Source organism: Tympanuchus pallidicinctus, unplaced genomic scaffold (assembly GCF_026119805.1).
Source record: "Tympanuchus pallidicinctus isolate F22 unplaced genomic scaffold, pur_lepc_1.0 scaffold5, whole genome shotgun sequence".
Classification (NCBI taxonomy): Eukaryota; Metazoa; Chordata; class Aves; order Galliformes; family Phasianidae; genus Tympanuchus; species Tympanuchus pallidicinctus.
In genome coordinates, this window is record NW_026294769.1 from 26859954 (window position 1) to 26971012 (window position 111059).

The window sequence follows — 111059 nt, forward strand, 5'->3', positions numbered from 1 at the left end:
GATAGAAACGGAGAGACAAAGAAATACCCTTTTCCTGCCTGTGCTTGCTCAAATGTAATTATAGTGGCAGCATCTTCCTATGCCAAGGAAACAACTCCTTTTTCTGTTGGTAGCACAGCATTGAACAGAAGTTCCTGCATTCATGTAAATACGAGATCCCAGTAAAAAAATCTTGTTAAATGAAGTGAACTCACAGAGATGACTGTGCAGAACTGGACCATTGTGGGGCACTCCTGGCCCCACTGCCTCATTCCCACAGGAAACAAGGGCCAGTTCAGACCTCAGCATGCCCTCATCTGAGGTGGAGACACCTTGCCTTTCATCTTTCCCTCTCCAAAAAACTTACATTGACATGTCTGTACTTGTATAATTATTTTTTGTGTATATTCATATTAAACAGTCTCCACTTCACACAGGTCTTCCCCGAGGGAGAGGATGAGCACATGAGTTATGGGACAGATGTTAGTCATGTTGCACATTAGCCCATGGGAGGGTGGTGTTCAAATACTCATGTGGTTAGTGTGGCAGGACTAAATGGAAGAGAGAAATACTTTCGGAGGTGTCTGTTTTTGTATAACCACATCTTCAGGGGAGATGAGCAAACAAAGCCTTCTTCATTTCACTTGGGACAGAGATCTTCATTTCCATTTCTCACCTGGAAAATATGGGGCTAACTACTTCAAGAGATACATCCTCCCCCAGAGCATTTGCTTCAACCAGATTGCCTCTGGGCTTTCCAAAATCTCAGAGGACACCACTGTCGTTTGCCCGATACAATTTTTATCCTCCTGCTCAAGCTGTTTCCCAGCAAATCCAATTGATGAACTAAACCCCATTTCACTGTATTTAAATTGAGATACCTGCATGTTTTCTCTGAATTCTAATTTGGTGTAAAGCATCTGGAGGACTAATTACTGTTCCCTATGTCTTCTGAATATTACTGCTGAGGATATAGGTGTCTCAGAGGTTTTACAGAACGTATTTTCTCTTACTGGCATAAGGGCTGTTTTTAGCTGCCATAGCTCTTCAGCATTTAGCAGATGTTTTGTGTTTTTACAATCTAGTGGCACACTATAAACCGATTCTTCAGTGGGAAGGATTTGCATGCTGTTTGATGTACGTGCCAGCTCGTGGCCTGCTGCTCCCTAAAGCTAAGACTTGCATAAAGCCTGCATCAAAAGCGGCTTTACATATGTGGTAGCACGCTCAGATGCTGGCTGGAAAAGGGTAAGGCTGTGATGAAGGTTGAAAGCCAATGCACGTATCTTTTGATAGTGTCTGTATGCTTCATCTGACCAGATACGGAAAAGGAATGGGAATTTATCAGTGCAAATGATTTCAAAACAGAAGCGGCAACAAAATAAAAAAGCCATGACTTCTGTGCTATTTCCTAGACATTTCTTCAGTCACCACCTTGACCACTCCTTCAGCAGCACAGAAAGAAATACTAGACTTTAATCACAAAGACCTACTAAGTAGATTAAAGGGCAATTTTCACTGTTCATTTAACTTATCTGTAAAGCTCTGCATTGTATTTATCTTCTTAATCTGAGCTGAGCTTTTATGCACAAATGCTGTTTAAAAGGGAACAAGCGCTGTGTAATGACTCAGCTCTTTAATTTTTGAAGAACAGCTTTGTGCTAGTCTGCAATTAAAAGTTGAACGATACTGATGTGGGATAGGAAGCGAGGCTAGGAGCTATGGAGAAGTCCAGCTGGTCTTCTTCAGCACTGGTCTGAAGCACACCTCCTCTGCCCTGTTTTGGAGAAGGATATGCCATAGACCATGCAAAGACTCCGCTTTTACTCCTCTATGTATGCATATACAGAACATTCCTGTAAGGAGGTGTAAAAAGATAAAATGGACTTTCTGTTTTAAAGATAGACAGACAGGTAGATAAATAGATAGATACAAAGATAGATGGGTGGATAGATAGATGGATAGGTAGGCAGACATATATATATTTATCTGTCTTTTTCAGAACCTTGCCTTCGAAATATACATTTAATTGTGTTCTCTTCTGTGGCTGAATCGGCTGTTTATAAATGGCTGCTCTTTAACTTATGTACTTTAAGAAAGATTGAAGTCCCAGTGTGTTGCCTGATGTGTTTTATTTCTGAGCAGTATCTGTGGAGGTCCTGCCTCCAGGCGGCTGGCAACGAATTTTCTGCATGTAATGCATTATTTTCTGTTTAAACTATCATTTCTAGGCTGTAATTACTGTCTGCACTGCAATATGTACCAAGGCTAATCAGTTCATCTGTCAGTGCTGTCTGCTGCCCTGACAAGAGACTCAAATCATTGCAGGGCCGACCTGATAGATGTCAAGGTTAAAAATGTCTCATTGCTTTTTCAAATTGGCCGTTCTTTGCTTTAGGCCTGACACAGGCTTCAGAGAAATGCATGTGAATTTTTAATCTAGATTTTACTGTGTGACCTGACTCCCACAGAAAGAAGTATTTCCAAATATCTAATGCTTTCTGGTATGTAGGTCACAGTCAATTTAGTTAACTTGTTAAGTAGCTCAACTGATAATTTAATTTTGGGGCAGGTTTAATTTTTTCAAATTGCATTCAGGTCAGAAGTGGCCTCAGGTGACAGCGGGCTCATTCCTTACCCATCCCGCTTCACTGGGGAGCCGCCTCCACCTAACCTGAAGAACCAGCATGGAGGGATCCTCTGCACGGCTTTGGGGTGGTTTCTGGGTAACGTGCCCAGCTGGGAGGAACCAGATGGTTTGGGCCATCTACACAAACCAGTCCTGCCACTGAGAGCCAGCCGTGGCAGATCAGGGCCTTACAGGAGGGGGTCCACAGCAGGTGGAGGTTTTCCAGTTCTTCAGGAAGGATTAAATTGACTCATAGGGCTGCTAATCACTTATCCCTGAACTCTTCCGACAGAGAGCTCAGGCAGATTCTGCTAAGCAGGGAAACATTGCTGCTAAATAATTTAGCTCTGTGCTGGGAAGATACACTATTTGCTGGGTAAAAGGGAGATGGTAATACCGATGTAGGACCATTGTCATAGAATTGGTTGGAAGGTACCCTTAAAGGCCATCTGGTCCAACTCCCCTGCAATGAACAGAATGCCAACAGCAGATTAGGTTGCACATGAACAAGTTATACCATCATGCTGCAGCTTCTGAAAACGATTCTGCTTGTTGATGTGAAAAGGCTGTGTAACTCAGGAATGGCGTCCCACTCCCGCCCTCCAGAGGAAATCATCTCCAGGACCATCGTCATGCCAGGATGTCACCATTGGCAGGACAAGCTCTGACTGTGCAAACTCAAGGCTGTTTACCAAGTCCAGTAGGGAATGGCTCTGTCAGTGTTGGGTTTCCTGCCAGCCAAAGGGGCTGATTCTGACAGATGCTGTCAGTACTGTTGCAGTCAAGGCCCATGCCTCATGAGTCTCACGTACTGCAGCACAGCTCACGGTTTGCTTCCACTGAGCCATAGTCGCAGGCTTGATCTCAGGGAAACCACCATGATGCCTGTTACTCCCTAAACACAGCCTGGGTGCTGGTTCCCACATGTTAGTTCTGCTGTTCTTCAATTCTTATTGCTCCTTTTCTCTTAGCTACTGCATTGCTCTATTACTTTATAGAAAATGCCTTTAATAAATTTTTTTTGCCAATATAACTGCACATCCATTCCTATTTGTAAAACATTTAAGAAACCTGTAGAACATGATGTATTGCATGTTATGTGCAAGTTGTGAAGTTCTGATGTTATCAGAAGCATCACAGACTGAGGGAAACGCAGACATTTGGGAAGGCAGGGCTTTGGTTTTGCCTAAGATGTGATTTCTATGACAAAACACAATGACATTGTACTAAGAAAAGACCCTCTCAGAAGTCTTTGGTTTTGTCATGGAAATAGTTGTGACAAAATCATGGCCTTCATTGTTCTTCCTCTCATTCATATATGCAAAGTGGATTTTTTCCTGTCCTATCATTGCAGTCTGTGGAAAATCTAGCAAAGAACAATACAATGCATGTCTTCTCTAATAGAATATCAGGAATCAAGCCCATGTTTTAAACACTAACAGTCTGGAACCATAGTCAGAATAATAAACAATAGAATAATAGAATCACAGACTGCTTTGGGTTGGAAGGAACCTCAAAGCCCACCCAGTCCCACCCCCGTGCCGTGGGCACGGCTGCCCTCTAGCAGCTCAGCTGCCCAGGGCCCCATCCAACCTGGCCTTGAGTGCCTCCAAGGATGGGGCACCACGGCTTACATGGGCAGCTGTGCCAGCACCTCACACCCTGCTGAGTAGAGAATTTCCTCCTAACATCTAACCTAGATCTCCCCTCTTTTAGCTTAAAGTCATTCCCCCTTGTCCCACCACTCTCAGACCATGTAAACATGTTGGTTCCCTCCTGCTTATAAACTCCCTGCGGGTCAGGTACTGGAAGGACACTTGTGATAAAAATTCCCCATGCATCTAAGTTACCTAAGCCACTTACATGAGAAAGAAATCAGTGAGACTTATATTCTTAATTGCCTAAGCACTTAGCATTGCATTTCTTGGGAGATAAAATGGTGGCTCCTCTCCTATGTATCACCAGTTCCAACTTTTTCAGCATCCGAAAACGGTGCCTACTTGCAGAGCATGATATCTTGGGTCCAGTTTGGTTCCAACCAAAACCACAAGAAGGCCAAGCCAGTTGAGCAGTGCCTTTGGGATGAACTTGTCCACTTGCAAGCAGCTCTGTGTGCTGCAGCCTGACCCAGAGGGATTACAGCAGGGAGAGAAGCAGCTGCAGAGTGAGGAATGTACTCGCGTCCATGACAATTTCTGTGTAAACCTCATCTAAAGTTTTACTGTAGGGATTAAAAAATCTCATTATAGTACATTAAAAAAAAATTAGGATTTAGCAAGACAAAACAAAATGTACTGGTCCTGACATTTATTAAAATTCACATTGCACAGCCTAGTTGCACTCTTCCCCTAGTGTGGTATCTGCTTACATTGCTCAGCCAGACTTACTGCCAGCAAGAGACGTGTAAAACTCAATATCCAAACAACTTTTTTTTCTTCCTGTTAACATATCCATCTATTTGCAGTTTTTTTTCCCTTCTCAGATCTCAGTCTACCACCTGCAGACCAGCCTTGGGATATGGCGGGCCTGTGCCCAGTTGAGAACCAGGGGCGTTTGTGCCACCCACTCCGTGACCTCCTGCAGCTCCAGTCCACACCTGGTGGTTGCCAGACCAGGGATGTCTGAAGGGCTTCTTGAGTCTGTGCAAACCCAGCCCTTCCTCTGCCTCAGGGAGCAATGCCTTCTTTTGTGCCAGCTTCAAGTGGAGAGGTCCTGCTGGATTTGTGCCATCCCTCACCCAAAAAATCTTGCCCTGATCCCTGAGTATTCTCAGGATTTCTGTTGCCAATTTTTCAGGTGATGCTGATATTGGTTGGCGCCTCCAGAAGGTGTTTGTGCACCAGAAAAGAATGAGTAATGAAAGGCAAGGTCCTATCTCCGCTCTGCTAAGGAAAATAAAGGTCATTCTGAGCAACAGATGTTGATTTTTTTAATTCAAAGACACCAATAGCAGGACAGTAATCTCCCTCACCCAGACCTGAGGGCAGTGTGTCTCATCCTCCTGCAAGATGGATTAGAAGATGATAAACAGGGAAGAGAAGCAGACTTTGCTCAAAGCCATTAAGCCTCTCCAGAAAGCAGGCTGGGGTATGTGGAGACTGAAAAGACATTAGCTGTCATTTCATGTGAAAATTATATGTACTCAGCTGCTTAATAGTACTCTGTGAGGTTGCAGTGATTTACTTCAAAGGAAGTCAAAGTAGGTGAACGGGGATCAAACAGGAGATGTGGTACCTCCAAAGGGAACAAGAGGCAGGTTGGGGGCTCCAGATATTCTGGAGAGTAAGGGGGGAAGATTCACACCTTGTACACATGGGGGTTCCTCTGCAAAGACGGAAGTGCTGCTGGGATGGGTAGTGCATACCTGCTCCTACCAGGCTGAGGGAGCTGGGCATGTTCAGCTTGGAGAAGAGAAGGCTTTGGGGAGACATCACTGTGGCCTTCCAGTTCTTGAAGGAAGCTAAGAAACAGAAGGGGGTTCAACATTTTACACAGTTTGAGTATGATAAGACAAGGAGGAAAGGTTTTAAAACAAAAGAGGAGAAATTTAAATTAGGCACTAAGAAGAAATTCTTTACTCAGAGGATGGTGAAGCACTGGCACAGCTGCCCAGTGAAGCTGTGGTGCCCCATGCCTGGAGGCATTCAAGGCCAGGTTGGATGGGGCCCTGGGCAGCTGAGCTGCTGGGGGGCAGCTGTGCCCATGGCACGGGGTGGGACTGGGTGGGCTTTGAGGCCCTTTCCAATACAAAACATTCTATAATTCTATGACTTCTATCTCTGTCAGCCTTGTCAGGAGAATCTATAGCAGAGGCATCTGCATCCCCTTAAACTAATTTGTGTGGCAATTTTCAAGGCTTCTACTGCCCTGATTATTCATGAGGCAATAATTCAACTACCATACAGACATGGAGTGAGCCACAGACCTTCTGAAAAGGCTTTCTATTTTGTCTTAGAATCGTTTAAAATAACCTCAGAAGGACTATAGACCCATTATTTATTAGTTATGATTTATGTTAGTAATTACAGAATGTGATGGAGTAATGGGAGAGGAAAAAGAATCCCCCCACCTCAGCAGCAGCAGTATGGGAAGATAAAAGCCCTGGTGTTTCCAAAAAGCCAGTTGAAACATGAGACATTTTTTATGTCACTGAATTTGCTAATTAGACTAGAAAGGAACCTATGTTTAATTAATGTGATTCTTTTTAAGGTCACACACAGAATTTCTATGTGTGCTTAACCTCCTCCTTCCTGCTCTGCTATGCAACCGCTGCTGTCCCATAAGCAGTTTACCTGACAAACCACAGGTAGCTGCTTATCCCCATATCCCTTCCTGTTTCAGACTGGCAAGTAGCTTGTTCTCCAGGCTGGCACATCCTTGATTTGAAAGGCAAATGTCATTTCCTGGTCTTAAAGCTACTCATCAGCCACCTGAATCATTAAAAAAATTTACAGCTGTCACAAGAAGCAGAGCAGCATTTCTTCTCACTGGTGTCTAGCATTGCTTGTTGATTTGCAACTTCCAACTTGCTTCATGTAGGAAAAACAGCTTTAAAGGGAGCAGTGAATCCTCCCCCTCCGCCTTCAAAGCTACTGTTGGTAATTAAGATTTTGGAAATAAACAAGGATCTTTCATTTGTGGTTTAAGCCTTCTTTAATAACCACTGCGACTCTACTTTGACCTTCTGAGCAGCTCTTGTGCATGCTCCTCTTTCCCTGCCCAAACTGAAATTTTGGCAGCAAGTCATGAAAGTGCTGTAGCCACAAGATTTTCAAGCACTGGAAAAATAAGTGAGGTGGACTCTGTGTATGATTTTAAGGATTCAGACTTCTGGGGAGGCCAATGAACAATGTTAACAGCAAGGGTTTGCATTATCTATGAAGATAATTTGCACACAATAGAAGCACTGCTACTCATGAGCAGCACTGGACACCACTTCATTTGGTGGGGGCACCAGACAATAGGACTTTTCAGTCACTATGGGTCCCAGTAAGCAGCAATTTTCATAATGACAACCCTGAGGTGGTCATCTCAATTTTGACTTAATGGCCACAGACCTAACTTGTGGCAGAAATAAGACCTTGAGCAGGTGGAGCTTGGGAGCTGACCCAAGAGTTGGGGTTTGCTCTCATTCAACAGCTGAATTAAAGTTCCTAGAAAGCCAGCAGCAGGACAGGATGAGAGGGACTTAACGCTCAGCAGAGCTAATGAGGAAGGCTTCTAGGGATCCCAGATGGTGCTTTTAAGTAAACGAGCATCAGAAAGCCTTGGCAAGGGAAATCAAGCGGGCCCCTTCAGCCCTGAGATAACTAGTCAGAGCAGACCTGAGGCTCCCAGAGAAAGTGCGTGGCCAAACAGATGGTGCCAGGCAGAACTGACAGGAAGGTTCCCCCTCTTAGGAGGGCACTTAGTTCCCAGTGCTAGCCACCTGTTTTATTCAAGCCCAATGTGGACATGACACAAATTTGCACTAAGATTTGACAGAGGTTTTTGATACCTCATTAAGGTGGCTGTTTCTCATTCACATGAATGACAGAAAGCAACAAGCAATATCACCTCAAAAGGGATTGAGAAGATAAGTCCTGCTATCTCAGTGAGCGAGCTATTGTGCAGAGTTCAGTGAGGAAATGTAGAGACCTTCCCATGGCCCAATCCAGTACTCGCATGAATCTCTGGAGCACAGGATATTTGGCTTTGCCATGGCTTATTTCATGTCATAGAACCATTAAGTTTGGAACAGCCCTCAGTGCCATATCCACACAGTTCTTGAACACCTCCAGGAACCCCACCACTTCCCTGAGCAGTCTGTGCCACTCTTTCTGAGAAGAATTTTTTCCTGATATCCAGCCTGAACCTCATCTGGTGCAACTTGAAGCCATTACCTGTCATCCTGACTGGAACAGGATAAAGACACATTTTCTTCCCCTGTGAATAAAGGCAGAGTTTGGGAGCTGCTTCTCCTAAGTAAAATGAACTTGGGAAGTACCATCAGAAATAATCACCATGAAGCACTCAACCAACTTGTAAATACTGAGGGTTTTATTTCCACTTCACATGGTCTCCGACAGACTCCTAAACAAGGCCAGTTACAAGTTGGTATGCCCAGAGTTCTCAGTGGTTTTCCCAAAATGAAAGAAGTTCTCAGTAAACACTGTACATAGCCAGTTGAACTGCTAACAATAATTTAAAAACTCCTTTTGTATAGTCACTGCAAGAATATCAACAATAAAAGTACAGTACAGGTAAATTCACGACAATATTACAGTGGAACAGATGGACTCACGTTTATGTGACGGCAGAAGTACAGTAGCAGTATGTACATGCACTAAAGTGCGAGGACTCAGAGGCATGCAAGTCAAGTATCGTAGGTGTATTTTACAGCTAACGCCATACGACTTTCTGAGGCATTCTTTTTTTACACTTCTTCTTGTGTATACCTGTATTCTCCTCCATTTCAGCTAATGCAATTCTAGTGAACTAGCTTAATGGCTTTCTTCACTACTTAAAAGGTATTGCTTCAGACAGTTGAAGCACCTTTAAGAAACTTACATTTAAAAACTGATAACACTGACATTAAAATAGAATAAAATTAACTTAAGACTCTAGTTTCACATGACGAAAACAAAAACAAAAACAACCCAAAAAACCCAAACTGAAACTGAAAAAATAACAGTGCAAATATAACCGAAAGGCAGTCATTATTTGGAGAGAGCGTGAGCACGTATTCAAATTCCCTTAAAACTTAATTTACATTTTATTTTAAATCTTACTTTATATCATTTTTACTTTTTTTTTTTTTTTTTTTTTTGTTAATATACTGTATGTAGAAAAGATGGAGACAAAAATAGTTTTCTCAGCTATGAAAAAAAATTAAGTTATTACAGGCACATTAACTGTTTCATTCTAGAAACACCTCGGTTTCACGGGTCGGACATTCAGCAGCTGCGTTTGAGAACATTCTTTGACCTCCACTACGGGACTCCTCCGTCAGGCCCCCTGCAGAGGCCAGCCCTGGCGCGGTGCCTGCAGCCGCTCACGCCGACTGGTCTCCCTGGCTCACAGCCTCCGCTGGCGGCTCCTTGCCTCCACTTTCCTTTGAGGAAGTCAGGTCTCCGGTTGACTGTGACTGTGAGGCAGTAGGGGAATGTGAAGCCCATCGGGATGGTGGGCGCCGGTTCGCTGGTCTCTCTGGCCGGGAGAAGCAGGGTTCAAGGGATGGGGCTAGTGCAGAACAAGGCAGTTCCTTGGCAGCCAAAAGAGCAAAACAGTGGTTAGTGACCAGCATTAGAAGCCACCTGGATGTGTAAATAATTAAAAAATAAGTAGAATTCAAGCTAAAGCTAAGCATCTGTCATGACCCACGACAAAAACGAGCAGTGAACATCTTTCCGTGTATGGGCTCCGATATTTGTGTACATGTCTGTGATTTATGGATCAGATAAGGAGAGAATGAAAGAAAGAGGTCTGGGATGAACTGAAGTAGCTGACAAGCTTCCATTTACTAATTCTTTTTGAGCTAGAAAAATACATTTGCATGATAATATCACGATAATGCATTATACTCATTGCATTGCTCCAAGTGTAGGCCAGGTCTGGCATTTGGAAGTAAGGTGAAAATCAACTACTGATTCCTGTCTGCCTCAGATCTCAGACTCACATGCAGGAAGGACTTCTTTGTAGTAGAATAACGACTGTAGGGCCAGCTGTGACCACCCTCAGCTGGATTAAGGATGAGGCTTACCTCTAGATTTCAACTTCTGGAACATCACTCCTCACTGCCAGCTGGTTTTGCTTGAATTACAGGAATCAGTGTTACTGTACATTAAAGATGACATTTACAGAAATGGAGGAAAACTGAAATTATATTTCTCCACCAGTTTTCCACCATTCAGACTACCTGTCCTACTAGAAATCATATGCACTTGTCATTTTTAACCCTGGCACTAGGTTGATAATTGCTTCTTGTATTTATGGGCTCTGCTAACTGCACAGCCAGGCTTCTTGCCTGACTCTCTGTTCTCACTGCATCAAGGTGACTGACTGTAGGAGCAAGCTTGGCTTGTAAAGTAAAAATTCTGAATTTCTCTGCATACTTCTGCATTTATCAAAACAAGACAGAGGAGTCTAAACAAGTCAATCTATAGATCTGCATACATTGAAGAGAGTGAAATAAATATCAGTCTATACAACAGAATACAAGCTGGTGGTAAATGAAGAGAGAGATCAGGAGTGACACAATGCAAAAGACAAGCTCTGGCACAGTAAGCTAAAGGGAAGCCAAGGGAGGAGTAAAACAGCACAGTTGGAAGCAGCAGACTCAGCGCAGACTTTCAAACAGAGAAGATAATGGAGAATATTGGGTTAGGTAACATGATGTGATGGGCAGTGAACAAACACGGTGATATGCCATCGAACGTCTCGGTTGGGTTGGGATGTTACATGACAGAGATTGATTTCAAAGACATGGAGCAGTAGTACTGGAAATGGAGCCCGTGCAGGTGTGTGCAGTCTGTGGAAAGTGCCTCAGAGGGTTGGGGCAGGGAAGCCTTGTGAAGGGCCAGAGCTCAGTGTCTTTGAGCAATACGCGACCAGCTCAGCTGCAGCCCATTCCCAGGCAGAGCCGTGCCTGTCAGCCCTCAGTGCTGGGCAGCAGGAGCACCGGGTGGGTGCTTGGCCATGGCTTCAGGCCTACACATGCACCATCACTGCACATCCTCTCCCCCCACCCCTGTGCTGCAAGCGCAGACGTGGCCCTCGCTGAAACATAAACCAGTGCTAAGGAGAAATCCGACTCCATGTCCTTACTTCACCCTATCCCATCACTTCTGGGGTCTGAGAGCTGCCACTCATTTTTGGAATCTTTGTGCATAGCTGTACCTACCAGCCATGCAACATGATGAATCCAGGCTGTGTAATTTGTGGGCTTTGCTTTTGACTCCCTCTAACAAGAAGCTTAAAATGGCATCTTTATAGTGCTGCTTGCTTCTGGCTGCTTTATCCTGGTTTCAGAGCAGTAAATGAGTCAGCAGTGTGATAACAATATTTATTTCCACTGCTGCCACCCAGTTGGTAAGTGTCTTTGTGTATGGAATGGTTTGGGTTGGAAGGGACCTTAGGGACCACCCGGTCCCAACCCCCTGCATGGGCAGGGGCACCTCCCACTAGATCAGGCTGCACAAAGATGTAGGCCAGCTTGTTCAGAATGGCAGGTTTAGGCTCATCCTATCTCATTGGTGCCAGGCACTTGCCCAGCGTAGCGCCATGCTACACTGCCATCTTGCAGAGGAGGGAGTGGCAGCCCAATGCTATAGGTATCATGTTGGATGCCAAGCAGAACCCAAGGGCAGATGCTAACTTTCTCAGAGTGTATTAAGGAAATCAAGCCATCTAAAGGGAACTGCCAGGAGTGGTTTTTGAGATCCCAAGTGTCCTCCCTTAACATGTGCAGCTGCAAAAGCTAGTCATGTTGAAAAAATCTGACATCCTAGGGGTGATTTACTTTGATGGTTACTTGAGGAGTGGGTGGAGAAGCAGCACCTGTTTTAGCCTGGAAAGAAGGTTTCAGTTTTAGTTTCTAGCTATTTCCTAGGTCAGGCTGCCAGCCACTGTGGCTATGCCTACATGAATAAATACATAAAATAGGCAATTTTCTGGCTCTGAGGCTGAGTGAATGGTCCAGCCAGCCAGCTGGCACTGGCCAAAACTGGAAGCAGCTTAACGATGAAATGTGACTGTCAGCCACAGGCTGGTGCTTGTGACCCCCTCCCCAGCCCTCTCCACCTGCTGCTACAGATACAGCCTAAGGGAACACAGCAGCCAGAAGCCCCACACAGGAGTGTAAAGTGATAAAAAAAAAAAAGTTAAAAATCTGAATATCCCCCCAACATTTTTGGATACTGTAAACTGGTCTTCAGAAGAAAAGAAAAAAAAAAAACTAAAACAAAAAACCCAACCACACAAATTCTGACCTGTGTCACTTCTCCATGACCATGCACATTCCCTGCTCATGCTACCACAGGAGGTAGCAGTTTGGGTTTCTATTCTGAGCACCCCCAGACCATTCTGTACAAAGGACTACACGAAGATGTCAGGTGAGCACCACTGTGGCTGGGGTCATTTATTTCCTTTCAATACCACACTTGTTCAAAGTGACCACTTTCAGAAAGCTGTGGAAACAAGGTAGAAAGGACTTACAGCAGTGAGGCAGGCAGGGTTAGAGTCCCCAGGGGGCAGTTAATAAGACAGTTTGGTTCTGGACAGAACAGACAGAAAAGAAAAAGAAAGCAAGTAGGTTGGAAAGAACTGTTTTAATCAATATATTTTTTTTCTTAAAGAGAGGGTTTCGTGCCAGCAAAGAAGTCTCCAGATGTTACCACCCATTCAGATCATGTTACCGCTGTACCAGAGGGAATCTAATAATAAAAGTAAAAGATAAGCCACCAGCAGAAAAAGATTCAGAAAGGAAGGAAGCGAACACACCAATCCTTTACAATCTTGGCACAGTCTAGAAGGAAAACAATCCAAACATTTCTACTCAGCAGAGAAAGACATCCATTATCCTTTGCCAACCTTGATTAAGGCTATAGGAAAAATGATGTTACCATGAAATAGGAATAAAGCTGTGTCTTTTTTTCTTTTGTCTGATTTTGAGAGAGAATTTCTGCTTAGAAAATCTTTAAAAAGCATAAAACCCACTTATATTTATGTTGCTCAGAAGCCTCTGAAGGTTTCATGACAACTCTTTGCCTCAGACTTCTTTTCTGTTCCTATTTAACAGCGACTCTGGGAGAGAGACTCAAACAGAGCAAAAGCTCTTTAATCCTGGCATCACCTCCCCTTCTCTGCAACATTCCCCCTCCAATGCTGAGCCGTTCAGCAGCAAGTGTGTGGCCACTGCTCCGCCCTCTACGTGGATCCTTGGGGACGGTCCTTCCGCAGCACTGTCTTCAGAAACTGGTCTGAGCCATTCTGTCCCTCTGACTGAGACAAGTGTGTCACCTCTGTCATTTATTCCCTCGGTAGTCAGAGGAGAAGAACACTCATGCTGCTTCTATGTTGTTAGTTAGGGAAAATTATTCTGCATTTTTTAATGGTAATATTTGTAAATCCCATGATATGCAAGTAAGATGGTGGTTTGATGAATTAGCATGGTAAGAGACTTCTAGGCTAGGCTTGATATGAATTTATTTGTAAGCAGCTCTGGGCAAGTCAGAAAATACACTTATTATTGTTATGTATGCATATACACTCACACGCATACATACATACGTGTGTGAATGTATAAATATACATATGAACTAGACTTCACATTGCAGCAGTCATATAAAAGTTAATTGCGTAACTAAAGCACCCCGAAGCTCAAATTAAGAAAAAAATCAACAAGAGGTGCTCCATGTAAGTTTAAAAGTCATCAATATACCATGCTATGACTGCATGAAAAAGAAGAAAAAAAGAAGGTGCCCTGTGGTGAGGTCACTTGTCTTGGCCAGAAGCAAACAGGTGATGGAGAAGCTGTGCAGGGATCTTAGGAGGGTGGCAAGGGCAGCACTGACATTGGGTCTGCCCCAAGCACAGCCTGCCTCCTCCTCAATCATCATGTGCTATGTGCAATTTTTTGTAAAGTATGATTTATGTGGCCAGGATAATACAGAAGTAACCCAAGGTATGTGCAAAGTCTAAAGGCAATCGTGGTATTGTTTGCAGCAGTGAACCCACACTTCATTAAGAACATACTGTAAAGCACCAACTCACATAGGAAAAGATAAGCCTATCTTGGTGTGACTGCCCACCACCTTCCTTTTCAGTGCATTTGTGCATCCAGACAGCAGTCATAACAACTGGGTAAGAGTTGCAACGAAGAGCAAAGCTTAGCTCTGAGGCTTGGAACTCAAAAAATGAGGCGGAAGATACTGAGAATTCACAAACAAGGGCAAATTTTTGCCAGGCTGATGGTCAATGAGATTTTACTAAACAGCACTGACGTAAATCTCTCCATGCATCAAACTCAGGTACTGACGCTGGTTGTATTTTGCCAGCAGCAATTTGTGGTGGTGTGGGATGGCATCCATTTATTTGTATTTGAGATCTGCTGAGACATTTAAAAGATGCAGGAGGAAATCAAGAGTTTTCAGCGATGCCTGGAAGGCAAAGCTGAGTTGAATCTGTAAGAGTAAAGCATGTACTTTCTAATAAGGAATTGTATGTTCTCGGTATTTCAAACAAAAAACAAAATACGTACATAGTGAGAAAGAGTGAAATAAATTAGGCTTTAGTTCATCCTGAGGTTTGTGCACAAAGCTTACTTTCGTTCACCATTACTTAAAATGTGCACATGGTTTTTTTTTAAATGTACAAAATTCCTTATTGACATCTGTTTAGACAAAGGGAATTTATCCTCAGCTTTGGATGCTCTGTTAGGCAAAAAAGATTGTGTTCCCTCAACGGCACTTACAAATGATCTGTTGATCATGTCCATTACAAGGAAGTTGCTTGTAGAAGGCAAAATGCAGAACAAAAGCCTCAGCACTCAAGTTTCCACAAATCCTCCATCTCAAATGTTGATACTGGAAATGGGGTCTGTACCTTCCCTTGAGGCTACATGAGGCAGGAGTGATAGGGAGCAGACCCAGCAAGGTCCAGTCAGCATTCTGGGACACTACCAGGGTCAAGAAGGAGCTGTCCCAAAAAACCACTGGGATGCTAAAGGGATGGCATGGAGCTGAGAGGATGAATTCTCCTGCATGTGTTCTGGTGAACACACTGACCAGCAGGACACGTGCCATTCTGATGCTGTACTACCAGCAAGAGCTGGGCCTAACTCAGCTGCTGCAGTGCTTCTCAGGGCAAAACTCTCTCACACACAAGGTTTGCCAGAAACAGACTTAAACTTGGTAACTGAAAGAGCTTTGTCCATCATTACACCCTCTGTTTTGGTTGATTGCTTTAGCACATTACTGGAAATGAGGATCTGACCCCAGTACTTGGGCATACCTGCTGAGACAGACGATGGCTGTTGCACTTGTGACAGCACAACAAAATATCAATTACAAAAAGTTCCTAAGCACCAAGTAGGTTGTGCTTAGACTAGTTGATTATCTTTCTTTTTTCTTTTCCTTTTTTTAATATGACGAGGCAGCAACAGTCAATACCAAATGCTATTTAATCACATTCATTCATGCCATTTAATCACGTTCACAGACCAGAGCCAAACTTACTCAGATATATCCAGAAAAGGTATGCTGAAGGACCTGAAGTTTTGGTTCAGGGTACTGAAGTAACTATTTTTCATGCAAACTTGCTATCACCCAATGTTCTGTAGGAAAAAGAGCCTACCTTTCCATCCAGCATAAAAAAGAAATTTTCTCAGACCTAGAGACCCTAGAACATCTGTAATGCATGGTGTGTTTTGTAACAGAAACCCCTTATCCCAGTCATTCAGGGGAGAACCATCTTTATCCTGTAAAGGATAAAGCTCTACTGATATTTTCAAGCCTGATAAGCTGTCAGGATAGACAGTCAATTCTTTAACAAGTTCTTCAGAGACTAATCCAATAGTTTCACGACTGGGATTTGTTGGTGGTATCATGCAGGACTAAGATATTCACTGTAAACAATTGGCAGGACTGTAAGACACTTCATAATGCATTTGATCAAAGGAGAGTGCATTTAGCTATAGGAGGAAAAACGAACAAATTCATTACCTCTATGGACCCTGGATCTACTTTGACAATTTCTCCTGTGCTGTTGTCATTGCTAAGATTTGGTGGGCTGTGTGAAGGTAGCCTTCTCTCTTCTTTTAAGGCATGCTCCAAAAGTTTCTTATTCAAGATCCTGGCAGCATTTTCTGTAAGTGTATACCCTGGAGGAGCAGATAAGTCCTGCCTGATACTTGTCACCTCAGTCCCATCTTCCTTTTGTGTCTCTGTACCCAAACGGAGAGGACTGGGTGATCTGCCACGGGCATTAGTACAAGGTTCCTGCAACGGGCCCAGCTCTGGTCTGGGTTCTGCTGACCTGGATCGGCTGCTAGACCTGGGACATTTTTGGAAGGTCTCATGAAAGATGGGGCTATGGTCAATGATGTTGAACAAACTGGAGAGGCCATCATTGATGGTGGTATGGACAGGACTCTCCCTTGTAGTAGTTGATCGAGCCCAAGCAGACTCGCTGAATCCTTTCTGAGGTGTGCCAGGCAAAGTCCTGTTATTTGGCTGGTCTGATTTGGGTAGAATTTTTCTTTGCAGCTTTGGAGAGCCATATTTGGGGGAGCAACATGTGCGTTCAAACTTAGCCTGGACCTTTTCAATGACGGGGGTCACTTGCCTGCTTCTCAGGCTTCTGGATGGTGAAGAGACAGGCGTGGACCCCCCCTTTGGTGTCAGACACTTGTGTGGACTGCTGGTGATATTGCGCAGGGTTTCTGTCTGCAAGCCAACACTGATGGTCTGGGTGGTCTGCGTCCCTGTTGTTCTCATGCCATTGGTTTGACACGCGGTGTCCTTAAACTGAGGCTCTCCTGAATTAGAGTTAGAGCGTATCGCATTTCGGACAGAGAAAGCAACCTCCTTCATATCATCGCTCATGTTTTTGGACATCTCCAAGCTGTGCAAGGGTGAGGCAAAGCCCACAGTAGTGCAAATAGGACGTTCAATGGGATGAAGACCATTCTCCAGAAAATCCTTATGGTGTTTGGTCAGGTCACAAGACCATCTTCCAAACATGTCGGAGGAAGGACCTTTTGTGTCAGCAACGTTCCCCATAGCTTTGGTCATAGAAAACAGGAAATCTGGCTCCACTTGGTTTTTCCCTTCACTGCCAGTTATCACTGAGTTATCAAACCTACGGACCACTGGTGGGCTGTGGAAGATCCGAACTCCCATTTTTTCAGTTACACCATGACTCCTTGTGGGCTGCTTCTGGCAGTGCTCAGGGCTGGTCATGGTGTTGGTTGTCATTGTGACGCTGGTGGTGAGGTACCACGATGAGGCCTGGAAGGGATCTGGATCTGGAGTCAGATCATTCCCAGCTTTCCCAGATTCTGTCCTTTCTGTCCACCCTTCTGCAGGCTTCTCGGTGCCCCCCCCATGATTCCTGGTGCTACTGTAATCCCAGTTTTTGTTGAACTCCTCGATGTATTTCAGATCATCAGGAGACAAAGGAGGGGTTATGTCATCTTTGCTGCTGGATAAAGGCAAGTTTTTTTCTGGTAGAAATGGAGAAATATCCATTAAGCGTTGGAATTCTGACATGGAAGAAACGGACATTGCCCTGCAGAGAGGAACACAAGAGTACCACTCATAGCCTTGAAAATTCTCACAGAGCTACTATTTTCAAGAGAAAACTGACTGAGAAATTTCAACTTTTACTATCTGCTTCTATACAAAACCACTTTAGTTTTTTTTCATTTAGACCCACTTTTCTTGTTTTTTTTTTTAAATAGCTGTGAAATGAAAGCATTCCTGATAGGTTATTAAAAGTACTGAACAGTTTATTAATGCTTCTTAATTTACTGCCTTCTCATGGATTACTGCTTGGCAAATGTCTGAAATATGAAGCAGTATGGTGCATTTCAGAAATACATTACCTACAGAAAACTAGTCTTTATGACAATATGAGGCAGACTTTTCAAAGCAAATACAGAGCATTTCTGACTTGCTGTGAAATCCGCAAGTCCACCCCCACTCCTGAGACTGCTCAGGATGCAGGACACACAGCTGAGATGCAGTTACATTTAACAGGCATGCTGTATTTTGAGAGAAGGGAATTTCTACATGATAACAGTGGATTTTTGGCTTTCCCATACGTCATCAGTTCCTACAAATCACAGACTGAGTTGCCCTACTGCTTCGCTATAAGGAAAAATCAAACAACAAAACAATCTTTCTCAATGGGACTTCTTAAAAAACATAAACGAGTATAGTTATGAGAGTCAATTCAATAATGCCTCTAAATTTGGATAAGGTCTCTTTGGATGAGTGCACTTCTGAAGTAAATCTCCTACTCAGATGCTCTAGTTTGCATGTGGGGATAAAAATGATCTGGAAGATACTCTCCAGAAGCACAGGAAGGCACTCTAGGGCCAGATGAGCATTCAGCCCATGAGATCAGACCAGAACTAGTTCAAAGCAAAACATCCTGGACATGCAGGAGTATGTCAGGTCCTTTTCACCAATGGTTTTCCTCTATTTATATATGTCTACAGGTCTGTACTACCTGCTAACAAAGCAGCAGCATTGTGAACTTTCAGACAGTTTGATCTTTGTGCACCACAGCTGAATGTGGCCCAAGTTAATCGGAGCAGAACAGAAGCATATTGAGACAAATTAATCCCTGGCTAAATCCATTAATCTGGATTGCTGGCTGATTAGGAGGTGGCACAGCTATGCCTGGAGCCTGTGCTTTATGCACAAGAGTGCCAAAACTCTGGTTATCTGACTGTTTGCTGTTTTTTTTTTCTGCAAGTTTTATTCACCTTTGAAGATTTCCTTTGTGTGTTTCTTCCTCCTGAAGAAAAACAAAAACAAACAGTGTAAGTCATTTCTGAACCTATTTGTGGCATTAACTTGTGGATGTTCTGTCATTCACTTCTAGGTGGTTCCACCAGGTATGTCTGGCTTTAAAAAGCAGCTTTCTCTCAGATAGGGAATCTTAAATTGCCTCTGAGAATACTCTTCTCTTTGCACATAGGCAGCAAAATGGTCAATCCCATTAGGATGACAGCCTGCACACAGAAAGCCTGTATGCTACATCTAGAACAGCCTTGAACCTGTACCTATGGAAAAAAAGACAGCATTTGTAGCTTCCTTCCATTTGCAATTTCCCTGCTTGGCACTGAAATAGAAGTAAGCTGCAAATGGCTTTTTTTTCCACATGTACAATGTATTGTTTTGGACTACTTATTTGTAAGCGAATGTGTTCATGGAATGAATCTGCTTCATGTCAGAGGCCTTGATGTGCTGAAATAAGAGATAAAATGTGATCCTTTGACATAAGATTTCAATATATGTTATTTAGGAACCATCAAATGGCACCATATGAAACCCATTAAGATAGCTATATTAAATGCATGGGAAGACTATTACTTGCTTCATAAGGGGAATACCTACAGTTTGCTAGTGGCATTAAGATGTTTTTATGGCAATTACTTCTCTGTGACAATTAGTTGTTGCTTTTTTTTTTTTTTTTTTTTTTTTTTTTAATAGATACTTCTGAAGCAACTTCTTTGCAGTTATTTTTTTAATTGTTTACATTTCTAACATAACAGGAAATACAAAATATGATCAGGAATAAAAAAAGAGTATTAGTGCTTATTATTTTTATACACACTCATGAATTCAAGTACACTGCCAACACAGAAGTGTATTTTTCATTATAATTATCCAAACAGAGCACTGTTTCACTCAGCAAATACCCTTTCGGTATTTATCCAGAGTCAGAGAAAAAAATTGGAAAAAAAGAGAAAAAAATTGTTTTACTCTGGTGTAAGTCTGGAATAAATTTGCTGGCTTCAGTGCAGCTATTACAGAGTGAATTTGATCTAAATGAATGGAGAATCAGGCTGAAGGCTGGATTGACTTTGCTACAATTTGTACCACAAAGAAACACAGTGGCAAGGAACACTGGGCAGCCTGCAATTGCCTCTGTGCATCCTTAGTAAAGCTACTCATTAAACTCCAATCAGCTTTGCTTGAACAAACCCACTGAGGCAAAATCACTTTGCACAGGTTTCACCAAAGTATGCTTTGAAAGGAAGAAGCTATGCAAATATCACCAAGGACCTAATTTTGCTGCCAACACTTTTGTCAGTGGTGGTAACATCTGAAAATGGAAATCATCTGAAGAGGTTTCTGCTCTTAACTACCAGGCTGAATTGAAAGTAAAGAAAATGGCAATCAGAATGAAACACAAAATGGCAATGGTATCAACATTTTACACAGAGCACTCGAATGTATATGAAATAATCAGCTGAGAGATAATAAATACAGAATCCCACATTGCTCCCCAAAAATTTATGCTACGGGAGGGAGGAAAATCTAATTGGAATGCATTATGCAGTGCCAGCTACCCAAAATGTAAGAACTGCAGCCACACTTCTTGCTGTTCTTAATCTTTTTTGTTTTGTTTTTTTTCTCTCAGAGAACCTGATGTCCCAATCCTTTAGCTAAGGAACAATGCTATACATCTCAAATAAATGCTTTGGTCAAGTTTTTGCAGATTTACATGGTCTAGTCAAGACACACTGGTGAAACTTTGTCAGTCTTGGAGGAAGTCTGATATCTGACCTGCTGACAGACTTTTTTCCAAAGTGGTCAACTTTTCAAGCCTCAGTAGAGGCTTGTAGATGTATTTTTTATTGGAAAGCTTCTGCTCCCTGTTAGCTCTAAATGTGTCCAACTCAAGCTCTGATGTGCTCAGAGCACAGGCTGAATATCTAACAAAACTATGAAGACCTGAATCCAGTGAGACAAAGAATGCTGTGGAGTAGATTTTAGCAGGACACAGACTACATTCCGTTTAGATGTTGTCCTAAGGGGCACAGTTTAGTGAGGAAATACTGGTGGTAGGTGGACGGCTGGACTGGATGATCTTGGAGGTCTTTTCCAGATGATTTGATGATTCTATGATTCTCTGATACATTCCCTATGGTCCAACAGCATCTCTTAGCGTGGTGTTTTGGATTTCTGCAGCTTTATGGTGCAATCTGAGGTCAGATACTTTACTGATGGTGAATACTTCTATTTTTACAACATCTCATCTCACTTCCTCCCACTAACCTATTTAGGAGGCAGCCACAATGGAGGAGCCTGAAGTAGCTCTCTGTAGCTTCAAGTTTTACTAGCAATGTATACCCATGCTTCTTCCTATTTACACATGTATTTACAAGTGGATGAGATGATTTAAGACCTTCTGGGCCAACATGTTGCATCTAATTTGTTATCGTACATAATATGAATGGCCACCAGATGATGTAATCTTTGGGGCCTTCGAATCGGCTCCCCGTTTCTCACATTATATACACCGTTCTGATCGGCTCCTAACAAGGAACAAACCCCATTCGTTACAAATTCCCTACTGAGTAACTGCAAGCAGTGACTGAGACACAGCGTTTCATTTTTGAGAGCAGGAGTGTGGTACTAATTCTGACACAAGACAACAGGCAGGCTTGACAAAAGTTAGAAGTGCGCGTACTTCTGTTAATCCGGTCACAAATTTCTCTCGCTCCAGCTGCCGGGAGCGATGTTCCTCAGACTCGTCGGGGGAATCAAGAGACAGTGACTCCAGGAAGAGGTTCTCTGTGGCGCTGCACCGATCGCTTTCCTTCAGCTTGGACAGTGACCGGTCATCAAACTGAATGGCATCTGAGTCAGAGTAGGATCTTGACCCCATCGGACGGGGCATGTGAAGGTTCCCCTGGGTTGTAAATGGACGAAGGTTACTCTCCTTCTGGTCACATAGAAAGCCCCCTCCTCTTCGTGGGCTCACTTCTTTCTGAAGCTGGGAACAAAGCAGATTGGAAGGAACAGCAATTATTCATGCAACGTATGGCACTCTGCATTTCTTATCCTTCCCCAGGAGCAAGGCAATGCAGAGAGCTGGAGGGCTGGCTGAGATCACTGCATGGCTCCAGGCATGCTGGCTTTGCTCCCTCGGTCTTTTTCCAATGGGAATGGACTTAAGACTTGGATGCTATTACTCACAAATGATTAAATACATATTTACTTTTGATTATTTACACGCATCTTGCTTTACCTATATACATATATATATATACACACTGCATAAATGCACACAAAATCATGCATCTACCTGTAATCCAATTTTTAAAGGATCAATTCAACATTGTTATTTAAAAGCAATCCTGATATGAGATCGTACCGCAGAACAAGTAGAACCCAAATAAGAGTGAGTGACTTTGAATGTCATGAAAACAAAAACAAATTCTCCTCTCATAAGCAATATAAGACTTGCACTTTCATGTACACCACTCATCTTGTTTACAGAGGTGGAAAATTTCTCTTTACAAAAGGCAAAAGCTTTGTTTTAGAGATGGTTTACTCCTAATGCACAACTAGAAAGTTGACTATTTCTAAGAATAACAAATTTTTAAAGGGATGAATTAGGCATGTAAAACATTTTTAAGAAAACTCATACATATAGAAGGACCATCGAAGTTATTCACTCTACAATTTGCAAAAACTGAATGAAGAGAGGACCAATCACTATTGACATTGAACTAGCATCAATGTTAGAATTAGGTTACACGATCAACTTTTGCTCTAATTGTAAATACAATTTACAGTGGGCGAGGTGAATGATACATTCAGACGCAGTGAATAACAGCAGGAATCTGATACATAATTCCCATGATTTGCTAGAACAATCTGCTGAGGTTACTGAGAATAACCTGCAACAGCAACTCATTTCCTAGGTTCCTGGGGACTGAAGATCTACAAAACAGTCTTCTAATGTTGTATTCATATAGAAAAATAAACCAGCACCACACTGCCTAATGTAGACCAAATGCAGATTTTAGTCCAGGTCCCAAATTGCAGAACTCGCACAAAAATGTAAATGTATCTTCAGTGTTTTGTTTATTATTCACAAAATCTGAAAGTGTTTTATTAAAAGGAGCTAACTTAAGATGTCCTATAAAGGTAGGGTCTGGAGGGTGGATCTCAAGAGATCCTGGAGTAAAGCACTATCCTTGTCTTTTTAAATATTTATTGGTGAGAACTGTGCAGAATTAGGTTTAGGAGCACAGTGGAGGGAGATTCACTAAGGGAAAACAAATGACAGCGAACTTGAAAATATAAAAATAAACCTCTGAGCTCAGAAAGAAGTAGGTCAATGTTTTTTTATGTGCAAGTGGTATTCCTGTAACCATCCAGGGTAAAGTGTTTGATATATTTTATACATTGATGTGAGCTTCCCTCTCACATCATACTTGCATTATTCATCAGCTATGTTAAAGCAGACAGGCATAAAGCATTAGTAGGAAATTTGGCACACATGCTTCAGTTATCTCTTAGACTCTGTTCAAATATACACACTGGTGTAGTCTCCTCATCCTCCAAGTATCGCCATACATGGAATACACACAGAAAAACACTGAGAAGGACTTCAGAGAAATACTAATTGCTCCCACGCAAAGCAGGGCATGACTGCAATCTGAGAGGATATTCAGCAAAAGCCTGCAAATATTTGGAAGCTTCCTGTCACACAAGGAAATGCTTGATTATAAGCAAAGATGGGATTATGAAGTTTTGCAGGCAGATAGCCAAGATCTCAAGTGCTATTTCTGGTCATCTCATCCTCTGAAACTGGCTTCACATAATATTTTTTATTTTTCTTATCTATTGCTAATATTGTGTACCACTCTTGCACGGTAAATACATAGTGAGACTTTAGAAGATTCAGAATAGTAAAAGAAGAAATCAGCTCCAGGGTTTTTTGCATCTATTTTGCAGACTCTCTCAAGATGACACTGAGATGTTATGTCAGGTTTGAAGAAAATTAAAAGCTAGGTACCATTAGCAGGGATTTCTCTTCTCCCTTCAATGTGCCTCATTCGCAGGGAATAGACTAGGCAGTCTTGAACAAGGCTAACTCCCTCAGGCTACAGAGGAGACACTGAAGAGATAATATTAAAAAATACACTTCACAGAGACAGCAGGATAAACATCCAAAGAGGCACGAGTGACTCTAAACAAAAGTGTATACCCATGCCCTTAGTATACTGGGAAATTTTTTAACAATCACTTAGTTCTCATTTTGCATGAAGCATCCACAGAAATTCAACAGTTAGAAATCAGCCTAGTTAAACAGGGAGATCTCAGCCAGTGAAATATGGGAACAAGATGACTGATGAAGAGCTCAGCTACACCCCTTCTTAGCTCATGCACATCGGTTATTTTATCTTAAGAGACATACTAAAGTTCTGCATCATAAGGCATTGTAAGGGCTAGTTCATAAAGCAACATGAAGTATTCTCAAAAACTCTCTCGGATGAACAGCATATCACTTATTGATACTTTGAAGAAACAAAAATAATCTTTCTTGATTTGTAAAGCTTTCATATTGGTCACCACCTACTCAGATCTGTAAAATACCTGTAGAATACAACATTCACTTAAATGCTTCTCTGAGGATTTAACAGCCATCACTCACAATGAATTCTAGTTTTGTACTCGTAATATTTGTAGCCTGATGGCTTTTCTTGTTGCAACCCAAAGGTGAGACCATGAGACATAGACAAAGAACCCTTTTCAGAAACCAGTCATGAAGTTACACCACACTTTCATCAGCTTAACATGAGAAGGTACTTTGTAGTTCATTCAGACAGCACTGCTCCCTAGAGAGCATGCACAAATGTGATGCAGTTCCATTTTTTATGTCCTAAAGACAGGAAGCATTCAGTTAACTGAGCACCCACAATTTCAGTTGTTTTTCTTACTCTTGCTGGAATGCATGACTCAGAGAAGAAAGTAGTTCAGTCAAAAGTGGCGTATTATTTCTCCATCATTAAACTTGATTTTCCATTTTTAATTTTTTTTTTGTTGTTTTGGTGTGGCTTCCAGTCAGATAATAAATCCATTAAGCATAATTTAGATCAACAGTTTCAAATCAAGCTCTAATACTACGCAGATGAAAGTGCAGACAGGCGTGAAAAACAAGGGCATAGGTGTGTAATTATCAGATCTGCAAATGATAACAGAGGTGTGCACAAAATTCATGTGACCAAGGTCAGAAATGTCTTCTGAATACTTAGCATTGCAAACTGCTTATCTGTTATCAGTCAGAGCTCTTCACAAATAGTTACAGTAGCTGTATCTTTGGTGGCAAATTCACAGATGAACAGACTTTTCTGGCAGGAAGCTCTATATCCAACCTTGAATAACCCTGCGCGTGGGATTGAGTTTTTAAACACGAAGGGATGCACAAAAGCTTTCAAACAGAATGAATCAATGTGACCGTGCCTGTCCAGGGTAATGGAAATGAAGCAGGAAATGGCCTTTAACCTGGAGCTGATTTCTCATAGGCTTTATAGGGATTATGAACATTTCCCCTTTGCTCCCTCGTGTATGTGAATTGTTTTGTATCTTGGGAAACACCGATGTATCTAAGGAACCAAAATTGCTCCTATGCTGTTCCTTAAAGTATTTTTCCTTTGAACTGTTCCTTGACCTCGGTCTGAGTGCAGTAATAATGTAATACCTCACACTAGCAACCAACCATTGCCCACCCCAACTCCAAAGCCGACTCCTCACCTGCTCTATTCGCCTGAGCAGCTCTTTCTTTTGGCGTTCCCATTCTCGCCGGTCTCTATCAAGCCTGTCCAGGAGTTCCACCTTTTCTCGGTTCCAGTTCTTCTCACTGTGCTGGATTTGCCAGCGGAGGTCCATCACCACACCGTGAGTCTCAGCCAGAAGCTTCTTATGCTCCTCTCTTTCCCGTTTAAAAGCTCCCTTTGCATCAGAAGTTAGGCCTGTTTCTCCTAAGCTGCTCTCATTCTTACCTTCCAGCTGCCATTAAAACAAAATGTTATTAGGACATCAAACTTTCTCAGGTAAAACCCTGTCTCAGGAAAAGAATTTGTATTAGAGACTTTCTGCCCACAGTAGCCTTCAGCAGTGTGTTTCTGTATACCTCCTCATACCTTCCAGCAGGGACCAGCACAGAGAGATGTATTGAGATCATGTCCCCTCATCTCTGCAGATCACAGTAACTAAAATCATTTATATGACTGTTAGCTGATGATACCTTCTATTCCTTCTCCTTTACTTCATGCTGGCACTGAAGAAAATTAAAGGCTAGGTACCATTAGCAGGGATTTCTCTTCTCCCTTCAATGTGCCTTATTCCCAGGGAACAGACTAGGCAATTAGACCAGGATAGCTGGCTCAAAATGATAGGATCATTGGAAAATGTAGTCGTGATGTCCCGGAAAGGGGTTTTCCAACCCAACCCCGTGCTTCTAGCTGACCACTGCTAGACTGTGGTCAGAGTGAAAAAGGTGCTCAATGTCACTGTGTTAGCTCAAGAGAGGAAAGAATTTATCCCTGAAACTTGACGTTTTGTTTATAACTGAGTAGATGGGTAAATGAGTCAGGATGGCTCTGGCTCTGCAAGCAGCCAAGAGAGAAGAGCACTAAAAACTCATTTCTGCCTCTGAAGTTGTCTTCAAAAGGTAGAGGTAGCAGGTTTCCCAGGAAACATGCTCCTTTAGCAAGAAGGGAGGACAGCACTTTCAAATTGTGCGAAGCAGAATGTAAGCTCAAACTCTGTGATCAAAAAGAAGTTCAGACTGGATTAGGGAGTGGAGCATATTTGTCTTTGGAACATCCTTCCCAAATAAATGGCAGGGAGGCCATCGCTTGAGCTGTTTGCTGGGCTGCAGAGAACAGCTTATTACAATCACATGCATTACAGGGAGATCTTAAATACTTGCAACTCCTACCACTTCCAAATTCCTACCAAAATACTACCAATTTCCAAAGTCAGTTATTTTCAAACCAAGTAAGTAACCATAAAAATCAATTACAAAAGAGCAGCACCCTATGGACAGGTTGGATGGGGCTTTGGGAAGCCCAATTTAGTGAGAGATGTCTCTGCCCATGGTGAGGGAGTTAAAACTAGATGATATTTAAAGTCCCTCCCAATCAAAACCATTCTGTGACTCTATGGATGCTGACATACCATCTTTTGACCCTTAACCCATTTATGCAGTGTAAATTTGTGGAGCCAGAACGGTGCTGAAAACATTTGACTCAAGTGTGTGATATTTTGTACAGGCACAGATGCTAGATGCTGATGGGCCCCCGTCTGCAACTGTTCACACCTGTAAAACCTTCCTGAAGGTAAATTTGACAGCAGCAAAGCATTTCACTCAGTATTAACTCCAGAACCCAAGCTTCAGTAAACAAACCAAAAGGTAGGTACCAGAGTTAGAGCAGAAGAAATAACATCAACTATGTGGAAAATCTTTTAAAAAAAAGCAGAAGAATTAAGAGTATTGTGAAGATGGAATTCAGCTGGAAAGATTAACAGGATAATTAATTATATATTATTGAAATATTTTTTTTCTTTCCTTGAGTTCATTGTTCTACTGATGCTCCACTCAGTTAGTGGTAAAAATCCCATTGACATTGGTGGCACTGGTGAGCAGGTGGGTGCAGGAGAATTGACCAGCAGATAAGGGCATGGAGGCTGCCCACAGCAGTCCCAAAGTTATTCTGCTGCCAACCACAATGCTTTCCTCCTGCCCTTTGGAATTAGTGGTGTATACCCTACTTCTACAATCTTTGTCTGTAAAGCAAAGGCAATAATTACTTACCATAATATATTATGTGATAAAATCCAAAATAGTCAGAGACTCTAAAATGACATATAAACTATACTGTTTTCTTACATCTAAGCCTGACAAAGAGCTACTTAGGACTTGTTTATTCACCTTTCAAGGACCGTTAACGCCCCTGCAGACTTTGTGTCTTGCAGTAGGAGCTCTTAGCAGGTGTTGCTGGAATGCCTGGAGTAAATTCAACCAGGCTGGAATGCCTGGTCTCCACCAAATAACTCTGCAATCTCCTGGGGAATAATGCCACTTACAGTAGTAACTATGGTTAACATGCTAAGTTGCCAGACATACAAATGTCTGCAATAAATTCTTTAGCCAGCATGAAGCTCAAAAATACTAAAAGCAAACCCATACATAAAAAAAATGCTCTGTTGCAACAGAGTTTGTGTGATTACCCTATAAAGCAAATTCCTTCTTCCTTTATTTTTTCAATCTAGAAGAAAAATAAATAGCAAAACGTTGAACTCCACTTATATTCTTTCTCCCCTTATACCACCGACTTCTTCACCACCACTGAGCAAATTCTCAGCCTTTCAGCTAGCAAACAAGAAAGGCAGTGCTCCTGAGGCCATGCTGCCTGCAAAGAGCAGGAAAGCCAATAAAGGCAAGGAAGTGAAAAAATGTGCTTCAGAACAGCAATACCAAGAATGCCTGGCTGTACTGGACTATCTTGCCCAAGCTACCAAAACACTGTCAGTTATCCTGTGTCAGACCACTCATCTAGACCAGAGCCTTGCTGCCTGCTCCATTTCAGAAGAATATGGTAAAGACAAAGGTAAGTCCAAAACCAAGGCAAACAAGAACAATTTCCTGCTGTTCTATGATTTGGACACAAAAAATTTCCCATTTAGAGGTGATGCCTTTACACTCAGAAGGCAGTTCTCAGTGTCTGGAGAAGGCAGAACAATGCTCCTGGGGAGTCCTGTCTCTGTGTTTATGACAGGACTCACATCATAGAGGAAGGGTTCATCAGTGGCTCCTTAGCATGAAAATCTAAGTCCTAAACCTGCTGACTGGTAAGGTGGCTGGATGCCTCTCCAATAACTCCATGGCTTATGTTCCCCCTCAAGGATCCCCAAGCTTGATTATTGGTTGAAATCCTAGCGAGGGTCCATGTCCTTATGTGCCAGTTCTCAGTACATGGGCTGGGTTTGCTCATAGTTCCCAGAAGACTGGGATTTTTCACTTCCACCAGCTGGGGGCTGACAATTATTGCGGCTCTTTATTGCTCAGACTTACCAAGGTTCCATACTTAGTAGCAACCTCATTATTTATCTTATTTATTTATCTTAATCTTACCTTATCTTAAAAACAATGCCTAAAAAGCCTTCTGCCAAATAAGATGCACTTCATTTCTGAGAGCCAAGACTTTTATTTTAATGATACGCAGTGCTAAAGCACAAAAGCAGCAGGGAGCAGTACATTATCAACTCGTGTATGCGGTGCTTTTGTAACAAAGGAGTTTTCTTCCTTCCTTTTGCTCTTTCTTTCCTGTACAGAGTTCAAGCATTAATATGCAAAATCATTGTCAGTAACCATTAATTAGGAGGTGACTCTTGAGGAAAACGCTCTTGCTGACTGACCTACTGCTTCACAAAAAGGGTGGAAAACAGTGGCAGTGCATACATAAATGGAGACTAGAAAGGCCATGATTCTCTATGGGTTTGTTAGGGGCTGGACAGCCCAATAGCCCCCTATGGTGGGAGTGCTGCACAGCCTGCTGCTTCATCACTGCCAATCAAAGTGACAAAACGACATCCTGCAAAGCCCTCCTATATGCACACCATGGCAAGCTTGGCTGTTCAGCTAAAGCTATTAGTCCACATGTTGGCACAGAACAGAAAAGTCTGTTAATGTGACTATATGGAATGCTGATAATTTAGGTGTTCTTTACTAGCTCTTCCCATCTCAAATATAACCAAGAGCAAAACCCCCATATTTTGAATCATTAGTTTGAGTCAATTCCATACTTATAATATTTGTATTTCATGTTTATAATATTACTATTTTTATGTTTAGTTTTTTAATTGCTTCCTTGCAATTGTGAGCAAATACAACAGACCTCAGCAGGACATGAGCACTGTTAGCACTATCCCGACTGACATTCTTATGATTTACTTGCTCTCTCTTTGCTGCTTCATAAGGAATCTCTTTTTACTGTGAAATATAAATGCAGTTTGGGGAATCTGCTGAGGAAATTAGTTTTATGTCTTAAATATTGATCAGTTTTATTCTTTTCGTTTGCTTGAAAAAAAAAAAACCACACAAAAAGTAACACCCACAGCTCAGTAATTAGCATACATTAGAGATTATTGCCAGTAGAGCAGTGGGGATGGCAAAGAGCCTGACAAAGCCCCCAGAAGGAATGGTGTAAACCTATCTTGTCCCTGGGCAGGGAGAGCAGCGCTATGCAACAACCAAAATGGCAGCCCTGAAGTAAATCACTCATGCAAACACGGAACATGCGAGCTTTAAATTGGCAGTTAATTCTCAAAGTAACTTTCTCTAGGTTTTGTTCTTCATTGCCATCTCTAGTTTAAGGTAAAACTGTCATCCAGGGTTTATTCTGGGAGGAACAAAAATGGCGATCGATTTTGTTTCTCTTTTCAAGTGACCTCCTCTCTGGAAATTTGCATGCACTAAGAAGCAGCTGATCTGAACTAAGAATTTGAATCCACTGAGAGAAAACTGCTAAAATGAAAGCTTCTTTCTTCATTCTGGGGAACAAGTTTACAGTACCTGTATAGAAAAATAAGTGCTCACATTTCAGCTCTGTGTCAGAGTGAGTCTCCAGACAGTGCTGCGATGTTCAGTGAATCCTCCTAAATACATCACCCTCTCAGCAGCAAATATTTTTATTATATCTGTCTTCTGCAGAGAAGCTCTGCAATTGCAAATCTTTTTCTCAACATCTGAACTTACTCTTTCCCTCACTCCTCCCTTTTTCAGTATGGTAAATTAGAGCTCTTAAGCCATCAGCTTTAGAAATGAACCCCTGTGGACTTTTTGCTGATTTTTTTTTGTTTGTTTTTTTTCAGAAATTGTACATCTTCACTGCACTGCAGAACCCAGCCCAGATTTTATATACGTAGTTCTAATAGTAACTCAGAGCTAGAGCTTTCTCTTCAGCAGGGTCCCACCCCTCACTAACAGGAGATTTGACTGGCTGGCTCAACACTACAAAGCTGATCTAATGTTTCAGAATTGTTAAGTCACTCTTTTCTCTCATGCATCAAATACTGCAGTTCTTATGTGCCAAGGCACAGTGATGAGATAGTTGTCAGTATGCCAACACCAAGACATTCTCTCTCCTATAAATGCCAATAAGAACAGGCACCTGCAAGTCTCATTACTGTAGCCGATACACCACCAGCCAGCTGTGCTGAGAACATATAGCTAGAAGAGGCTCAGTCCCTTCATTTTTACTTACATTACATGGTATCTACTAACAAACACTCATACTGGGACAACTAGAACCCAAGAGGCAACTCATGACTCAAAGCATTGCCCAGGCTTCAGGGGGGCTTTCAGGCAACAGGCTAAAATGAATAAATATAGCAGCACTTCTGACTCTCAGAGAGTCATTAAGTGACTCCAGCATCCTTCCAGGATGCTGGACGTGAGACAGTACCTGTTCCAGATGGCACTTCAGCTCAGTCATTTCCACCTCCCAAGCTGCCTTGTCCAGGGCGTACTGTTGCTGGAGCCCCTGGCGCTCGCGCTCATCGTCCCGCAGCTTGGAGCGGAAGTCATCCAGCAGGCCCTTCACAGCACTCAGCAGCTTCCGATTCTCACTTGCCTGCCAGAACAAACCAAAATATATGTTGTCACCAGATGCCTTCAGCCTCCAGTTTCACCCGTAAGAGGAAAAAATGCCTGCACATCCATTGCAGTAACAATGCTTTTCGTGCCTATATTTTCTTGCTAGCCCTAATTCTGAAACATCCATGCAAAGATATGAGTCACACTGAAAAAGGCACTCTGTACGTTTCTGGATTGAGGCCATCTCTAATAAAGTTCTTCTAATACAGTAGTGCTCGTCTCATATATACACTCATAGCTCAGCATCAAATCTCAAGTGTTTGCAAACTACAAATTGCAAAAAAGTGACTCACTTGTAAAGCTTTTTGTATTATCAGACAAAATTACACAGGGAAAAATGTGAGGTTTCGATTTGAGTATCTTTGCTAAGGTGTTTTGCTAGTCTGCACCTCACACTTATCCTCAGTTCCAGGCAGCTACACACAGGTTAGCTCTGCAACAGTACTCTCTTTGGTACCGAAGTCACAAATGCCAGGTAGGCTTCTTTCCCTCCTGCAGAACAGGATCAAAGCACAGATCCCACTCATGCTTTGTTGAGAATGCCTTGGTCATATTGAAAACGGTCTCTGTGCTGTTGCACTAGCCAGAAGCAAAGAACAGAGCCAAATTAAAAGTCTAGCCTAGCAATGACATCTGATCTTGGCAAAAATACCAAAAGACACAGATGCATATGCATCTAAATCTCTGAATTTTTTTTTTGCTTAGTTTTGGCATAACACTTCTGCAAATTCTGGGAAGATTTGCAAAAACTGTCATTTCGATGTTTTTAAAAAAGATCATTCTGGATCATCATATATATATATCTCTGGAGATTCTCAAGTCTAGCCTGGACGCCTACCTGTGCGACCTGGTGTAGGGAACCTGCTTTGGCAGGGGGGTTGGTCTCGATGATCTCTAGAGGTTCCTTCCAACCCCTACAATTCTGTGATGCTGTGATTAAACAAAAGGTATCCTCCAATGTATGTTTTTTTTCAACAGTTGAATTTGGAAACAGAAATATGTAACATGATTTATTTACCCAAGATTCTAATCAAACGCTCCCTACGAGCCTCTCAAAGATCAAGGAGCAGCCAGAGATTGTATCTGACAAGTTATTCTGAATAGAAAAGACATTTAAGAAAATTATTATTGATTAGCAGGCAGGCACAACGTGCGCAAAAATATGGGAAAGCTTACTCAACAAACTCAGCATTTGATCACCTAGTCCTAATGAACACACTAGTTTCCTTGGAAAGGAAAGGAAGTGGAAAAGTCTAACTCAAATTAGCTGTCTCAATTCTTGTATGATAATCTAATCCATTCTATTATTTATTTATTTTGTTCAAGTGGAGGCTTCCTGCAATTCCTCTTTTCTGGTGTCTCATGAAGTATTTACACAGGGAATTCATTGCAGGCAAATCCACTAAACATGTACAAAAAAAAATCGAAATTGTTTTTAAAGTATTTTTTTTTTCCCCTCACGACAACACATATAGCATATTGTGCATACAGTTAAGTTGATCTCATGTGCTGACCAGATTTTTGACACCACTGACCCCTGTAATCACTAGTGAGACATGCTGCGGAACCTTTTTTTGTTCTTTAAGAAACAAACAAGCAAGTGTGCTCTACTTTTTCCAAGCCATTTGGTTCATCAGCAAAAAAAAAAAAAAAAAAAAAGCCAGACACAGGGAAATGACTGCAGGTGCTCACTGACTGACGTACAATTTGTTTGGGCTAATGAAATGTGATGTTGTATAATGTGGGGTTTTATAAGAAACAAACTCACAGAAGCAGAATTAATTCCATTAACATTTAATGCCAATTAGCAGTTTGCTACTATACAGCAGCAGTCTTCATCATGCATATAAGATTTCCTACTTTGCAATATGTAATGAGATTTTATGTTTTCACCATGAATTCCCATTCTGATACCCAATTAAGGCTAGATTCTCCAAACAGCTCAAGCCCGTTGTGTAGTAATCAGAATAAGAGCTCTTTTGAAGATTTGTCCTTAGCGTCACAGTGGGAGCTGCTGGGTACTATAAGTGCTTCAAATTCCGGCCTCACTCACTTCTGAATACCCTGACCCCATATGTTTACAAAGCACTTTTATTCAGGAGCCACATTCTGTGCTTTTCGTATGCTTTATTTGGCAAAGTAATCGAAAGGCTGCACAAGGGAAATGAGGCAGAAGAAAAATAAGCCCAAACACAACTAAAGCAAACTACATCCCTCATTCCCATGCATATATTTTTTAGCTTTGGAGTACTGCAAAATTAGGTTTTGTGAGGAAAGTAGTGACAGACTAGTACAGAGAGGTGCCAAGAGAGCCTCATTACAGGTTTATAGCCTACTGGGATGAGGACACACATTATTTCTAGAGGTATTACATCAATGTCTCTGTTATGAAGACAAGTACCCCAGGTGCCCCCTGGGCTTGCTGGGATTTTAATTAACTTGCCAATATATATCCAATTTTGGTTGCATACGCCTAGTTCCTGCAGAGATGTCTCCTTTGCATGGCTTTGTATTTACAGTTTGAATTTGGAGAGTTCTGTGAGGCTATTTTTCTGTTTTGCCAATCTGAGAGAACAGATGAAGTACTTCTGAGACAATGTGTTCTGAACTACAACACTTACATCTAGACATGTCTGAGATTTCTGCTGGTGAAACTGCCAAACAGTTTCTGCATAAGTCCCATAGACACCAAACAAAGATTGTTACAGTTTTCCTGTTCCTCCCAGAGATGTCATGCAGGCAGAAGAAACGGGACATGACTGTAATTTCCTGGGCAAGCTACCCTGCAAGGATCTGCCTCTGCAGTACTGACCAATTGTAACAGAAACAGGTAGGTGTCCAGGCAGGTTTTGAATATCTCCAGAGAAGGAGACTCCACAACCTCTCCTGGCAGCTGTTTCAGCACTCTGTCCCCCTTGTAGTGAAGAAGGCCATTCTCATGTTCAAACGGAACTTTCTTTTTTCTGGTTTGTGCTCTTTGCCCCTTGTTCTGTCACTGCGCACCACCAAAAAGAGCCTGGCCCCAAACAGTTGACTCCTGTCCATTAGATATTCATAAGCATTGATATAAGCAAAAGTGAAGCCACATCTTGATGCAAATCATTTTAGTATACTTAGGTCTTTCTTACTATTCCTCTGGGCTTTTCCTTTACTGTACTTTGAAAACAAATACTGCATGAGCAAAAACAAAGGATATAATCAGGGATTTTCTTGACCTCCCCCCACCATCACCAATATATGTGAGCATATTGCTTTTTAATCCTTTTTCCACTGAAACACAAATGTATAAACTCTTCTTACTTCCCTTATCTTACACATCCAAAAGACTTTTCAATCCTTCTACTCAGCTATACCAAAGCACTTCCTTTTCTGTAGCTAATTCTCCCTCATCTCTTACTACACACATTGAAATGTTCATTTATAGCAAGCCCCTAACAAATCCCAATTAGCCTGCTTGTCTTCTGACCTTCACCAGGCTTCCTTCGTGGGTCCTGAACCTTGCCATTTTTTTGCCTAACACTTCCTGCAATGTGCCCCTGCTAGCAGCTAAGGGACAACACCACCTCCATGGAGAGCCACATAAATGTCCTAGACAAGTGAGACAAGTATTTTCCATCAAGTTGGGTACCACAAATCACAATGATATAAAATCAGAGACTGCTTTTTTAAGGTCTTGGGGTTTACAATTTTTCTCAGAGCAATTTCACTCTCCACAAGTAAGAAAGAAGCAACAGAAATGTAGACTGAAAATACAAGCTATTAAATATTAACATTAAATATTAAAAATAAGAATGGATTACCTCAAGTTACAGGAAGCCTTTTCTTTTTTCTGACCTAGTCCTCTCAACTACTCCTAGACTATTTGAAGACTTCCTTCCTAATGTGAAACAAACACTGATGCATTTCATCTTGAAACTCATCAGGCAGAAGCAGCAACTTACGGCTCTCCTGAGCAGTGGCAGACCTTGGAGACTTCCAGCCTCACCACTCACCCTGATTTCCCCATATAAACAGTGCTTGCTTCCAGCTGAGAGTTTAAGGGACCTACTGAAGACCTCCATACCCCTGGGTGGTTTTTTTTAATTGCGGTCTGACTAGACAGTGTTGTACTGGGAAGTGAGTGCTGCTGAGTCCACCCTTCAGTAAGGGTGTGCTCTGGGTCAACTGATACTCTCAGAGCTTTTGGACCTTAGATTACACAGGTGAAGTGATTTTTCACCCTAGTTTTGTTCAGTTAATAGACGCATTAACAAGCTTGCATTTTGGGGTCACATGTGAATTAAAAGGAGCTGCCAGTTTTAAGAGAAAACCTGTAATGGTGTAAAGCAAAGTCCAGGTTTCTGAGGTTGCTGAGTGAGGGGAAGGAAGTTTGCAGGACCAAACTAACCACTACAAGTGGACAGACAATTCGAGTCCAAATGGTACTGAGGTGCTTGAGGAGAGCCTTGAGAGCATGGGAGGTGCATGCTTTTTTTGCTCTCTAGTGTTTTTAATTCAGACAGAAATTGTACATGAACTTACACCTCAGATTAGTGAGGTTGGTTGCAATGCAGTTTATGCATCTCCAAAGCACCAATCTAACCGTACTAAAGAATGGAGATTTACTGCTTGCTTTGTATCTATTAGACCACAGACAATAAGTAAACAAATTGTATGTCATCCTGAGGGTCCTGAGAACTGAAACAAAAAGACACCATCCCCAGAGCCTGTGAGACCAGCAAAGTAACACAGTCACAGGAAAACAAGTGTCTGAGTGCTCTTGCTGTGGAGTGGGCTCCCACGTCAGGGGCTGGGCAGACATTGAGCATAAGGAATAAACCTACAAAACTTTTTTCATTAGATTTGTGTTTTGCACAGAGTTCTTGTTCCATTCGCCTTCTGACTGCACAAATATAAAGTGCATATGAAGAACAGATAGAAGCCTTAACTTTGTCTCCTTTGTATGTGTACTGCTATTGATAGGACTGCTGGTATACTCAATGCAAAAAGCTGGCATATATGGCACACGTAGGCAGGGCACCGGGGATGTCAAGGAAAAGTCAGCATTATTTGCTTTTAGGTATCTAAAAACAAGTCCAGTGACAGGAAGGAACTTTTGCATTGCTTTCTCATCATCTCTAAGGAAAACATTAAGTATATGCACTAGTTTCTTAAATAATTTAAAGGAAATAAAATCTTCTCTACTCACTAAAAGCTTGACAGTAGAATAGAATAGATGAGCTCAGAAAGACGAGCATGTGAATTCTGCAAACCATCACATACTGATAGATGTTTCTGGGCAAACAGCCACAGGAGGAAATAGGATTTTTCACTGATAGCATCTGCCAACAGGAGAACAGTAATCACATGACTCCTGATTAAATATAAATATAATGGACAAAGTCCATTGTAATTGCTGTGCAGCTAGCAGGATTTTTGCAAGTGTGATTTTGGGTTACTTAGCACAGCAGCAGAAAAAAAAATGAATTCCCTTGGAACATCCACAGTTTCCATTCCTATGACACGTTATTCAAATGGTACGGTACCTGCTTCTGTTGCTGCAGTAACTCTGCAGTCTGCAGCTGTGGTCCGTGATCCGTACTTTCTGTAGTGGGACGCTGGGAGAAATCTGTCAGTGCAAACACAACATCCTCTTCCTCCTCCTCTCGCTCCACATCATCCGCCTTCTGCTCAGACTGAGTGCCAAATTCTGGGAGGGCTTCAAGATGCTCGATCTGAAATGCAGGAGATAGGACACAGCAACACTCTCTTTGCCAGTTACTTAGGTAGAGAGAAATGCAGTATGGTGGGTCTAGTCTGCCATGCATCAATGAAAAACCATACAGGACACTGGTGGTATTGTGTAATGAAAATGTAGAGATCAGGGAGTGTCCCAGTCTAGCACTTCATATTCTCTACTGTGTTAGCAGATCATTTGCTACCAGTAATGACTAGAAATGGATTGATTGTAAATTATCCAGTCAAAAATCTAAACAATAAAAAAAAAAATAAATGAAAGCTCTTCTGATACTAGACAATGAGCTATTTTATACACAAGCAAATTAGTACTGCTGAAATAAAGCAGAATGGAATTATTTCTAAATAGATACTCAGCCCTTGTTTCTGACTCATTATACCACAGCACCCTTTATACAGAATACATAACAGTGGAGTTACTTCTACTAGACCTTTTCTGCCAAATGTAGAAAAAGACTGAAAGACACTTGGTATATAAATATTTGAAACACTGAAAAAATTACTTAGCTGCCTTAGCAAAATGTTTCAGAACTGCAGGATAATTCTATGATCCCCAGAATTCTGGTTAAAATGTCAGAATGGGTAAGTGCATTTTTCTTATTACGTTTCCTTTACGTAGGATATCTGAAGCAAACTGTAGTTCTGGGTATGCAGCTTGACACAATACAGCAGCACCTTTTCTACAGTGCACTTTCTGCCATCACATCCCTGTAAGACGTGTCAGCTTTGGGATTCCAGATTGCTAGTGTGCTCTTGAAATTCCTTATCTTAATTTAGTTGCTACTTGGAAAATTACTTTGATGACTACTACTATACTGCTCCTGCCTGGTGATAGATGTGTGTATGAAGAAAAGGAAAAAACAAGAATGATTCACTGTGAGTTCCCACAAGACTGTATAATTCTCTTGCCAACATGAAAACAGAGCTTCCCTCCATCTGTATTACTGAAGGCTTTATAAGGAACACATTGCACACAATTACAAAAGAACTCAACCCATCTAAACAGATTTGACTCCATCAGCTCACTAAGATCTTTTTCTTTCCAAAAATTATTCAGGGTTATTATCTTAGAGACTTAATTAAGTCTTCATTTACTATGGGAGATTTTTTAAGGCCAAATGCTTGTACTAGTTAAGGGTTTAGATTTAAAGATAGGTGATGTGTAACATGAAGACAGAATGCAAAACATCCTTTAGCACAAACCAGTAATAAGAAAAAGTTTTGTGTTTTATTCGAACCCTCTTAAAATCTAAGTTTACTTACAGTTGGTGATGCTACATCATATTCAAAATCTACAGTTAAAGAAAGAACATCCAATGCAGTTTCATTGGTTAGTGGAGGTGAGCCAGTTACCTCTAGTATGTCCTCCCCATCATCCTCCATTTGCTTGCCTTGCCGCCAGTGTTTCAGCAGCCACTTCAGTTTGACATACACGTGGAAAGTGTCCTGCTTGAAATGCCTGAGTTCTTGCTGCAGCAAACTTTTCTCCTGGCTCCAAGTCTTTTCTTCCAGTTTGTTCTGCAAAGTCAAGCTCTGCACTTCCAAATCTTTCCTCCTCAGGGTCTGCATATGCTCCTCTTCCAGCTTTAATGGAACAACAGACACCGTGTCAAAGTGCTGGTGTGCTGGTGGTCTCCAGGATTTGGATTTTGTTGGCTGAGACAAATTGAAAGATCTAATTTTCATCAGTTATGAATAGCTACCCAGTTTGGCTCAACAAGTTCCTCAGCAGTTATAACTGTCACATTGAGGAAATTCAGGGACAGCAGCCAATAAACTTAGCTTAATAACCATATCTGAGTAACGTGCCGTGGAATTGGACAGTGTGTTTACTCTAAGTATGCAAGAGAATTCTACTTTTGCTTGAATGTTTTATACTCAAATTTTCTTCCCTCTCTTGATTGTATCCCTGCAGTGTATTCCTGGAATAGGTACCACTCTAAGTGCTACACACATCACATCTGCTAAATGTATTTGAAACTATTTCTAGGAGATGGGACTGCAATTGCCCTTCAGACAACCTGAAATATTATCCTAATCTCCTTGGCTACAGACTCATCCCTTCCTCTGTGAATACACCTCCTTCTCCTTCTAGAAGGTCAGTGCTCCACACAGACCTGCATCATGCTCAGACGTCTCTGAACCTAGAAAACAAATACTTCTAGGTCAGGGACACAGGCAGAACCTGAAGAGACAGAAATAGGCTGCACCTTGGTCTTCAATATGTCTCAGTTTCAGTACCAGAAGCACCAGAAAAAAATCACTGTTCAAAGCTAAGACATCATTACATCCCTTCAACACAAGCCAACCTGAAACAACATTCTTTAAATGCGACTTCTCCCTCAATATGTCAAAATCAAACCACTATACGTCACTGGCCCCATAACACTTGTATAAGTTTGTTATACAGGATCTCTTCTTCTACATGGATGAGATGGCATTTCCCCTTCAACCAAGCTACTGAGAAAGGTCAAGAAAGGTCAGAAAAGGAGTACAGAGCCACTGCTTACAGATGCCAGTTTCTACACATTTCCATTTTATAGAAGAGCTTTTCCCTTGCCTGACCAGCTCCACAATGAAGAAAGCCAAAGTAAACTAACGACCATAATGATTTAAGGAACATACCCTGCAAGAAACAATGCATGAGGATGAAGAATGCTTCATGGATTTTTCTTCTGCAACCCTAGCACTTAGTACTGCTAACAAATATATGCTTAGTTTTCATGGCAACCTTCAGGTGTTACTGTTCCATACTAGACTGTTTACTAAGGACTCTCCTGCCCTTTAAACGATGTGCTCTGGCATAACACAAATTTACAACATCGGTGCAACTATGCATTAATACATCCATAACATTGATCTAAATGATTTGGAAGATTTCTATAATAAAAATTGATAAATAAATAATTCTTTAAGGAAATGTAAGGCTTGTAAAATATTCCTGATTAAATTATTCACAGCAGTTACTAAATCATATGGGTTTAAAATGCATCTTAAAAGTACTCTGAAACAGTATCAGATAAATGGCCCAAAAACATACAAGCAACTCCTGATGACATTCACAGAGACTATACAGTGCTACCACACAACAGTGTAATGTTTTAAGTATTGCAAAAAAATTTGAGTAAAAAAGGAGTTCTTTCTTTTATATTTAAATTTTAAGGAAATAAATGAACAGATTTTGTGTTGATGCAAATTCTTCCATCAAATGAAGCTATGGTTAAATACAGCAAAGACTTATGAGTCATTTCCACCAGAAGTCCTGGAAGACGATAAAAAAAAAGGAATAATATCAACAGGATGGCCATAATCTGGAAAAAAAATAAAGAATCCAGGAGACAGTTTTATTATTCAATTTCTGCTAGCTGAAAGCATGAATGAAAGCTTTGATTTTGCTGCATTTCTCACTGTTTTAATAGCCGTTATGATCACAGATTCTTGCAGAAAGTCCAGGTGGAGATAGCAGAATATTTTTGTGCTTTTTCAATGGGTAGCTACTGCAAAAGAAAATAACTCTGAGGCGGGCATAACATCCAAAAAGCATTCATGGCCAAGGCAACTGGGAAATAAATCAATTTACGGGTTTCCTTCAAAAGCAAAGCCTCCATGAGGAAGCTCCTATTGAGATCAACCAAACATTAAAGATACTTATGAAAAATGAGAGATACCACTTGGGCAAAATGCAATTAGCTGGCACAAGCATAAATACTCAACATTATGCAGTAATTGTGCTTAATTTAGTCTGAGAATAAATTTAAAAACAAAACTTCTTTTAAGAGCCAAACAGCCTGCAAAAATAAGTAACGTTTGTTTTGCTTTAGGAGCTAGAGATCACAAAAGGATTAGCTCATATGTTCCAGCCTTCAAAAAAGCAGGGAAACCCATATAACAAAATACGATTTGTTCACCAATTACAAACAAGAGGTTGGAAACACGGGGCACTGAGGGATACAAAAGATCCTGTTTGGTGTCTCAGTTGCTAAAAGTACAACTCCTCCAGCTTCAGAGAAAAGCTGGGTTTTCTTTGGGCTTAGAGGGGTCTGGAATAAGGCACAGAACCCAACATGCCCTCAGAGATCAAATGTACCCTTCCTGTCCTCACAGAGGGCTGATATACTCTTCTCTGCACTAATCCTTATCCCTGCCTCAACTTCCACTCCTCTGTTGAGGTGGCCAACTGGCAATGTGCCCCCCTTACAGCTCAGTTTTGTCCAGTACCATGGACTCTTTCTAACACAGTCTACACACCGGAAGACAAAACTGCTCTCCAACAATTGGAGAAAACAGATTCAAATTAGCAAAACAGGCTTTATGTGCTTGCATTTCCCCAGCCTCCAAGCTCTCCCAGGGAGCTCAACAAGGCTCCACCAGGACAGCATGGTCCACGCCACGAGTCATGGCCACACGTCTCATAGCAGTCGGGTTTCGTATTTACCTGAATGATCTTTTCTGTAAACTTTTCTTGCTCCTCCTGGTGAAGTCTTGCCTCCTGCTCAAGCTGAGCCTGAAGCTCCTGTATCGATACACTCTGTACAGGTAAAACATGGGAATCCCTCAGCTGATCAGCATGACAAAAGGATGGGCTTAGCAGAAAATGGGTTTTGGTTGTGGAAAAAAAGGGAAAAAGAGAAGAACCGCAGGACAGACATCTGTACAACTCATGGTTATCAACAGTTAAAACCAAAGCACAGTGTGCAAATAAGGAGCAATGTCCTAAGCGTGTGTGGAAATGTCCTGTGTGGCTTCTTATGAAGGCTAAAGCTGTGATGCTGGTGCTGCCTGTAGCATTCCTTCCTTCGGGCCTCTGCTCCAGGACGGCACAAGGAAGTGAAACAGCTCACCATGAATGCCATCTGCCAGACCAGCTCCTATTTGCAGGATTCCATATTTGGTAGCATATATTACTATGGTAATCAGAGCTATTGAATTTTAACATCTCTGCAGAAGATGTATCTGATGTACACATTTTGCACCTTATTATTTATTCATTTGCAATACTTCTGATTAGACAGTTAATGGGACAGCATTTATTAAAGCAATTAAGCATATAAAGTTCTTTTCTTCAGACACAGAGCAGCTCTCTGCACAAGTTGACTTAATTCTGCAATTTCGACTCAAAAAAAATTGCTCCACAAATGTCACGATGACGAATTAGGTGCGCCTGAGATCTGACCGTTATGCTTAAGGATCTCTCCTTTAGGTCAAGCGCTTTTTTAATCTTAATAATTTCAATTTTACTTTGAATATAAATTTGGCACCCCATCCACTTTGCTCCTGACAGTTACTTAATTCAAAAATAGAGACCCAAGAAGGTAGAGTCACAGACCTTGCTATTTATGCTGCACTAATTAATCTTGCAGCACTTAGATTCCCGATCAGCACTTTCTGCGTCCTCCATTTTGTCTCTCTTGCTTTGGATGCTTTGCCTGCACAGGCGTGCTGCTCAGCCAGGCTCTCTGCACACACCAGCAGTGCCACCACAGAAAACACTCTGCCACCAAACACCTGCTTCTCTGAGTAAAGACACACTAAGAGAAGAGATCCCCTCAGGCTTCAAAGTTCCTTCTCCACTGGATAATGGATGCTGATGTAGTGCCTGATCTAGTGGTTGGTAACCTCACCCAAGGCAGGGAGCTGGAACTGGATGATCTCCGAGTTTACTTCCAACCTAAGCCATTCTACGATTCTGATACCCTCATTGACTTGTGCGTATCTGTGTTGTGTGTGAAGAAGTGATGCCTTCAGCACTCCAAAAGCATCAGAAGGTGACCACGAGCGAGCTGACACATTCACTGTCTCACCCACTTTTTAGGTACGTGGTAAACAAGAACCAGTGTACCTAGTTAATTCTGGTGTAATTTTAAAAATGTGTGTTTCCGTGAATTCAAAATCACTCAGAATTGTGCCAAGCCTATCTGGCAAAAACAGTTACACATGGCAACTCTCTCCCATGGGTAATAATCATGTAAAAATATCTTGTAGTTTGCCTCAAGAAATGAAAACAGCACAATTCTCGTAAAAATTCATATGTTGTTAATTTAAAATATACATGAAGTATAACTGATCTTAGCATGACTCTCTACAGTCATAGAGCTATGTATTTTGGCAGTTAGAAAGGTAATTTGTCTTTGGACTCCTGAAACTAGAAACTGAATCAGAGCAGCAAAAGCTTCAACCAGGAAGGTAAGGTTTGGACTTTTTCACTATTCACTTCACATTTACATTTTCTAACAATTTGCTACAAGATCACATGTTGCAATTTAGACTAATGCTAATTGTGATTACACAGTTACATATACACTGGGAATCTCTTTTGTCTGCAAAATTAGAACATGAAAATGATAAACCAGTGCAGTTTTTTTTTTAAAGCATGCAGCCCATGCAAAGCCAAGTTCCAGGAAACCTGGACACTAGGATTGCGTGATAGCTTCTGAAATTACTAGGAAGAGATTAAATGCATCATAAAGGCAAATATACAATTACATGCACACTTAAGAGTGTAAATCCTTTTACAATTGCTTTGCCTGTTTAAGTATGATATATTTTTATAAGTGGTAAATGTGTTGAAAAGCAGTTAATGCATGACTGCAGAGCTGCACAACATTCTACTTCCAACACAACCTGAGGGCTCTTCATACCCTATCATTTCACATAATGTCACGTCTATTAGGAGCAGTGGGATTAGTACTGCTCAAATCAAGGGAGATAAGGCTGCTTAAGGGCCTAATGGATAACTGCTAAATGTCTGGATAATAAATGAAGAATACATAAAAATGTACCCAGTGATATTTGTATATGCAGCTCAGGCACCTGACAGTGCATTGGTGGATGTTTGTATGCTCCGTATAATCGGCTGGATTCAGTCTGTGGCACAACTGTGGTTTTGTTTTGGAAAACAACACTGCTACAAAATTAACACAGAAGTTGATATCCTGCTGACTTCCATTCTTTGTCTCCTTTTTCTCAGTAACAGGTGTGCTACAGGAGGAACAGAAAATGCCCTGAATGTGAGGGCCACCACACAACACACTGACACCACAGTAACAGGCACGAACTCACTAGAGACACAGAAACACACTACAATAGGAACTACAGGCTAATGCTACTCCTTCAAAACATCAGAGAAACATTTGAACTTCATCTGCAGCTCCACAACAACCAAAAGTTTTCCAATAAAACCCAGTTAGCACTTTTCCACACCTATTTCCACCCTTGTCATCCCAGACAGATGGAACTAAGTCCTTCTGCTAAGCCACCTGGTATCTCTCCAGAACAAGCTAATCGATGCCGCTGTCTTTACCACACAAGGATATTTAATGTCATCCACAGTTTGGGGGTCATCACCACAGCTCATTCCACCAACATCTTTCTGACTTTCTTGCCAAGTTGAAGGCTTTTCAAGCTACTTTCTGGCTTATACATTCCATATTTCTGCTGACTGTTTTACTATGATTACCATGAGTTATGGCTTGGTTTTGTTTGTATGATTTTACCATAGCTAATTCAAACCTCTGTTTGTCTCTGAATTGAATTGTATACAACAACCATGAACATTAGATTCCACAAAATCATTCTTTGCAGCCTTTTTTCAAAATGGATGGAGCACCTTAAGGCCTGGGGGGGCCTTAAGAAGCCCATGGAAAGATGTTCTCCTGTGTTTGTGTACAATTGCAAGGAAGACTAAAGAAGAACATTTTATGCTGCTCACCTGCTGCCATCTTAAAATGCCTTAGACCACACACTGTAAAAATGACTACTTTTTTGCACTTTATACCTGATTATTGCTTACATACAATAAAGCAGATTGATAGGAACTTCCAGTGCCTTTTATATTACTTTTGACAGGCAATACACATCTAACTGGATCCTCAGAGGCTACTTCCGAAGATGTACTTTTATCCTCCCCCATTTAAAAATATATGATCTATATACCATTTACAAGTGCACAACAGGTACTGTGTGGTTATTTCCCTGTGCTTATATGAAGAGTCTCCAGCTCTATGAAAACACAAAAACACTTTGCTCCCAGTCTTTGTAAATCCATCTCGCTGTATGGATAGTATATAGACTTCAGTTAGGGCTGAGATATCCAGATTTACATCATAAAGGGTCTTTTAAGTCATTATATGGTCAACCTTTAGGGAACACTGCATAACAAGAAAGAACACAATTCATCAAAATTCATCATAAATTATTCTTGCTGCCCCTAATCTTGGTGGGAAGAAGTACAGTTCAGCTCATGCTTGTCTTTCTTCTTCCCACAACTTTAAATTGGAGGCACAGTGCACACTAAGTTACGCAACTTTTTATGTCATGCCTATATATATATATATAATATATATATATATATATATATATATTTTCTTTCTTCTTCCTCTTTTTATTTATTTATTTATAAATAAAGAAAAATCACAGTGTAGAAAAAATCCACTATTTCCTTTCTGGGAAAACAAAATCTTAAATTAGGGCAGAAGAAAAGGATGTGCAAATTTTCAGTGCACGGCTGGAGCTGCTGCAAAAGCCACCCAGCTGAAAAGCTCTCAAGGGGAATTACGGAAGTTGCACAGCAGGAGTACAGACTCTAAAACTATCTAAAAATAGAATATCCAAGATACAGATCAAAATTCTGATGTGTCCAAAATGGATCCATACTGAAGATTTGATTCAAAGCAGGTGGTAAAGAGACTTACCTAACTTGAACATCACTGTATCTGATTGGTTCACACTTAACTCAGAAATTAATTCACAGTAATACAGCTGCTTCATATTTCTTTTGGGCACAATAGGTAAGAAAAATGGATAAGCAGATTAAGAATGGCCTAGAAGAAATTATTGCTCAGTATGAATTCTTCTCATCTACTACTAGATCTATCTTATAGAAAACTTTCTTCTGAAGACATGCTCTCATCTTTCCTGCCATACCTGCTTTTATTCTAATTCTCTGGTGACAAATCAAACCTTTTAAGTTAACTAAAATCAATGATTTTTTTTTTCATAAAATTCGAGGAACTGAAATTTTGTGCCATTTTTATACATACAAACAAATTTGTGAGCTTTTAAAGGTTGTGCATGAAAATAATCACAGTACCCAAATGTAAAATGCAAAGATGAGTACTTTTGCCTTAGGTGATACACACTCAGTAAGTGCAGAAACGATACCCTGTCACTGAACAATCAGAATCTGCTAGGAAATACGGCTATATTTTAGAACATCTGGTATCAAACACTGCAATAAAATGTATTCAGTCCTTTGAAAGAGTGATTTTTTTTCTTCTCTAGAATGTCTTATTATCTCTGAATAAACATGAGACTCTGCAGCCCTGCTTTAAAGAAGCTGCATTTTGTTTATGGCCATTCCACTGGTTGAAATTCACCAGATGAAAAATTATTTATTGCATTTTGCACTGGCTTCCATTCACTGCCATATTAATCATTTGATTATACCTGGCATTTACTCCACAAAGCACTGTGTTACCCTTTTTAGTTCCTCCATGCCTTTCAGTTGTGGCATCTCTCACCTGATCACTCGCCTTTCTTTGGGTGCTGAAAAATGGTTTCCCCCTCCCACCATAACCCCGCTCTGCTAAAGTCATGAATAATGGATTGAACATCCACAATGGTCTCCAGCCTCCTGCAACAGCAGCTGAACAGCTTGTTTCAGCAAGAAAACAAAGCCCTGCTCTTAAGTCAATTTCAAGACATAATTTCCCTTGGACTATGACTCTAACCCACCTCTTTAATACGCAAATACATTCTAATAATACTGTTGCACTAACAACTGCAGTGCAAAGACCAAACAAAGGCAGATGTTTACAGTTAGGCTACAGGGTAGTTTCAAGCAGAAGTCAGTTTGCATTCATTGTTCTTAATCAAACAATTAGGCTCCTGCAATGCTTATTTTTAAAAACAGAGAAAATAGCTAAATGGAAGTTGCTCAGCATTGCTTGGGAATGCACTTTGGAAAATTCACTTTGGAAAAGAAGGTTTTGCTTGCTTATAATGAAATCGTTTGCCTAACTGAAATGAAATGTCTTCTCACGTTGAAAGTCAGCGCACAGTGAGAAGACGGTCAATCAATACGGCTCACTGAACAATGCGATCATTTCATAAACTGAAGCAGATAGTAGCTTATATGTGGGAATGGAAAGATTTCCATTTGAAATGTCTGTGGTAATTAAAAAAAAAAAAAACCTTTGGTATTTGAAAATTATTTTTTTCCTTTTGTCTGGCATAAAGGAATAGTAGATTTTTTTTTTCTTTTTGCTAATGCAGTGCATGATATTAGAAAAGGATTAAACTGATAATATTCAAAATTATTTGGAGGAATCTTCTGCTTCAGATAGCATTAACTGTTACAGACTATAGGATTTCTACTGGCTGTCCGCCCACTGAAAAGTTTCAGTATAAAGCAATGCAGTGTTCTTTGTTGTTTAAGTAAACCTGAGTGAATCAAGCACACTGTTTTTAAAGATTTTCACATTCGGGACATTTAAAGTCCATCCTTGCTCACCTTTTGAGCACATACCCACGCCAACTGGATAGTCTCTACCTTTGATTATACAAAATTGACAGAATTTAAACAGAAATATTGTAAACATCTCCTTTCATCATTTTCTGACCTAATCTAACATGACTATGGACCAACACAATTGCAAAAGGATCCACACTCAACTGTGCTCTACCTCATATTCCCCTTTTGCAGCTGAAGAAAGACTTTACCTTTCAGCCAGAGACTTACAGTGTCCTGGATTGAACAGATATCCTTTCTGAGGCTTGTTATGGCTGGTAAATGTGAGAAGTTGACAATCTCCTAAACAAATTAATTATTCAGTGCTACCAAAACACTACACTATCAGAGTAGTTTAAAACACACAAAACAAAAACCAGCAAAGAATTACCTGCATTAAGATGAAGAGCCACTCTCTCTTTGGCATTCAGTACAACATGTTGCTGTTTGGCTACCAGCCACCCTGATGCTCCCTCTTCCTACCCCTGCTTTCTGGTGCTTATTATCACTTACTGACAAACACAGCTGTGCCAGTCAGCATTCTCCTTTTTTCCAGATTTAATCAGGGGCTTCAGACTTACTAAGGCCTCTTTGCATGTGTCTTTAGCATTAAAAACATGTTAAAAATCCTCCCTTGCTAGCAACTACTTTACCCACCACAGTTTTGAGGTGGATTTGGCCTGCTGGTGCCTTGCAGAAAAAGTTTCCAAACTTGCTTCTATGAGGACAGGCTGGAAATTGTCTTTTTCAAGATGAGTTGTCTGGACAATCTATGTTCATGAGCAACTAGCTAAAGAGATACTCACTGAGGTTGATATGACCTCTGCATGGATGACGATTTAAATAAAAACTGATCAATGTCTTTGATGAATGGAAAAGTACTCAACAACCAAAGCAATGGAGAATTCTGCTTTAAATAAGATTTTTCTTGTAAGCTGAAAGTTGCTGTGCTCCCATGCACGCCAGCACCAAACCCTTTCCTGCACAGAATACTGCTATACAAAATGCAAAGTGCTCGCTATCTGTAGTCTTTCCAGATTGAAAAAGATCCAACAAGGTGAAATCTGGAGTCACAGAAGCACAGTTTGATTTTAGAGACTAAAACTTCTAACAGGCTTTTTGTTACTATACTAAATTGCACTGAGCCACATTTTCTCACTTTGCAGAACTACTGGGAGCAGGTTGACCAGTCCACAGTCAGAAACAATGTGCTTCTCTGAAATTATACGAGGGAGAAAGAGGTCACCAAAACTTTCACAACACAAGTGCTGTGTCTTGCCCAATTTACTTCCCCAACCCCTGGCTTCTATTCCTTATATCCTGGCTAAGGCAGCAGGAGGCAGTGAGCAAGGGGGCTGCTTTGCTGACCTCTAGACTGAAACAGCCCTTGTCTCCTGGCCTGTAGAGTTTTATGTCTCCATCAGCTCTGCGGTGTGGGTCGGTGATGACTCGCTGGTGGTGAATTTCTCGCTCCTCTCCACGATCTTGTTTGAGCTGCCACTCCTTCTGATCCCTCAGTTTGGACTGTTAGGTGCATGGGCAGTTTGTAATAAAAGAACAAAAGGACAGGAGGGAATAAAGAAAACAAAAATGGGTAAGGTAGACGACTGAAAAACTACAAGACAAAGAAAAGCGTGAACAGAAAAAACAACTTAAACACAGTGGCATAAGAAAGTGAAGAGAACAAAACTAAAATGAGGATGAGCAAAATGATGGGCTGAAACATCTGAAAAGCAAAAAAGAGAAAGAGAGGAAAAAAGAATGCAAACACTGGTTATGAGGCGCATGCAATGAGGATGCATGAGTCAAACCAACAGCAAGCATACAAGTCATGAAGGATACGGGATACAAAGCTCTTCCTTCCTTACTTGTGCTGTGCAGAAAAGCCATATCCAGTGTGGCAGCTGTGGCAGTTTAGACATGCGCCCATAGGCAAGGCTTTAGGCAAGGCAGTCCTTCGCTGGCTACAGTGCTTCTCACCCGCTGCTCGGTTAGGGGAGTGAGCTGTAAGCAGGCTTTTCAAAACATATCACTTAGAAAATGGTGGTTGGGTTGGGTTCTTTTGGCAAGGCTTTTGAGAACATGCCTGACCCTTTTACCGGAGAGCACAATAAAGACCTCCACGCATTTCTTAGAAAGGCTGCTAAATTACTTTCATTAGGATTTTTTTTCTTTAAATTAATCTCCTCTTTCACAGGGAAACACTGCTGTTACAGACAAAAAGAACACAGACCTCCATAGTACCAGTGGATTAGCTTTTTTTTTTTTTTTTTTTTTTTTTTTTTTGCCATGAGGAACCGCCTCTAAATCAAAAGAGTTGTGCAAACAAACAAAAGAAAAATCCTATAAAAGTGTCTGTTTAATATTACACACTTGAATATATTGCAGGTCTGAAATCATAACAAAGCAGCTGTGAGGAAAATTAGCTCTAGGGTAGCAATGCCAGCAAGAAACAGAAAGGATAAATAGAAAGAGGACAAACAAGGGGCTGACCTACCTGAAAGTCTGTGATTAACTCCTTCCCCAGGTTACCAATGGGAGAGTCTCGTGACATAGACGTCATCGTGGATAGGAAACTGGAAGACTCTGTGAGATGGGGAAGAGGTGAGAGGTCCTCCACCTGCTCCTTAAGGCCCTCCCCTATGTGATCAACCTTCTCCAGGAAGGTCTGTAGCTCTTTCCGGAAAGATTTCATCCTGGCATTGATGGCATCCAGAAGCTCTGGTTCATGCCTATCTTCTTCCTTTCGCTCATCACTTTTGAAATCCTGCTCAGTGGATGGGCTGCTGGTTATATGCACCTTTGCATCATAAATCAAGCTGTCTGTGTCAGTGATAAGACGATCTACGGTCCTTTCGAGGCGTTCAGCCTCACGTTTGATGTTAATTAAGGACTCTGTGTCCTCTTTTGCTCGCATGAAGTCAGTGGAGCACAGGTCACTGACTTCTGACGGCTTCCCACTCCCAAAACCTGATGTCTTCTCATAAATCTCCTCGGAGTCACTCTCACCCCCGATCGGCCCCTCTCTCTTTGGCTGGAGCGGGCGACCTTCTTCGCTGTCGCTCTCCTTCTTACCCGCATCGCTGTCAGCATCGCTGTCCCTGGGGCTGGAAGTACGCAAGCCCAGGTGGGAAGCAAGGTCATACCGCTGCACATTGGACATCAGGACCCTGTTCTCATACTGCAGCTTCATCACTTTCCCGCTCAGCTCATTGATCTGCAACCTGGCAGACTTCAGCTCCTCCTGCAATGGCCCGCCGCACTTGGACGCTGCATCCTCCAGCCAGCCCGGCTCCTGGCCTGGCTCAAACTTGAATTTGCTCAGCTCATTGGTTAGCTGTTTGTTGTGATCCTCGATTTCGGAAATTGACCGCCTCAGCAGTTCTGCTTCCTCTTCCACAAACTGCAGGTGTCGGCGCAGTTCCGTGGCCGACTCCACAGAGTCGCCATAGGGTGAGGTAGGAATGCTTGAAATGTGGTCCCTGCTGAGACACTCTTTCTCATACTGGCACCTCATATCCTCCATCTCAGCTTTAATCCCCCTGTTCTCCACCTCCAGTTCCACTATTTTCCTGCCCAGTATGTTGGCCTCCTCCTCCACCAGCTTCAGCCGAAGCTTCAGCTCAGCCTCTCTGGTACTGGGTGGGCCTCCAGCCTCTCCTGTAGGTAGAGGACTGTCCACATCTCCATAGATGGATTTGTATTTCTGGAGCTCCTGCTCCAGCTCGTCCTTCTCTCTCCCCAGTTTGGCCATCTTCTTACGCATCAGCGCTGCTTCCTCTTTGGCAAACTGAAGCTGACACTTCAAATCAGCACTGTCCTCCTGCCAAGAACAAGTCCCCCACCAAAACAACATTAGAAGAGAAGCACAAGCAGTTGCTCGTTTTCCAAAATTTTTCCTTCCCACCCTCTGAACCATGTCTGCTAGGAAGACAAACATTACAGAGACAGTGCCACACAAACCACACAGTTGACACGTTTCATGGTTTGGTCCTGGTTAAATTTGCAAAGCAGCTTGACCAGAGTTAAATAGAGAAATAAAAATCAGGTGCAAGTGTTCAGTGATGCAGAAGTGCCAGTGCAAAGGTGCTCATTGGTGCCCAGGGTTTAATTTTTCTCAAATCCTGAGCAAATTTTGTGGAAAACAAGAATGACTACATTGGAAAGGTGTAGAGATTTGTTAGCACTTTATTTTTCACACTACATTTGCTCACTTTTATCATGAAATTAATCATGAAATTAAAACTACTCTAACAAATTTCCTTGTCATAATCCTTGGGCTTCTTCAGCTTGTGAAGCACAAAAACACGTGCTAAGCTGCACAGTTGTCCTGCAAAGTGAAGAAGCACTTCACTGTGTTCTTTAACTGGATCTCACAGCACTGTGAGAAAAAGATGGAATACCTAGCTCCCTTTCAGCATAGGAAGCACTACTGCTGTCATTGCTGTTGTTATTATTAGGATGGAATAGCATGTGACCACTCTTCCTGCTACAGACAACTACTCACAAGGGAAAAGGGAAAAAAAAAAAAAAAAAAAAAGGAAAAAAAAAATCATTAAATCACAGTCATGTTCAAAGCCATCCCATGCGAAAATCTGCACTATTTTGTAGAAGAACCGACGTATTAAATAAGAGTTTAATTTTTTATTTTTTTTTTTTGAGTTGGGCATTTTGAAGTCCTAAATGTCACTCTGATGAAAACTCCAGTGTGCACTGTGCTGTAATTGTGCTGAAATAAGAGACGAGGATAAGTAAATTCTAAGCTGATGAACAATTTCTTTGCATGAATCACTTTCATGAATTGTCATGGAGATACAGGCACTTGGCCTTATAAGAGACACATTTATCAGCATTAGCAGCATAATGGAAGGCAGGCTTTGAAAGACGATCTCTGGAGACAGCAGATTTCATCATTGTTAGGCCATGTGGACATATGTGCAATTATCTATGGAAACTTCGATTCAGTCTCTGTGGCACTGTTGTCTTTCACAATCACCATTTTGTTACAATTCCTAATAATGGCAACCAAATCCAGAAGATTACAAGACTGATGTTAATTGTTCACCCAGATCAGCCTATTAGAAGCAAAAAATAACAAAACTAATTATGGTTCAGCAATCTGAGGAAATAATTTAATTTCTAAAGTACACAGTCTTTGCACATTGGTAATGGTGTCTTTTATGTTACCTCAATTAATTTCTCCTCATCCTATTTAAATATATACTAATTATGAATTATGTTGTAATTTTAGCTGTTCATACTGTGTCTGTTAATACAGACACAGAAGTAATCGATTGCATATTTCTAAATTCATCATATTTCCTACTGATTTTGCTTCAAGCTTCATGTGATTTTAAAATACTAAATAGTGGGGAAAAGAAAACAACAAACCCAACTTATATGCTAATTCCATCATATGGTTAAGCAACAGTCAAAGTTCCTATTCATGTGTGGTTTTCTGTGATAAGCCGAAGTCTGCTTATCAGAAAGCTGACATCAGCTGACTAGCTAAAACTCTGGTTGTGTTTCTGGCCACTTTCTGGCACTAGTAATGCGAGTTCTATACGAATGAAGGCAAAGATGCATATAACCAACTACAAGTAGAGTCCAGGAGATGTTTTTTTTCCCATTCTCTCTTTTCGCATACACACATCTCCTTGCCATGCTGACACATATGTGCAAACTGCTTTCCTCTTGATGAATCTGAATTGCAAATTAAGTATCCCATAAAAGATGGAAAAGTACATACAGAGCACTGCTGTAAAACATCTCTCAAATATTTCCTTACTTGTCTGTTAAAAGCTTGGAAATAATTATATCTGGCATTTTCCTTACTCTGTGATTCAGTGTCCTTCTCCATGCTTGCTGTCCAACTTTGGCTGCAGGAGCCCAGTAGGCAGAGTGACTGCCTATAGCAGCTGCAATGATGCCCAAGGTGATGAGCAGTCCATGTGCACATCCTACCCAGGGCTCTGAGGGGTACAGGCAGCTCCTCCAGCAGCTGGTTGGATTGATTGCAAGCAGTACCAACAGCACTCACTGCCTCATACTTGACACAACGCACTGTGCATTCTGAAGCTTTTGATGCAAAGGGAAGAGCTTCAGTGGATCTGGGATCAGGCCCATCACTGCAACACAGCTCAAACTCAAGGCTTTCATGGAGGTAGCATGTTATTACAGCAGGACAAAAACAGTTATAAGTATTCTTCTAATGACATTATTTAATTGCTAAGTTTTGTCTATGGAAAAAAACAAGTACCACATTTGTATTTTTTTTTGAAAGAGATGAAACAAACAATATATTTTTCAGTAAACAAACACAAGCCTCACACTGAACAACAGAGCTGATGGATATTAATCTCACCTACTAAATATGGATCCCATCTGAAAAGGTGAGAAAGCTCTAGATCATCTACGCTTCCCAACCAGGGAATGTGACTACTGAAAATCCCATTCCCCAGACAGCTTTTTTTTTTTTTTTCCTCCCAAAAGAAAAGAATGGCCAGGAGAGATTATCAGCGAGATCTAAACATGCCAGAAGGGTAGGATCCCAACCTTCATGCATCTGTCCCTCTGAAACTTTGTGTACAGAAATATCAGCAATTTCTTGATCAGTTGAAACCAAGTGGAAAGAGCAAGAGGGCAAGTCACCCACACAGGCAGGTAGAGTTTTGAAATGCAAGGCAAACTACGGTAAGGCCAAATCACAGAAATTACTGTTTGTTACTAGTTAAAAACAAATACAACGAAAGCCAAAAATATAATCAAAAAAATATAAAAAGGAGAATATAGTATTTCCATTGTTCTGGAGGAACAAGAAGTTTAAGTCCCAAGGGTTGAAAGCTGGGCTATGGCTCAGCCTGAATGTATTTCTGTATTTCACATCCAGCATGTGGATGGACACTTTCCTAAAAAATGTAGGGCAGACTGCTTAAAAAAAAAAAAGACAAATGACAATGCAAAAATGTAGAGTCATTAATGGTGCTCATCACTGGTTTGAGGGATTATCAAGGATAAATGGGAATTGATGATTACTGATAGTGCATATTTGCATGCTATTGAACCACACCTCTTTACAGCACTACAGAGAGATGCTAATGAAAAAAAAAATAAGTCAAAAGGAGAAAGCCCAGATGTGCCCCTAAAGAGTCTGCAGTCTAATTTAGGCAAATGGAGAGCATGGAGATAAAGAAATGAAACTTAAATGAAAAAAAAGGAACTTAACTTCATTATGCAATGTAAATGATGTGATGAGAACAAGGAGCTGATCAAAAACTCCCAAACATGATATTTCTTTTCTGGCAAGAAGACACAAAGATAGATAGAGACCAACACCATCTCCTCTACCACCACCGGCTCACAGGAGCTGCCAGGCAGAAGATGGGGAAGCGTGTCGGGGTTGTGGATCCGACAACAGGGCGGTATAACCAGCACCCAAGCACCTGGTGAGCACCAGACTCCTACCTTGCGCTGAAGAACCACTTTTCTCTGTGTTTTGCCTGGTGCCTGGTACTTCCCAGGAAGCTCCACTTTGCAATTCTGCTGAATAAAAACTTTTTTCTTCAGTACTGCTAGAGGCAGGTAAGCATGACTAACAACTCTGCTTTTACATGACTTCTAGACAATCAGTTTAACATGTATTTCAGCTGTGCCCTGATGTGGACGTGATGTTGCCACTCATTTTTATGATGAGCTCCCAGTAACTAATAATACTATATCTGCTCTACGTTATACATATCTGTAGGTATGCAGGTGCACAAATTTACACAGTCTAAGTCTGTGGCCACTTTTCAGTCACTAAATGTGTAGTAGGGACAAAGAGAAAGACAAAAAGGTTCATAATGAGGGCTTAAGTAAGCCAAGCCTTCAACTCCAAAGCTGTTTTGTGTCCAGCCTGAGGTATCTCAGTTTAGGTGTGTGAAACTATTTTAGCTATTTAGGGTGGCTACCCTTGAAGAGTAGTGCTACGAACTTGCCTGGCTGTGTCTGCACTTACCCCTATGAGCCATGCCCCAGGACCCAGAGGCTGTTGGACCAGGTTGGGCACTTGGTGTGGTGTGCTCTTGTTTCAAACAGCACATTCCTCTGAACCAATACCCAGGTTCGCAGACTGCTCTGGGTAATGCCCTAGAGCTGGGAGACTGCTAGGACATGCCCTGACTGGATAAAGCATGTCACTATATAAGATTCTTTCTCTATCTTTCTTGCCCTAAAGAATTGCTTGGAAAAAAAAAAGTGGCTACTTTGTACAGTGCTATCACTGTGGTTCTCATTTTCAAATAAAAATCCTTTGCTTACATGGTGTACACACATGTGTATACAATGTAAAGTCTTTTTCCCTGGGTGGTTTCCGGAATCATATTTTCGTGGTGCAGAGCTGACTCTAGGTTACTCCATTAATTTTGTGAAGCCCTTTAAAAGGCTTTCAGAGGCAAACTCCTGAGCTCCAGTATCTGGATTTGGGCAGAGGAAGCAAGCACATGAATTCATTCTCTCTGCATTTTTCTGTATTTCCAGGAATGAGGGAGGGAAGGAAGGACAGTGCCTCCCACATACCCCAAATGACTCAACTGTGCCTTCATTTGTAATTTCCCATGTGCGCACACATATATGTACATGTATCTTACATTTGCAGGAAAACAAATTTCTTCTGATCTCACTGATGACTTAACTCCCTGTAACAAGAGATGTAGGAAGAAAGCTCGTGCCCCATTTTAAGGTTCAATTAAGCTGTACTTGTACACACTCCACAGGGATGCTAGCTCTGCTCTACCCTACAGGCAGAGACAACAGTTCCCGGACTGCCCACCACACCCCTTCAGCTGCACATGGAGCCCATTTCAAGTGCAGCATGTTCTAATTTATTACAGCTATTATTACAAATCAATGGGATTTTAAGGCTCCATCGGCTCCAAGGAAAACCATACGTCTCGGTTGTGTGCACTGAGCCTGCCAAAGGGGCAGCAGGGGAGGCTCAACCTTTCTCTAGTGAAGATAATGATGCCACTCTTGGCTCCCTCTGCAGCTAGGGGAAATGCTATCCGCATCCCTCTATCTATAAACAGTAACCGTATGGCTGCTGGGAAAGGCTTCAACTCCCACTGTCAGCACAAAAAACAAAGGAAACACAGCCCTGAGGAGGACCAGCCCAGGGGACAACAGAAAAAAAACAGTGTCTGGATGCAGATAAAGTGTCCAGCCCTTTACCTGAGCTAGGGGAAGCAGTAAAATTGAACAGTTGCTGCCATCTGAGGACCGTGCTGTCTGCCAAGCCACTCCTTAGTGCAATGACTTTGGCACCACGTATAAATTTAGCCGTTCCCTAAGCTGTGATCCAATTACTATGTGAGGCAAGGTGATTTTCTCTTCCTGTAGGAAACCTTCAGCCTGGCTCTGCTGATGAATGTACAGCAAACCAGAACGCTGCACGGTTTTGGGATCGTACTCCTGTCCTAAATTGCTTCTACATTATCTCTGGGAAGTCTCAATAGATTAAGTCCTAATTGCACTCTAGTTAATGCGTCTGATGGCCCTGTCAACACCCATAAAAAGACATGTTGAGTTCTATCATGTGATTTAGATCCAGATTGCACATTCTCAAAAACCTTACCTGGGTAAATGGTTTTTTTTCTTTGTGCATTTCTCTGCTGCCTCTTCTCTTCAGGGAACTCTGAAACAGAAGATTGCTGGGTTATTGATAAGCCAAGCACTGAGTCTGCAAGTTTGGCAGAGCCCACCATCATAAAACTAAATGAGGGGAAAGCAGGGATATTCTCCTGAGCAGTGGGGGTTTAATTTTTGGTATTAATCGCTAAGAAAACAAAATTATCAGGGCCTTGTCAGTGGGTTTTCTAATGCACAATATTTCACTCATACACACAAAAAAGAAAGGAATAAAATCAGTTAAAAGTTCACAGGTGAGAAAACCTCTTTTTCTTCTCCTCTGGACCACCACAATTTTTGGCAAAACTTTCTTTTTGTATGAAGCAATGATTTATGTTTGATTAATCCAGGGCAGAAGTCCAAGAATGTTACTCACAGTGGATGTGAAACACATTGTGGAAACCTCAGAAGAAAGCAAAACAGAAAAATGGAAAGTCAAGCACATTAAAGCTATATGGCATAATGTTGCTCATGAAACCTCTCACCTCCAAAGCACAGCTATTCTCAGGAGGAATAGGTGAAGCTCAGCCTAGTGTTTCACCAACCCTGCCAACCTTATGTTTCAGCACCAAGTTCAAACTGCTTTAAGACAGATTTATTTAGAAACCTTAAAAATTTGTCTTTTGTTGGTTGAAGTATGTTAGTGTCACAGTAGTACAACAGATATTAGGTAAGAAAGCAGCAACCTGGAAACCACAGACTTGCCTGATTCAAAGCTGGCTACACCACTCTGCTGGCACCCAGAGTTTCAGCTTCTCTAGAAACTGCTCCGTGCACACAGGAGATGCAAATATGGGGCTCTTTGGCTTGCAGTGCTCCCCTTCAGGTACTTCAAGATCCCTTCATAGTGGCCTATGCCTCTAACATGGCCTTCAGTAGCTTGTAACACCTTTGCGATCAGAAAGTGCTCTGCTTGCTTGTCCCTCCAACAAGCAGCACAGCAAGCTTTGACACAGCCCAAGAGAAAATAGGATTCTTTCAGTCAATAAAAGTAGAGAAGGCTTGAAGGATGATACTTCCTAACAATCAGCCCAACACTGTGTCCTCTTCCACTGACTACTTCACTCTACAAGGGGCAACGCTGAGGCAAACCTTTGGCTGTCATGATCTTGCTTGCACCAGCGCAGCTCCTGTATCCAAGGGGCAGAATACCCAACTCCATACCCAATGTTAACCCAGGGCGGGACTGCACATTTTTGGGGTATATTTGAAGTTTGCATTCTCACTTATGCACCTGTAAACTTCAAATGGGCTGCCTAAAGAAGCTGTTGTACCCCATCCCTGGAGGCACTCAAGGCCAGTTTCGATGGGGGCCCTGGGCAGCTGAGCTGCTGGGGGGCAGCCCTGCCCATGGACAGGGTGGGACTGGATGGGTTTTGAGATCCCTTCCAACCCAAGATATTCTGTAATTCTGATTCTGGAGCTCAGCTAGGCTCAGTACAAGGTCTGCAAAACACAAGCCCAGCAAAGAGGAATAAGGAGGAGGGAGAGGCATCCTGCTAATTAGTTAAGGTCCATTTTAGTCCTGTCACCAGCTGACTGAGAACACGGTGTGAGCTTAGGGATACACACCGTGCAAATACAAGCAAAAGCTTTCCGTGGCTTTGTGGCTTCTGACTGTTAAGTTTACGCAGCTACTACAAATTATAATTACGGCACACTAAGACAAATCTCTCCTTCTGCTCTTTGTTATACACAGTTAAGTAGTTAACACTCATTCATATGCAGCACCATATGCCCAAGACATATTACAGTTTGGTTTTGCTAATCTGCTCTCTACTTTAATCTCAGGAAGTCCTATAACTAATGAAGCTGTGTTAGAGAAATGGTTTGTTTTTTGTTTTTTGGTGTTTTTTTTTTTGGTAGATACTGAAACAGTTTAAGTAAAAAAGACATTAAACACTACAAACATATGAAAACCTGCTACACAAGCTTAGCCAGGATAAACAGTTACTGCTTTCCCTTTTTCTATTTTCAGTGTGGCATTATTCTGGAAACAGAGATGCAACTGCAAGCAGCTGCCAGCCACTGTGCCTGCCCCAGCCCCCAGTGGGGCTGGTCAGTGCGGCTGAAGAGCCATGGGGGCAGCCCTACTCTCATAACCTTTGCTCTTTGTGACTTCAGGCAAGAGTAGCATAATCAGCAAGCAAGAGGATGCTGTCTGGTTCCTCATTCATTTTGTAAGTTCTTGGAGTCAGAAAGGAGTTTGTGCAGAAGCCTCTGTTCACAAGAACCAACAATACTGGAGATGCAAAACCTTGTGCTCGATCCTAGAAACATCCTGCTCCAACCAAAGCAAAGAGCCGTGGTTGGATACATCCAACCTGAGAAGCTGGATGGGTTGTGGTATACAGCGGGCAATGATGGACCACTGCTTGGTTGTAAGGAGTAATGCATGGAAAGTAAAGGGAAGGGAAGTAAAATATAGGTAGGAGAATTGGATCACATGATAAGAAACATGCAGGTAGCAACCTGGCCTTGGGAGCTTCACTCTTCACTGAACAAAATGGATTTCACAGATCCAGAGTAACAAGCTTTTAACATTATGCCATTGACAGGACCTCGCCTCCAGCATTTTCACACCAATCTGCTGGATTTGCATGAAAACCTTCTGATCAGTGCTGGATTGGCAGAGTGCTTTGTGTTTCCATCTCGCAGGGGCTCAACTCTAGCTTGTATTAGAGTCTCTATGGGCTATCGGGGGAAGAAAACCCACCTGTCAGTACAGGATTACAAACACAGGGACGGCCATGAAGGACTACTCAGACCAAAGTCCCCTAAATCCCCTTACGGGAGCAATGAAAGGTTTCCAGTGTGCTGCTGTGAATCTTGGCTGCATGCATGCGTGCAACACCAACCTACAGCGCTGATGTTTCTGTAGGACTGAGGGCAGGGGATGCCACTGAAAAAAGAAATAGGTGGAACACACTATGAGCCCAAGTGATTTAAAATGGTACAATAAAGGTGTCTTTCTCTTTGAAGTGCAAGAAATCGGCAATAGAAGCTGATATGAATTAACACTGGAAGGAACATTTCTATACTACTTTTTATACTCAAGAGACTAACCAGAACCGGCTGTCTACCAAAATGTTTCTCCATTCCACTCTTAAACAAGACTTTATTAGTCATCTGGATAACATAACCTCTCAGGAAAGAGGTTACTCAATGGAAATTTTCTGCCACTACAGTTTCACTGCAGTTTGATTTTCACCACACCTCACAGCTACTAAGGAGACTTAATACACAGGGTTAATAAATTGCCTGGTGTTTTAGAAGTTAAACTTTCCCATAAGATCATTGGATGTAGTGACTGCAGTACTAAAAGCAGGAAGAGATACAATTATTTGCACTTCTCCCAGGAGCACTGAGAGAACAGGAAGAGATGATTTACATCTTTCATCTTTCAGCACAGATCTAGGAAAAGTTGCAAACTGAGCAATGAGAGCAAGAAGGGAGAGAAAAACTGCCCATGTGGGGAACAGCAAGCAGTAAATCAATGGACTTTAATGAGAGGTTCAGCAAGACACTGGAATAAGGTGTGAATTAACAGAAATCATAAATGTTGCACATTATATACTGTGAGTTATAACACTGAGTCAAGATCTGGGAAGGCTGGGAATAGAGCTGTGGACAGGAGGCAGTAAAGAAAGACTTGGAAAAAAGAGAGAACCAAGAGCTGCTTGGAGCTGTCAGTCTGTCATTTTATTTGCTGCTATTAAAAGGAGTGAGGCATTTTGGGTGCAGCCTGGCATCAGCAGGCAGATGCTATTGTATGTGCATCAAACTGAACCTGCAAAATCAAGTAGTCAGCCACTGAAGTGACAATGTCTGCAACTTAAAAACAGAGAGGCTGCCTCGGAAATTCTGGCCCTGAAGGCAATTTCTGTCATTGTGATATGTGAGGAATTATGCACAGGCATCATGGTGGTTTATGAGTTGTATAAATAATGTTCTCTGCACAACGATGGCTTGCTCCCAATTGCTTTGAAATGGATTATCACAGATTTAATTTGCATTTATTAGAAATAACTGCCAGTGAGAGATCTCCAAAAACAAAAAACAAAAAACAAACCCACCAAAAAAACACACCCTTCCCCCCCCTCCCCAAAAAAAAAAAAAAAAAAAACACCAAAAACCTGCAAGAGTGACCAAACTCACTTTCTCTAAATGCCCCAGAAGCTTATACAGGCTGCTTTCAATTGACTGTTTTCCGTAAGGTAAAAGCTTTAGGGCTGCACATCGGCATTTCCCAGTGAGAGCTACTTTTGGTTAGATGCTGAGCCCCCTCAGGTCTAGCAATGAGCAAAACACTCAGCATCACAGCACATGGTTGGCTCTAAAACCCCATCATTGCACTGACCCCTCCACAGCAGAAGTCTAGCTGAAGGCAACGCTGCTCAGCAGGAATGTGAATCAAGAAAAAACCAGTTTCAGTTCCAACAGGCAGTCAGAAGGTGGATTTATTCCCAAGTGATGAGAATCAGTGTTTGTTAACTGCAGCACTAATCACTGCTTGGGAATGACTCACCACTGGTGGTACCACTGGTGTTATTTGGGCACTGTGCCAGACGACATGAAAAGGTTACTAAAAGATGACAAAACCCTTCTCCAGAAATCCCCATCCAGCTCCTCTGGCCACTGCAGACAGTTTCATTTTTTTTTGGCAGTTTCTGACTTGCCAGCCCCTGGCATTCACGGGTGCAAGATTTTCCCTCTATCCCACTGCTTTGGAGCTACCCTGGTCTTGCCCAGTTTGGTAGATAAAAGACAGAAACTGTGCAGAGGACTGACACTCTCAAAACACCTAAAATTTTGTTTTGCTTCTGTACTTCAGTACTACACTGGTCACTTGGTGAGGATATCATGGCAGGTCTTCCACATGGACTTTCATTTCTATCTGTGGGATGGCTAATGGAATGGCAAAACACAACAAAATCCTAATCACTTTTCAATTGCTGTAGGCCCTTGCAAAGGATATCTTGCCAAGCTGTGATAATACTGGGTTTGACGCAAGTGATCTATATCTGCATTCATCCCCACGTGTGTTTCGTTTACTGGAAACCTCCAAATGCTGTGATATCCATCATTCACATGACCTAGCAAAGCAAGCCATGTCTGAAATATCATAAGCATTACAGTTCAGAATAAAAGCCATCCCTTGAGTAAAAAAGCAGCAAAGCAGAGCAGCTTTCAGCACCGGCTTAAATTTCCTTAACCATTGTTTCCCCTATTGTGCTGAGCTTATGAATAGGGGGCTTTGGAAGAGCCTCTTTCTTTTGCTCCTTTTACCAGCACACAGCATCAGTTGTCTCCCACGGATTCCTGGTGCCTTCTGCATGCAGACTGATCCCCCAGCTATAGCAGCCAGACCGGTGCTTACAGATAATTTGACACAATTGATCAGGAAGGAGCAGCAGGATTTTGCTGGCAGCCTGGAGCCCTGTGCTGAGCAGGTAGTACATGGGCATGGGAAGACAGCCAGGCTGGCTCACAACAGGCTACTTCCCCTATTATTTGCTCCATGGGGTCTGAAGAGAGAATCATTTCAGTTGGAAGGGACCCTTAATCATCATCTACTCCAACTTCTCTGCAATGAATAGGGACTCTTACAGCTACACCAGGTTGCTCAGAGCCCTGTCCAGACTGACTTACCCTGTAGGATAGCTACATGATAATCATTATAGAAACAGTTAGTGAACAGAGACAGCACAGTGATGTGATAGTTGTTATTAACACAGTAACTGAAATCCCAGGACAGAAAGGTGAGATCCCAAATTCTGACAGATATTGCTGCCTGATGCACTGCTGCTGCCCCATGCCAGCTGGACCACAGCCACTGATCATCCCACAAATGAGCCATGAGCCATATCAGCTCATGCCTCTTTTGGGAAGAGGTCATGCAAGAGGCTGGGGCATAACCCCAGAGTATGCACTGGGCACTGCATGCACGCAAACATAGTTGCCCCAAAGCTGCCTGCTAACACATAATTCGTTCTCTGCCATAAGATCATACACAGTGATACAAGTCTGGTACCTGTAGTTCAGGACAAGCCATAGAACACTGAGAAAGAGAAGATGTCCCTGGCCAAGAAGTGAAGGGCTGCTCTCTACTCCTGTGTTCCCTGAGAAATGCCTTACAACTCACACAAGGACAGACGCCTACTCTCCAAATGCTTGAATACAGAGCTCTTCCTTTCCCTGTGACTGACAATTTAAAAACAGTGATATGTTGCTGATGGTCCCAGTTTTTAAATAGGTCTCAGTGCACTGAGAGAAACAAACTGCAGTTTCTCAGTGGTGGAATGAGCAGAGCTGTGCCTCAGATCATTCTCCTATAAGAAAGGAGGGGAGCACAGTGAAGCTCCAAGTTCTTATTGGGTCAGGCGGTTACTGCAGCGATTCACAGCACAAGGAGGGGAGAAAACACACAGCTCTGAAATCCCTGTAGTGCCCAGGGCACATGGATAGAAAGTTAAAAAAAAAAAAAAAAAAAAAAAAAAAAGTTATATTTTTGGAACTCTTAGCAGAGAACAATTCACAGAGCTGCACAGCATCTGCACTTTCTGTACTAATTTATTGACACTATGGGATTGTTTACCTCACTGGGGAAGGAAAGAAATTTTTTCCACGAGTACACAACTGTAAGTACAACTATATTCAATCACCCTTGGATTAGAGCAACTTGCTGTTTCTATTAAGTATTAAACAAAATTCTAAAGAAATAGAGAGATTAAAGGCCAATGAGATGATCTCCAGTGAACATGTCCCAGATAGGCTTTGTAATCCTCAGTCACTCATTTGTTCTTTCAACATTTTAGGGACACTGCACTCTAATAGAAGGTTTCTATTTTTCATCTAGATGCTAAATTCACACTCCGATACTTAGTGACATTTTTCACCCACAGGTAATTGCTAACTGTAACATACATTCCTATGTATCACTCAATGCACATAGCAGTTTACTGACAGGTGATGTGTCACCCCAAAGACATACATATCCATCAAGATATGGGAGTCACAGTTCAAGCACAAATAAAGTTAGTTCTCAAACAATGAACAAGGCCACCAATTATACAATTAAAAGTCAAGCTAGAGTTACTACCACGGGACAAAAGTGCTAGGCTACTGAGGATTCATCTGGAAATGGCCAGTAGGCAAATAAATTATTTGACAATACGACACCCTCATTTCCTTAGTAAAATCAGTCTACATAATTGTGCCATGAGCAGCCCTGAAAATACCAGATGAGAAACTCTATGTGATGAACTAAGAAGATGCACTTGGAAAGAAGTGCTGTGCAAGGGGAGGTTAATGTTGGATATTAAGGAAAATTTCAGGAAGAGTGGTGAGGTACTGGCATAGGCTGCCCTGGGAGGTGGCAGAGTCACCAACCCTGGAAGTGTTCAAGCAAAGGGTAAATGCGGCGCTGAGGGACATGGTTAGTAGGCATGGTGGTGATGGGCTGATGGTTGGACTAAATGACCTTAGCGGCCTTTTCCAACCTTAATGATTCTGTGATTCCAAGTGTAGGAAGCCCATGCAGGAACATAGAGCATTAAACACATGAAGTGCACAGAAAAATTATAAAGACGGCCACAGATATCACCAGCAAATCATTCCAGTGCGAACTGCATTTCTGAGGGCACCTGGATCTAGGCAGGCACTTAAGCTACTCCAAACTATTACTCCTGCTCCTGGAGCTATGACTGCCAAGACTTCATTGCCATTACTGTAGCTTTGAGGCCCAAACAGGCTTGCCTCAGCTCCTCACCAGGATTTGAGGCAACACAAAGGTACAAAGGGTTGCTCTGGCCCCAAGTGCTGTGGCACAAAATGAAAGGCATGCCACGCATCACCACTACAGTGTACATTGGGAAGAAAGAGCCAGCTCTTTGCACTCTCTCACTTCCCACCGTGACATCCAGGATAATGCTCCTCTGCCCATCCTGTACATCCTACCCTCAACACTCAGTCTTCCATTCTTCCCCAGCATGCGGAGAGCAGATCTCTGGGGCAACAGCTCCTGCCGGAGGAATTTGCTGCTTCAACTTTGTTCTTAATTGCACCCTACTTGGGGCCTAGCTTCTATATCTCCTTACAACACAGACTTCCTTATGAAATCTGACACGTTATCTCCAGCATACAACTGGAGCTAATTTTTATCAGCTTCTCCTGCTGAAGAAACCCAAAGAACCCACTAGAGCATCCCAGGGAAGACAGCATAGCCAGGAGCAGCCCCGGTCCAAGCCAGAAGGCAGCAAGTGACAGCATCAGCACTACGTAGCATCAGCACCTGTACTACGACACTTCGCTTCTCCCATTTCCTAACCTTTCAATGACTGTATGTAAATACTAGTCATATTTTACATGGTATTTTTATTATTAGGATAATAAAGGAAAACCAACAGCACTTGGTTTTGACAGCTTTCTCTTAAAGGCAATAAAATGATGGCCTTTTCTTTCTACTTCACATACCTGCCATAAAATGTGGATTTTGCTGAGAATATACCCATTTCATCAATGAAGAGGAATATATAAGTAACTACTACTGTGGACTACAGTGTGCCAAAATGACACCAACATCTGCTTTTTAACTTTTTTTTCCCCCAGAAATCCTCCTCATTTTCATTAACTCCAGTGAATCTTGGACTAGGGCCTCAGGCAGAATGAGGTACTGGCCACCTTCTTTGAAAAGGAAGTATTCAGGAGCCTGGACAGCACACCGTGGACACTGCAAACAGATATTAATTGCACAACTACTGATTAATACAAGATAAATACAAGATCCACAACTACTGCTGTGCTGCTGTGATTAAAAGCAAGAGAGCAGGGATGCCTAATAAGAGGATGCGAACAAGACACATCGTGACAGCAAGTATGCCAGCTGAAGACTGTTGCCAACCCTGAAGAAAAAGCAAATGCAGACTTTCTGGGGGACCTCATAACTCTCCCCCTTATCCCAAACCAGGCACAGGTCTTTGTGCTGCTGTGGGGATGCTGCCCCAGCACTGCTCCTCCCTCAGGTTTACCCTCACTGAGATCCCTGGGCAGTACTGGGCTGGCAGCAGCAAAGTGACAAGACGCAGGGTATCTGAGCCCATCAGGGGATCAGCTCCTGACCTGAAACATGACAGCTCACAGAGAATAGGATGTCTTGGGTGCAGAAGATTAATGATGATGAATAATGTGTATGCATTAGAGTGAATAATGGCAGCCCAGTGGATGGACTGCCAGAAATGCCACTGGCTTTTTTAGACCATTATTTCTCAGATGGCAGAAAATACTACAGTGGTACATTCACTTTACATTTTCCTTTGTCAAAACACAAAAACTGTTTCTCTCTACCACTTCAGTGCAGGTTACTCATTTCATTCTGCATCCTCACCCATCTGGAAAAGGCAGCTCCTTACCCTATCCCAAAGGGTGGCATAGTGTCACTGATTAAAATAGAGGCACAAACAGCTCCCTAAATGACACTCACAAAGAGCTGTGTAATTAGCAGCCTCACAATGGCCAAGCTGTGACATTTGAAAGAAAGTGGCTTTTGCAAATCTGACCTTCTCCAGGTATGTTGTGCAGGGCAGTCAGAACATGCCAACATGTGGCCACAAGACAGCTGGCTTGTACCATTCTTGTTCAGTGGCAGCAGTGAAAAGCAACAGCATCACACACATACTTGGACAAACCTGCCTTCAAAATCATTGCAGGCTCTGGATAAGCAGCCAGGCATTGCCCAGTCCCAAGCACACACACCCCCACGTGCTTTGAGACTCACCAGTGGCAATGCCAGAAAACCTCTTAGTGACCACACCAAACACCCTGGCCAACATTCAGTTTCCCAGTTTGGTGTCATTTTTGTCTTTTTACTTTGCATCTAACTAGGATGAATTTACAATGCATTTACATAGAGAAACCTGGGAACGTTGTTCGGACAGTGTTCTCATTGTCTGAATTTTGGATAGTCCTCTGTTGGACTCAGTGATCCTCATGGGTCCCTTCCAACCTGAGATACTTTATGATTCTTTGTTTATGACTTGTTTTCTGTCCTGTACAGCACTACATATCTGTATCATTCTATCACTTGTTGCTGTGATTCCAGTAGTGAGTTGCATGTGCTGTGAATTAAGTAGGCTCTACATTCCTTTGAAACAATTCATCAAGGATTCTTTTTGAAAACTAAATATTTTAGAATACCCTGCACACTGAGACAGAAAAAACCCTCACTACCTCTGACTTAGACAATAGTAACAATAAATCCAAATTTTTATTTCTTCAGAACAAGTTGACTCTGTAATACTCACAGCTCTTCAGGCTTAGCAAAGCTGTGCTGCACGTCCTGATGCAAGTGGTTCATTGTTAGTCACGCAAGGCCTCCGTTCAGTGGGAGAATCACAGCCCTATTATGGCCAGGACCAATATTTATGCACACTGTCAGATTTCACACAGCCTGTCTGAATGGCATGCCCTCCTCTGGCCCTGCTTTTCTCCTCTTTAGGCGCTTCTTTCTTTCCTCTGCATTCTGACTTCAGTGTTGCTTTTCATAATAAGTGGGAATTTAACCAGGGAGCCTCTCAGCAAACTTGCATATACTATTTTCCAGTTTTCACAGGGAATCCCAGACACATTCATTAAGACCCCGGGCTGAAACGTTTGGTCGCACAATGAACCTGCATGGAAAGACACTTGCTGGCAAGAGCTCAAGAGCTGAGCCCTGGGTAAGAGCCGAAAAATAGAGGAGGTTTTTAAAACTTTGTAGTTACTGCAAAGAATAGTCTGAAAATACTCCAAGCTACTAGCTGATCACTCTTCTACGAAATACTTCAGAGAGCCAACTTGAAAAGTTTTACTCTGAACCTACTGCTATTCCCCCAGATTTTTCCTTCAAATACCATTCTCTATAACAAGCCCAGAGAGCCCTTACAACATCTAGGGCTTTGCTCCCTAAGGCTCCGGACAGGGTGCCAGGTATCCCCCCAGGGCAGCACCAAGGGATGGCTGCCCGCAGCACCGCAGCTGCACCAACATTCCCAGCACAGAGCAGTACTGCGGGATGCACTGCACACTGAGAAACTGCACAGAATCTAATGTGAGAATAATCTGCAGAAGCAGTGTTTTCCTTTTGGCTGGATTTTAACAATGAATGCAAATGCATATAGGCTTTTATAGGCTGAATGTTTCTATTCAAATCTTCAGATTCAAAAGCTTTTTTTTTTTTTTTTTCTCCCTTCTCTCAACCACCGATCATGAAAACAGAATCTGAAAAACAACCCGTCCCCTTTAGAATCAATATCTCAGCTACAGCTGTGCAGTAGTGTCACCTAAGGGGTTCCAATTTCTCAAATCATCTCTACGTCTTATAGTTTTATTTGACTATTTCATTCACCTTCAGTTGAAATCAGAATAACCTCAATGCAGAAATCCTGCAGTTTTGGGGTGTTAGTTAGGACACCAGCCTGAAAGCATCCTGTCAGATGGCTGTTCCAGATTAGAGACAGGCTGGCACTTTCAGCTCTCTGGCAATTTTTAAGTTTGCAGTTTTGTTTCCTGCTCTTGCTCTCCTATCTGGCAACGTGTTATGAGAGGAGATCAGCTCAAATTTCACACCCCATTGAAGTCTCTTTGTCCTTTCCCACATGATGTGCTAGCTGCACATTGCAGTGCACCAAACAAAGAGGGATAACCAGCAACAAAGTGGCCCAAGCCCACAGTGCTGATGCACATTTGTCCAAACCATGCAAGTTTTACACCATGCTATGCTTGAGTGCTAGTGCATACATGCTTGTGTCTTTATGTACAGTTGTAAAGAAAAGAAGAAAAGAAAGCTTTATTTTTCTCTTTTCCTTTGAAATTGGATATTTATGATTCAAACAATCCCTCAAATAAATAGGCTTTCTTGCATAGCCTTGAAGAGGCTGCACAGTCAGCAGAGTCTGAGAGTTCGGCTACAAAGGTCACCAGACAGATGGAAAAAAAAGGAAGAAAAATGTCCTGGAATCATCCCCATTTGGGGGTGGGAGAAGCAGATTATTTGTGAGATCACAAATTAGATTTTGTTACAGCTCTCTTCCCATCCCACAGATGGATGACTGAAGCAGTAGGTGCAGGCACGGAGCGGGTAGAAGGAATGCCAAGTTCTAGTTTTACATCAATTTTAGTAGAACTGCAGTTTCCCCGCAGTGAATATGTAAGTGTAAGGTGAATATGTATTCACCTTACAGGATTTTTGCAAGGATTAAATCTTTGCAAGGACTAAACCTTTGAATCTGTCTTTGAAAAAAATCTGCATTTTATATGTAGGATAACAGCTATCATTAAGGTCACTTGATTATTCTGCAGGCAATAGAAATTAAAAGACCAGCTGAGAACTATCATGTAATTACCCTACATTGTGTTTAGGAAAACTATCTTTCTTGGATGAAATCTATACAATTTGGTGTAATTTAAAAAAACAGACAGGCATTACAAATAAATGTACCTCAGATGATTTTGCAGTTACACAAATAGCAGTCATAATATATTCCTCATCTTCCTTTGATGTTCCCACACACTGCAAACACATATGTCATTTCACATTAAGGCAGCTATCCTGGAAAGGAGTCAAATGTAGCACTGGTGCTAATAGGTGCAATTTCACATAAGCCAGCCGTGATGCAGCTGCATTTAACAGAGATGAAGTTGCTTTGCAGATCTTTCAGGTTGGGGATGTGTCAGTTTTACACCTGTATAGTAAATCTATGCAATTCTGCTCCTCTATTTAATTCTATACTACTGACTTCCTAAATGCAAAGCATAAAAAAAAAAAAAAAAGAAAAAAGAGTATAGATAAGGAGGTTTCCCACAAAAGACAGTCATGTTTATAGCTGTAAGAAGCTGCTTATCAGCTGTAGTCCTGCAGACAGAGCCATTCAGATCTCCCTATTTTAAGGTTTGATAGAAGAATAGGTAGAAAGAGGTACTTCAGAGGGCTGGAGCACCTCTCCTATGGAAGAAATATTGACAGAACTATGCTTGTTTTGTTTGGAGAAGAGAAAGCCTCACTGTAGCCTTTCAATACTTAACAGGAGCACATAAACAAGAGGGAGAATGATTGTTTATGAGGGTGGATAATGATAGATGTACAATTAACAAATGGACAGTTAGAAGAGTAGCATGGCTAGGATGGTATTTTATAGGTTTATAGTTTGAAAGATTATCGTGGTAGAAAGAGACAATCAAAAATTAAATGCTCACCTGTATCCTAAGCTAGCAGTAGAAAACTCCAAAAGAAGGAATCTTCAGAAAAAGATCCTTTCTCAGTGGCAGTCAGCCCTAAAACAGGGTCTAGAAGAGGTGCAGCCAGGCTCCACCCCTCCCAGTCACACAGTTGAATTGCCTTCACCTGTACTCCCATGGCTGACTCAGTCCTTGCCTCAGATGATCAATCAGTGGTTCAGGCTATGACTCAACAGTTGCCATAGTTGCCATACAGATAGGACAAGAGGAAATAGTTTTAAGCTGAGGCAGAGGAGGCTTAGGTTAGATATTAGGAGGAAGTTTTTCACACAGAGGGTAGTGACACACTGGAACAAGTCACCCAAGGAGGCTCTAGATACTCCATCCCTGGAGGCATTCAAAGCCAGGCTGGATGTGGCTCTGGGAAGCCCGGTCTGGTGGTTGGTGACCCTGCACATAGCAGGGGGGTTGAAACCAGATGATCGTTGTGGTCTTTTTCAACCCAGGCCATTCTATGATTGCATGATTCTATGAAGATCATCAGGAAGAGGAACAGCATGTTGAGGTTGGTAAAAGGGACTGCTGCTGGTATGAAGACTCATGCAGAGAAGCAAGTATGCCAACAGGGGAAAGGAGGATATCCCTGTGGGACACTGGTCAGAGGATCTGCAAGGGTGCACAGCTGCAAAGAGAAGTGGATGCTGCAGACCCTGTGCCTGTGTAGCACATCCCTGCTGACTTCTGTCCCTGCACATCAAGATGATGAAGGCTGCTTTAAGAGGAGGAAATATATTCAAGTCATTATTAGTTGCTACAAGTGGTTTCCCAAGATCTAGAAGGGTCCATATCACAGTGGAACATGCCTCAAAAAGGGTCCTTCCCCTTTGTCTGGGAATGAACACATAGGGAAAACCTAATCTGGAAAAGAAAAGTTCTATGGTCTGAAAACCCACACTGTGGAGAGGAGATTGGCTGTAAGGTAAATTGAGCGACAAAGGCAAGAACAACCATGGACATGTGTAGGTAGAGTCTGGCTTAACTACAGTGAGAACTATCTGACAGTAAGAGATAATAAATACTTAAAACAGACTTATATAGGAAATAACACTTTGACCAGCAACTAACTAGGCTACTTAGGTGCCCCATAACCAGACTTGCTCCCCCTGTCTTACCAGTACTTCCAAGCTCTTCTGGAGAAGCACATCTTCTGGCAGGGAAATGTCCCACCTCTGCTCTGCAAATGCGGATAAGAAGCCATGCTCTTGCGCACATCACAAGAACAGCAAAACACTTGTCTTACCCATGGCCCAGTATGTCCCACTATGGGTTGAACCCTCAGCTTCTGCTGGATTCCCACAGCAGGTTTTCTATGGATTGATTTTTCACTTGCTTTGCAGGAGTACACCAGTAGCTCTGAGCTCTCCTGAATGCCACACACACAATCACTGGATTCAATTTGAAGTCCCTAAAGAGCAGCAGTCAGCCCCCCAGACACAGATCTCCCAAGCACTAGGATGCTACAGAATAAAGAAAATGCTAGAGAGGGCATTTCAGAAGTCTACTGCTAATGAGTGAACCATCTGCCTGTCTTCTTTGTAAAAACTGGCTGTTTATTCTGACAGTTCTTTTTCCCCAGAGAGATTCTCTGCTGATGACCTTATTATTTTAAAGTAATATAATTTAATTTTAATGCTAGTGCTTGTCGGAATAATTAAAAAAAAAAAAAAAAAGAGCAATAAAGATATCCATAACTCTCTTAGGAAATGGAAAAACAAAAATGTACAAGGTCAATGAGATACAAAAGGTGGAAGCTACCCAAGCTGTGAGGCCCCACCACAAAACAAACCTAGCTGGGGATAATTACACCTACTCAAAGAGAACTATGGCCACAGCTGTTAAATGAGTGACTGATACTGAATTCTTCATATGGGATCATTCTTCAATCCCAAATGAAAAAAGAAAATACAAGAATACAAGAATACAAATTAAAAAAATCAAAGAAGAAGCTCACTGGTAAAAGCTTATCATCAATACATAAACTGGGATGGAGCCTCCTTGGTCTGTCTTACCCAATTTATATCTCCCAGAGGAATGGGTCCATTTCAGGACAGCAGACTGTCCTTGAATGCCTGTAAATGTGATCATTTCAGTGGAAATGTAAGACGAGGATACAGGGACTAATCAGGTTGTCCAACCATCTTCCGGTATCATATCCCCAGTGCAGACAACACCAGCTGTTTCAGAGGAATGGGTAAGAAGCCTCATGGAAAGTCAATAAGAATAGCCTACCAAGTAAGGAAGTCTCCTTGTTCTTAACAGCTATAGATTAGTTTCAGTCCTCAAATATAAAGATTTGTAGCCCTTTCAGGACTTCAGATTTTTTGTCTGTTTTCAAGCACTGTTGTTACAATCTCAAATAACAGCAGAGAGGTGATGCCTATGTTCCTTTGGCAAATGTGAATATGCTATTTTTTTTGTTTTTATTTTTAAGAGTATACTGAATGGCACAATGTGGACTGAGCACACGTGAGTGGTTATTTTGGATCCTCATTCCTTCTGACCTGTTGTCTGAAATCAGCAGGCATGGGACAACTCAAAAATGAAGTCAAGGAAGGCTGTTCCTTTTTTTTGGGGGGTGGTAAAATTAGGATGCATCTCTCCAACCTGTTCCTGATATTCATTTTCCTATCAGCTGAGCCTGGATCTTTGTGCATGGTTTTCTGTTAGCTAGTAAATAAAGGACACTGCAATTGCACTCACATTTGAACTTCAGCGAGGCATTTACCTGAAGCAGATTTTGCTAAGGAGCTTTGTCAACAGCAGTATGAACTGAAGTTCATTTTGTAAGACTTACGGAATCATAGGAGAGACTTGTGGCAAAAGATCTGACATCCTGTGGCCAGAAACAGAGGCTCACAAGAACATAAAGCTCATAGCTATGTGCAGCTATTTCTTCAGCCTGACAACTTCCAATCAGCCTCAGAAGATGGCTGTGACACACAGCTCTGGGACAGCAGCAGTAAATCATGTGTAAGTGTAGAAACCGATGGGACACAAGAGCTACATCTCTTTAAATAACTTCTTAAAAAGAGAAATCACACACCCCAGGAAGCTGCATCAGATGATTGTATTAATGGGAAGAAGCTGCTCACCCCTGTTTTACATAGTGTGCTAAGCAGCGTACTAAAATACTGCATAAAGCTAACAGTTACCAAATACTTTCTTTGATCAAGAGGCATAAGATACCTGAACAGAAACTGCTAAGAGCAACCAAACTGGCACAAACTTTTCTTCTGATGAATAAAGTTTAATAGACTCTTGCTTATCTTGCTGCTAATCCAAAGCATCTTGAATATGTCCTGTAAAGGCACTGTAGACAACTGCTCCAACCGAAAGAGGACTTCAGAAAACGTTTTCATCTGTTCCTCATTACTGCAACTGAATGCTAAGTCTGAAAAGATCTGGAAAAATGTACTTCCCACACAGACATATTTCCCCTTATTATTGTCTCTGTAAGTACTGAAAATGCAGCTGAAGGCGTGAACAGCTGCAATAATGGAAACTACAATATACTGCTTATGCAGTAGTGATGCTGGAATAACTGGAGCAGTGTGCAACATTTATTCCAAAAGGAGGAGTTTCAAGAGAACTGAAAGAGCAGATTTTCCTGCTCTTCTAAGAAAAGACAGTACTCCAGGGGCATGTGTTCTTCAAACGATAGGACAAACACTTCTGGTTTTACAATCTAGTGGAAAAGAATAAAAGCCTAACAAAACCTCAACAATAGCCCAGAGTATGTCTCAGCAGCTCGATTCTAAGTTTTTCCCTTCTGGGAACATTAAACTACATGCCAATTTAATTTTTTTTCATTAAGAGATGAGCTCTAATGGTACCAACGGCACTGTGACCTAGGAGGGAGAAGGATTAAAGGCAGCCAAGTTACACACACTGGCACCCTCCAGCAGAGAGATACTTTTATTGGGTTTGAGAGTAGCTGACCAGGAGTGCCAAGGCTATTGTAATAAAAAGCTAGGCTTCATAAAAATGGAAATACTGTAAAAAAATATGGGTGAAATGTTATCTGACTAAAGGCAATATTATAGTAAACACGAAGGCCCGCAGAGGATCAGAAGAGCTATGACAGGTGGAGAAACCTATCTAACACAGTTAGTGAAAACAAAGCTCAGCAAACACTTCTAAAGAGAAGATTAAATTTTTGTCCAGGGAGGGGAACTTGCAAAAGACTGAGTAGAAACTTTTTTTCTAGACTGCCTAAAATGGCATTTTTATGGGATGCAGGGGGGAAGCAAATCTGGGATTTGTGTAAAATTGATCTGATTGGCAGTTCAACAGTTTGACAAGATTACTACCAAATTTTTCAGACTTGCTTGCTTAAAGTGGGCAGAAAAATAAGTATAGGGAGAGAGATGGTGCCACTACACCACTGTTACTTTTATCTTTTTCCATTTGAACATATCTCCTTGGATGTTTCCATAATAGTGCAAAGTGCACTACAACACTATATGCTACATGCCCAACATCTATGTATTTTATTTACAGGGCTGACTAAGACAGCATAGATACTTTTACTTACCCATTACAGCCTTTACTAGCTATGCAATTTCACTTGAGCATCTCATCAAAATTGAGGCTCCTATTGCATACAATGAATGGAAAGCATGTGTCTGTCTGTTTCCAAAACATTGGGCTGAAAATTCAGTGCTGAATTTTCTGGTGTTCCAGATGGGAATCAAATACAATCCTCAATGATTACCTCAGGTTATAAATGTCAGCTTACAGACAGTCTGTGAAGAATTTTTCCAGAGGGTTAAGAAGGTACATAACTTGAAAGGACTACTTTAACTTGAAAGGCCTAATTGATCCTCTCTCTGTATAATTCATCACTATAGTCAAAATATGACAAATCACAATGACTTTACCCTGTCTAGCCTGATTTCAAATTTTCAGTACAGAGAACACAGAATGAATGGAGACATAATCTGAAGACCTTTCTCTACATCTGTGTACAATGACCAAGTAGAAGTGACTTGCTCTTCAGTGACATCCCTGGTATCAACAGGTGCCCTAAGAATAGCCATTAGCAGTCCACGGGCTCCTCAGCAGCAATGTGGCATTTTACTGGCCACACACAGTGCTATAGTTAAAATTTCAGACCACATTCAATTTTAAGTCTTACATAAAATGCAATAAAATTATCTTTGAAATCTGCTGCTTAGGTACAGAGAGTTGACATACTTTGCAGAGCTGACTGAAATGTTCATAGAATCACAGAAAGGTTTGGATTGCAAGAGACCTTAATAAGTATCCACTTCCAACTCCCTACTATGGGTAAGGACACTTTCCTTTGCCCAGGGCCCCATCCAAGCTGGCTTTGAACACCTCCAGGGATGGGGCACCCACAATTCTTTGGGCAGCAGTGCCAGTGCTTCACTTCCCTATGAGTAAAAACTTTCTTTCTAACAACTAATCTAAATCTCCTGTCTTTTCTGTTTAAAGCCGTCACCTCTTGTCCTATCACTTCATTCCATGACTCCCTCTCCTTCTTTCCCATAGGCCATTTTAGGAGCTGGAAGGCTTCTGTAAGGTCTTCCATGAGCCTCCTCTTCACTCCTTGGTAAAATTCTGCTTCAAGTAATTGAGAGACTCCTGGAGGCGACTGTCCCTGCTATCATCCATACTGCCTTACTCCAGTGCCCACAGAGAAATGCACTTTCTGCTTTCTAGCTGGGCCTTCTCACAATCACTATCCATGCTTCTGACATAGATTTGCCTGTTTCTGTTCTTTTTGGACAAGGATCTCCTTGAGTTAACCATAAATTTTAGAAACAGAGAAAAAATTATCTAAATCACAGCCACGTGGTGCAAATGTTAACGAGTTTGGTACACACACCTTTCTGGAAAACAGCTAGAGCAATCTCTACCAGAACGCAAAAAGCAAATGAATCCAAGATAGAAACTGATTTTTTTTTCACTATCATTGCCACATGTTGGAGACTGGTATGAAAATTCTTGGTTTACAGAAGTAATTTATGAACACTCATTTGGCAAAGAGAATATCTTAGAGAGAACAAGGCAGCAGCCACGTTACAGGAGAATCATTGGAGATTTGCAGCTGTTGCTCACCTTTTCACAGTTGGCAGTGTGTTCCCCCAACTCTCACTCATAGGTAGGAGACCTGCCCAAAGTATCAGTTTATGCCACAGATTTGAGCAAGACTTTATTTCAATCTTACAATGGTCTCTCTGATAGAAAAAGTTTTTCTGAAGAATTTGGGTATATATATTACTAACTGGAAGTTTTAGTTAGAATCAAAAAACATTTCCGCCTTGCTAGGTCTTGATTTTATCCCTTTCTACTTTTAAGCAGGTTTTCATTTCTCCTTTGAATGATACTTTTTCAGGAACAATAGGCTTCAAGTTTAAATTTCTTTATTCCTTGCTTTCATCCTTTCCTTATGAAAAAATTACCATAGAAGTAATGCAAATGCAGGCCTTCTTGCTATAGGTCAGCACCAGAAAAATCTGAAAGTATTAGCTTTTTGTATAATACTCCTTCTGTCTGCTAGATACATTAACATTTGCAATGGAAAATGTTGAAGACCTCCCACCTCCAGCTGTTCAAGAATTTCTTGTTTAACATCCACTGCAAATTATAACAGATTTGCTTGAATATACACTAATTTAATCCCTGCATCCTCAGATGAATGCTCTCAGTGTTCTCAAAGGGCTAAGGAATGGGCATTGTAGAACAAGAAGTTTGTTAACTGCTCTGGAAAGTTCTCACTCGAGTTTCTCTGTACTTAATGCTTCTCAGTATTCACTCAGAGAAGGCCATGCAGAATTTCTCTGCATAAAGATAGTAAGCACTCCTGCATTTTCTTGTTTTCCACTCTCTCTGAGCAGAATTTATCCCAGCTGATGCCTAGGTGTCACGTGCACAGCACAGGAAGGATTTACCTGTGTTTAAGAAAGCCATGTCCTAGAAAAACATACAGGTAAAATAAAAACACTTTTCCAACCACTTTCAAACTTCAAAAAATTTTCAAGCGCTTTTTTCAAGCCATGAGTAGTGAGCAGGGAGTCAAAAGAGCCTTGGTGTTGACATCAGTAACTTCCTGCTATTCCATGTCCTTGAATGCTGGCTGAAAGGAATAGCCTGCAAACAAGTTCAAACCTTCCCATTTTCTGCCTTTTTCAGCTTCTTGGTAAAGCCTTCCCCATATCACCCTTCCCATCTGCCATTTGAAGTCCCACTGAACAGAAAGAACATGAGTCAGAAGTAGATATATCAAGCATACCAGATTCCTGAAAAACAAAACTGCATTTCACTACTGAAGAATAAGGTTACTTGCAATTAAGTGTTTAATCCCTAATTGTCTGAATCAATTCAAAACAAGTGGTCTGATGGGAAGAGAATACTTCCATTTCAGGTAGCCTTCAATTCCTAGATCCTCAATGTCACCACCTACTGTTTCACATATGTGAGCAAGGACTTCTAAATCAACCCTACCTACAAAGTGGGCAAAGAGTCTCGTTTCAAGATTGTCATTATTTCCAAGATAGTGCAGGGAAAACTGATTCTAGCATGGGCTTGGAGCCATTTTGTATGCATATATCAACACTGCTCCATCTTTCTGTACAACAGATCTGGGGTGACAGAAGAAGCCCAGTGGGGAGCCCTCTCAATGGAGCAATGTTTCAGGGAGGGCAGCATTAGGAAGACACATCAGATGTCCCTTTTGTGGGAATGGATGCAGTTCTCAGAAGTGTAGTACCCTGGTTCTAATAGCACCACCCTATCAGGCATGCAGACCCCTATTCAAACCATTCTGGTGAGGCTGGTGGGCAATGCTAGTGTCTGATGGAGTGACAACCAAGGCATTGGCTGACAAAGCTGCCTACTTCTGCAGGGTGGAGAGGAAAGGGCAGGCAAGGAGCTTTTGTTATGAAGCTCTGCCTGGAGACTTGAATCTTGTAGGAAGCAGATAGACACTATTTTATGTGTTAGTCTTAGATAAACGTCATTCAGTCCCTCCTGCTCAACTAGCCTGAGGAGAATATGCAGTAATACCCCCATTCCTTTCCTAGGGACAGAGGACAGTATGAATAACAATAAAGATGTAACAAAATTCTAGAATCTTCCCAGTTGTGTTTTCCAAGCAGTACTGAGGTGGCATGGCATTACCTCTTGTCCTCATTTCCACAACAGTGTCACAGCCTATATGCCTAGCATCTGTTTTGTTTCATTCTTTCTTTGCACTTTCCACCCATATGAGAATGATTTTTATGCTCTGATTTTTATGCTTTTATTCCTTTCTTTCTTTTTCCTACATTAAATCTCGTGAGTCTAGTGAGGGTATCAATAGACTATATAATCCCTGACCAGCAAAGTTAAAAACTCAGTCACTTTTTAACCCCAGTCAGTGATCAAAGAAAAGGCTGGGCTGAGCTCTGGACACAGGCATGGGTGCTGAGTTGTTCTGCCACTAAATGGAGCCCGGACCCAAATCCTCCCAAGATGCTGCAGCCCACAAGCAACTGCAGATCTGTTTTGCAGATGTTCCTTTCAGATACCTACCCACACAAATCCTGTTTACTCCAACTCTGCTGGGTAGGTATAGAGCAGCACTAAATCCAATTTTACTATTGGCAGGATTAAGATTATACAACAGTGACGGTAGCCTAAACCTTACTAAAAAGCCTTGCTAAAACCATGCATCAGCTAAAAACTGGACCCTATGACTTGCGAGAAATTCCATAATATTACCTTCATTTAATTCACCATTGGCAGAAAAAAATTTAAAGACCTTGGTTTGTTTGAATTACAGATGGTATGCTCATCTAGTGGTTTCCATTTAAAAAAATAATAATGATCCATCAGTAAGCAGCTAAATGATACAGCCTACTTAAATTTAATTTATTTTACCAGAGAAAAATTATACAAGCAACTGAATTACTAGGATGTACTATTTTTAATTAAAGTTCCCGAGGAGATGAGAAGCTTCAACGAGTGAAGCCAGATATGTCTGGAAGCTGTACTGAGAATAAAAAAAATCTGTTGCCAGAACACATTACAGGGATAGCATTTTGACATTTGAATGAGGATTTCCAATAACTCAGATGGAGGAAGATGATGAACCTGGGCTTTCGGTCTATGGCCATTTCAGATGTTCAGTATCTTCTACTGGGAATTTGGGGCTGGGAAGCTTCTCATCTTCAATGAGCCTGTTTTCAAGTAAGGTTATGCATATCAGACTGAGAGACATCCACACGTTCCCTATGGGAAAGAAGCTGGGGATGATCACTGATAGTACCTCAAAGAAAAAACATCAGAAAATCTGGCAGGAAATCCCTTCAAGCTAATGGTATCCTGGGTAAATCTCCAAATTCAGTGTTCACAGAAACCCTAAATCCAGTGTTGCCTTCATTTCTGAAAGTGGTGGTATTATTTTGACTTGCATTACAGGTCTGGTTACTTGTTACATATAGATGCGTGCCTCGTCTCTTTTGAGTCTTCCTAAATCCCTGCCCTTGGGTGACAATCATGCAGCAGTGAGTTTCACAGGCTGGTGACTTGTTTACACTGTCTACCAAACAAGTTATTTTGTAATAGATTCTGCCTCTGGCAACCCTCTGCACCAGTAGAAAAGTCACTTGGTCTTGAAAGGAGGCAGCAACGTAAACAAACAGCAAAAACACTTTTTCTGTAGTAAACACTGAAGAGAAATGATGGGGGTTTAAAGATTGTTTTAAAAGCTGTGATTTGGTACCCCAAAATGGCAGAAATTCTTTGGCCACACACACATAATACAACTGCAAGATGAAAACCAATACAGTACTTAAAGATACGTTCAGAGCTATTCCTAGACAAACTTAGTGGTTGAGAGGTTACCCTGAGAGCATAAGAATTCATTGCATATTAGCTGGGCCTCAAATCTCCATGCCTATCCCTACTGAAGAGATTAGGAACACCGTCGACAACTGAACAGTGTTTGTTTAAAATAATTATATGTCCTACTCTTAACCCATCAGTAAGCCTGGAATAAATCACACCAAAAACTGCATGTCATGATTTATTAAGTACCGTGAATTACAGCAAGAGTCTCCAACTGAGCCAAACTGGCAGCCCCAAGTATAACACTGAATGTCAATAACCACCCTGACATCCCTCTTTTTCATTTTTGTGAGTATGAAAGAGCTAGTCATACACTAAGCAGTGATACTGTCATACAAGACAGCCCTGTGCACTCCCAATCTTTTCTCAGTAACTCTTTTATTTGTAGTAGCTGTAACAAATAGTAGTTTAAATTTATTTTCAACGTGCACTTTCTTCTTCATGCATGAATCTTTTCCTGCTACTATTTAAACCCCCCTGAAACTCAGGGAGATTGTCATTGAGAGCAACAGCATTAGCAGAGGATCTACCTTGTGTCTGAAGTGCATCTCACTCTGCCATTAGATAGGGCTCCCTGGATGTAGCTGAGTAGTGATTTGAATGTGGCTATTCCCTAACACACCCAAATATGAAAGCAAGGCATCAATCTCTGTTTATGCCATCACAAGGAATGCTGTCAACATCATGAGATCATCACAGGAAATTCACATAGCAAAAAAGTAGGGGATGAATAACACAGATACATGAAGGCTTCTATGCAAATAATCTTCATAATGAAAAAGGGGATGTCTCTTCCAACCTATGCTGCACCAAAGAAGAAATAGCAATTGCAAATGAAATACAGAGTACTTGTATTTCATTAAAATAAGGAAGGAAATTCTGTCTGCCCTCTGATAGCTGTGCCAGCTGAAAGTGAATTTATGGCATAATTGAAATTACATTCCTTGTCTGCTACTCACTTGCTTTTGCTGAGCGTCATTACAGTGAAGCAATTTATCAAGTTTTATATCTAAAAGAGCTGTTCTGTTTCCACAATCCCACCCTTTGTACCACTGGCCTATGAAAATCTGGGCATTATAATCTTTTTCCCCCTCCTGGTTCCCTTTCACAAAAAAACCACAGTAAGAACTGTGATGGAAAATGCAGACAGTGCCTACAATCCCGGCAGTTATTAAATCTTCTCAGAATTAAGACATACTTTTGCTGCTACCGCTAAATTTTCACTTTGAGCATGGCTCCAGCATCCCTTACTTTAGCAGCGTTTAGTAAATGCTCCCAAAATACCAAAGAGCAGAAACGGCCAGAAGAAGATAGGCAGCAACATGCAGCAACATGCAACAAATAGAAAGGCAACCTGCAAATGGCCAGGGCAGGGCACTGGGATGGCTGCAAGGCATTCTACAGGGGAGCACTGGGTGCTTAGTTCCCCCTGATGTCCAGAAGCAGAGGCAAGGACATATATTCCCTTCCATGCCTCGTGGCAGACAAATGATTTACACAGCTGCCACCACAGGCAGAAGTTGGCGGGTTGGATGGTGTCCTTGGATGTATTATTGCAAGAACAGGCTAACTGCACTGATTACAGTGGAGAGTGGCAGGTCTGTGCCAAGGAATACAGTCTGCTCATCACAGCACTTTTTCTACAGCTGTTTATGAACAAATCTGATACCATACTGAGGTTTTGGGACCAGCAATCAAGAAGAAAACTAAACAGACTGACTTTGAAGGCCTGCTTGTTCAGTGAGCCCCAGACGCTGCTTTACATACAAGTTTCAAGAACAGAAATACTCTGCTAAACTAGCATGCTCAACCTCACCAAATCGAAGCTGTAATTGGTTACCTGTTGCCATGCAGCTGAATTGACAGTCTGGAGCAGACAGAATAGTTCTGTAGATGGGGAAGTGGGACTGCGCAGCTGCTAGTCCCTGCACCATGGGGCAGAAGTGAGAACTCCACCAGAAGGTGCTAATGGAAGGTTTTTAAATCATGTAAACCCAATGCTTCAGCGTACACACAGTTGCAAGATACTGAAACCTTGACATTTTATTTGGCTGCATTCAAATTACCTTAGCAAACCTCATGGAATTTTTTTTTTGCTATTGAATGCCCAATTAAAGTAACTGGCTTAAAGTAACTAGGCTTGGATGCCTACTAGTAGTTAGATTTCCCTAGACCTGTAAGAATAATGAATTGAGACAAAAAAAACCCCTTTTCATTACACGATCTGCCTCCAGAGATTGCCACTGTTACCTGGGAAGGTCTGACATGCTGTCGTTCAGAGCCAGCTTCCCTTACAAGCTCCAAAGAGGCAGCGATCTGACCTTTGACAGCTCCAGGGATCCAGTTCCCTCATCTCCAATCCTTTGGAAGCATATAGGAACTGTCATCAAGTCTCTCCCATATTTTAACACTCACATGATTTGAATGCTAAAGTCCATTAAGCTTAACATAGAATGATTTTCCTTGCTTGCAAGGTAATGTGGTATTTCAGTGTGCGTATCTTCATCATACCACTATCCAATGCTGCCTTTTTAACATCCAGCCATGGAAAAAACCTTATGTCTGCAATTAAAGAAATAAAATAGAGTGGAAAGACAAGGAGCTATTTTACCACCTTTAAAAGACCTGTGGGTATCGATGACTAAATGGACATCTGCACATTACTGGTCAAATTTTGCACCTCCTAGTAAAGGTGGAAAGATAAACTGTTCCCAGTATGCATACTATACAAGCCCAGTTGTAATAGCCATAACTGCTGTCAAGAACATGTAAATGTACAGTCACTAATGATTTCATTGTTAAATCTTTCATTTGAAAATAATAGTCTGTACTTTAATGGAGAAAATAGAAACTCCATAAATCCTTAATGATGCCTTGTCTCTTTTATGCTGGCAGTGTCAGATGGTAAAAACAATTTTTCTTACAACTGTCAAACTGGCGACCTGGTTTAAGGTTTTAACTCTTTGCAAAAGAATTCAAAGGGAGAGTAGAAATGTTATTATCAATGCCTTTGAAATAGCTTGATTACAGATAATCAGCTATGAGGCACTGTGACACAAGAAGCCCTGACAAGCAAATTAAGACTAAATCAGAAGTATTCCAAGAATTTCAACTTCTCCTCCTCCTCTACAAGCCCCACTCTGGTTATTATTGCATCTCCCTTTCCTTGCAACCCTTCCTTGTTAGACAAGAGTAAAATGAGACCTTGGTGGTGGGAGATGTATCCAAGCTATTTCCTTTCACAATTGCTCCAGCGTTTCCGGAAATCTCATATTATTTCCATTCTCCTCTCTGAGCAACCGAGCCTGACCCAATTGCAAGGCCTCAGGGCAAGGGGTAGGATGGCCATGTGATCACCAAAAAAGCTTCAGAGCAGGAAAGGAATGGAAAAGCTAGCCTCAGATTTAAAGATCAGACTGCAATATGATAAGAATGACAACCTTTGCATTGTAATTAGTGCTCCCGTCCCCATCAATTATGTTAGCTGATGACCTGGAATAAAGGTGCCAGGATCCAATCAACAGTCGCAGTTAAAGCCTGTTAACAGGCTGTCAGCTTCAGTTGCCGGAATGCCTTTATTAGTAACTAGTCCTGCTGAAACATGGAAAGCATTGACAATCTTCATATACTGTGAATTACATGCTGATTGCTTTAAGAAACTTACCATAATGTACAGAGCAACTGAGCGACTTTTTTTTTTTTAATCTTTCTTGATTTGTTGTTTGCTAAGAAAACTCATGCAAGAGTGCTTCTGAGATCTTCCTATTCATATTACTTGAAGAAGTGTTGTACGTCATGTGCAGTATTACACTCTGAATACTTGTGGAGCATTACTTGTGGATTACCATGTCCACAGCCTTTCTGTTACTGCTGGTTCTAAGAAAGCTGAGTGAGGACATGAAGCATGCATGAAGCATGCATGAAACGCCCATGCAGCAATCACAGAATCACAGAATCACCTGGGTTGGAAGGGACCTCAAGGATCATGTAGTTCCAACCCCCCTGCCTAGCAGGGCCACCAAACATACACATTCAGATCAGGTTGCCCAGGACCCCGTCCAACCTGGCCTTGATACTTGTCACAAGGCTCTCCTCTTTGCTTGGAAAATGCTACCTTCCCTTGGAGCAAGAGTCTGACAAATTTTCTCCTCATCTTCTTGAAGTAAAGAAACTACAGTGCTGAAAATCTCCACAGCACATATGCACACTGACAACATCCATGAGTTAAGTACTTGTTTCTTGAACAAGTCCTCTCTGCCTGTGCACACTGATGGACATCCTATTCCAGCTGAGCAGACACAAAACCTCACTCAAGAGTGAAATAACACTCTGCAGGACAAAAAAACCCAAACCACCAAATAACTTTAAAATGTGCTGACATATTGTTTTTCACTTTGCCTGGTCTTGCAGTGTACAGTCAGGATGAGAACGCAAGTGAAAAATCATCCCAACTGGAGAATATTCCTGCAGTACTTCCAGGGAAACTGAAAGCAGGTAGAACCAGAAGCAACATAAAATACCTTTCTGTTCAAGGATTTGTGTGCTTGCTGGAAGCCGTGGCTACGGGGAGCAAAAATTTCTGGCAGCAGCTGTAGAGTAACTTTTTGAGCACAGTATCTCAGCTTTGGGCGTTGCTGGCCTGGGTTGTGCCTGAAGTTCTGCTCACCGCAGCTGCCCCTAGCCTGAAGGGCTGGTTTGCAAACACCAGAGATCTGAGTGTGACTTAGCATCCACATCTGCAATATGCATGGGAAAATACTGTGGTGAAAGGAGCAAACTGCAAGAGTCCCATCAAGGAGGCAACTTCAGAAGGGAAAGGTGAAAAGCTGATACATCTGGCCACCTGAGGAGATGGAGGATGTGAAAAAGGAAGGGTGGCGCACTGGGCACTACAAAATGCATTCCAACACTTCTTCAAAAAATTGTTAATTTTTTTTTTTTAGTACCCTAGTTTCTTGTCCCTTTATTTCCTTTGTGAAGGCTACTCAGAAACTACAGTCACATCCCCTGACAGCTGACCACAGTGTAACACAGTGGAGAACTTAAGAGCTACCCTTTCATAATTCTAATTCACAGAGGTCTAGGCACAACATTAACTTATCTTCTTATCCCTCCATGAGTTCTCTATCTCCTCCATCCATAGATATGGATGGAGTTACAGTGATACTGCAAAAAGGACACCCTTGGAGTGGAAATCTGAGGACTGAATTTTTTCCCCATAATAAAAGACCACCCTACAAACATAATTTCTTAACATCATAACTTTCATAACATAATTTCTTCCTCCACAGGAGTGATTTTCATCATTTCTCATCCTGGTTAGTAATGTAGGACCTAATTCTCAATCCCTCTCCAGACTATTATTAGAACCTACCCCTAGAACAGCCCAGTTTGTGACACCTGCAGTGAAGTGCACTATGTCTCCTAGCTTTGGAGAATCTGTTGATCTGCTAATCAACAGATTAATAAAAGACAACATAAAAGACACATGACCAAGGCACTGGGAAAGCAGAAGGACCAGACTCATTACAACTGAAAGAGGAAATGAAAAATTATCCTCAATTATTTTTGGCAGAAAACTGCATTATATGTGACCACAAACATTAAGGAAAGAAGTAAGTAAAGAATAAAATCTTATCTTTTCAGACTAAACTCTGCCTTACAAGTGTTTTTTATGTCTTAATTGGTTTGTTCACTCCTTGGTCGCCATAAAATCTGCTCCTCTGGCACCAGCAGAATCAAGGGTGAGGTTTTTTTCTGAATGCTGAGCAAAGTATTGTCAAGATGAGCTGCATTTGCCCATCTCCAGCTAAGCCCCAGTTTCTACCAGCACAGAGGACTGTAGCAAAAGCCTGCTGAAGAGATTGAGCTGAACTATTTTGGAGTGATCCCTGAGAAAGAGTCTTTAAATAAACCAATACGTACATTTGGCAGTCTCAGATGGATCATTTTGCTCCCTCTGCCCACATAGACATTATGCTGACATCCCTAAATATCAACCCACTTTATCTTCTTCAGCTAATATAACTAGTGCAAAACCTAAAACATTCATATTCAGACAAGAATATATTAAACCCTTTTCTCAATATTAAAAGCTTTTTCTTTATATATTAAAACCTTTGCTCTACTTGCTTGACTGACTCTGCTTTTCCACTGTGCTTACTGTAGGCAGCAGAGTGAGAAAGGAAGAAACAGCCTCAGTACTACCGTTCAGTCCCAGTATCTAGGAGTTGACTGGGACTTATTCATAGAATCATAAAATGGCCTGGGTTGAAAAGGACCACAGTGATCACCTAGTTTCAACCCCCCTGCTATGTGCAGGGTCGCCACCCACCAGACCAGGCTGCCCAGAGAGCCACATCCAGCCTGACCTTGAATGCCTCCAAGGATGGGGCATCCACAACCTCCTTGGGCAACCTGTTCCAGTGTCACCGCGCTCTGTATGAAAATCGTCCTCTTAATATCTAACCTAAATCTCTCCTGTCAGTATAAAACCATTCCCCCTTGCCCTATCACTTTCAACCCATTTGAACAGTCATCCCCCCTCCTGTTTATACTGTTCCTTCAAACACTGGAAGGTTTTTTCAGTACAATTCAGTCCCTTTCAGTGGCTTCTGCCCAACCTATGGCTGTCTGAATGTCAGGTGGGTGTCCAAGGAGAAACACCGGGCTTTGGTGGTAGCACCAGGCATAGGTAAGCAGGATAGCCCAGTGCTGTAGTGTGTGGCAATGTGTGACAATGTGAAACTTGGCAAGGCAGCCAGGTCTTGTCCCCTCATTCATCCTCTGACAGCTTGAGTAGTGTGATGTTAATAATTCATAAGTTATCTATGCAATAAGTTATATTTTCCTTTTAAAAATGGAGCTAGAGAAGCAAGTGTAAATAATTAATCTGAGAAGAGAAATAATCCATTAACCCTTTCAAAGAAGGACAAAAATCAATACCTCTGGCATTCCAGAACAGCACAGACATTTGCAGGCAGTGCTGCCCCAGGGCTGCCAGCACTGTGTGCCAAGGCCCACTCCAGTGCGGAGCACCACCACTGCAACGCCCACAGCAACACTGATACGAAAGCACCTTTCCCAACATTCCTGTTCTTACTGTGCCAGACTGTCTCTTTTTCTTTTCCACCCAGCTCCCCAGAGCTCCAGATGTGTGGATAAAATTACTGGGGATGTGATAGGAAAGCAGTTGGCGGTCACTCCCCACCAGGCAGCCAAAACGCAGCATGGCAGCTGTGTGTTGCAGGAGCAGCGTCTCTGAGCTCACCCAGCAAATCACCAGTGCTTCTTGACAACTTTAGACTCCCTTTTTCACTCAGATGGAGCTCCCTGCTGTGCGTGGTCCAGGCTGGTTCCTCTGAGCCTGATGTCAGATAGGCGCAATACAGCCAGAGCTTTCTGGATATCACCAGAAAGTGGAAAGGTGAGAAATAGTCTTCATCAGATCTGCAGTATGCTCACTGTGAATATTCCGTCTTTAAATCCCAGCTTGCACTCACCCAATAACGTTGAAAATACACTTGCCCTGGGACAAAGCCTTGCCTACGCTTTGGCCAGCACAAATGGTGCTGTCTTCATCAGTTGGAACGGGATTCAGAATTTGAAGAGCACGCCATATTTTCTCCCCAAAAAACAGCACTTGAGGACTCGCTACTCAATTTTTACAAGACCTTGCAAAGGATATGTTGACAGAATAAGGGAAAATATCAAAACCAAGCCCATATTTTCCCCATGAATGTTTTCTACAGACGTCACACAGGCTATGCTTTGTTTGCACTGTCACTGCTGAAGCACACACGACACACAGCAGGATTATTTTTGGTAACCGGGCAGAGGATGGGGGAAGGATGTACAGCCTGAGCTTCGTGGAGGTTATCTCCATGCCAGCTCCTGCAAGAACAGCAGTTTTCAGTGACTGAAAGCTTTCTGCTATATACTAAGAAAAATACATGACTAATGGGGCATAGAGAAATTTAGTCATTGTACAAAGGTTCTCTTATAGCTATGCAGTATCAGGGCAGTCCTCCAGCTATGGCAGATTTGAAGGATATTTCTCCATACCCAAAGGCCAAGGGAGGCCGAGCAGAGTACAGAGGAACAGAAATGGGGTGACCTGTAGGAAGGCCACCTGCGGAGGCTCTGCTCCATCTGAGTAACAGGGGGCCGCGTTATCTGGGTGATGTAAAACTGGATCTGATAATCAGCATTACTACTGAAATTCCTGACTTCAAATATTATAGTAGGACTGGGAAGCAACATCAGATGATTGCCTGCAAGTGTGGTCAAATAACAAACAGCTATAATATAGCTAGAGCTTGATGGTAGTTTATTTGGCAAATCAGAAATTCAGGTGCAGATACTGCTCTGTGTGCATGCAGTGTTTATGAGAGGCACTAAACATTTTGGCATAAGAGACTGGCACTAGACATTCTGAAAACTGTGGTTTTGTTGAAATGTATGTTTACATTTTCTAAGAAGGAAATACAGACAGTAAATTAGAAGATGTAGTGTTCTTCCTTGAAAAAAAAGCTTCTGTTCACTGAGAGCGCTTCCTGTCTGCTGTGCATTTTGAGTAGAGGCAGATCCATACCCTTGCCTTCCACCAACCCTCAATGTGGGCATCAGCACTGAGCAGAGCATTTCACTACTTCTACAGCTCCTGAAATGCCGTAATGATAATAAATCATTCACTATGGTTTAAGTATTAATTCATTATTTATCATAGAAGAACAAAAAAAAGAAAAAGAAAAAAAACACAAGACAGTGATGCTACAGTAAAATTTTCAGGCAGTTAATGGGTTTTGTTATGATTATTGCAGATGACTTCATTACTTAGAACTGTCACAAGCAGTAACTTCTAAGCAGGGGGGTTACTAAGTCAAGATGATGATTTTGCTCAGCCCTCTTAATGTTATTTGAATTTGTGGCTTGCAGGTCTTCTCTTTGTCCATTTCTCAGAAAATTTCCACCATTTAAAATCACTGCCAACTAAGAAAATGTTTACACCACAGAAATCAGACATTTTGTGTCAGAGTCCTATTTCACCCTTTTCAGGACAGCTTCATTTAGGAAATGATTGCAGAACTATGTGCTAACTTAGTAAATGCACATGAACTCCCAGCTAATGAAAATGTGGGCAGTATTTTCTATAGACAAGTATACTTTTTACCAAAAATAATTTCTCTGCTTCTTGTATATTACTTTGCACTATGCTTGTGTGTTAATACAGTTGAGAGAAGAGACTTCAGACTGAAATAATTTAATCATATGCCGTATGGATTGTGTGCTACTTAATATGCTCAAGGTGATGAAAATCAGGCCATCACACTGAGTTCTAAAAAGCAGTCTGCAGATTTCATTTTGCTATACTATAATGAGAGAGCTATAGTACATTCTTCTATCACAAACATACTCTCTACCTTCAGTGATGTTAAACAGAGCAGTGCATACATATTCTGGAGCAAAACTATTCACAAATAATATACTCAAAATATATTTCATTTCAGGTATTTTTACCATTTTTGAAAGTATCAAAAGCAGCTTTTCACTCTGTTGAAAGGAATATGCATTTTAACAAAAAATGACTTTGTCTTCGGTTCTCAAACTGGGCCTCCAACACCAAGTACTGCAGGGGTGGAGGAGAGGGTAGGCTCAGGTGCGACAGCATCCCCATCAGCAAGTGATCCTCAGATGAGGGAGTCTTGGGAGAAGGCATTGTATTAGAATGTCCAAGGGTAACCTGGAAACTCCCACTTATTGCATGCACTGCTTCTCATCTCTGTTTGTATCCTAGGGAAATGTTAGAGATTACTAACAGCCAATGGATTTCCACTTCTCTCCTCTCATGTGGAAATAAGTGGAAATGTTTTTTCTTGCTTTCTCATGTTGCTTCTGCCTTCCCCTGTAACACCACCAGTGGATATGAGCAGCAGCAATGGTTCTGCACCAAGTGGCAGTGATTCCCCAAGTGACAAGGGCACCTGGCCTGCATCATGACAGCCTGGAAGGCTGGAGGCAGGGATGGTGCTCCCTTCTGCCCCTGCTGCTTCAGTGGCAATACACAGAGATTGTCACCTGCTCAGCATGGCTGTCCCCCAGCAATAAATGCCCCTTTCTTCCCAGTGACACAGTTCTCATTCATTTCTTGCTAAACCACAGCACTCATGTCAGATCTTCTGCAGCTGCTCCCCTAATCCTCCCAAGCCTTTGTCTGCCCATCCCAAGCAGCTCATGATCCCATGGCACAGCTTCTTTCTCTTCCCCAGCTTGCAGCCCAAACCCAGACAAAGGACAGGCAAAAAATACACAATTAGCAGCTGCAAGTAAGAGAACAGCTCACTCCCAGAGAAGCCAGAAGCAGGTCCTGTGCCTTTTGAGCTCATTTCTACTGTAAATAGCAGAGGTGGTTCATTCTTCCCCAGGTACAGAGGTTTAGAGAGAGCGTTATCCTGGGAGATACTACTTGCAAGGGAATTTGTTATCACCTGACACTTTACAAACATGATTTCACACTTGTTTAAACTTCCAGATCATCTACTTGTGTAACATCTTAATTGAGAGACTGCCTCAAGCTGGGGACAGAGGGTAAGAACTGTTTAAGCACTTTCCAGAGTGGGGCCAAAGAAATGAAGGGAAAATGTTCCCTAGAGGTGCCCTCCTGGCTCCAAGGAAGTGACAATTAGGATGGGTTAGCTGCAGAGGGAAGGATGTTCACATCTCAAAGGAAACCCAGGTGCTGTTGTCAAAGTTGAGCTTTTGAGAAAGTTTAGCATGTTTGTAGATGCTCAGGAGAGAGCTGCTACAAGTTTTGCATCAATGTTTTAGAGCCTCTGATTAAGGGAATGTTTTCTGCCATGATTTAAGTAAATCTTAAAATTAGTAGAACTAAGTTCAAGTGTACAGAAAAATAAACTACTGTCTTATTCAAATTAATAGAATTAATACTCAGCAATGCATGAGCTCACATGAACGTAAAAGAATTCAGTTTACTGAACTGGTGGAAATCACTGCAGATTTAAAGCAACACTGGCCTCTCCTTCTGTTGCATGGAGAATATATTTCTCACTTCGTTTTTTAATATAGCTTGTTCAGAGTTAGAAGATGAACCAGTTGCATGACAAGAAAGCTTATCTTTTAGTAACATGTGAGTAGAAACCATTCAGCAGAAATGAGCCATATGTATTCTGCAAGAGGCAAGGGTACAGCAGAAAAAACATTGGATGAGACAATTAAAAAGTGTATGCTAACGAATACAGACGAAAATTTGTAACTACAGTTATATAAGCAACCGGTTCAGATTTGTCCTAACTTCAAAAAAAAATTGATTTTGCATCCCTCTACATATTTACTTCTGGAATTTCCATCATTTTGTCAAAGAAAGGAATGTTTGGAAAGAGTTTTCTGAATGCTTCGTGGTCAAGTTAAATGATCAACTTACAGTGGCATTTCCCATGAGCTGAATTAGGAAACAAGGAAGGAAAAAATGACAGTTGAAGGGATGCTGCTGAATTGATGTGCCAGTGACAGAGTCATTTGTTTTTTAATTCTACTGGCTCTCTATTTCCTCAACTGCTCCTGTTAATAACCTAGACATCTAGATAACAAAAGAAAAAAGCATGCAAACCCTGGCAGTGATGAACATACTTATTCACACTGTGGTGGAACATGGCCTTTGCTTTTAAAGCTCTAAGGAAGCAGCAGCCTTGATAAGTCACAGAAGATCCTAGCAAATTCCTAGAAGGGGCAGCTCTCAGGAACATGGCAATTTTGCAAAGGATGTACTACAAAGAAGCATTCACAGCAGTAGGAAAACTCTGAAGCTCTGGAGAAAGTAATAAGCAGCTGCCACAAAAAAAAAAAAAAGCATCAAAGGGAGGCCCCAAACCAGCTGAAAAGACTGGAGTAATAATAATAAAAAAAGGAAAACTGAAAATGTAGGTGAATGTAATTGTGGGAGAAGAATTCAATGAACCACTTGGAGTACTGCAGCACTTGGAAGCAGACGGAAGGAGAACAACTTGGCACCACCAGTAAAGTTAGGAAATATTCAGAGAAACACTATTATCCAGTAAAAGAAATAGTTTCAAAAGAACCAGTGGAAGTATTTCAGGAAAGAGTGATTAAACTGCACAGTGGGGAAAAAAAACACACCATCAAAATTGGGGGATGGAGAGACAGAAGAAAGGAGAAAAAAAAAGAATAATTAGGGGAAAGGAAAGCTCCATAATATCTTTTGGTTAAGAAAACCGAAAAAAATGAAGTGGCATGATTTAACACAGTGAATGCCAGACTGCTGATGAACACAATTAGAGAATAATGGTTTCTAATTAGCAAACCTAAAAACCAGATAAAATCCAAAACTGCTGCTGAAAAGGCTCATCCATACCTCAGCTCAAAACACATCTATGGGAAATGCTGAGAAAGGCTGCTGGGACACAGACACCTAGGGAAAAATGAGAAAGAGAGAGAGGTGGTGTTTCACCTGTGATCAGGAGGCTCTTTATTGGAATTGTCAGGGGAAAACAGAATATTTTGATGATGACAAGGTGCCAGCACAAAACAAAAGAATCTAGATGCATTTTTTGATAGATCTTGCAAAAGCTTAAGAGAGCACAATGTGAACTGCGAATCCAAAAGCATCTGGGAAGGAAACTGCATTAGCTGCAACGCAGCAGCAGAGCAGGAGATGAGAACACAGCACGGGCCATGACAGATGACTTCTTGTCAACCTTCCTCTTTGTTGTAATGTTGCTTCTATTAATTGCAAAGCTGAGAACTGTTATTTAGTGACTAAGCAGGAAAGCTTATCTCCTATCTACTGAAATTATGCAGTTGGGATAAGGCAAAAATTAATACCCCAGCTAAAACTGCAGGGCTTTCTTGAAGGAGATTAAGAATTTTATCTAGATTGAGTAAATCTGTATTTATTTCACACAGAAAAGTCCAGCTGAAAGTATCACACAAGATAGAAATAGGCACTGGGATGAAAGAATACATACCTCCTCTGAACCTCATAACTGTTTAGGAATTCTTCAAAAGAACATTATAAAAATGAAGGCAGCTTTAAAGAAAGATTGCTTTCAGAGATGTGTACAATTCTGATATGAAAAGGCAATCAATATATATGGCTATTTGCTGCAGAAAGAAATTAGACCTGAGGGAGTTGTATAGCAGGACAAAGCAGAAGTTAGCACTGAATTAAACAGAGAACATGAACATAGACATGACAAAATCTTACTATAGATCAGAATCAGATGAAATGGGCTGCAAGCAGTCAAGGATATTATGGAAAATTAGCATATGGAGACAGTAAGCTGCATCAGGGAGTGAACGCTACCTAATGGGGTCTTGGGCAATGCTCCAGGGCTGAGCAGAAAGGATACTCCTCTGAAGTGCCAGCCTGTGGATAGACAAGATGCACAGGCAGAGTGGAATGGGAAGAAGCTACATGGCCTTTGGGTCACTTTTCTCCTGGCATATAAAGAACTGATTTTACTACTGGCATGACCTTAATAGATTCTTTCAGAGCTTTGTACATATTAAATGTAGATGTAAAGAGGAGTCTCTTCCAGTAGTTATTTGAACACATTTTTTGGGAAAAGAGAACTGGGATTTTGTTGTTGTTGTTGTTTTAATTTGTATTTTTCAGCCATATGTAAACTGCTTTGCAAACACTCTGATATCTGGCACAAATGTCACTGTGTTTTCCAACTTCTGGCTCATCTGTCCTCATGTGACCCATGGAGGATTTAAACCTCCCTCTTCTAACCCACCGTGACCTTGTGACATTTTTTCTGCCTTTCTGACATAACACCAGTCATGGTATGAAAACCCATCTACTGTGACTACTACACCTTATGCTTTACTGTGCACCCAGATCACAACGAATACATCCCATCATTGCACCACTCCTCTTTTCCTAGTTCTCCACCAGTCTTTGCCTCTAAGTATGGGCAATTCTGCTTCCAAAGTGAGGATATCTCACTTCTACTTGCACAGAAGAAGACAGCTGAGTTTTTTGATTTTCCCTGCTCTGCTTAGTCATCTAAGGAGTAAATTCAGCCTGGTTAGAGTTAGTTTGAGAATCCACAATTCACAACCTAGTTTCTCGAGCTGTTTATAATCCCAAAGATCATCAAGCAGTATCTAGCAAACTGCTAGTTGATCAACAACAAACAAGACATTAGGTATTGTGGTGACATGGCATTTCTGTGTGAAATATACACTGAGTACCCTGTAACATGCTATCATGTCCATTAAGCACAGCGTTCACAAACAACCTTGAGAAAGAAGAAAAGATAAAATATCATTCAGTCTTTCCTTTTGTATCCTCCTTAGAGGATGCTATCATAGCAATGCTGATGTTTACAACTGCTGATAATCTGCTCCATTACATACAAAATGCTTCAAAACTCTTATTCTGGATTGCTTCATCCTCGGAACTCAAAACACACAGAGAAATAATATGGAGTTTATTCTTAGGAAACTGAAATGGGCCTTATGCCAGTTGACTTGCAAACATTGTTTGAAAGATTAAAATAACACATAATTGCACCAGCTCTCTAAATCTGACCAGGGCTCAGAGGATAAATGCCTTACCTCATTAAGTTTGAATGTTCTATCTCAATCTGGTTTAGAACTGAGCAGTGGCTGAGAGCTGCCAATCTGCTGTACAAACAAGAGAACAGGAATACTGCTACAGGCCGGGATATGGACATATTTAGTATTTGGCTCTCCTTTACTGTCTCCTGCTCCTAGCTCGCTTGCTCCAAGGATCATCACTTCACCCAGTACGACTACATGTCAGCTCCAATTGAGATGATCCCTCTTCTCAACAGTGTTTCTGTGCTTGAAGTGCAATGTTATTTATATATTACAGACCACATTCCTGCTGCCTAATTCATGCTGGTGGCTCCCACTGTCACCACTGAAGAGCAGCAGCCAAGGCAGCAGCTTGCCTATCCAAGTTAACCTCTCAGGGATGAGTCACGCACACTTAATTTGACTCTAAAATAGGTGGAAGTCCCAGTCTGGGTAAAGGGGAGTCAGATAGCTGGCTGCAAATCAAAGGCAGCTTTGCTCCAATAGGAAGAGGCTGACAGGAGCTGGTTTTAAAATGAGACAGAAGCCCTGTGAGGAGCCCAGGACAAGGCACACAACACCACTCACCTACCCCTCTGCCGTTGGTAAATTACCAACACACCTGAGATGCACAACAAAAGGAATGAGACCTTTTAGACAGTTGCACAAGCAATATCTGCATGCATGTCACACAAGAATTAGTCCTGTGTTCCAAATTTTCCATCTTAGCTACCAACACTCTTCTGTACAATTTTCCCGATTATCGCTTACCTCTTTTAGCTTGTCCAGCTCATTTTGCAGTGTCTGCTTGGATACCTCCACCTCAATGATCTGCTGCCGCAGGGCTTCATTCTCATCTTCTGCTTTAACACGTTTCTCCTCCACACTCTCCAGCTCATGGTGCAGTCTGACAGAAACATCTTTGGCTACCTGGTCAGAAAAACACAAACACGTGAAGAGGATCCACGAGGAACAACACTTATAGAATGTTTCCTGCAGAAGAAAGGATCCAAAAGACAGCCAACAGATTTTCAATTCAATTACGAGACTGCCGATTAAAGGCTCCAAGACTTCTGAATACCAAAATGAATATTCATTTCTAATCCAAGATGAACACACATTTGATTATCCATCCTCTCTACATTATGATAAGGCAGTGTCATGGACAGCAGGAGGAAACAAGCAGATATGAAGGCTACACATCAAAGTCCCAACATATCACACGGATAAAATGAAAGATAGAGTGCTTTATAGTTGACAGGTCATCCATCAAAGCCACATCCATGCAACAGTCTCATCTACCCAGATTAACTTCTCTAGCAGCAATCATACCTTGGCAGGAGTGATAAGAAATCAGAAATATATTCTAGCTTAGGTTTTATGAGTCCAGACTAACATGAAAGAATATTTATTACCAAACAATTCAGAACATTGATTCATCGCAAAATGATGAATTACTGAATTACAAAAATTCAGCAAAAGCAAAGCAAGCAAATTAAGAAACTCATTATCAGGGTTGGAACTTGATCCTTGGGGTTCCATCCAACTTGAACCATTCTATAATTCTATGATGATCTCTTTCATTTGGATCTATGGACAAGATCAGACATGTCCAACCTGTGACCCATCCTGGCCCCAGGTGCACAACTTTCGCTCAGCAACGACAAAACATCAGTGCACTACTAACCTCATCTGGGCTGAAACCAAGGCATGGGGAGGGTGCAGTGCAGTGCCAACTCAAGCTACGGCAAATAAGTTTATGGATTTTGATATGCTGGCTAAACAGTTCTGTAAACAGTTAAAACAGTGTTGTGTAGCTGAGAATTTGCTCTAATAGTGTTACTGTGCTCTCAGTATTGATTGTAGTTTCCATGGAAACTCAGTGTGGCCTAGGCAAGCCAAGACATTGGATACCCATGGCCAAGATTTTTGCTGAATAATCTGTCACTTCTATTATGATACGGTTATCATTTGGTTCCTGCCATAAAAGAGAGAATTGAGTCTGACATTTTGAAAGATTTGATCACTTGATACATCACTCAGATTTCTACTGCTGGGAACCAACAAATCCAACTTCAGAAGGTTTTATGTTTTGCATTTTCAAGCACCAAATGCTTACTACTTCCAGCCATTAACCATTTTCAAAACAGCTACATGATGGCGATAGTTGGAAAGATAACAAGCAAAGCTAGATAAGCATCATGCTTATACAAAGCTTAGCCACGATGGAAACATTTCTGAAAAATGTGAAAATTGTTTTAGTATGAACACTATTTCTACTTTTTTTTTTTTTTTTTTTTTTTTTAAACAGGAATTTGTTTATATGGGAATAACATTTCTATTCTCTGTCTGTTCCTCTAAGACATTGTAACAGTCTGTTCCTGTATGAGAATAGCTTGTTAGGCAAGAAGAAATGAAATGGTGACTTTTTTTTTCCCCAGTTATTGACTTAAGCAAGAAGTGAAAGGAAGGAAACAGTATGAATTGGGAGAAGCATATCAGGGTTTGTTTATATAGTTTTGGAAATCTAAGGTTTTGAGTAAAGCCAGTGAAACAGAACCCTCTAAATCTTTCAAGTGCAGCAATATAATTTCGACAGCCTTTCTTTCATTTGAGGCTAAGCACATGTTTTTTACTTGCTAACGCATCTTCTTATGATGAGAAGATGAACATTTGTTTTCCACTGTAGAAGAAGAAAATTGGTGCTGACATTTTGAGAACTTCTGCCTGTTTCATGTGTCACCCTCACTTCCTTTACAGGGAGCCAAACCCCGTTTTGCTCCTTTTTGCTGTGAATACAAATCTCTCACCTACCTTTAAATCTTGTTCCAAGCTCCTAATGAGCTCTCCATCCACATGGCCTGTTTGTGCAACTTTCAGGCTTTTCTGTTCTGCTTTCCTGAGACGATATTGCAGAATGCGGCAATTCTTGTTTGCCCGGTCCAGCTCTCGCCGGAGCTCCTGCAGCTGGTAAACATCTTCCTCCAAATAACTGTCGCGCATTTCTTCCATTTCAGCCCGCAGTTCATCCAGCTCATCCTGGGAAAAAAGCAAAACAGTGCTCCATCATACCTCTAGATCTCACCCGTGGGAGCAAATAGGAAATGCGGTCACTAGGATACCACTAATAAGGTGATACAGATTGCAGTGAGAAGCTTCAGAACTCATAGGATCTGAAGTTTCATCCCGACATTGAATAATTAGGCTGAACTAATGAATACTTGTTACTTTTCTTGCAATTGCTTTAATAATTAAAGCCAGACCAGATGCTTACCTGTCTCCTGAAACTGGTAACACCTTTGTTTTACTATCTCTAATTAAAATAACAAACATGCGATACTTTGCTACTACATGAACCAAGGCCTCGACTTTAGATTAGAGTAAATCTATCTATCTAATAAAGAACCTCAGCCTCTCTGTGTGAAGTGTATTTTTAACAATCTGTGACTCCTAAAAACAAGATTATCCCCTACCTTATGCTAAGTGTAAAACAACTCTGTATGATGATGCTTTCCTACCTGAGCCTAGCACCATGGGCATGTTCAGTGACAGATAGTGGGGTGCAAGAGAGAGTGGTTTTTGGTTGTGTGCGTAACAGGACCAGAAAATAAAACTGAGGCCATGGGAATATGGCCTGGTCAGCCCTTTCTAGGCATCTCGAGTTGCCCCAGTTCCATGCTGTTCCATGAGAAGCTCATGCTCTCTCAAGTCAGATTTAAAGATTTGTGGCTGAATAGGATAAGCTCTATCATTCTCATTTGTTTAATCTCTGCAAGGCTGAAGATTCTGGGCTAAAACTCTTACAAAGGTCTTCCAAGCTCAGGGGTACGAACCATTCAGCTACTGTGTGGGAGGAAATCTCTACTAGCTTTGAACTAATTTTGAAAAAAAAATAAAGAGCAAGGAGAAGGACTTATGAAATGAAGTACCAATTTTAAAATTGTTTTCTTTATGTTGCATTTGATATTATAAAAACCACATTTTCTGCAAAAAACGTAACTTGAATAAGTTTCAAGCAAAAATTGCACCTGAGCTGGCAGAACTGCTATTTCAGTTCAGACTTCTAACTGGCACCTGAAACACCAGGACCACCCGAGCTTATTTCTCATTCATCTCACTCCACTTGACCTTTACCAGTAGACCAAAAGAAGACACGTCCAGCTTCTGTATCCTTATTAGCATAGTTATGTTGAAATTGGAGCGCTACTCCCACAAAAATCCCAGCCGCATACAAAAACTCGAGTATTTCACAATGATCTTTTAACTCAAATTAGCTGAACCAGCATAAATCACATTTCGGGAAAGCCCAAAGCTTGTTGTTTCTGAAATGCCTACTCCAAGCTCAGCAGCAAGGCTCTGCTCCCACGAGCATGGCCCTCCAAGGTCTCCACACAATTCTCCATAAAAGCTCAGACAGCTTTTCTCCCAATCCCACCATATTCCTATAAATTCTCAGCATATTCAGATTTCTGCAGAGTTAAAGCTAAGGAACACCCAACCCTGCCTGTGACCTGCCTGGGGCAGCAGCAGGAGAAAGGCATTTGTGCAGGTGGAGGAGCCTTTGGGTGACTCTCAAATGAGCTTCATCAAGCTGGAGCCATACCCGGACTGCAGAGTAAAAGCACAGCAACAGAAGTGAGCTCTGCAGCAGTGACGTATTCGGAAGCCCTACAATACCACGTGGTACTCAATACAGATGGAGATGCAGAAGAAAATGCCAAGGTTTTAGAAATTGGTTAGAGAATAACAGTAACTGTTGAACATAAGAAAAGGAGTGCATTTTTGTGTTAGCAGTATATTAGCCAGGTGTTTTGGCTTAGGAGATGGTGCCAAGAGTGCAGTCTGCAGCTGTCAGAGCCAATACAGCCCTCTGGCATGAATAGGTCCAGAGTTGTTGCTTAAGGCTGTCTGCAGACTCAGGAAATGAATCAAGTGCAACCAGATTTAAGCTCAATTAACTTCTAAAATCATCTTCAGAACTCTAATGTTAGATAAATAATTTGGTTGCAAATTGAGATTTTTTTTTTTTCAACGCAATTCTGTAATGAAGGAAAATATCTGTTACCACTAAATCCATGGGATCTAGTTTATAATCCTACATTTATACTTCAAGAACGAAGCAATGGTTTTAGTGTATCAAGTGGCCTGCAAACTGTAATTTTATTACCTATCTCTTAAAGTTATTTCTTGTCTATGTACCAGTTTCTGGAATTAATAAATCTGGTCCATTTCTAACAACAAGTAATCCACTATGTTTGTACTCTCAAAGTATTTATTAACACCAAATTTGGAAACAGAAACCATCATCATTTCAAACAAGCCAACCCCTGCAATCAGCATCCCATTGAAACTGGCGAGTCACAAACCCTCTGTGTGGGCACAGGAGCTCTCCCTGCCTTCAGGTCACCCTGTGCATTAATTCAGTGTCCTTCTGCCTCAAAAAATTCTCTAAAAAGTTGCAAGCTTTTTTTTTTTTTTTCCATTCCCAAAACTTTTATATAGAAATCAGAACATGTTCTAACCTTCATATTCAGCAATGTAGAAACCCTTGGAGGAGTTTTAAAATGCAGCAACACACATTCAAATTCAAGGAGGGAAAAAATGAGTCTGTGTAGGGAGCAGAAAACTGGCTGTGCAGGCTGCAGCCAACAGCCACTCCTGCTGCACTTCCCAGGGCCAGTACCTGAGGGCACTGCCAGCCAGGGGAGGAAAACTCATGGAATAGACTGGGCCTCTTGGGGAAGCAAGATGAAGTCCTGTTTTTGCATATTAAACATACAGGTATGGGAGCAAGTCCAAATATATCTCTTGAAGTATTGGAAATAATCATTCTTTGAAATGCAGAGCAACTGCATGTCCTTCAGATATTGTATGACAGCACAGAAATATGGATCCTGGGGTAGACTTTTACTAGCTGCAGAACAGACATGAGCTTGTTCTCAGAATATGACAACAAAACCCACAGCACTGAACTCAGGCATCGAAACCTCGTGTCAGCACCTGCTAAGTCATAGCTGTAACAACTGTACCTATGAAACCAGGACAGCTTCCAGTCCTGCTCTGAAGCAATGCGTGCACAGAAAAGAGAGGAAGCAAAGTTCATTTGTCCACACTGTTGGTGTGGAGTGATGCTGCAGGCCCAGATTAACATGGTAGGGGTTAGAGGGCATGGTGGTGATGGGTTTACAGTTGGACTAGATGGCCTTGCTGGTCTTTTCCAACCTTAATGATTCTATGCTGGAGACATCAGACATGGTAATGCAATCCTCCAAGAGCCAGCAAGAGCAAGAAGCCTTTTCCCTGTCCCTAGCAGACATCTAGGTGGGAATTCCATTGACACATTCCATTGACACAAATGTGAGGCTGACTAGAAGTTTGGCCAAAGCTCCTGATAATTCCAATTCCTGACTTCATTCAAATATACTGTTATTACTGTTATTATTGTGAGTGAGAACTAAAGCTTTCTCTCAAGAGGCGTTGAGTTTCATACTGTGGACTTTAATTTTGTAGAACTGAAAAGAGAGACCAGAATAAGCACTTAAGACTAATTAAAATAAACAAATAAGGAAGCCAGCATCAGTCTTTGTGCATCTAACAAGTGGGGAGCCTGCTCCCTGCCTTAAACAGGGAGGACCTGCTCCAAGATCCCAAACCTGTAATTGAAGTTCCAAGGTTAAGACCAGGTAGAAGCTTCACTTCTCTGTATGCTCCCATAGGGAATGAGAACCTCCTCTTGATCCCCTTTAATTATATGGTAATAAAGTTATAGACTTCAGAAAGAACAGCAGCAAGCAAAGAGTCCCACAAGAAAACACATCGTTTAAGAAAAAGCTCAACTGCTTTTCTTTCCAGATGTCATGCTGGTTTTAAGAAAGGGAGAACGGAAATGTGGGAAATAAAGACACTTCAGCTGGCAGCAAACTAAATTTGCAGTAGAAATCCAAGTTGTTTGTGCTCCTAGCTCCTGAGTGTTGCTGCTTACTTGCTATGAATGACTTCTTAGAGGCCAGCTGTCTGGAGTCTAAAAGGGGACACCCACCTGAGGTCACAGGGTGGCTCTTCAGCACAAGGACATGTGTACATAGCCACTCTACTTGTGGGATTCCCCCAGACTTCAGAAGAAAAAGAATGAGGATGCACTATTGTCATGTCCACCTACTGAGTCAAGGTGTATTAGCTAAAAGGTGAAAGCGTGGGTGCAGTTTACATTACATAGCCCAAATGAACACTGATGATGCTGTTGCATACCTGTACCATGCAAACTGAAAGCTTGCCTGTCAGAAGAGAAGCCATTGCTCCATTAAGACCTTTATTGATGTCATACATTTTTAATATTGATTTAATTCACGAAGTATAATTAAGGGTAAATTGCAGGAATCTGCTTTGTTTGGGATTCTTAAAAAAAAAAAAATAAAGATATTAGAGTCAGCTATTACACTGAGTAACCCATGCTCACAGCTGAGTCATTCTCCCTCAAAGAAACAGAAATACTTGCACAACTGACTGCCTGCATCTACCTAGCCAGACTGGCTGAGATCCGCAATGAGGGCTGAAAGCACATTTCCCAGCCATGCCCACCAACCATGCCCTTGCACAGCCCATGTAGTACATATGGAATTATACAAGCAAAGAGCCATGGCACCAGAGGTGCTCCAGATATGCTTCATTGCTGCTAAGCCCTCTGGACAACCTGAAAGCACAGGAGTAATGGATAAGCCAGTGGACAAAGAAATAACAAAACCTTAGGTTTCCTTGAGGAAACAGTGCAAAGTAGACCCCTGAGCTACATACTAAAATGGAATAGGGGCCTCAGCAGCTGCTGAGCTCAGGTCAGCCCGCTGGCCCACTTGCAATGAGCCGAGCTGCTGGCTGAAAGAGGAAAAGCTCTTAATTCAGAGCACAAATACAGATTTAAAACTGGAATGCAACCTTAAGTCCAAGCAAACGAAATCTTGGAAACAACTGTCAGGGAGAAATCACACACCGAAAATAGCATGAGAGAAATATAAGTACTGAGTGCTTTAGTATGCATCTGCAATTTTGTATACTATCAAACTGAAAGTTTGGACAATCTGTAGGGTAAAAATAAATCAGTGTCCAGATGGTAACATCTGCAAACCAGGAATGTATCAGTGTCCAGAAGCCACATAGTAACTAAGTAACATCTGCAAAAAGGAGAGATTGAAACGTGCAAAACCAACCCACTGTACAGTATTTAAAGCAAATGAAGTTTGAAATTCAATTATCTATGTAAAAAAACCCTATTTTTCAATTTAGCTAGGAGTCACACTTACAGCTTATGCCAGTACCTCTTCTTAAAGAAGAGGTTATTTTAATAAACTCTAAGTCTAATGAGATGACAGTGAGGAGAGATGGAAATTACAGTGGGCAATTGCTATGGTACCAGCACAACCAGGAGTTCTAGAAAGTCCTTGAGAAATCTAAGATTCATCCATTGTGATTTTATGTAATATTCGTTTATATGTTTTAAACATTTTGAACCATCTTTACATAGGAGATGGTGTTACTGCTAGGGAATAAGCACCTTCCTCTTAGCGCTTCACCAACTGCAGCAGGGATAAACAAGCTCTAAAAGGCTTTAGCTGCAAATAAAGCAGCAGCCTGCAAAACAAGTTCAGGAAGCCCTGGAGCCTCTGGCCACGTTGGCTCTCACACTGACCTGCTCTGTTTGGGCACCACTGCTGTTCCCATCCCAGAACCTCCTCCGCTGTTTGCCTCTGTCACGCAGATGGGGGCAGCCCCCATTTTGGGAACCCCTGCGATGCTCGCTAGGTGAAACATTTGGTCCCAGTGCTTTGCATTATTTTGCTCTGCACAGATCCCTGAGATCCACAGGTGAAGGTGAAGTTCACCTCGAGAGGATCTACTGTTTCAACGGAGCTGGGAAAAGTAGGATAGCCTCATATGACACACTATGCACTGAAACAAAAATGAGCATCCTGGAGATGTATCTGAGAACAGTAAGGTGCCAGGAGTGGCCACTTAATCACTTTATATCCACTACATGTCACAGATAAAAGTGAACGTAGAAAGAATAAAGACTAACCAAGATAAACCATATTATATCTATGAAAGAGAGTTTAGAATACATTTTTGTGTAGGTGCACACTGCAGCAGCACTCAGGGCAAGTTGAACTTGTACCAGCACACTCACAAACAGTGCTGCAAAGTGACATGGGGCATTTTCAGGACAGTGAGGAGTGCTGTGCTTCATAGAGCAGACTTTTTCAGATACTGGCTATGAAGGGCATAAACAGAGAAGAGGCACATGTCAAATTTATATTTCGTGACTAAAATATCATTGCCATTTCTGCTAGCAAGCTTATTTAATCAGAACAGCCTGAAACAAACTTTTGCCAAGATGAAGCAAGAACATTCTTAATTGCCAGAACTCGGTCCTTCTTCCTCAGGATCCCTGATCCTTCACAGGGACTGACAACATGCAGAAACTCTATCTGTATCCCCCAGGATTTAAACAGAGCAGGATGGCTCTCCAAATGCTGAGCCCTCAGCGCTGAAGGACAGCCCCTTGTGAGGGCACTGTTTGCTCTTACGGACAGCACTGCCTGGTGGTCATCAAGCCTGCACTTTCCCTAGCATCTGCCAACAACCTTCAGGCTTCACAGAGGCAGCCACCACAATAAAACTTCACTCTTGCCTCAGCAGATAAGTGACACCTTTTACACACTACTGTAACGTTACAGCTTTCCTGCACAGGTAGCTGCAGTAAGGTTATGCAAGAAGTCCATGAAACTGAAATCTGAGATGAAATTTAACAGACTAGAAGAGAGTCTTCACAATGCAATCCTGAGCCAATCTGTGCTTGCTTTGCAGCCAGCTGGCATGAAGCCACGATGGGAGGGTCAGGGTGGCAGTTAGAAAAAGGTTCTTTACCAGTAGGTGGTGAACATGGAAGCGGCTGTCAGGGCCCCAAGTAGAAGAACTATCTGGACACTATTCTCAGATACAGGGTTTGAATTTTGGGTGGTGCTGTGTGGAGTCAGGAGTTGGACTCCATGATCCCTATGGGTCCTTTCCAATTCGGGATATTCTGTGATTCTACCTCTAGAGCCAGATCCTCTTCTCCAGTAAAAACACAGTGTCTGGAAACACACAAGGTGCCAAATTTCAGCATTAAGTAAATCTTTGTGTATATTCACACTTATATACACACATTACATTCTTAACGTGCTGCAGATATGAGAAAGATAAGTGAGAGTCTTTCCTAAGTGAAACATAAATTCCCCTGAAATAGGCTTTAAAATCATGTGCACTTACTGTTGCATTCCAGATGTGGGGAAGGAAAAGGAGGAGTGAAAAGTACAAAATTTGGCATATGGACACGTTCAGGAAATTAACATGTTCTTCAGGGATTTATCTAATCATTTGTCTCCCCTGGGCTGACAGCTTCCCCATTATTCCGTTACCCCCTCCACTTAGACAAGAAACAAAGCCCACTCTTTTACCAGGCGAGAGAGCTGCCTTGTAACAGACACAAGGAACAAACCCACAAATCAACAGCTTGTGCAGTGCTGTGGTTTTAATTTGCAGAAGACTAGAGGAGTGCTTTCATAGACTTCCTTAGCAAGGGAAAGGAAAGTTTGGGAATTCTCCTGGTAACTTCTGAGCCACTGAGCCATTTCCAAACGACCCAAGAAAGGAGCAACGCTTCCAAGAGTTCACACGCCCAGGCAGCCATGAGAAGAGATGGACCACACAACCATTTCATAGTATCATTAAGGTTGGAAAAGACCACTAAGATCACCTAGCCCAACCATCAGCCCAACACCACCATGCCCACAAACTACGTCCCTCAGTGCTACGTCCACACGGTTCTTGAACATCTCCAGGGATGGTGACTCCACCACCCCCCTGAGCAGCCTGTGCCACTGCTCACCTCTCCTTCTGAAAAGACATTTTTCCTAATATCCAAACAGCAAACATCCACTGGAAATCAGCTAGGACACAGATCCCCTAGAAAGCAGGCTGCGTTATTTTACCAGACTCTACAGTACTTGTGGCCTGAGGTTGAGCAGGGTTGGGTCCCTGCTGCACATGATAAAGGCATCAAGGGGAAAAGACCTGAAGCCACATGGAGCCAGAAGCTTGAAACAGTATGAAATTAAGTTCTACATCTAAGTTTTATCACCGCCAAACCCTCAGTCACTAGACTATCCCTTTTCTTCCCCACCTTTGAACTGTTACAAATTGTCTTACAAATTGTAAGAGTGGCTTCTCTTACAATTACAAGAAACAGGTGGACTGACACATTCTTCTCAAGGGGTGAAAGCCTTAGTGCAGTACTTAGGGAGATCCTACAAAGCAAAGAGATGTTCCACTGCTTTCCTGGGCTCCCGTGGGCTCTGGGCTCCTTGACTTCTGCCAGCAGCACCAATTTGCCTACTCCTAACAGCAGTTCCTGTTATCAGCCCAGATCTCATCCCTTCTCCTCTTGTTTCTGAGCTGCCAATTAAAAGAGCCTCTGATGAAGGCTCTCTGTGCAACTCATCATTTTACAGACTGCTATCACACTTCCATGATACAGACCAGTGTTTTTCATCCAGTGAGTGTTATGAAAGCTCTGCTATGTCCCAGTTATTTTATCAGTTAAGCTCTGTGTTATCCTTTCCTAGATGACCAACGGTGCCCCACAGTATTTCAGGCATACCTACAGACCCACACAGCAGCTGTGGATCTATACATTATAATGCCTATCATGGTTTTGTTTATTCAGTTCTCAAGGAAACCAAACCCATTCTGCCCACAATTCCACACAGACCAGAGATTTGCATGCTCCCGCTCTCAGAACGCTCCTGAGCTACTGCAACGCATTTGAAACCTACACCCTACTTCTCTCCAAACACTTTGTATTTTCAGTATTGAGATTTATTCCATGACCTCAGCCTTCATTTTTTCTGTCATTCCCAAGGGCCAAGCCTCTGTTTACATCAACTCTGGCAAAGACTGGACAGAACTTCAGGTTTAATAAAAAAACAAACAACTTCGTGCCACCTGAAAATTTTGCTGCATCATTGCTCACTCCTTTTTCCATCTCACTAAGCATCGCCAGCCCCGGGGACCAACCCTGCAGCATCACTCGCACCGTTCACCTTCTGCTGCGCCGAGCATCGTCCCTTGGCCCAAAGCCCTCAACGAGAGCGGTGCGCACCACCTCCCTCCTTCTTCTCCCTCCCGTGGCTGCACCTCATCTGAGCAGAACTCGTGGAGCCAACGCCGTGCCCACCAGCAGCAGGCTCACACCGTAGGGTAGTTGCGGTTACGGGATGATGCGAGTTTATTTATTTATAGATCTTCATGGACGCGGCCTCCTGCCGTGCCAAAAGATCATGTTCTAAGCGAAAGGCTCCCTCGGGGCAGCGCGCTCGGGGCACGCCCGCGCTCGGCTGCCCCGGCCGGGGACCGGGGCTGCCCGCCGCACTCCCATACCCTCGGCGCTCGGCTCTGCCGGCGTTATCCCGGCAGCAGCGCGCAGCCGGCGGACTTTCAGCACTAAGTCACACAGAGCGCTGTAGTCCTCTCCCCATCAAAGGAGGAAACATCTTTCTCAAGTGTATTTTAAAGGGCGATATTGAGGAAAACAGTTCCTGGAAAGCCAGGGTTCGCTGACCACCGGAGCGTTTGACGGAGTCCGGGTAGCGCCGAGCCATCGCAACGAGCAGCACAGCACTGGCGCAGTACGTGTTGCACCGGCGTTGCACCGGCCTTTCCCCACCTCCTTTACAGAGCGCCCCGAAACCGCCCCCAGCCCTCCTCTGCCCTTTGCACCGCGCCGCAGCCCCCCGCCCCAGACCGCTCCCCGCAGCGCGCTCACCTTGAGGTACTCGTTCTCCGAGCGCAGCTCCTCCACCTCCCGTTGCAGCTCCTCTGGGGCTGCCCGCTGCTCCCCGCAGCTCGGCGCTCTCCCCGCGCCCGAGGCCGTGAGTTCCCCGCGAGGACCGGGGAGCGGCAGCGGTGCTCCGCGTCCGGGGACGTGGACGGAGCGGGGCGGCTCGCGGTCGCTGGAGCCGGTGCCGGACTCAGCGTCGCTGCTGGCAGCCGGGACCTGGCGCTGTTCGTCGGACAACGGCTCGGAGGGGCAGTCGGAGAGGTCAGAGCTGCTGTCCGTGTGCCCGACGCGGGCCAGCGCCGCCGCCGCAGCCGCATGGCCTCCTCCTCCTCCCGCCGCGCCGCCCCGCTTCGCCTTCCTGCCCTTGCCGGGCGACGGGGCCGCCTCGCCGCCGCCGGGCTGCCGTCCCCCGCCGCGGCCGCAGGGAGCCGGCTCCGGCCCGCGGGACGCCCGCTTGGCGCAGGGGGCGGCCTTGACACCCGCTCTGCCGGCGGCGGCAGCGGCGGCGGGAGCGGCCTTGGCCCCCGGGGCGGCGGGGCGCCGGGAAAAGCGGCCCGGCGCGGAGAGCAGCCCCGCGGGCGGCGGGTGGGCACCGGGCTGCGGCGAGGGCGGCTGCGGCGGGGGGCGGCCGGGCAGCGCGGGGGATTTGGGGGGCGCGGGCGGCGGCTTGGCGGCGGCGCGGGCGTGCAGGTCCTTGAGGAAGGGTCTGGCGGGCGACGGGGCGCGGTGCGGCCGCTTCTTCTCGGCGTGCGGGTGGAGGTGGGCGGGCGGCGGGCGCAGCGCCTCACCGGCCCCGTTCAGCGCCTCCATGGGGGCTGCCGGCGGTGGGGGCTGCGCAGCGCGGCGGCGGCTCGGGCAGCCTCCTGCAGCCTCCCCGCTCGCTTTCTCATCACTTCTGCTGCTCCCTGCCACAGCCCTCACACTTTCCTCGCTCGATCCCCTTCTTCCTGCCCTCCCCCCCCCTACCTCCTCCTCCTTTCTCCTCCTCCTCCTCTTCGCCTCTCTCTCCCGAGCACTGATTTGTTTCTATGAAACGAACCCAAATCCCTCAGCAATAGCCGTCTCCTCCTCCTCTCTCCCTCTCCAGCTCAGCCCGCTGCCGCCCGAACCCCTTTCCTCCAAGCGCAGCCCGCAGCCCTGGCGCTACCGCCCCCGCCCAGCTCCTGAAATAGCCGCGCGGAGCCGCGGCCGCTCGGGCAGAGCCGCTCCCCGCCCGCGCGCAGCGCCCGCCCGCTCCGCCCCCCGCCGCTGCCCTCCCGCGGGGCGCAGCGCTCCGCCCGGGGCGGTGTTTCCGGATGGCGCCGGGCGTCGCAGGCAAACGGGGTCCGGGCACCGGGGACTCCGAGGGTGGGGGTGCTCGGTGCTCCGAGCGGCCAGCCACGCGGGTTTCCTGAGATAATTCCCGGTTTCTCCCGCTGGAGAGCGGCACCGCTGCTGCTGCGCACTACTGATGCAACAGGTATCGCTGGTCTGCAGCCAGCGGGGTACCGGGAGCGTTTCCTTGGGCAAAGTCCCTTAAAAATGTGCACGGAATGCCCTATGGAGGAGAAAAGGCAGCGAACTCCCTCTGTACTCAGCTCTGGCGAGGCCGCACCTCGAGCGCTGTGTACAGTTTTGGGCCCCCTCGCAACAAGAAAGATATCGAGGCTTTGGAGCGTGTCCAGAAAAGGGCAATGAAGTTTAGAAGAGTCTGGAGCACGAGTTTTATGGGGAGCGGCTGAGAGAGCTGGGAGTGTTCAGTCTGGAGAAGAGGAAGCTCCAGGGGGAGGGGAGACCTTATTGCTCTCTACAATGACCTGAAAGGAGATTGTAGCATAGTGGGGGTCAGCTTCTTCTCCCAGGTAACAGCGATAGGATGAGAAGGAATGGCCTGAAGTTGCACCAGGGGAGGTTCAGGTTGGATACGAGGAAAAATTTCTTCTCAGAAGGAGAGGTGAGGCAGTGGCATAGGCTGCTCAGGGAGTTAGTGGTGGTGTCACCATCCCTGGAGGTGTTCAAGAAATGTATAGATGTACTAAGGGACACGGTTAGTGAGCATGGTGATGGGCTAACAGTTGGGCTAGATGATCTTACTATTCTTTTCCAACCTTAAAGAGTCTAGACTCTAGACTCCCAGGGGGAGAGATGACATTTGTATGTCATCCTAACACATATTACTGTGGAAATATTAATTATGGCAATATTAAAAATTATGGATGTTGTCCTCGATGATAGCTATCAGAAAGTTTTGCTCTTGTGTGCTGCCTCTCTCCCTTGGGATGTTACAACTTGTAGGAGCAGATCATCACCCCAGCCTCCTCATTTAGCTCTGTCACGTGTTGTAGCCTTGTGATGAAAGGGGAACTGCACAGTAATAATTTACGGATACTGTGTTTTGACTTGGTTGCTCCATTACTGTAACACTTCAGTTCAAAAGGAAAATGAAAGGGAAAAGCATGGCTTGAGATAAGCCACTTTTCCACATACAATGGCTGAGAGACAGCGCCTGAATTATTTTCACTGGAGGGGAAAGAATTAGGGAGGTGGGGAAAGGCTTGGAATCAGCTGGGGAAGTAACCTGGGACGCCTGAGTGCCAGATAGAGTCCTGTTTGCTTTGCTTACCCTGCAAATCTGCAAATACCTCAATGCAGTGTTGTGGTTGTTATTAAGTTGGATATTAGGAAAAATTTCCTCTCCAGAATAGTGATCAGGCAGTGGCACAGGCTGCTCAGGGAGGTGGTGGGGTCACTATCCCTGAGGTGTTCAAGAACCATGTGGATGTGGCACTGAGGGACGTGGTCAGTGGGCACAG

The 111059-nt window shown here is 42.4% G+C and overlaps 1 protein-coding gene across 11 annotated transcripts; it reads right to left on the reverse strand.

The window, feature by feature from the left end:
- Positions 1 to 8629: 8629 nt before the first annotated feature.
- MTCL1 (microtubule crosslinking factor 1) lies at positions 8630 to 108606 on the reverse strand. 11 transcript variants are annotated; one of them, XM_052703728.1, is made up of 17 exons: positions 108253 to 108606; positions 98210 to 98438; positions 96171 to 96325; positions 57637 to 57696; positions 55491 to 55568; positions 50524 to 51849; positions 49395 to 49550; positions 41955 to 42047; positions 38873 to 39103; positions 37309 to 37497; positions 31593 to 31760; positions 25876 to 26130; positions 21797 to 22102; positions 19080 to 19111; positions 16309 to 17875; positions 12803 to 12860; positions 9735 to 9851 (listed from the first exon to the last, which is right to left on the reverse strand). In XM_052703728.1, the coding sequence occupies exons 2-16, from the start codon at positions 98409 to 98411 to the stop codon at positions 12822 to 12824; spliced, it is 4857 nt and encodes a 1618-aa protein (XP_052559688.1). In that variant the 5' UTR covers positions 98412 to 98438; positions 108253 to 108606; the 3' UTR covers positions 9735 to 9851; positions 12803 to 12821. The 11 variants fall into 11 exon arrangements, with proteins under 11 accessions (XP_052559682.1, XP_052559681.1, XP_052559685.1 ...); XM_052703722.1 differs by lacking the exon at positions 12803 to 12860 and having other exon boundaries at positions 8630 to 9851; positions 55491 to 55565; positions 108253 to 108605; XM_052703721.1 differs by lacking the exon at positions 12803 to 12860 and having other exon boundaries at positions 8630 to 9851; positions 108253 to 108605.
- Positions 108607 to 111059: the final 2453 nt, after the last annotated feature.

Coding starts and splice junctions, on each gene's coding strand:
- MTCL1 (XM_052703721.1), bottom strand. CDS start 98,411: ATGGAAGAAATGCGCGACAGTTATTTGGAGGAAGATGTTTACCAGCTG. Junction 51,850..55,490: donor AAGTGGTTCTTCAGCGCAAG/GTAGGAGTCTGG, acceptor TGTTCTTGGCAG/GAGGACAGTGCTGATTTGAA. Junction 31,761..37,308: donor TACTGCAGCAACAGAAGCAG/GTACCGTACCAT, acceptor TTGTTCTGGCAG/GCAAGTGAGAATCGGAAGCT.